The sequence below is a fragment of the Pinus tabuliformis genome, chromosome 7 (genome assembly GCF_031772625.1).
Source record: "Pinus tabuliformis cultivar Carrire ecotype Pingquan chromosome 7, CPIR1, whole genome shotgun sequence".
NCBI classification, from domain to species: domain Eukaryota; kingdom Viridiplantae; phylum Streptophyta; class Pinopsida; order Pinales; family Pinaceae; genus Pinus; species Pinus tabuliformis.
The window spans coordinates 1,479,582,942-1,479,702,007 of record NC_142293.1 but is presented as its reverse complement, the minus strand read 5'-3'; the positions used below and the strand labels follow the sequence as shown (position 1 = coordinate 1,479,702,007).

Sequence of the window (119,066 nt, the reverse complement as noted above, 5' to 3'; positions counted from 1 at the left end):
CACGGGCCTTTAGTTTCACATGAACCCAAGTCTTTTTTTATGTGCTAGTGAGTCATGTGGGCCTAAAGTTTGTTGTATGGGCTCTACATTATGAATGTGGTCAACTTGTCTTCTTAATTCTTGAGTTTTTGAGCAATTCTTTGTCACGCTGGTGAGTATTTGTGCTTACTAGAGTTACTATGTTTCAAAAGACTTTAGTGTTAGAATTTGTAGCCCTTGTTGCTCTATGTCATTTTTGTTTTATAGAAAAGCTTTAGTGGCAGGGGTTTGTTGATAAATTTTAAGTTTCAATTCACATTTTGGGCTTGGTTCATGGTGTCGTTGTGCCAATTCTTTCTCTTAGGAATTTTTCTTCGTTGTCTTTGCTTTGTGTTATGACATTACATTGTGGTACTTTTGACTATTAGTTGGCTTTGGGTCTTACAACATGGTGTGTGGGCGATGACATCACTATTTTCAGATTCGGATTAAGTGGTCTGTTATCTCTTCCTTTCAACAATATTTTTGGTAGAATTTCTTCTTGTCTCTGTTCACAGTGTTATTTGGCAACATTTCTCATGCCATCTAGGTAAAGAATGAGTTGCAGAATGGGTGGCGGTAGTAATATTGGGCAGAAAAGGATTTTCCAGTTTTCCTACGATTCAGTTGCAACTTTTTTCGATGTTGTTCCTTTGGAGGTACGAAAATAAATTATGTTGTTGGAGGCAAAACAATATGGGGATAGACCGTATCCCTCATACTCTGAATTGATAGGGTAGGATATGCATTGGGTTCCTCACCCTAGTCGATACTAGAAAATGAGACTACACTTTCTGAGTTCTTTTGCGCTTCATGAACGAATGACCACTCTCTTGCACATTATTTTTAAGGACAAGTAGGTGGAGACCTATAATATTTTTTATTTCTTGGAGGACATTAATCATATGTTGAGAAACCAATGTTTTTTCGTAGATAATGTTGATCAACGTCTAGGTCGTGTGGAAATCTTTTTGCTGAGTGACTTTACATCTGATGATGTTACCAATCTTTAGGAATATAAAACTCAAACACCTACCTTAATTTCTTTGGATCATGATCAATGATTGAGGTTCCAGGTATTTTATTCTCAATTTTCATATATTCTCTACATATTGGTTTCTTCAGGGCGTTTTGCATATTATCTTTTTTATGGGGCATGGAATGGCATGTTTTGTTTACATTTTTGCTCCATATATTTTTCTTACTCTGTGAGCCATGTATCTCTGAATTTTGATATGGGGTGTCTCTGGAGGGAAAAAGGTTCTTATGTTGAATGTTTGCTCTCAATAAATGAAGAAATCACTTTTTCTATATCTTGGAAACTTAAATTATTCTTTCTCTCTTTGGTAAAAGGGCATAGTGTGTTTCATGTAAGTTCTGGTTTTGTTGTAGCATATAGACTTGCTTTATTTGTGTGTCTTTTTGTTGAAGGTTATTTCGTTAGAGCTATGATGAAAGAAAGTAGGGGGATTTTCAAGAAGGGTTGTCTTATTCTAGTTTCCTACATGAATCGTGGTATATTATGAACACTTTTCAGGGCCTCATTTATGGAGAATAGTATGTGCATGATTTTCTATCTAATGGTGTCAATGTTTCCATTGTGCGATATATTTGGCTATAAGTTATGTGGAAATGTTGCATTTCCTTCATATATCATCTAGTTATTAATGGGGTCTTGGGCTTTTGCTCTGCAATTGTTTTGTTTGGGTTAGTCATGAGCAATTTTTCTCTACTACTATTGGAATGGATCTATTGATTTCTATGTGAACCTTGGAATATGATGTAAACTTCTTTTCAATATGAATATAAATGACAATAATTTACCAAGAAAAGATAAAAATAATTAACATATAAGTTAAATATATATACATTAAAAAAACATGTAACATTATGGAGCTTCAATCCCACTTTATTATGGAGATTCTTAATTTGTAAATAGGGTTTCTTATAATATCGTGGGTCAATACTATGGTTCATCAAGACCACATGCTCGAAAAACCATAACTCATTTCATTGGACACTTGTTTGTATGACATTTTTTTAATTAATGAATTTGATTAAAAGGGTAAAACATTCATAAATAATTTGGAAATATATCTCACCCTTTGAATTGTGTATACTAATAAGAATATTCTATGGAGATTAAATCTTGACCATCCACCTAATAAGTATTGATAGATAAATTAAAATTTTGGAAGCCTTATTCCAAAATAGACATACATATTGTACATATGAATCTTTTAAAAATAAAAACTATAAGAAATGATTTCCTTAAATATTTATTGTCAAAGCTTTAAATTGATTTTGTCTGGAGACATATTCTACATTGCTTGGTCATTTCCTTTGTTGATATTCCAACGTCTATGAATATGTAAACTCTCACTCATAAATAAAATATCTGAATATTCATGTGAAAAAAATAATTTTAAACCAGATTTAGAAGAAATAATGTAATTAAAAGTAAACAAAAAATATTAAAATTTCCTTGGTCCCTTTCTTTGTTGATATTCCAATGTCTATGAATATGTAGAATCTCACCTATAAATAAAATATTTGAATATTCATGTAAAATAACATAATTTTAAATCAACTTTAAAAGAAATAAAGTAATTAAAACTAAAGAAAAAATTCTAAATTTCAAAATTTAAGTGTGAATAAGATGCATAATTCTTATACATTTTTAATATATAGAGAGAGAGAGACTTCAAAAAAAAAAATTGTGTTTTCATAAGAATAATAAGGGGATATGTGTCATTCATTTAACTCTTAATATAATATTAAAATGTGAAATTTGACATTGAATTTTTTAATTATTAATGATATTTGTCAAATTTCACATTTTAATATTATATTAAGAGTTAAATGAATGACACATATCCCCTTATTATTCTTATGAAAACACAATTTTTTTTTGTTAAGTCTCTCTCTCTATATATTAAAAGTGTATAAGAATTATGCATCTTACTCACACTTAAATTTTGAAATTTAATATTTTTTCTTTAGTTTTAATAAAATATTTTAATGTCAACTATGTATATTATATATGGTTAAAAAAATTATATATGTGTGTGTGCGTGCGTGCATGCAGACTTATTATTATACATTTATATCCTTTTTTACGTATAATTTTAGTTAATTTCATTTGAAATCGAGTAAATATTTATTGGAATTGCAAGTTTAAGCACTGTATTCTACACAATCCAAGTGCCCAATGGGATTTCATGATGTTGAGGCCATTTATGCATTCAAAAAAGCAATTTAAACAATGAAAAATAAAATAACAAAGAGAGAACCAATATAGATATATATTAACCTTGGATATAGCAAGTTTCAAGAGTAATCAAAGCTCTCAAAATGTTTGCCTTATTTCAAGATTTCATTCTAAAATAGGTTTGCATGCCAATATATTTGAATTGCCAAATCCATGGTTAAAATCGATCTATATTGCTTCTATATTTAAAAAAATAGCATTCTCTTGTCACTCAACATCACATATGTTATCATCAAACATAAATAGTTATTATGTGCCAATGCTTGTGAGCCTCTTCATTATTTAAGTATCCAATGACTTAATTGTACCTAGAAAGCTCTATTATGGATCCATCTTAAGCATGGATCTAGCATGATACGAGAGAGATAAAACCTCTTTAGGTGTAAACCTATTTAAGAGTGGAAAATTCGAAAAGAAAAGTGCATCTCTCTCATCTCTTTATACATCTATAGTGTTCTCTCTCTCTCTCTCTCTACATATATACAATGTGTAATTTTTCATTGTTTAAATTGTATTTTTGAATGCTATATAAAGTAAATAACATAAACTTGTAAGTATAAAACATCTTTGTTGAATTTTAGGGAAAATTGAAAAAATAAATATATTTAAAAATTTGACAAAAATGTAAAATAGCTAGACTACTTCAAATGTTTTAACCATTAAAACTTAATTTTTTCAATTGCTTTATATGATATATAATTTTATTTTAAATGTTATACAATATATACATAGTCGACATTAAAATATTTTACATAACATGTACATTGAGACATTTTATCTATGGACTACATTGTCCACATTAAAACGTTTTTTTTCACTATTAAAATATTTTGTAAGTATATTTCAATATCACTTAATCCTGCATATTAAAATATTTTATTGATAACTATAGGGACATTCCCTATGACACCATTTACAAATATGTATACATTTATTTATTTATTTTTTACAACCCAAACTCAAGATAATAACAACAACTTATTAGATGTATGAAACCATGCTCATATTTTAATAACAAATAAGTGGTCTAGTCTAAGTTATTGTAATTCAAATAATAAGGAAATAAAATTTTCATTTTAAATATAATCATCCATTAGCAACATCTAATATGAGAATCACATAATAATTTTAAGGAACATACATAAAAAGTCCATAAATTATAATTATATGTCATATCCTTAACTTTTGCAATCTAATAATTATATACAATAAATAAGCATGTAAGATAAATTTACATAAACCAAAGATACAATGGAACAATTGGGTGGAGTCTAAATCTCATATTTTTTTGTTATTGTGCTCCCTTGCTGCTATCCACTTGAATGTGTGAAGGATGTTATGTCTTGAACAAATATTGTTGACTCACTAGTTGACAGTACTATCAAGTAGAGGAGAGCACTCGTAGCTCAAGAGTACCATCTCTAATAGCCTCCACTATACCAAACTCACTAAAGTATCAGTGCTCACTTCACAATAGCATTGTGCAACTTATCCCATAGTAGGGAAAAAAGTGATCCCTCTCCCCTAGCTTACTCCTTTTATATGAGGCTTCATTTAATTCCCCCCCAAAAAAATATGAATAGTGAGATGTGGACCTTGTATCCCAAGACTTGGAATTTTTCTCCTTCCCGCTTCAACAAGTCTGTAATGATGGTATGGGAAAAAAATCTCCTCGCAATTGTAGGCTCGATTCAATCGTCAACCACCCCCGAGCCTTAATCTATTATTTCTAGATTTACAAGTAATCCCCTCACCCTCCAGATGACATCTTTTTATTTACCCCTTCCCTATATAGAGTCTTTCCACCATCAATGACTCAATCCAAAGATGCTACTCGTCATAATTATCATGATCTTAAATTTATTTTCCCTATGTTTTTAGTTCGTTTAATAATTTAATTTATTTGTTGCATGCCACTTCATAGGTGACACTTGTCACTTCATGCAAAATGATTACTTTTATTAATCAAAAATTCTGATTATTAACTCATCCATGTGCTGGCGTATCAACAAGGCTCTCCTAAATAATTTATTTAAATTCTTATTAAAAAATGTAATTTCCCTAAACCCAACATGATTCCCTATTTATTCTCTTATATGTGTCTTGATCCCCCTTATATACTCCTTATTTTTTGTTCATTGTTGAAATCAACATGTAGGTCTCATATTTGGTTCCCCAACTACACCCTAGTTATCTGAATTTGAACACTTGAATGGAGATATTTGTGTTGTGTTATTACCACATGAGGGTTTTCTCACGAAAATGAATTCGTTTCATTTTAAATTATTATTATTTAGTTTTATGTACTGTCATCCTTTCTTAGTGAGCTTAATCTATCCTTAGATTAATGTTTCTAATTAAATCTATGTACCCTTCACTTTTTTCTATTAAAACACTTATATACTTTGGAGTTACTTTTAATGCATATTATATACGTAATATTATCTAATTGAGAGAAGAGCAGAGTTACCTAATTTTCCCAATTTTTATAATTCTTCCTATTCTGTCTTTATCCCAAGGTTTACTCTTGATTTAGTTAATTTCATTCTAAAACCTTTCTTACTACATAATGTGAAATACTCATTATTATATGATTATCAACTCATAATTATCTTTCATATTTTTCTTCTTGATGCCAATGGTGCTAAGTTGGTTATGCCTTTCAATAGCTTCCCTTGAAGTTCCAGGGGTGTCATGTTGCTTGCACTTCAGGTGCCCTTTGGCTGCGAGGGGAAAATTTGGGCGCGATGACAAAGACCATTGTCCTCTCCTATGTCACCCTATACAGTGAGACTATTGGTGTTGGGGATTAATGAATGTGCATTGATGTGTTCCCCCCAGTAAATCATCATGGGTTAACCAATCCAAATCCCACCCTCATGACATCGTGATCTTCAAGGTGAAGGAATCCCAACACCTTCCAACCCATGTCATGGTGGTAGTGCTAGTATATGAAATCAAGGACATTGTACCACCCTTCCCATGAATTTCCATCTATCCGTACAACCCCATCACCCATTTGTGAGTTGTTCAGCCAAAAAAATTACATGTGAGTACAACCACTAACATGCCATTAGTAATCATATTAGAAAATTAATTTAAACTTTTAATTTTTTGAACACTAGTATGCAATTCAATCAAACCAGAGGTCATTCACTCATCACATGCAAGTGCATCTAGGTGGTCTCCTGCCACACTTAATAACCATCAATAATATATATTCATAACATTATTCATGGATATGATTTTCTATGATAAATCATCATCATGACATATCATCAACATAATCGCTAATGCTAGGAAATAAGCTTATATAAACAAGACAACATAATGAATCCATTACATGATTACACATAGCTATCAAACAAGTACACCACATCCATTATTTTAATATGATAAAACTGCCATATCATAATTATTATCAAATCTACTAATAGTAAGAGTCAAATAACAAGATCCTTGACCTAAGGTCCTCAAAGAATAATGCTTGAGCTCTAAGGCTATATGCAGACTATGGTAATATTATGGTCAATCAACCAAAGCGGGGTACTACAACGACCAACATTGAAAATTTATATTTGTATGAATATTTTTAAATGTCACATATTAATTTTATATTAAGAATTAAATGAATTATACATATAGCTCTTATTATTTTTTTAGGAATTATTTGACATTTTTTATTTTATTTTTTAACTTTTAATTACTTTTATCTTTAAATATTGAATATTTTCTAATATACACCATAAAATACTTTCTTTTAACATTTTATTTGTATGTATAGATATATATGAATTTTATATTCACATAAATTATTTCACATAAATCTCCAAATAGTTTATTTAAATCCTTGTTGAAATATTTTGAAAAGTATAAGGTTTAAACATTTTACTCACATTTTTGTTTACTTATAATTATTTAATCTCTTTTTAAAGTTTATATGAAATTATTTCGCATATTACTTGTTGAGATTTTCTGTTTTCTTAAATTTGGGAAAAATCTCATGTATGTGACAACAATAGGATTAGTTGCTATATTAGCTCTAATATTTTTTGAGGAGGAGTTAATGCATCCTATATTTGTTGTGAGGGAATTTATGAAATTCAATTTTATGCTCCAGCTATATAGAAATGTAATCCCGTAGAGGATTGTAAGTGTGTATGTAAAGTGTGTAGAGAAAACAGGGAGAGCTGAGAGTATGTGTGAAGAATTAGAATTGTTGTAATCTTTTTTTGAATAATAAGATTGCCGATGCCTCTGTTCTGGTGGACGTAGCCTAGATTGGTTGGGTGAACCACGTTAAATCTCTGTGTTATGGTTTTGTGAGGTTTTTTGTATGTGCTGTGTATGTTTATATTTATTTCAGCTGCGCTTATTTTAGTCTAACAAGTGGTATCAGAGCGGCGCAGCGGAGCGTGGAGGGCCCATAACCTACAAGTCTCTGGTTTTGGAGCTGGTGTGTGTGACAGAGTGGCTGAAGGTGGAGTTTCGGCGATTGGCGCGGTTTTAGCAGAGACAGTCGCACCAATTTCTGGCAGTGAATGGGTTGGCGCGTTTTATTTTGGAACAGAAGCGCCAATTGGTGCGGATCCGAGTCTCATACTCGTGCCAGAGCTCCAATATTCCGATTGGCGCGAAATCGATGGGATTAAGAGCGCCAATTTTTCGTCACTTACACGGATTTTGCTCTGGCGCGGAAAATATGCTGTCAGACGAGCGCCAGACAGTGGATTGTGTTTTAGGCGCAGTTTTTTCGCTGTCAAGGAGCGCCCGACAATTTTTCCCTTTGGTAAACCTGCAATTTTTTGTTTTTCTTTTAAAAATTGTGATTACACGGTACGACAGAGGATTTTTTAATTTGGAATTGGAGATTGTTTGATTGATACAACATGGCAAAAATGCAAAGTGCTCATTCTGAGATTGAGAAGTTCAATGGCAAAAATAACTTCGAGATCTAGAAAGTGAAGATGCATGATTTGGTTGTGCAACAAGGCATGGCGAAGGCACTGTTGGGAAAATCCAAACAGCCTTATCCCATGACAGATGATGAATGGAATGAATTGGATGGAAGAGCTCTGAGCGGTCTTCGACTATGTTTGGTGGATGATGTTTTGTTTAACATCGTGTCCGAGAAAACTGCTGCTGGTTTGTGGACAAAGCTTGAGAAGATGTACATGACAAAATCCTTGACCAATAGGATTCTTCTGAAGCGACAATTGTACAGTCTGCGCATGAAGGAAGGTACAACTATTACTGATCATTTGAATGTCTTTAATACTCTAATGGTGCAATTAGAAAGTATAGAAGTAAAATTTGAATCAGAAGATAAAGCTATAACTTTATTGTGCTCGTTGCCTGAGTCATGGGATCATTTTGTTACTTCTATAAGTCTAAGTATATCAGAAACCCTTGAATTTGATGATATTGTTGGAGCTTTGTTGTCCGAAGAGACAAGGAAGAGGTCGAATTCTGAAACCTCTACATCAGAAGCAATGATGGCTAGAGGTCGTTCTAGAGAAAGACGCTCTGGTAAGCACAGTGACTCATGATCAAAATTGAAAGGGAAGAAGAGTAAGGTAAAGTGCTGGTTTTGTGGCAAATCGGGACATTTGAAGAAGGACTGTTGGAAGAGATAGCAAGCATCCAAAGAAGACTCTTCAACAGAGAAGCAAGAAGCAAACATGACAAATACAGGTTTGGCATCCAAGACAGGTATGAGTGATGAAGTGTTATTAGTTGACTTGTCTAGTCATGATCAACATTGGCTGTTAGATTCTGGTGCATCAAATCACATGTGTATTCATAGGGAATGGTTTAAAACTTATAAACCAATCAATGATGGAGTAGTTTACATGGGAAATGATGTCACATGCAACATTGTGGGAATTGGAACTGTTGAGCTTAAAATGTTTGATGGGACAAATAAAATTTTAACTGATGTAAGACATGTACCTGAACTAAGGAAAAATTTCATTTCATTAGGAGTACTGGACACAAATGGATATAAAACCTTTATTCAAGGTGGAGTAATGAAAATTTATAAAGGAATTTTACTAGTAATGAAAGCAAAGAAGGTTGGAAATCTTTTTCAGTTAGAAGGAAGAACAGAGTCAAATTATGTTTCTATAGTGTCTGAAAATGACAGTAATTCTATTCGTTTATGGCATCAAAGGTTGGGCCATATGAGTGAAAGAGGATTAAAGATTTTATCTGATCGCAAGTTACTTCCTAGTCTAAAGTCTGTTAAGTTAGATTTCAGCAAACATTGTTTGTTTGGGAAACAAAGCGAGCAAAAGTTTCAAACTGGAAAACATACTAGTAAGGGAATTCTTGGTTATATTCATTCTGATGTTTGGGGTCCGTCTCCTACAACCTCATATGGAGGTTCATCATATTTTGTATCTTTTATTGATGATTTCTCTAGGAAACTGTGGGTCTACATGTTAAAGAAGAAGTCTGATGTGTTTACAGTTTTCAAACAGTTTAGAGCATTAGTTGAAAACATCACTGGAAAAACTATTAAGTGTTTAAGAACTGAAAATGGTGGTGAGTTTACTTCAAAGGAATTTGATAATTATTGCAAGGAAGCTGGGATCAAAAGATATAAAACCACTGTGTATACTCCTCAGCAAAATGGAGTTGTTGAACACATGAACAAGATTCTTTTAGAGAGAGCAAGGAGTATGCTGAGTAATGCCAATTTGCAAAAGGAATTGTGGACAGAAGTGGTTGCTACAACTTGCTATCTGGTAAATCGATCACCATCAACTGCAATAGGATGAAAAATTCCTCAAGAGGTATGGAAAGGTCATCCTTGTGATTATTCTAAACTGAAAGTTTTTGGTTGTGATGCATATGCTCTAGATCCAAAACATCAACGTTATAAATTAGATCCTAAATCAAAAAGGTATATCTTTGTTGGATATGGTGATGGGACTAAGGGATACAGATTGTGGGATCCTACTACTCATAAGATCATCATTAACAGAGATGTTAAATTTAATGAATCCTCACTTGAAAGTTCAGATGTAGATGATAAAGTGAAACAGGATAATGTATCTAAGCTTCAACACATTCAATTTGAAATCAATCCAAATATTGATGATGATCAAGATGAACATGGTTCAGATGTAGGTCATGAACAAGTTTCAGATGTAGATCATGAACATGATTCAGATACTGATCATGAAGAAGTTCCTACAAACAATAATCAGCCAATTGTGGAAGTACCAGAAACATCTTTAAGGAGGTCCACGAGAATTAAGCGTCCTCCTAGAAGGTATGATGATTATGTTACTTCAGTTGCTTTAACCGCTAACGATGATGAACCTTTGTGCTATCAGGAAGCTGTAGAAGGTTCTAAAAGTGAAAAGTGGAAAGAAGCTATGAAGGACGAGATGATGGCATTACACAAGAATGACACATGGGATCTGGTAGAACTTCCTAGAGATAAGAAAACTGTGGGATGTAAATGGGTGTACAAATTGAAAAGGGGTTTTGATGGTTCAAAGGACAGGTACAAAGCAAGGCTGGTCGCAAAAGGTTTTTCTCAAAAAGCAGGCATTGATTTTCATGAGATATTTTCACCAGTTGTAAAAATTGTTTCAATTCGAATTGTATTAGCATTAGTGGCTTTGCTTGATTTAGAATTACAGCAACTAGATGTTAAAACTGCTTTTTTACATGGATATTTAGATGAGGAAATTTACATGGAACAACCGGAAGGGTTTGTTCAAGATTGCAACAAGAAATTTGTTTGCAGGCTCAAGAAATCATTGTATGGTCTGAAGCAATCACCTCGACAATGGTACAGGAAGTTTGATTCTTTCATGTTGAGTCAAAATTATATAAGAAGTGAATATGATCATTGTGTTTACTTTAAGAAATTAAGTAATGGCATGTTCATTATCTTAGTGTTGTATGTTGACGATATGCTTTTAGCAAGCAAAAGCATAACAGAGATCAACAGGTTAAAGGCTCAGATGGCTAGGACATTTGATATGAAAGATCTAGGAGCAGCAAGACAAGTTTTGGGCATGGTAAGCTGTGGTTATCACAACATAAGTATATTGAGAAAATACTCTTGAGGTTTGGTATGAATAATGTGAAGCCTATTTCAGTCCCTTTAGCTTCCCATTTTAAGCTTTCTTCAAGTTTATGTCTTAGTACAAATTAAGAAAAGAAATATATGTCTCGAATTCCATATTCCAATGTAGTAGGTTGTTTAATGTATGCGATGGTTTGTACTCGACCAGATATTTCACATGCAGTTGGGGTTGTCAGCAGGTATATGGAAAATCCAGGAAAATAACACTAGTCAGCAGTGAAATGGGTGCTTCGGTATTTGAGAGGCACAAGTGATTATTGTATCACTTATAACAGAAGTAGTGAATTTGTTTGCGGTTATGTTGATTCCGATTTTGCAGGTGATTTGGATAAGAGAAGGTCAACTTCAAGATATGTCTTTACTCTTGCAGGTGGAGCTATTAGCTGGATGTCAAAGCTACATAATATTGTTGCTTTATCCACTACTGAAGCAGAATACATAGTTGCTTCACATGCTTGCAAAGAAGCGGTTTGGTTGAAAGGTTTGATTGGTGAGTTTGGTAGGTTGCACGACAACATCAAGTTATTTTGCGACAGTCAAAGTGCAATTCATTTGGCTAAGAATCCAACCTATCATAGTAAATCAAAGCATATACCTCTCAAGTACCATTTTGTAAGATAGGTTATCATTGAAAGGGGTGTTTCTGTTGAAAAGGTGCATATAAAGGAAAACTGTGCAGACATGTTCACGAAACCAGTTTTGTTAGAGAAGCTACGTTGGTGTTTGGCTTCTCTTGGCTTGCAGAAAAGATAAAAATAATAAATGAATAGGGCATCAGGCTAATTGTTGTCAAGGTCGAGATTGTTGAGATTTTCTGTTTTATTAAATTTTGGAAAAATCTCATGTATGTGACAACAATAGGATTAGTTGCTATATTAGCTCCAGTATTTTTTGAGGAGGAGTTAATGCATCCTATATTTGTTGTGAGGGAATTTATGATTCAGTTTTATGCTCCAACTATATAGAAATGTAATCCTGTAGAGGATTGTAAGTGTGTGTGTAAAGTGTGTAGAGAAAATAGGGAGAGCTAAGAGTATGTGTGAAGAATTAGAATTGTTGTAATCTTTTTTTGAATAATAAGATTGCTGATGCCTCTGTTCTGGTGGACGTAGCTCACATTGGTTGGGTGAACCGCGCTAAATCTCTGTGTTATGGTTTTGTGAGGTTTTTTGTATGTGCTGTGTATGTTTATATTTATTTCAGCTGCGCTTTGTTTAGTCTAACATTACTCAAAATAGTTTATTTAAATCCCTGTTGAAATAGTTTTGAAAGGTATAAGGTTTAAACATTTTACTTACACTTTTGTTTACGTATAATTACTTTATCTCTTTTTAAAGTTTATATGAAATTATATTACGTCATATACATCGAAATATTTTATTTATGACTAAGAGTGAGTGAAATATTTTTATCACATTGGGTTGTAATATCAACAACAAATTGAGCGATCAAAGTGAAGTTAGAATTAGTAATGTTTTATAATGCTTTTAATTAAAACTAACGAAACATGCATATTCATTTTTGTATTTTAGATAACCAACATTGATTTTCTATTTAGAAAATAATTTATTTTTATTTTAAAAAGGGCACGTACCAACTCCACATACATTGAGCATTGATGGAATCATATATCACCCCATGTTCGATTGTAAAATGCACCTCTCAGCGCAATGAAATCAAGTAGGGATATCATGCTAAATATCTAGATTATCTATGTATGTGTGAGGTTTGTGTTAGTTATATCTCAACTTTATATCAAGTATAAAATAATTACAAATCTCTTTCATATTGAATAACATATTCTTTAAAATATTATAATTATAATTTTTCTTTCAATTTCAATTGTTTTATATATAAAAATTTTAAATTTCATATATATGAAATGATCTTAATTAAATTATTTTTTTGTTATTAATATTTTTTAAATGATATGGAACAATTCCACGTTAAATATAAAATAAATTACACTTCTTCCTTACATTGAGTAACACATTAGAGAAATCTAATATTTAAATATTAAACATTTTACTTATGAATTATATTGAAACAATTTTTGTATTCATAGTTTTATTTTAAAATAAGGAATTACACATTTCTTTTATATTGAAAAATAAAAGTCACCTATTAATTTGATAAGAAATCTTTTACTCTCAATTAATTTTATTTTTCTAGATAAATTTGATATAAAATTATTTTAATTAAAGTGAATGTTAAATCATTTTATTTATGCCCTTATTTGAAATAATGTTTTTTGCTATTAATATACATATATATATTTTTAAAATACCAACTGTGGATTCCATGTTTAACAATGATTTTTTATGACTTACCACTACAACACCAAGGGTATATCTATCTAATATATTATAAATTTATGACTTACCAACAACCAAATATACCAGGAATTCACTGCTTACTAAGAGATATACCAAGAGTTTATGATTTGAAGCTAGGTGGAGGGGATAACGTCCCATTATGCCAACCACTCAGTTTTCCCATGAAGAGAGTAAAAAAAGTAATACAAATCTCTCTAAGATTAAGCAAGAGGACATTTCTATATATATGTTTTCACTAAATAGAATTACATGGTATAACTATTTGTTTTTCTAATTACCATACATATATATATATGTTGTATGTATATGGATATATGATATTTAAATGCTTTATTTATTTTATATATTGAAATAATTTTAATATTATTATTAATTTTTTCAATGTATAAAGTACATTTTAAGGATAATAATTTTTTTATTTTCCATTATTTTTTTATCAAAATATACGACTTACATTGAAATATTTTGCTTATGGTCATTATTGAAATAATTCCCCTCCTATTATTATTTTTAAATGTTGTGTACATACCTTGAATGGATGTTGGCATGGTATCTCTACTTTCTAAGCATATGTGTGGGATATATGTTAAACAAGTGCTGCATGCAGCCGGTAGTCCCTGCCGTAAGCTGATGACCCACCCCATTTATTAACCCAAGGAAACAAACTGCATTTTGTGTTTGTTGCTGCTCAAATTAGCACCCTTACGAATTTCCTGACCATGGTGACGCAGGGTAATATGATTTGCCTTTCATTTTAGGTCAATTCCTTGAAAGCATGGAGGTTGCCGCTGTCTATGGAAGCAAACCTGTCAAATAGACCAATGCCCAATAAGTGATAAGATGCCTTAAGAGCATTTAAACCAAACCTTGTTGCTGTCCACAGATAGCAGATCTAATTTATGATAAAAATATGCAGGAAACGCAGGTTTGGAGAAAGGAAAAGTACCAATCGTTACGAGTCTTCTCCTAAATCCTATCTACTACTTTCGTTCTTTTACTCTGTATCACTCTTTGTTAATGTGTTCTGGATTCTGAAGGCTGATTGCCATTTTTACGGCAGTGATTTCTCGCAAGATAGTCTGTGGAGCGGCCCTTTTGGGTATTTCGGCAGTTCGTTTCGAAAAGACGGTATGCTGAGCCTCTATGGCTCTTCGTTGAATTATTCGAATAATGGAGTGCAGCAGGACTATAAGGCTTTGAAGACATCACCCACTTGTGCTGTCTCATGGAAATTGATTTCGCAAAATTAAGTTAACCTTCTAGGAAAGAATTGGCCGACAAATTTAGCGTTTCGTTGGGTATTTTAGATGAGATATGAATTTCGCTAAAGTTCTTTCACTGAATTTAAATGGGGAAGCATTAGCCGGAAGAACTTATTTAGAATGTAGTAGCTAGGTGGAAGCGTTGATTTAGTTTTGATTCGCTCGGCGGTGGCTGCGTGTAAAATCGCGGAGTAGCCCGTGAACGAGGCCCTGTGCACGCCGATAAAGTGAAAATACGCATCGCCTCTGATACTTACACGCAAAGGCCTCCATCCTACAATCAAGCTTAGCAATTAAACTTAAAAAGTTGCCTTCAGTATAGGACGAGTGCCAGAAATAGCGGCAATGTTTAAATTCGCTAAGCTTTTGAAAAAAAGGTCCAAAATATATTTAAAGATCTGAGACAGTAAGATGCAGTCTGCAAACTAATGTACATCAACGGACATGAATAGTTATTCGTATGTTCAGCCCAGCTTAAAGCTGCGGAAAATTATCAATTTTTTTTTTTTCCTAGTATTATCACTCCACCTTAAATCAGGATAAAATATTTGCTATTATTATCACTCCAATTTAAAGTTGCAGCTCTTATCATCGGTCCAAGCTAAAATCGCAGAAATTGTTCAAATCTGAGGGAAAAAAAAGCATGTCTTTGCGAAGTAAACTATGAAAATAAAAGCATGTCTTTGCGAAGTAAACTATGAAAATAAAGAAAATGCAACAACTACCTGGAAATTTAGATGATCGGAAGATAAGTCGAGCATTGTCCCTCAGCAGTACCTCGAAGTATTGCTGTACATAAAAATGACTTCCTTAACGTTGCAGGTATTATCACTCCACCTTAAAGCTGCACACAATAAAATATTTACTGTTATTACCATTCCACCGTAAAGCTGCCGAAAATATTTACTATTATTATAGCTCCGCCTTAAAGCTATATTGCTCGTATCATCGCTTCAAGCTAGAATCTCAGAACCTATAAAATGACTTTTTCAAGTTGTGGAACCATTATAAAATTCGAGGGGATTTGATAAAAAAAAGGAGTCCAAAGACCAGGGAGGCGATTCTGGCATTTACATGTAGTATAGGTTTCTTCCAACCGATCTGTCATGAGCCGGTGAAAAAGTGGGAATAGGTAAACTAGATGCAGGAGTCCCATTAGATAATTTCTTGAAATTATCTGCGTCATTTTTCTTGCCTAGCTCCTCAGAATAGTCTTTACTCTCTGGTACGTTCACGGGCTTTGTGTGGTTTGACCGATCCTTGCTTCCAGAGAGCTGCTTTTTCTGGAACAATAAGACAAATTTACATTGTTGTATATCCATTAAAGTAGCAACAATAATATAACTTTACATTATTATATATGAGCTAAAGTAAGTTCAAGGTTTGTTTTTGATATCTTTGTTGATGATGAATTTGATTCTCATTAACTTTACATTATTATATATGAGTTAAAGTAAGTTCAAGAGTTTGGTCTAATAGTCTAAAGAAATAGATTATAACAAAAAAATGATATGGTTGTTGATGATGAATTAGACTCTCTTTGATTTCCTTAAAATAAATCTTTTTAAAAAAATGTTACTAATATGGTTGTTGATGATGAATTAGGCTCTCTTTGATTTCCTTAAAATAGACCCCTTAATTAGATTAGTAGATAGCCATCCACAAAATATGGAAAGCACTCAGATTTCCGAACTTTCATTTCAAACAAACCCCTTAATTAGATAAAGTAGATGACTATCCACAAAATATGGAAAGCACTCAGATTTCCCTACTTTCATTTCAAACAAACCCCTTCATTAGATAAAGTAGATGACCATCCACAAAATATGGAAAGTACTCAGATTTCCCATCAGATTTCAAGAAAAAGAAATATTATATATATCCATTAAAGTTACTTTATACGGTTCTATATCCATTAAAAATTATATCAGATTGCAATGGAAAGATAACTCTGATAGGATATGCAAGAAGATTACTGTTATGTCAAATTCATATCAACCATCATACCTCGGGAGAGGATTTCGCTTTCCTTGTCTTCCGCCACGTGCGGATGTGGCCATAATATAAAGTTTGCCAAACTAGGACCACTGTGGTAATTGTATATACCTGCACAGATTAAAATAAACAGGGAATCTTGATAAATAAAACAAGAATATGACAATACATATAGAAATCAAAAGAGTGTATACAATCAAATTGTATTTACCAGTGCGGTATAGAACTGTGTTGGGAGCTGCATAAAAAATCAGAATGGAACTGTTAGCAAAGTAAAGATAAGATCATACACGTAATATATTCGTACTAATTGCATAGTTCACTGATAAATATTATAGAAATACAAACACAACATTAAACAAAAAAGGATTGAGAAGCAAGCCTACACGTACTCTTAGGCAGTTGCGTTCCAGCCAAACATTATAATAGAGAAAGAATCTTGAATGTAGATACGTTATAATACACGCAGGAATGTTGGATTTGAAAGTGGGTGTTTATTTTTGTCGTTGAGAATTAAAATCCTGGCGGTGCAGGCGATTCGCCCTATGGCAACAGAGCACTAGGGCACAAGGTGTCGTTAAAGCTGTGGGTCACTCTGCACGCTGAAGTTATCATGCGCGCGCTAGAGCGCACTGGTCGTGATGATTTTTACACAGACTACGAAACTTTAAATCTTCTTTATTGATATTGGAACCTGGTACACTTGCGGATAACGATAACATGAAAGAGGGCGACAAATTTGGTTTATTTACGTTTTTTCTTACCTCTAACTGAGGTCATTAGGATAACCAGGATTCTCAAAAGTGGAGCCCTTCTAAACTATAACAGTGTCATATTTAACAGTGCTAAATCAGACAACTCAAGGAGACCACTTCCTGATTGAGTGGGAATAAGTTAATCTTTTATCGAATAGAACTATTTTATGGTTAGAAAATTGTTTGAATTTGGAAAATGTAAATATGGCAAGATGAAATTTCAATCATCGATGAAATTAAATATGTATGGATGAAATTTATGGTTTTAAATTTAAGAGGATTTAGTTGGTTTATATTTAATAGTTAGATTAGCAATGAGGATGGTTATTATCAGTGGTTATTAGTTGTTAAAAGTTATAATTAATTTTTGTTAGAAATCACAGTTAATTTATCATTATTATTAAAAAAAAATCATGTCGTTTGAAAAAGAAAATCAAATCACTTAGAATTATTTATTTAAGTTTAGTTCATATTAAAATTAGAATTATTTATTTAAGTGTGGTTCATATTAGAATTATTAAAGTGTGGTTCATATTACATTCATTCATGGTGATGGTCTAAAATTAAGCAAACTAGACAAGATTTCACTCTTGCCACATCCCTCTCTATATTGTGGGGGCATTAACTTGTTAATATATTTTCTTATATTCAATGAAAATCAACTGTTCGACCATTAACTGTTAATCTATTTTCTTATATTCAATGAAAATCAATTGTTCAAGTTAATTAATCTATTTTCTTATATTCGATGAAATTCAACTCTTAACCATCTGCAACCATATCACAAAGATCAACTCTTACACTGTCTACAACCATATGACTAAGATCAACTCTTAACCATATGCACTCTTAATAGACGGCTAACCTATTAATCCATTTCTTTATATCTATTTTCTTATATTCAATGAAAATGAACTGTTCAAGTTAATTAATTTGTATGACTAAGATAACTCTTAACCATATGCACTCTTAATAAACTGCTAACCTATTAATCCATTTCTTTATATCTATTTTCTTATATTCAATGAAAATCAACTGTTCAAGTTAATTAATCTATTTTCTTATATTCGATGAAAATCAACTCTTAACCATCTGCAACCATATGACAAAGATCAACTCTTACACTGTCTACAACCATATGACTAAGATGATCAACTCTTACACTGTCTACAACCATATGACTAAGATCAACTCTTAACCATATGCACTCTTAATAGACGGGATCAACTCTTACACTGTCTACAACCATATGACTAAGATCAACTCTTAACCATATGCACTCTTAATAGACGGCTAACCTATTAATCGATTTCTTTATATCTATTTTCTTATATTCAATGAAAATCAACTGTTCAAGTTAATTAATCTATTTTCTTATATTCGATGAAAATCAACTCTTAACCATCTGCAACCATATGACAAAGATCAACTCTTACACTGTCTACAACCATATGACTAAGATCAACTCTTAACCATATGCACTCTTAATAGACGGCTAACCTATTAATCCATTTCTTTATATCTAAAAGTGATCACCCTTAACACATGGATCTTGGACAATCTCATGTTAATCTATTTCCTTCATTCTAAAAACATGAACTCTTAACCAACTAAAAAAATCTTTGTTCATTAACTTGTTAATCAGGAAAATGAACCTTGCACAAGTCACCTGCTAACCTATTTCCCGGCAACATATTTCCTTACACGGAAAGAAGAGTAACTCAAAAAGTTAACCCTTATTCCATGACCTAATACTTAATCATGTAACGAACGCAATTGAAATGGACAATTTACTATTAAGAAGAAAACCCTATCACTGATGAACAGAAGCTATCAGAAGCATTTATAAAGATCCAGTGTGTGTAAGTATCTGTCTTGACAAAAAAAAAAGAGAAGTAAAGGCTGCACATTCATTATAAACTCTACTCAGCAAAGGGCTTCTGTGAGCAAGACGAATTCGTCAGGAGGAATTTATGAGTTAGACTGTGATTCCGCATTAAGGGTAGAACATATTTCAATATTTTAGATGACATTTATGTTTGAGTGGCCCCAACAATTCCGTACAAAGTGTAGAACATATTTCGATGTTAGAAATGACTGACATATATATATATATATATATATATATATATATATATATATATATATATATATATATATATATATATATATATATATATATGAGTGGCTCCCAGCAAATCGGACGATGAGGCTCCCGAGCACTAAGCTTATTCTTAACATCTCAAGCTCATTAAACCGATAATTAAGCTTAGTTAACTTCGTATTCAGAGACTACGACATTTTTTCAAGTCTATTTGAGAGAAAAACCTTCGACAACTGCAATCTATTCGGAATAGAATAGTGTTATTTTGATATTCCAGATTTTAATCACTGATTTTGTTCTATAGTAGTAAGAGACGACCGGATTCAAAAACTACTTACAGTTGCTGGCTCCAGCAAACACCCAATAAGATTGAAAACATCCCTGCAACATTTATAGCATCTCTTAGATCATGAAGAACATATTGAAAATGTAAATAAAGTTCTTAGCATGCTAACATAGATAGTTTATCCTCATTCACTATCCTGCAGATATTCGGTGCCTGACCTTAATTACTATAATAAAAAGGAACAAATACAATGACAACAGCTCTTAGATTGATGGCACATATCTCAGAACATGTTTGAGAAATTAGAACTAAACACAAATCTAAGAACATACTTGAACAAGTAAACAATGTTCTCCAACATGTTAACATCTTGAAAAATCAAACAAAATGACATAACCAAAAGAAAAGCAGTAGACATCTATGAAGAAAAAATTCTGTGAGAACCTCTTCACCCAAAACTTCAAAAGCACCAGTTGAAAAGCTCAAAAGCCTGCTTACCCGGCAACCCATGTCATGAGAAACGCAAGCGAGACTCCCTCTGTAGATCCATTCTTGAAGTTGGTAAAAATCTGTGGAATCTCAGCAACAGCCCAGCTGAAAACACTGATCAACCCAAAACCCAGAGAAACATAATCCCTCACTCCTCTCACAGAGTCATTGCGATAACTCTCAAACAACCATATGCATCCTTCTCCGAAAACACAATGCGCCATGCTCGACACTCTCTGCTCCTGCTGCTCGACACCCTCTGCTCCTCTGCTCGGCAAACTAGCTGGTGGTTACGGGTGAGCTACGAGCAAGCTTGATACCACTCCTTCAGACCCTTCCGACTCCACAGCAAAAGCATGCAGAACATCTGTTGTTTTCTGCGGTGGCAGGTGGCTTTGCGGTGCCAACCAAACATGGCAGATGGCACGTCCCTGGAACCAGTAACCCGGCATCCACCGTACTTTGGATAACATCATATTGCGCCAATATTTTTGCATCGGACAACGTGAAGGCTGCAATAAGACCCCAATTGTTTTCCAAAACCAAAACTTTGCTTAAAATTTTGTTGAATAAAATTCCAAGCATTAAACTTAGGTTAACCTGCAAAAACAGTGAAAAAAAAACAGTCAAACTATAAACTAATAGTTGGTCAGCGATCGAGCGATCGCTAATAGTCCCAGGCAGGGACTAATAAGTTCCCCTAGAAAAATTACAAGTATTGAAGATGTGATTTTTCTACTTCCCCTCCCCAGCATACATGTCGGAGATATGTTGAATAAGTTTCCCTAGAAAATTATAGGTATGGAATATGAAGTAGCACTATTTTATGGTTATGTGTTTTGAATTGATGATTGTTTTTTGATTTTCTACTAAAATTTTATTGATGTTAAATGAGTTTTTTAATTTTTTTAATATAATTCATCTAATAAAATTTATTTGGCTTGATGTTTTGATATAAATATTTTCAGAGTTAGTAATAAATGTTCTTTTCAAAAAACTAATGGTTAAAGACATGTAATTCTTGGTAAAAGGTCATAAGTTCTAATGCAGAGATAAATAGATAAAGTGTGCACATGTTTCTCGGCAAACAAAATTATCTCATACACCAATTTAATATGTGACATGGCTATAACATTAAAAAAACAATAAATAATAATAATTAAACAAATCCATATTACATTTTACAATCCATCTATTTTTTAATGACTTTAGTTAATAATAATAATAATAATAATTTACAATCCATCTATTATTTAATAAATTTATTATCTATACTTAAATCTAAATTTAATAATAATAATAATAGATATTAGATATTAAATTTTACAGTCCATCCATCTATAATTTAATGAGTTTATCATAAATAGTTTATATTCCATTGTCTTACAAAGTCCAATTTCCTAAATTATTTGATCCGTTGGATCAAAAAAATAATTCACCCAAATTTATTGATGTATATGAATTTATTGTTGCCTCAAATTATATGGAATGTTGCATAATAAAACTGCAACCAAAGATTTCAAAAATTGGCATAGAGGGAGGATAACTCACTATGCAGAATGAATAGATTTAACTACTACAGTGCTTTCAAGCAGAACATTTTGGATGGATCTACAATCATCTTTCTTTCTTTATTACCGGTGGACTTATGCATTTAGTACTTAATACTCTTTTAAAATGGGAGTTAACTTTGAAAAAGTTGTTACACGATGAAACGCATGTAAATGTCATAATCTCTTAGTATAAGATATTCAAAGAAAAAGAATCTTCAACTTTTTGCATTACTTTTTTCCCTTTGAGAATTGAGTAAATGTACTTACATGGAAATTTTAGTATAGGAAAATATGAAAACTTGGGCATACATAAAGATGTAATGTTTTGCCTTAGAAAACCTCTCTATTCACCCACCTACACTACATATCTCCTTTCACTTTCTATTTTTCATGATGAATCTAATCTTATCAACATCTACAACTCTCTCAGTTATGAATTCCCCATATTATACCGTTGTTTCTTCCCTCCAACCATCACCTTCTACTACAATTGTCTCAACTACCCCATTCAATTACATGCCCTATTTTCTTTCTAACTAGACTAGGTGTTCCTCTTTGCAGATCTATTTTACTTGATATGAAAAATCAGGATCAATTGGTCTAGGTTATCCAATGAAAGAATGAAATGATGGAAAGGAAATGAAACACAACTTAATAGAAATATAATAGAAATCACAATAATATGATGAAAATCCAACTTCTATTAACAAATGAAATAACATAATACAGACATAAATTGGCTACAATAGTGATAGCTATATTTAAAGAGAGAGAGATGATGATTGTGCATATTCAAAAAATATATCACAAGAGGCTGAAAGAATGACCATTTATGATGAAGAAAGAACCCTAGACGTCCAAAACTCTAACCTTATAGTATGAAGTGTTAAAAGGTTTTTGGGCCCAAGTTGGTTAGTTGGTACATCAACTTATTGGGAGAACAAGTTTGCATACAATATATGTTTAGGGGACATAATAGCTCATTGGAAGAAGTATTTGAGGAATATAACTTTTACTTGGGGCCAACGAACACCATGACAACTTTTATCGCCCCCCCTAAATTGCCAAAAACATTCATGTAGGGCCTCAAAACAACCCATAAGTTTGGGATCCAAAAAAACATAAAATATGACTAGGAAGATAGAGAAGCATTGAGTAAGTGGCGGACATTCTATAACTTTCCTTGTGTCTGCATTAATTATATATGTCTATGATTAGAGTGGATGATCATCACCTTCCCAAAAGATATAAGGCTTCCAAGGTCGACATGCCTACATGATGTCATAGGTGGGGTATATTTAGACACTATCAAAAGATATTTTTATTATAATAGGCCATCCTATGTCCTTACTAAGTGAGTAGTACAATGATATCATATTCGAAGGCATTTATCTAAATCTAAAGTGGTTGTTGCAGGTTTGGCAAGGTGAGGAAAGGTGTAAGAAATAGGCAACATTTCATATTCAATAATGTTTCTATTATGAATCATACAATGAAAAATTTACTTTTCTCCACCATTAGTCACTTGACATAAGGTCCAAGTGATGTAAGAGAACCCTAACACAAACCTATGGTAGAAGTTAACAAGACTAAAGAAGCTATGGAGCTATGTTAGAGTCATTAGGGTTGGTCAATCCTCAATGACTTGGACCTTTGCTAGATCCAAATGAATCCCATGTTCATCCACAATTTATCCCAAATATTTAATTATCTTCATGTCAAATGAAAACTCTCTTAGATTGGATTACAACTTGTGTTTTTGCATGGTGCTCAATACCAGCTGAATGTGCTGCAAATGTTTTTCCAAACTTCTACTAAAGGTGAGGATGTAATCCAAATTAAAAACCACAAAATATTTTTTGAATAGTAACATTATAGCATCCATCATCCTCATGAATATTTTTAGAGAATTAGTCAAGCCAAAGGGCATGACTAAGCACTTAAAAAAGTTTTCTTTAGATTGCTCCATACATCAATTTGTTTAATTGGAACTTGGTCATTTCCCAAATCTAAATAAATCTTACTAAATAACTTGGAACCATCAAGTTGATCAAGAGGATCATCGAGCTAATGGATTGGGTATATATTATTGACAATGACTTTTTGCAATTCATTATAATTAATATGGAGTTTCCATTTCCCATCGTTCTTCTGCACCAAAAAAATTGGACTCCTACAAGTTGAGGAGCTTAGTTGAGTGTGGCCCTTTTATATGAGCTCATGAATCTGATATTTTATTTCCTCATTCTACAATAGAGAGAATCTATACATTGGTCCAGCAGGTAAATGAGAACCTAGATATCAATTCAATTGTGTGTTTGACATAGTAGTGTGGAGAAAATATATCTTTGTATCTCTACAATATTTTCCTCCTAATTTTGTTGTGTAGAGATTCCCCACGTTGAGGCTATGGTGGTCATAGTGACCTTCCTTTCACCTTCTAATGAAACCATGAAGAGGAAAAATTAACAATTTTATAGATTACCTTTTGAAACTATTTTCTTGGAATAAATGAAATTGTAATAGTTTGAACTACCTTCAGTATCATGTACAGTTGAACTCCTAGAGTAAGAATGACACCGCAAGGAGAATACTCATAAATAGCATGGTTATTTCACTTATAAGGTTTTCCTAAAATAACATTTCAAACATCATCCTTGAGAACATCACATAGTATTTGACCTTTCAATGGATTAATGTTGTAGGATAGACATCATAACTCACTAACACAAATGTCTCATTCTTGGCCCAACCAACTAATGTTGTATGCTTGGTAGTGTGCACTATCTAGATATTCAATATATTGATAACCTTGGTTGATATTAGGTTCTTCTAGTTTGCATTATCAATAATTAAATGTAGTCGGATGCCCTTCACCCACATCCTTGAATGGAAAAAGGTGCTCCCCCTCTTTAGGCTTCTCTAGCTCTTTTGGTTAGATCTGTATGGTTGCAATAGTAGTAATGGGTTCTATATCAATGAGTTACTTTCATTTATATTATTTTGAATTAGATTCAAAGCTATAGTTTGTTTATTTTTCTTTAGTCTCCGCCAAAAAATATTGTTTTGAGAAATTTCCATTAATGTTGTGCTAGGGAATTTTGTGGAAGTCACGCCACTTTCTAGTGTCCTTTTGAGATTTTCATCACCCTTCTTTGTTTGTGAGATGGGATATTTGTCTTGAGGTTGGATCTTCTCTCTCTATCACCTATTCTACAAGTTTTAACCATCTTTTCTAGGCTTCTGTTGCAGTGGGTTTGAAGAATAAAACTCCTTCTTATTCCTTTTCTTCAATTTATACTCAATTTTGAGAGCATATTGATAAGCGACTCCCAATGAGGAAATATCAAAGAAATAATTCTCCATTTGGATGTACGTATGTAGATCAAGATGGTACTTTAGAACTAGATGCCCCTTGAAATCTCTAATACCCAACTTGGAGTGTAAGGTATGGATAATATTGGTGTGCTTGGGCACGTTTAGTCTTTCTCTTAGGATAGGGTTGTCCATGTTGTGTATTGGTAACCATAGTTCATTACATGGTATAATTCCTCATTAAGTTAATCAAAAAGGGCTTCCCAAAAGGGTCCTTCCTTGAATATCATAGACCCATCTTCATTTTATCTCTCTTAGTAACCTTCCCACGAATCTTTGACAAGTGGAAGGGATTTTAGGAGTGCAATGTTGATCTTTTAATTGTTAGAAAAATTTTGTATAGACCAATAACTCTCTAATATATTTAACCATTTCTTCAAATCATCTTCATTTATTTCTGATTCAAATAAGGGGATATCAATCTTTGACTCTGCCTTGAAGGGTGTCACACCTCCAAAATTGCTATTAGTTGAAGGGGCCTCGACTATTGTGGGGAGTTGTCAAAGGGTCTGGGAAAAATTGTCCATAATCTCATTCATATGTCCTGCAAGTGATTCCTTAGGAAACAACTTTATAAGATCTCCTACTCTATCATTAATCTTTTCATTTTCCATGGGGAGTTTCTTGGTTTGGTGAGAGTAATTGTTCCAAAGTGAAGCTAGCTTGAGACCCAACTTTCTATACCTTAACCTTTTTGGTGACTTGCACTAGGAATTAACAAGGAGTAGAATTATTTAATTCCATTGATTCAAATTATACAATGAATGAAAGGAAATTTGACAAAGGAAATGAAAGACACAAACAAATAATGTAACAAAAAGAATAATAATATGGTGGAACCCAAAATTCTATCGATAAATCAAATAATAAAATATGAAAATAAACTCGCTAGAATGGTGGTAGTATCTATAAAGAGGGAGATATGGTGGCTACACATATTCACAAAATATATCATAATATATTGAAAGAATGTCATTTTAGCATAACAAAACAACTCGATAGGTTAAAACCCCTAACCATAGAATATGAAAAAATAAACATTTTGTGAGCTCCTAGGTGGTTAGGTGGTACATAAACTTCTCGAGGGAAGAAATTTTCCATACATCCATTGAGGGAAAATAATATATATTTGTAAAGAATTATTTGAGGACTAAAACTTTCAACTAGGCTAGGGAATTCCATGGTAACCCTTGTTCCCCAAAATTGCTAGAAGACATTGCTTAAGGCCTAAAAATAGACCCAAAAGTTTGGGACCCCAAAAACCGTAGATAACTTTCCAAGAATATAAGAATGTTTGAGATAGTGGAAGATGTTGGTAGCCATCAATGTCCGCTTTGGTCATTAATTTGCATGTATGGAATAATATATTATTAATTATAGAACCTACTAACTAATCCTTGAGAAACATAATGATATGATGTAAGAAATCACAAATACGTTCAAAAAAAATTGCAAAAGGAACAAGGGCTACAAAATTCCCTATTTGAAAGTAGGTATGTATTTTACTTACACATATATTATAGATGCATTTAATAATTCTCAAATAAGACTATCCCAAAAGTTTAAAACTTCCAAATGTCGACATCTATTAATGGTTTGAGCATAAAATGCTAGCAAACAAGATTTTTATGGTTGAAATGTTGAATAAACAAATTTAGAAGTTCATACATGAATGGGTAAGACACCAATAAGAATTATGGATCCACTTTTCAAAAATTTTATGGGACATAAAAACATCACACGACCCTACTCACCATCTCTATTCTTCTTGGGCTTAATCACAACTTGCATGTTTTTCTTTTCATTCATTAGCTAGTTAGTCTCAAACACCTAGCTATATCTATCCTCAGACAAATATTGAGATCATTATAAAGCTTATACATAGTTATATCAATAGGTAAATTCTACATGTCAAAGTCGTATTCTCTTAGTGAAAGCTCTCAAGACAAGGATTTTCATTATTTATATTCCTCCTTTCCCTTAGACCATTGCTTAGATCTATTTATCTAGAAATCATCACAGTAAAGATGGATATTTCCATCCATAAATATGTGAGAGAATTGATTATGAATATCATAGCTTTCTTAAAACATATATGAGGTATATCTAAGGAATATCACATATGGTGTAGTATACCTGATATTTGAATATAAAATGCCCCAAAAGTTATACAATAATAAGCTATAGAAGCTCCTTTATTAATATTAAAATTTGTAAGGTATGGTAATAGCCTACAATTGATTTTTTATGCAAGGAATTCATTCCTAGTCACTCACCTCTTTTAGGGGACAAAATCATAATGATCCAAGCTCCAAATATGATAAAATCAACATATTATTCATAAGGATGATTATTAATAACAAGGGAGCAATAATCATAACAACCTCCTAACTACTTAGGGAACCTTATTTAAAGAGTCCCCTTTACGTTTATTCAATATTGTTACTATGATGGGCCTTAAATAAAAATAAGAAGCATAATGGATCTAGTGCACCTACAATTGAATCACCTCCACTATCATTGCTCTATTATTAGCCCCCAACCCCTACCCCCTACCCCCCATCCCCCACCAACCCAAATACTAGGGAACCCATTAGAAAAGTGTATCACTTAATTATCATTATGATATATGGTACATATATCATCACTAATAGGAAGAGGATGATGGATCTAAGGGTTTCTTAGCAGATCATGACATAAAATAACATAAATTCTACAAAAAACTAAATGTAAAAAAGAAAAGAAAAAAAGAGATCATAACTCCTCAATCACAACTTGATATTGAATACCTTTTAGAAACATATGTTATTATATGACAAAAAAAAGTTAAGACATTTTTTTATCTAATGGATATGGTCTGGTTTAAAGCATGTGTCCCTATAGAACAATACGGAAAAATAAAATTCTCACAATTGTCACGAAAAAACATAAAAAAATTATCCATTAGCCATACATTTCTAATTTAGACATCGTTTCACGTGATTTATGTTTTATAAAATTTTGAGAAGAACTCATATCTGTAGTTTTTCCACTCAAATTCTATATAGAAAAGTATATAATTTGATTTGAATCTCTACAAATATAAATGAGTTTGATCGAGGTTTATGGGGCGATACCTTTTACATACGTTGGTTAGCTAAATGGCTAGATATATCAATTGCAGTTTGGTCATTGACAAGAAAAACAAGATATTTGCTTTTTAATCAACATGAAAATACAATTCCATATTGCATTCTCTTTCATGATGCAAATCCTGTTAGTGGTCATTATGAACCATTGCTTTACCAAAAGTTTCCAATATGCATTTGCAACCAGTCTAATATCTACCTGTCATCTATTTGCAAAGATATTGAAAGCCATTGGATGCATATTGCAGATAATATGCTTTTAAATGAATTAACGATCGCAAAGCAAATGACATCTAATTGTGGTGACAGTCTCTTTAATGCAATTTGCTATTTAGTGGCAACAGAATTCGATGCACAGTGTTTGCGACTTTACATTGTCCAATCTTTTTGCAATGCACTTATGCATAAGAATCGAGATGCATTACATTGTTTAGAACAATACCTAGTACTTGATGTGATACATTATGCAATGAATAACAACTGGAAACAATATCTCATAAATATGGCAATGCCATATGAGAAAGGACAGGTAGAAGGTGGACCATTCTGTTTGCAATGGATATCTGTGATGTTCAAAGTCAATATCCAGGTATGGTCCTCTGTTGCTAATAACTTTGTCAGTTACAGTTCTGCTTATTCGACATGCAATCATATTGTTAACATCATGTCATTCAGGACAGATACATCACATATTCACTACCACGCAATGATACAAAAATATGTTCATAATTCTCAACAAGTGTACATGGAAGCAAAAGAGGATTGTAATCAATTGCATCATAAGCATATACTAGGAAAACAACAATGTATATCTCAAGTACATTTTAACAATAATATTGCATTTGAGATAGCATCTCATTTAGAACAAATGCAGCCAACTAAGCATCGTAGGCTCAATTATCACAAACTAAAGCAATTCATACGTACAAAACGCAAATGCACCAATGTACATAACAATGATAACATCTTTTGTGATAATCATGTACTAGAAAATCAACAACCTAGTTCTTGCATTAGCAACTTTGGTAAGCAATTGGAAATGATGCAAGAAATAATAGATGTTGACAATGACAAATTCAAATTACAATGCATTGTGCCTGACAACATTGATTGTTTTTTACTAGAAAAACAACAATGTATATCTCAAGTACATTTTAACAATAATATTCAATTTGAGCTAGCATCTCATTTAGAACAAATGCGACCAACTAAGCATCGTAGGCTCAATTATCATAAACTGAAGCAATTCATACGTACAAAAAGAAAATGCAGTGATGTAGATAACAATGATAACATCTTTTGTCATAAGCATGTACTCCAAAATCAACAATCTAGTCCTCGCATACATCTCAATAACAAGATTGAATTTGAAATAGCATCTTGCTTACAAAAATTGCCCAGGTGTCATAAGCTTACTTATCACGAAATGAAGCAATTCATACGTACAAGAAGCAAATGCAATGACATATGCAAAAAAGCATCTTCTAATAAGAAGTCAAGAATGACAAGAAAGAAAGATGCAGTACAGATTTATATGGAACAAGTCGAAGACACGCCTAGGAATACATGTGCAGTTTGTACCAGATTGCATTTTGCAAAAAATATCAGATTCTTCACTATAGAGTTGCAAGAAAAGCATATGAATTTGACATTGAACAATAGGACCTTCAGCAATGAAAATATATGTGTTGCTTGCAAAAAAGCACTCAAGAATGGAAAGCTTCCACAATTTGCAACACCTGAACAAATAAGATGTAACATTCCATTGCCAACTGTAAATACACTTTCAGATCTAGAAGAAAGACTTTTGTCATTGAGAATTTCATTTGCACAAATCAGACAATGGGGATATAGGCGATCACAAATTGGCTTAACAGGATCAATTATCAATGTACCGGTTCATATGGACGTTGTGCAAAAAGCATTGCCACAATATCTAAGTGATACAATGACAATTGTAGTTGCATTAAAAAGACGACTGCAATACAAAAATGCATACCAAACAGGTAAAGTACGTCCAATTATTGTCATGAAAGCATTGAATGAACTATGTTCTAGAAGTCTTTATAACGCTAAGAACATTTGTATAAATGAGAATTGGGCCCATGTTTTACAAGAGAATAATGAATACATTGTACAAAATTCAAACAGCGACAATGTTCAAGTGATACAGACAGTGATGCAAATAACAAAGCACCTACTGAAACATTGGTGCATGGATTAATAGAGTCACAACGCATCTACGATTTGCAAGACAAGATTATTGAAGTAGCACCTGCTAAAGGACAACAACCACTGGGGATTTTCAAGGACAAATATGCAGAAGAAATGAAATTTCCAACATTATTTTATGGCGATGCACGTGATCACGACATCACAAATAGGTTTAGCTACCAAAAAATTGTACAATGGGAATTGTTACAAGTAAGTGGTGACTTCTCATATCATACAACAAATTTGTTTTTCAAGACAATGCGAATAATAATTGATAAAGTGCTTTCTTTCATATGGGTACGAATAAGAAAAGGACAACTAAAAGGCAGGAAAATATTAGCAAAAGATGTCAAGTATCGAGCAAATTTGGAAAAGTTATTGAAATCTGATATTGGATACATAGATTTCAAAAACATTCGCATATCTTCTGATCATTTGGAACAAATTAAGAAAAACATATTTGCAATGATACGACAATTGGGACCTCCAACTTTCTTTGTGACATTTACAAGTGCAGAACATCGATGGAAACCATTAGTAGATACACTGGTCACATTGTTTAGAAATAAAGCAAGTAAAAATGCTATTGATATATTAGAAGATGATGACATTGACTACCTTATAAGAAAATATCCAGTCACATGTAGCCAGTACTATAGACATAGAATTAATGCTGTAAAGCGAATGATATGTCAAGATACTACATTCTTTGGAAAAATATCTGATTACTATTTCGTAACAGAATTTCAAAATAGAGGAACTGAACATGAACATGGACTATTATGGATAGAGAATGCTCCAATATATGGATAGAGTGATCTGCGATGATGCCTTTGAACGCTCTACGCTTAAGCATATATACATGTTTTAGTGTGTGGGTGGGCTTCCCAGCCGACTGCCCACTCACCCCTCTTGCACGCCATACTCAAGTCGGCCTTGGGCTCTCCCATAGGTTGCCCAACCCCTCGCACAGCCCTTCAAACCATGGTATAAACCATCGCCACTTTTTCCACAAGTGTCGTAATCATTCATTGTTTCGTCGCAAGGAGCTCGCAGAAACATCACATTTTCTCCGCATGCCTGGTTCGTTGCACTCGCCCGTCACACCATCGCACGCCCGTCGCGCGCTCGTGCACGGTCACCCGGTGCCCAACCACACCGCAGCTTCGAGGACCTTACAGGTAAGGTGATACCTGCTCTGTCGTAAAACTGCTATCAATAGCCTGTTGTGATCTTGAGTCAGTGACCGTAATGAAAATGCAATTTCTTGTTTTCTTTTGGCCGGATAAGATATTGATATATTTCGCTGATGCGACCCGTTACATAGTTTTCCGTTCTCGTTAGGTCAACTCTAGTTTGTCGGAATTAGGCGTATGGACAAAAATGCCTTTGGCGGGCCTCCGTAGATCTCGCTGTGTCTTTTATAGATTGAGACAGGGTTCCTATATTTTATTCCAAAGCTCAAATTGTTATTGAGTAGTAGGACACAGATGATGGGGATTGGAGCCAATTTCCTTTGATTTTATAAGCCATGATAGTCGTGCATTGTCATTTTACTAGATGTACAAAGATGCGTTTTGATAACTCCACATTTCCCGTGGACTAAATGTGCACAAATGATCTCGTCCATCTTATATAGTTCAAAAATATTAAGCAAACACATACATATAGGTTGAATGTCAAATGTCAATGGCCGTTACATAGAAACCCCAAATAATATGCAATGGTCTTAGGCCTTGTGATGCTTCCTCATGGCATGTGTTTATTACCTTGTTGAGTAGTGGGAACCTACTTTCTTTAGCTCCTCAACCACCTTCTTTTACACTTGGATAAGAAACCCCTATGATTTCCATCCATGTTGTCCACATGCTTTTCATGGGATGAATATTAGTCATCGATGCTGAAACGTGTGCCACCCTCTTAAGCCTCTTCCAAATACCAAGAGACTTCATGGAAAAGTTGTACAACCAATCCAATACATTGCAAACAATTGAATATGAACAAGAGACTTCAATCTCTCACTATTGGATAAATTCTTAGTTGTCTTGAGCTAGTTAGGTAACTAAGTCACTACTTCCTCCAAAGTGTAATTAATGCTCGTCATTATTAATTTGTTCTTTACAATGTAATTTTAGTTATTTGAAAAAGAAAAAAATTGCCCCATACCACATTAAGAGATGAGGTCACTAAATTTCTATAAATCTTCTTTGAAATTAAACTCCTTAAATGCTTAAATTTTTTTTTAGAAATTAACAATGTCTCATCACCAAGAGATTCATGAAATTAAAAAGTTATGGATGAAGTCCCTTGTAAAATATTAAAACTAAGAATATCTAATTTCCCTATATCTAATTAAAGAATAAGTTGTACGCATTTAAAGAAACCGTGGACGGTAAGTGAAGAAGTAAGAGAGTGGATGAAGATGTCAATACGGAGACCTTTAATTGCTAATGATATCACTGCTTACGAACTTCCACACATTATAATACAATGCTTACAAAATCAATTTCAAGGACCACAAACTGATGACTTTATTGGTTACGGAATCTATTTCAAGGAGCGATCAAAACATTTAGATTTGACTCAAGATACAGATAAAGCGTCAGAACACTTTGGTGTTATATATTTAGAGTTTTTAATATAAAATTTTAAAAATTTATTCAAGTCACATATATTAATAATTAAAATTATATACAAATTTTCATGCCATTAAATTTAATAATTTAAAAATATAATTTTAATAAAAAATTTATAATTGATTCAAAATTTATATAATAGGTCGATGATGCGAAATCTTTCTATACCTGAAAAATAATAGCAATTAAAAAAGAATCTAGACAGCGAGTGCAAGCGGGATTATGCAGACCATTAGTATCTGCATCAGCCTCTTGAAGGTTATTGATCACAGGTGGCGGGCCTCCTGAAGCTACCCATCGTTCCACCCAATTGGCAAAGACGAGTGGAAGCCAAGGCCCCATTGGCACTCTGGTGAAGCGTGACTTGCGGCACAAGTTTTGTGAAACTTATATATAATACACTAGAGATACCAGAGGTAGGTACACATATGCAAGAGAAACGCATTACATTTGAAAAAACAGATTTCATAACAATGGAGGGTTGTGGAGAAGATGGGCAAGTGAAGCTGTTAGGTGTGACTCGCAGTCCCTTCGTGGCGCGGGTTCGCATAGCACTTGCTCTTAAAGGGATCCATTATGAGTTCATTGAAGAGGACATTCAAAATAAAAGCGAGCTGCTACTGCAATCAAACCCTGTTCACAAGAAGATTCCAGTGCTCATCCACAACGGCAAGCCTGTTTGTGAATCCATGATTATTGTGCAATATATCGAGGAGGCATGGGACAGTAAAGCGCCATTTCTGATGCCCAGAGATCCATATGACCGAGCCATTGCCCGCTTCTGGGCTGCCTTCATAGACGATAAGGTAATTCATGCATTTCTATAATAGACTTCAGGATTTTGTGATCCATATCAAGTTAGGGAGATTTTTTTTCGGCGAAAATCACAAAGAATATCATTTGTCGACCGGTTTCGTACCAACTAGTGTGGTTCATCGTCAGGACAAGTTGAAGAAACAGATCCAGCAAAGCAAGTTAAATAATCTGAGCAGAGCACCCAACAGCTAACTTGACCAACGGCTAGTTTGAGTCCCCGGTCCTAGAGTCAAACTAGCCGTTGGTCAAGTTAGCTGTTGGGTGCTCTGCTCAGATTATTTAACTTGCTTTGCATGCATTCCTACTTCGTTATCTGCTATTAGGGATTTTGAAAGTTTGAATTACTGGTTTGTATTTCCGTGTCTAATATGAAGTATTGGTGGCTGCAGGTCATTCCAAGTATTGTAGGAGCTTTCAGGGGCCAGGGTGAGGAGCAACAGAAAGCGGTGGAAGAATCGGTGGCAAACCTTCTTTTGTTGGAGGAAGTGTTGCGAAGTACCGGAAAAGCGTATTTTGGAGGAGATGGGATAGGGTTGGTTGACATCGCATTGGGCGCGCTATTGGTACTCATCCAAACGGTCGAGAAGGTTACCAATATAGTTTTAATGGACACACAAAAAACGCCGCTATTAAGTGCATGGGCTGACCAATTTTGTAAAGCCGACAAAGTGAAAAATGCGTTGCCCGATCGGGCCGAGTTATTTGTATTCCTGTCCGCGAGGAGAGCGAAGCTGACATCACCACCCCCTGGCAATTAGAAAGGAGGCGGCTGGTGTTGTCGTTGGTCTTGTTGTGTGTTGTGTTTCGATGTTGACGTTGCAGCTTTTGAAGTCGACATTCTCATCTTCTATTCTGTATTTTCTCCAAGGAAGGCAACCAATTCCTGATCTTTTAATCGCTATCATTCATAAGTCAACTCTCGATGACGACCTAGGGAAAATTTCCAGGGACTGTAGTGTCTTTAATGACGATCCCGGTCCCTGCCATATTTTCAACATTGTCAGGCTAGATTTATTAATGCAGCTTTACGTACCGCGCCTTTGAAAATAATCAGAAAAATGACACTCGTGTTAAAAGCTTAGTCAATATATGAGATGCAGTGGATTCGTAACTATAATTGCTTGTTAATTTAAATTTTAGATTCGAACAATAATTTGTAAGAAAAATTACAGAATGAAAATAAACAATAGATTTATTTGGAAAATTACTTGGAAAAATCACTTTAATTTTTGTGTTAAATAAAAATTTACACCAATTTACAATTCTGTCAACTCCAATTTTATGTTGCTGTAATACATAATTTTTAATCAATATTATATATAAATAATTAATAATTTAGTCAAATATTATTAACACAATAGCATGTGCTATGAATCAGCGTCCAACAAAATCAAAACCATCACTATAAAATCTTCCAAAATTTTCAAGTTTATAATATTATATTATTTTTATTTTATTTATTTATTTTTACACATATTAATAACTAGTAAAAACTTAAAGGAATAGTTTCTATGGTTAAGTTTCTTTTCAATTGAGAAATTACTAAATCAAATCTTTTAGACATCCTTGAGTTAGGTCTAGACAGATAAATCTGCCCAGAATATTACCCATGAGAAAATCCAAACAAGATTAGGCCTTTTAATAGGCTGCAACTTGTTCAGCAGTTTGTCTATGTTCTACACACGGTACATTTGCTTATTATGTTTTGACTTTCTAAATGCAATATACAATTATGGTTTTCAATGAAATATATTGCTAGGGAATAGTCATGGTGGTTATTACCTTGGTCACTAGCAAGCTTCGTATATGCTTGGCCATCTATAGAGGTTTCTTGATTTTGGGTAATTAACTTAACCTCTTGATTTTGGGTAATTAACTTACACTAAAATGAAATAAGACATTCAATGTGTTCCTTGTAATATAGATATAAACAAAACATCCAAAGAAAAGTAATTGCATAATAATCGAGTCCAAAAAAACAAAGACTTCCACAAACCAATTAACTCTTCTAGAAAAATTCAACAATTCCAATTTAATAATCCTATCGGTCTCTCTTTATACTTTTTGGGACAATTTCTAATATTTAAGATAGCTAAAATAATAATATTTAGATAGTAGGTGTTGTGGTTGGTCTTGTTGTGTGTTGTGTTTCGATGTTGTGAGACAGAACGCTGGATTTATGTATCAGGTGAGTTTATACTCCTGCAGAATTGGTGGGTAATAAAGCTGTCGGGGGATTTCAGTGCAATAATATTGTTATATATGCTACTGTTCACTTCGGTCCTTCGAACATTGGAGTTATGTTTGATGTGAATTCGCATTCGTTAAAATCCGTGGGCTATCTAGTTTCCCTGTGTGTTTATCTTTATGAATATATTCAGTAAAATCATACTTATTTAAATAAATCTGATTCATATCCGTTGACATCAATCACATGCAAATAAAAAAATCACATTAGTAAATATAATTGAAATATTAAGTTAATGATGTAGATTTAATATTTATATTAATATTAATGTTCATAAATAAATAATATGAATATTGATATTGATAAATATATTAATATTAATATTAATATTGATAAAATAATATTATCAAATAATTATCATATTATAAAACATTAAATTTTCATAATAATTTTATAGATTTATTGATTTCTTAAATTTATAATATTAATATTTTAGATTTATTATTATTTTTAATAATAATAATAATAATAATAATAATAATAATAATAATAATAATAATCATCATCTTTGACTAATATTAAAAATTTAAATTATATAAACATTATTAATTAGTGATTAGTAATTAAATAATAAGAATAAGTATAACTATTTTGAGATTAATATTAAAAATTCAAGGTATATAACAATTTAGTTATTAATAATTAAATTTTATTTAATATTATTAATTAATCAATTAATTATTAACTTGATTAATATTTATTAAGATATTTTAGTTATTAACTAAATAAATATTAATTGTTAAATATTAATTTTCCTTATTAATTATTTATAATTAATTAATTATTGATTTATTAATTAGTATCTAATCCTTTAGTTTTATAATATTAATTGTTAAATATTAATTTTCCTTATTAATTATTTATAATTAATTAATTATTGATTTATTAATTAGTATTTAATTCCTTAGTTTTATAATATTAATGTTTTAGGTTTATTATTAGTAGTATTATTAAAATAATAATAACATTGTTGTTATTATTAAATAATATTTAGGTTTTAATGAATAGAATTTATAATATATATCTCTTGGCCACAACCACCACCACCACCACCACCACCACAACCACGACAGACCACCTTGTTACGCTTAGGATCACTGCGGAGGAATGTCGTAATGATAAATCGAATTTATTTTGTTGCTTTGTGGACTTTAGAAAGGATTTCGATATGGTTCCTAGATACAACCTTTGGAATAGATTAGAAGAGCTAAAGTTTCCTCTCGAGTTGAGAGTTGCCGCTACAAGGTTATACGAGAATGTAATTGCCAAACTAAAGAGCAATGAGGGGTGGTCAAATGATATTAAGTGTAACATCTGAGTTAAACAAGGTTGTCCCCTCTCCCCTACCCTATTTGGCGTTTACATCGATATGCTCAAAGGCTACTTAGAGGAAGCAGGATGTGATGGCATGATCTTAGCTAGGATAGTCGTCATCCTTCTTCTTTATGCTGATGATATTTTTCTTTTCGCAAGGTGCCCATCTGATCTTAATAAGCAACTCAGGCTTCTTAAGGATTTTTGCTCTACCATGGGTACAATACTACATAAAGTGGGGTTTTAAGACAATATTTGAGACAATTTTTGAGTAAATTGTCTTAACTTAAGACAAAAAAAAACTTATGTATTGTCTTAAATATTCTCTTTAAGCGGGTGTCTAAAAAGTTATTGTCTTAAAAAATATCGTCTTAAAGATTATTGTCTTAAAAAATTGTCTCTATAAAGACATTATATAACACAAACATTATCGTCTCTTAGGACACAATTTCATTTTTGTCTCTCTAGAGACAATATAAAACAATAAATCCAGAAATATCTCACCATTGAAATAAATCGATATAAAAAATATTTATTTAAAAATAAACTACAAAATTGTTGATCAATTCATGTTAGCACACAGTGGAATCGAACCACCAACCTCTTGCTTGTAAGGCAGGCACTCTTCCATTGAGCTAGCACACTTTAAATAATTAGGTGAAGAGTTATGGCAATCCTGAAAACTACATTTATAGCCATTAATTTAACTAAAAAAATTGACATATGATCTATAATCTTTATAAAAACTATAATCATGTAGACCATATTTTTAACTTATTAAAACTAGCAATTTCCCCCAAAGATGCAAAGAAAGGCGATTATTAGTATAGAGTTAAATGTTCAATAAAATGTGTATAGCATCAACAAAAATGTTGGGGAAATCTAGTGAAGAAAATGTGGTCACCCTGATGCAAATATGAGGGATAACACCCCCCGACCCAAAAAAAAGAACGAAAAACCAAAGTGCCTAACCTGTCCTAAACCCTAATCCTAACCTATGTTTAGATGGCCCACTCTATATGCCTCACACTTTTCTCGTTAATATTTTGCAAGCTTATGAAATCTGTGGAGCTGTAGCAAATACTTAAGAGTATTGATTTAGAACAGTTCTAGGGAAGATTGAGAGTGCTTCTTAGGCTAATTTGGAGGTGTACTTGGGAGGAATTCGAGTATTTCTTGGTCTAACTTATAGTTATCCTGTACCCATTTGCCATAAAGTGCTCATTAGTCATCATGAGCCAAGCTCTGGGTTCCTACTTGAGTCCCTACCATGCCTTTTATAGCTTACATATAAGGTACATTTTGTTCTTTTAGCATGGACCCTTGGGGCTATAGCATGAAGACTAAAGCTCCATTTAGAAAGGAACTGTTGGCATTCCCCTGATAAATCATTCATTTGAGCTAAGATGCCACCACTAAAACCAACTTGCTTTTCTTCATTTCACATCATAATCAATGCCTAACTTATGTGCAAAAGCTTTTACTACTAGTGGTTATATGGTCAGGTGTGGACTTATCTAATGTGTTTGATTGGGTACTGTCGGAGGCATAAACATGAGCTTTGGAATAAGACATCATTAACTTTCCCCAGTGATGCAGGACTGTCTACTGCATAGATAATATCATGGTTTGATCATCACATTCTTTGTAGTCAATTCAGTACATACACATTGTACATTATCCCTCTAACTATTTTTCTATCATGACATGTTTCAGGTGTTGAAAAAATAAACATCTAACATTCAACAATTTCTTCTATCCATGGGACAAAACTATTGGGAGTTGGCACCTATCAATGTAGCTAAAGAGCGGGACCATAAGCAAAATGACTAGATTTATAGAAGCAATGTATAGTATATAAATTTGATTTCTAAATCAAATTCTATTAAAACCATTTGCAGTGCCATAACACATAACCAAATAACAATCACTATAGCCCAGTGGGATATCTCGAGTGGTTTAATGCTTTGAGCTTCATGCAGAGGTCTTGGAGTCCGAGACTGGCTGCCCCTATTTTCTGTCTCAATTGATATTTCTCCTAGGTCCATCACTGTAATCAGCGCCAACAGGTTAATAGTGGGTACCATCCATGAAATGCACAGAAGTGCCCAAGGTTTCTCTATGAAATTTTCCATGCAGAAAAAAAACAAAATAACAATTATTTCAGACGGCCAACAAGTGAAATGGAAAAAAAAAACTAACCTTAATTTGGCATTCATTGTCTCACATCTCTTGCAGAGCCAGGCTTTTCTCAACCCATCCCACATGACAAATAAATGTCGAGGAATGAATGTTACAGAATATCATAATAGTGGCCTCGCAACATTAGTCTCACATGCACTACAAACAAAAGAACAAAAATTGTTGTTTGAAGTAATATTAACAGACAGATTTAGGTGTGGTCCTTTAAATGTTGTTATTGTCGAGGTTTTATATGAATACACTGATGAAGTGTATATGCAGAATGTAAATTCAATCATTTCAATATGAATGAAATTACGGGTCTCTCTATGGAAAAAAATAAAATAAAATAGCAGACACGGAGTAAATATGGAATACATATTGATGCTGGTGTTGTAGCTTGAAATCTTTAACTAACTTAAGTAACACTCCAAGTATTTGCTCCAAAAACTGGAAGAAAAACAATAACCCACAGGAATTAGAGATGTAAACAGAAAATAATGCACAAACCAACAAACATGTGGATGTCAAACAGAAATACAAATAAGATTTCAAATTTTAAATCTCCAATAACAACAAAAAATTACATTGCACGGTAAGGCATGTAAATTACATTGGACGGTAAGACATGTTTGAAATAACATCATAAAATCACAGAGATGTGAAATACAATTACTAAAATGTTTGAACGACTGAAAACTTGAAAAACAATAAGAAAAACTACATTGTGCACCTCCAGAAAAAATGTTTAAATAAATTATATAAAGTAATAAAGTCAGCTTTAGAAAATTCTACATACTGAATGTGAAAACTACATATTTTCACACAATTACATTGTAATATTCTGCAAACTTTCGATCTGTAGAATAAAGATCCTCAAGTAATGCTGCTTCCTCCCTTTCAATCTCTTCAATAGTTGACTTAAATTTGTCACAATGAGCATGCTATGAGTAAAGTTCAGTAAGTCTTCATTGATGAAATAAATTAACAAAAGGTAGTCTAACCAAAGGAAAACATATATAAGCATGGATTTCCAACCACCATTTTTCACTAAAACACTTCACTTTACAAAAACTATTCAATGTATACATTTAAGTATTATATGTGTATAACAGGTTTTGTAGTTACAAGGTGCACATCATAGAGAATATGGCCTAGCAAAGTAAGTTACCTTAACCATATCATTCTGAAAAAGATAACCAAAATTTCTTACAGCATGATAGCAATATCAAATTCACACCAATAACTCGAAAATAACTAATATTTATCTATTTGCATAACAGCCCAAAAGAGTTAGATCCAATGGTGAAAATTGAGGAGCTTTTTAGCACTGGGCAACGTTAGATTCTCGTGATGGCCATTTACCTTGAAAGCCAAGGGAAACCTTGAGTATGTGACCATACATGTGGTTACATCCAAAGAGATTATATCAATTCCCTCACGACCCATGCACGCATAAGTGGATCAAAGCCCACCCCTATGTCCTCCTTTTATAAAAAGTCAAATCTTATTAGAATGATCGGATTTCAAGGGTTTCCTAGTAATAACATGGATACCTTGAGACATAAGGAAACATATCGATAGGTATAAGGGTTTCAATTTATTCACCAGAAATCTTCACATACAGGAAGACAAGGAAGTAGAAAGAGAAAAAGCCTCTAAAGCAGTCATCTACCATAGATTCTTGGTGTATTGCAGCGGACCTACATAGAAGAGACTTGTGTGCCTTCCATTCCTAAACAAACAAAATAGTAAAAGGCATTGATGCTTTCATATATCATACATTCATTCAAAATGTATAGACACTACATTGTAGTGGTGACCCCATTTTGTGTCAAAATTGTTAACCAATCCCATCCTTCTTATATTTCTTACAAACAATTTCCATATAATCCACATTTGGATTCCTCCAGTTGGGGTTAAAAATTTGATATAGGAGTTGTTTTTAGTGCAATATTTTGGACTTTCCGGGGTCGAAATCCGACAAAAAAATTGAAGTGAAATACTGATTTGTGTTATTTAAACTGATTTTTTGATTATATATATAGATTTAGCGCCTTCAGAAACCTCTAAAGAACTTTTATTGTGCAGGGGTTACCCATCAAGCTTGTGATTTCAATAAATTTCTGCCAGATTTTAGAGAAATTAAACCTGAAAACCCCACTAAAAAACATCCCAAAAATCTCACTAAAAACAGCTTGTTTGATATATAAGAATATTCACCAGATTGAAATTTTACATATTGAATCACATCCATCTGTACGTAAAATTCCGGGACATGTGATACTCTCCATTTTCCCTTAAATTTATCCAAACTAATTCCAGCCACAAACTGGTTGCCACCCCTGTTGTCCTCTGTTGTACAACAATGAATCAAACCCAAATATGGTTTCCATGATAACAACATTTTAAAATATTTTCTTGTCTGTTGGCATATTTTTTAAATTCCACATGAAGAGATTCAAGCAATCCCTGGACCCTGTTCCAACTGTAGTTCTAGATTTTTAAGTTTTCATTTTTATATTCATACCAATCATAGTGATTTGGGTCCACTCATTGTGATTTGGGTCCCACTGACCATTGCTGTAACATCTAAGAAATTGATAAAATCAAATATCTATTTAAACTTGACTGGACATCAATTTTTCTGAACATATCCCACTCTTTTCTTTTTCAATAAATAAGCAGATTAATCCTATGAAGAAAGTTTATAATGGGTATATACCCCAAATAAAATAATAATAATAAGATTGCAAATAGTTTAATGGCTAAACTACACCGGCTCTTTGTGCACCACCTTCTACCTACTTTTCCTTTTCATAGTTTTAAGGTCCACTTTATGATTATTATTAACAGACTTTGCTGCTTCCGAGCTATTAGTTGGAAAATTCCACAAGTTTTTTCTACTTGAGATTAGACCAGGAAACTCCCTCCCCTGTATGATACCGTGGAAATTTGCATAAACTTTTTCTATTTAAGCCTTCTTGGGTTCCTTGCCAAGAATTCCCCTTGGCCTTCCTAGATGCCTTCCAAATGTTTTTGTTGTGATTTGTCTGTCATTCTGTGTCGGGTTTATGGTTTTAGCTTCACTACAAGCCTTTAGGTATATTTTGTCATTTGGGTCTATGCTTTTAGCTCTCCAATACTGGTCTTTAGGCATGCTTTTTGCATAAGTGCTTTCTATTCTCTGTATTGGGTTTATATTATTAGCTCTAATATTGGTCTTTTTCATGTTGAGGTATGTTTTCTTTATACGTTTCTCCATTCTCTGATTTGGGTTTATGATTCTTTCCTCCCGTACTTGCTTCCTAATTCTGGGCTTTATCGAGAATCAGACTCGCTCGCATCCATGTATTGGGTGTATAGTTTTAACTCTTTAATTTTTATTTTATTTTTCCAAAAAACTGATATTGGATGCACTTGTGATCCTGTAGAGCGATTGCAAAATCAAGGAGCCTTCTCTGAATCAAATAGCCTTCTCCTACAAAAAATACCAAATAAGAAAGTAGAGCAAGTGCGTCAGATCTAGATCCTACATCTAGTTCCCCACAACCTTTTCTAAAGATGAATGTAATTTTGATGATGCAGAGCTATTGCTAAATCGAAATAGCTACCTCCCTTCACATAAGCAGCTAGGACAATTGCATCAGATCTAGATCCTACATCTAGCTTTGCACAATCCTTTCTCAGGGAAAATGAAATTGTGAGTTTGCAGAGCTTTTGCTAAATCGAATTAAACTCCTCCCCACCACAAGCGCAAGCAATACCGGCGATCTAAATCCTACATCTAGATTTGCACAATCTTTCGTTAAGACGCTTGGATGAAATCAGCTGAACTAGACACTAAATTGTTATAAAGTCCATAATCAGGATTTTTTATTACTATTATCTAAGATTGCACTCTTCTTGACTTTGGATTTTATGTTTCCATCCTCACCACTGGTTTCTGGGGTTCTACTTATAGTTTTTCACCTATCTTTGTATTGGATTTATAGATTCATATCCCATAACTGAAAATTCTCCTCAGCTGCATTAGTGTGTTGGATTTCTAGTTTTTACCTCTATTACTCATAGCAATCACTACCTACCATAGACCACACAAAATGGAAGACTCGAACTTGCACGGTGCGCCAAAAACAAGCAGAGGGGGATAGGAAAATGATAAAATTTTAAGAAAAAAGGGCTTTGAAAAGTGCCAAAGACAAATAAAAGGAGTGGAAAAAGAAATATAGTTTCACAAAATTACCTCGCCATCAGTTTTGGCAGAAGCATCTTGATCGTCGCTGGTAGAAGTATCTTGATCATCGTCTGCCCTCGACGCACTCACTGGCTGATTGTCTTCATCATCTTCGTCATCGTCTACCATCAGCCAAGTTATGGATTTGAGATCTTCCTGGTCATCCTCTTCTTCATCTAGGCTCAATTCTTCATTCTGTGGTCGTTCTTCCTCAGAGGAAGCCATGCAAATGCAATGAATACTTATATAGGAGTTTACTTCTAATCGTGAAGGAATACAATGAGGACATAAAATTTGTAAATGTTAAACCTCGCTAGGCCACTAGACCTCCAAAAACTTGACTCATTAAGCCATAAACTAGAAACCTTCAGTGGAACTCCAAAAACAAATGAACCAGAATGAATTATCAAAATGAATAGAGACAGACAAGTCTTCCAGAATCAAGGGCCTTTACACTTTGCATCTGACAATATGTTGCAGTATGAATATTGAGGTCACAACTATTCATTTATATTGCACTGTTGTAAGAAAGGATGATTATATTTTATATATTTTGTCCAGTAAGGCCTATACTTCGTCATTGGCAGCTCTAACCAATGTTTCATGTTCCCATTGTAATGAAAAACCGCTGCATTGTTAATCTCTGAATGTTCCAAGCTAGGATTATATCCTAAACCCAGCACATGCCAAGACTTGTCCAAAGGATGGGTCAAGCCATAAAATGTGATCAATCCAGGGGGTAGTGTTCCAAGCTTCCACAACACTCTATCCTCATTTTGACATACAATAAAAGAGAAAATTAGAAATCGAACAAGGAAAAACCCATTAAGTTTTCTAGATAATTACTTCAGATTTACTTCAAATACTTTAAAGTAAGCATCATGGGAATTAACATAAATAAACCACACTACACACTTACCATGTTCTGCCACTTGTGATATATTCTAATTATATCTTGTTTCTTCCATTTTTTGAGATCAACTACATTCATCCCATATGCCCAACCAGAAGCATTAGGATCAAAGTTCCTGGCTATGTGCAGATTGGAAAAATTAAGGTATTTGTCAAACAGGAGAAATCTTTCTCCACAAGTTTCCACTGAACCATTAATCTTTCCATGAAGATCTACTGACCACAAGGACGTCAAATATTTTTGCACCACAATATCATCATCCAAGAAAAGGATCTTGTCCATTTTGGGATAAATTTGTGGAAGATAGAAATGAAGATGATTTAGCATGGATAAATATTTTGGATTTATATATTTCAAATTGGAGGAACGTGCTGAGAGTGTAGTGAGGTGATCTGTCTTGAAATAATACTCTTTCATAGTTGCGGATTCAAGTTGGCGAAGCACAGGGAAATAGGAGGAATTGAGCCATTTAAAATCATCAACATTTTCTACATGTATTGTAGCTTTCCCTGGGGGATTAAGTAAAAACCACATTTTCATGGCCCCAAACTCTAACTTGTTTTTGACGAGATGAAATACATGTTTCTCGGATTCCTGCAAACACAAGTAAATCACCTACAATGAGATCCAAATATTAAATGAAAAATGTAGCAAAACTGTTGGAATTCCAAACTTTAGAGTATTTTAAATTAATAACACTTCACCTTAGCATTCATGACACTTGAATTCACAACCATAGATGTAGCCAATACATTGTCAGAAAATAATGCATAGTGATAAAGAGTTGGATCCTCCAACTTGTCCTTTTTAGGAAATTCTCGCTTTTCAAGAGGAAGCAAGTAATAATCTATGGTCAATCGCATGGACAGACAGTGCAAGCCCTTGGGAACGGTCTTTGCTACCACCTAACTTAAAAATTTACTTTGCTTTTTCAAGGTCCTTCCATGTTCATCTGTAGACTAAAGCATGGCTTGCAACTTCTTTGTTACTGTCGCACAGTCATAAAATTGTTCTCTAGCCTTGGATAGGACATGACCCATAGCCTTGATATTCTCAGGTGCACTGAAACATTCATATCAATTATCGGCAATGAAGAAGAGAATGAAAAGTAGCAAGATTGACACACAGACTACAAATTTAAAAGAAAGAAAGGATATGAACACCAAATGAAAATAGAAGCACTTACTACTCTTGATTTATGAAGCAGCCAATGCGAAAATCTAGGGGGTAGTGTTCCAAGCTTCCACAACACTCTATCCTCATTCTAACATACAATAAAAGAAAAGCTTAGAAATCGAACAAAGAAAAACCCATTAAGTTTTCTAGCTAATTACTTCAGATTTACTTCAAATACTTTAAAATAAGCATCGCAGAAATTAACATAAATAAACCACACTACACACTTACCATGTTCTGCCACTTGTGATATATTCCAGTTATGTCTCGTTTCTTCCATTCTTTGAGATCAAATTCGTTTATCACATATGCCCGACCACAAGCATTAGGATCAAAGTTCCTGGTTATGTGCAGATTGGAAAAATTAAGGTATTTTTCAAACCAGTGAAAGCTTTCTCCATAAGTTTCCATTGAACCACTAACCTTTCCATGAAGACCTACTGACCACAAGGGCATCAAATCTTTCTACACCACAATATCATCATCCAAGAAAAGGATCTTTTCCAGATTGGGATAAACTTGTGGAAGATAGAAACAAAGATGATTTAGCATGGATAAATATTTTGGATTTCTATATTTCAAATTGGAGGAACCTGCTGAGAGTGTAGTCGGGTGATCTACCTTGAAATAATACTCTTTCATAGCTGCGAATTCAAGTTGTCAAAGAACAGGGCAATAGGAGGAATTGAGCCATTTAAAACCATCAACATTTTCTACATGTATCGCAACTTCCCTTGGGGGATTAAGTAAAAACCACATTTTCATGGCCCCAAAATTTAACTTGTCTATGACAAGATGAAATACATGTTTCTCAGATTCCTGCAAACACAAGTAAATCACCTAAAATGAGAACCAAGTATTAAATGTAAAATGCAGCAAAAATGTTGGACTTCCAAACTTTAGAGTATTTTAAATTAATAACACTTCACCTGAGCATTCATGACAGTTGAATTCACAACCACAAATGCGGCCAATACATTGTCAGAAAATAATGCATAGTGATAAAGAGTCAGATCCTCCAACTTGTCATGTTTAGGAAATTCTCACTTTTCAAGAGGAAGCAAGTAACACTATATATTCAATCGTATGGACAAGCAGTGCAGGCCCTTGGGAATAGTCTTTGCTGCCAGCTGACTTAAAAATGTACTTTTCTTTCTCAAGGTCCTTACTTGCTCATATGTAGATTGAAGCATGGCTCGCAACTTCTTTGTTACTGTCGCACAGTCATAAAATTATTCTCTAACCTTGGATAGGACATGACCCATAGCCTTGATCTTCTCAAGTGCACTGAAACATGCATATCAATTATTGGCCATGAAAAAGAGAATGAAAAGCAGAAACATTGACACACAGAATGCAACTTTAAAAGAAACAAAGGATATGAACACCAAATGTAAATGGAAGCACTTACTACTCTTGATTTAGAAGCAGCCAATGGGAAAAACTATTACCTTTGAGGTAGATCAGAACCTGAATTAGCCTCACCCAATGTACGCTGACATTCTTTAATACAAAGCATCAATTCCTGGTATAAATCACGATTATTCCTAGCCTGGGAAATGCTTGAATACACCCTAGCCATGATCAGTTGGTCTCGTATTAATCTAACAGTGGAGTCAGAATTCTAGTTCTCATTCTCCCACCTCCAAATGCTGTATTTTCCTAGGACAGCAGAATCTACCTCCTTGGAACGTTTAATTTCTACATTTTCAAGCTGAACTCGTTCTTCTTCATCTTGTTGGATCAGCGTTGTTGACCTTTTCTCCCTCCTCTTTTGTCTCAATTGTTGTAAGAACTAAACTACTATAAATCAAAGAATACTATGCTAGAATCTAAGAAATATAAAAATTTTCTATTGGAGAAGTAACATTCAAAAAGAATTTTGGAAAAGAATATAAAAATTCCTGTTTCCATGAGAACAAAAAGTAGCGATCTAGTGGTGCAAAGAATTTTACCCTCCACAAAACTTTTGTTGGAATTTCTTCAAGCTGCAAATGGTATGCATTAGAATAACCATTGTCCTGAGAGTTTGACTAGATGTTACCCTACAGTAGGCTACCAACAGCACAGGTCAGTTAACCAGGGAAAATCAAAACTTACCATCAAGAGCATTCTCTTCGATGTCTCGATGTTCACTTCCTGTGTCATCCTCTTGAAATCTCGTAAGAAGTTCTTCATCATTGGAAGTTTTTTTCTGCACCTCGTCATTCATTTTACCCCCCTAAGGATTTTCCTCATGTCATAGACATATTTGGGCACTACAACCCCAATCACATATGTCCATAAACTAAGGGCTTCTAAGTCCCTAAAAGTGTTGCTTCATACCCTAAAGGAGCAAGGTCATCTGATTACATCATCTCCCAGAAGTTCTCCATGAAAAACCACTCAAAACTTGTCAAAGCAGGACCATACAGACTACCCAGTGCTAAGGGTGCAATGCATCTCACTTGCCACATGGAAAAAGTGCGATGCATACTGGAAAGCCCTTCTGTAGGGTGCGATGAGCTAGAGCAGACAAATGGCACAAGCAGTTTTCTAGATGGAAACCCTGAGAATCTTCTAGAAGCTGCTCATTTGACACTTGCCTCCCTGAATTCGACCAAGGATGAGTAAGAGATCGTGAACTCTCCAAGTGGAACCAAGAACTATCAGAGAGATGACACTAATCAAAATCCCAGAAGCTGACTCACTCCCCTACAAATATCTATATATGGATCCCTCATCCCAGAGATCCAGAGGTCGGAATTTCGTAATTTACAAAGAACTGCTGTTGGTTTCTCTTTGAAGACATTGTTGGGTGAACTTGCTTTGTATGAGGTGAAGAGGGCTTTCAAGCTGGGAGGATGGCACTGGGTCAGACCAAGTGGTTGTAATCCTCTCTTCTACTACTTTTATCAATAAAGCTATCTGAGTTTTCCTCCATATTCTTGTGTATATGTGTTGATATATGCATTTGTATGGTCAATATATATCTGATCCTATATTGTTTGCAGTGATAGATTTCTATGCTTTGATGGTATTATGCTGCTATGATTCTACAGGTTCTCTTTGAAGCGGGACAAGTAAGGAAGCAGTGGCAAGATTCTGTCGAAGGGGAAAGGAAACAAGCAAGGAGCCAAGCGAAAGACTGAGGTTGGTACTCTCTACTTCTTTCTCATCTATCTCTCGTAAAGGAAAGCACAAGTGACTTTAGTTTGTTTGTTTCTAAGATAGCTACCTGTCTTAGTGGGAATAGCAGTTCTGAATAGACACTAGTTTTCCCGGTAACAAAATGGCGACTCCGCTGGGGAGGAATTAGTTTGATTGCTTGTCTCTATTTGTTTGATTCATAAACCATAGACGGAGCCTGAAGTTAAACCAGCTAGCCTTTGAACTGCATTTGCTATGCAAGTGCAAAGTATATCAACGCTACTTCAGTCAATCTCCGGGTTTGTTTATGAACTAAACAATTGACTTTCAAACATCCTAAGTTCCCTAAAGGTAGCTCAAGTAACCTCATTAGATTAGCCCCTATACTTTGTAGTTACTGACTATCATTAGCTCGGCCTAAATCCCTGAACTAAGCTGCAAACTGTGACCAAAAACCAAGTTAAAGTCTCATCCCTGGACCATCGCACCTTCTCTTCTTAGCAATATAGATGCATAGCACCTCCCGTGTGCAGTAGGTGAGATGCATCCCTGTTTCCCTGTGTTACAGGTGCGATGATCAGATAAGACTGTTTCTTCCTCTAGATTTTGGTTTTTTCTTCACTATCTTCAGCTTTATTTAGGAGTTTTGTTGTTTGTGATCAGCAGACCACTTTTGAAACCCCCTTCCTTTGCATAATCTAGCCTCCATTGTACAAAGGTTTGTGAATGTTTTTTTATGTATTTTTCGCCATTCACAGTTCTCATTTACAAAATGGTAGCTTAATCGGACTGTCGTCTTTTGATTTGAAAGTGTCGCAAGTGTCGTTTTCAGTCAAGGAAAAGAATATTCCTCTTTTTGATAGTCGATTACACTGTTACTCTTGTATTTGATCTGAATTAATAGTATTTCAAGTGTCAAAAGTAGTTTTCAATTCAAAATCGCAAAGTGTCATCTTGTCTCCTTTTCGTTTTTTGAAAAGAAAATCGTTAGTACTGTCGCTTTGAAAGAAGATATAATTCAAATTTGTACTTTGCATTATTTTTGAATTCACACGTTAAGAAAGCGGAAAACAAATACATGCATGTGCATTTGCATTTAGACTGCTTGTTAATTTTGATTTAGGACAGTGCATCTAGTGTGTGCTCTCTGCTCTATGTTGAAAGGATTTTGTTTCTCTTTCCTTAGTAGCTAGGATTTTCATTACAAAAAGAAGAGTAAACGACTGTTTATCATCTTATATTGCATATTTAGGAGTTGTATATCTACATCACGCGGTGAACCTTAAAGGCAAACTTCTTAAGAAAGATCAACTGTAAAATAAATTCAATGAACATAAAAATTCTTTGGAACCTAACACACAACATCTAGAAGTCTAGGCTAGAGACGTATTCCGACGTCGTAAAGCCTGGTAACTGTCGCTTTCATCGTAGGTTTGGTGATTCCTCCTCTTTGAGACGACAAGTGCTAGTACAGACTTGTGCTCCCATGTACCGTCGAGTATATATTGGGAGACCACAATAGGCTATATCCTTTATCCTTAGGAAGCCGTGTCTGCCGCCCTATCGATCGCAATGCACTGAACACAACATTCGGGAAGATTGACTGCCATACCGTAAAATGTATTCTGCAATTTTGCGATTGGTTTGGTAATCCCTCTATCTAGATTTCCAGAGTAGTCTCTTTCATTCATTTTTAGACTCCTTAAAGGAAAGGTCCATCTGAGCACTTGTCACTTCAGGCTCATTAAAAATCGAAGGCGATTAGAGTCATCTTTAGCTTTTTCTCAACTCTTAAAAATATAAAAAGCAAGTTGTGTCAAAGCGTCTAAAATTTATTTTAATTGGAATAACGTCATTGTTCCCTCGTTGATTTTAGGTTGAGAAAATCGAGTCCACCAACCAAGGATTTCCCTTTGGGGGGATCCTAGTCCTTTCTCCTCTTGGGGAGATGTTGGTGCACCTCATATGGCCACATTGTCCCTTCTAGGACTGACAATTGGCCTGCCGGTATGGCTTTTCTCGACCTCTGTCATTCAAAGCACTGTGATTCCTGAGCAATCAAATCAACAACTAGATGATACGAGAGTTACCCCCCAACCTTATACTTCATTTGTTTCTCCCTCTCCTTCTTCCTCTTCGCTTGGTGAAGATAGTAAAATTAAAAACCAAGTAACTGAGAAGAAGAAGAAAGGGAAGGAGAAGAAGAAGAAGGAGCCAACGACAAAAAGAGGCAACCGTGCATCGTCTAGTGAAAATCCACACACTACACCATCCAGACCTAAATCTCCATGTGTCATCTGCAAAGGGGACCACTATCATCAAGTTTGTCCTTGCATCCCACGGATCTTAAGGGACTGATCTCCCCGCTTGCACAATCCGGTGTCGTCAACCTTTGATGATCATGTTGAGAGTACACTATCAACTAGTGAAAACGAAGTCATCGGACAGAAAGGAAGATCTAAATTTCCTTGCAAACTGTGTGAAGGCGATCATGCCCTCCACCGTTGTCCCTTCCTGGATGAAGCTAAAAGAGTCTTGGATAACAGTCCTGCATCACCGCAACGACTCCCTCCTGGATACAAGAAACTCTTACTGAGTCCATTGCTAGTTGAAAATCTGACTAACGCACCTTTGTTGTCAGTCGAAGCACCTACCATTGAAGATAAACCCTCTGAGTCCACATCAGACCAAAGTCAACAGGTCGAGACGGCAGTCGACCCCATCTTGTCTTCAGAGGATTTACCTTCAGATGATACAGTCACCAAAGAGAATAAGAATGACACCGTTCAAATTATTTTCGTAAACATAATCTGATGAACACGGGGGCAATTTACCCATTCCTTTATTGTAGGAATGAAGTTCATCAAAGATGTATCCTACCGTTTATTAGGTCCCACCTCCAAGCAACCTAGTTGTCTCCTTTTATTGGAATCTACTAGGCAGACCCCGTTTACCATCTAATGTAGCATTCCGAATCATAGTGCAAAATTACAAAATGGTCATGGTTGGTACCATCATAGATGAAGGGGCTTCTATGAGAATCCTTTCCTCAATTGCTTGGAAAGCGCTTGGTTCGCCATCGCTTTTGCCTGAGATGCGAAATCTGATAAGTTTTGACAAAGGAACTAGTCGACCGTTAGGGATCCTTCCAAATTTTCCTATAACTTTGAGAAGGAAAATTGTTTATCTGAACGTAATGGTAGTCCAAGGACCTTTAGATTACAATCTACTCCTTGGGTGTGACTACATTTATAGCATGGGAGCTATTGCTTCCTCACTCTTTCGAGTGATGTGTTTTCCACATAAAGGAAAAGTGGTCCAGCTCGTAGACCAGCTTTCATTCCCCAATTCACACATAGCTAATAGTCAAATGCCATACCTAACAGGTCTTTTTGCGCAAGGAATGTCTCATCAATCTCCAGTCCGTCCACCTAATGAACGCGAGTGATTCGGCGGTTGTGACTGAAACCCATGGGGCATGCACCCTGGTCTACTTCGGTAGAAAAAATTCAGGTATAGGGTAGGTTTCCGCGGAGGATATATGACTAGTCTAACACACCCGTCCATTTAGGAAAATGGGATTAGACCGGAATAAGATACCTCTGTCAGAAGGTATACCTTTCCCGACAGAACAAATGTTTTATCTGCAAATTGAAGGGTGACCTGGGAAACTCTACTTCGCTATACCTGGGGGCATGCAAACCTTTTTACGTGAAAGTGAAAAGCGACCATTTATTTTCTTAGCTTGTAGGTTCTTAACCCCTTAAACTCGTAGGATTGGTCGTTCCTAGCTTACATAATAAAAGGAGTCGAAGCATAATTTCGAATGGTGCAAGCTCCCTAAAAAATGAACCTATAGATGAGACATCCTTATTATAAGACTGGCATGAGCATTTTTTCGCAAAGTTCAAGCTTATTAAAAATTAAACCTAGAAATGAGCATATGTTCCACCAGAGTTTAAGCTCATTAAAAAATGAACCCACCTCCAGCAAATAACCATTGCGAACGCATTATCATCAGCTTTTGAGCCTTGGTCGTGTTCTTACTATCACCTCCACTTTGTTTTAGCTGATCATACGCCTCAATTTGATTGTTTACCCCTTTTCAGGAACAACTGTGACGAGTGATTCTATTAGCCATCTTCTTAACACTGCCGTGATTGGAAAGTTCCAACCCTCACCTGGAATCAGTTACTACCCGAAATATCACTCATTCCTCAAAAACGAGTCTGCTTTAAGCTCTTTTCATATGACTCGTAAAATATGAAAAGATTTCCAAGCAATTGGCCTCTCCAGATCATTAAAGTGATTAGAAGTGCCATCCCTCCTCTAGATTTTTAATCTTTTTGGACTTGAGGGATTATTGCAAAAAAAGATCAAGCGTTTGTCTTGTTCGGCTTGTTAAAACTATCGAAAAATCATCCCTTTCGCATTGTATTTTACTTTTTCAGACTTAAGGGATTATACTACGAAAAAGGAATATTGGAGTTTCCTTTCTGTCTCTTTTCAGACTCTCTAAAATTGAAAAGGACCAAGTTATCCTTGTCGTTAAACTTGTTAAAACAATAGCGACAAACTTGTCCATTCAGACAAGAGCGAGTTTCACTGTCACTAGGCTCGTTAAAACATAGCGACGGGTTTGCCCGAAGGGAAAATTATAGAACAAGCATATGTTATCCTCCTCAAGCTTGACAAAAATAAAGAGGTACTGGTTAGAAATGACTGGGGAAAATTGGGAAGAAAACTTGAAGAAACTTTATTGGTAGTAGGTCACTCTTGAACATGACACTTTCACTCCATCACCATGATTGAGTCGGGTTGGGTTATTCTGTTCACCGGTCATACCACCATTGGTCCACTGTACCATCCACTTTTGGGGTTAACGCTACCAATCCATTTCAGTGTCGCCGATATGTTCAAGAGAAGTCGCTCAGAGAATTCACCTACCCAGCTTGTGTCTCATCCACTGTAATACCTTCACGCTTCATTCTTTCATGACCGCCACCCTGAACCTTGTATCATCAGATCGTTTTCACCTCTACAAAATCATTTGCTCCATTCCGTGTCATAGATGTGGGATCCATCAATTCCCTCCTACGACGGGTCACTTCTTGTCGACATCAGCTCATTATCCAAGAAGCCGATCTGGGAACAACCCTTTCAGTACTTTGAAGCTTGCATGCCTCAATGGCAAGTTTCTCACTTCCGGTGACAAGTCTACATTAATGGCCTTCGACCGAAAGATTTTGGACGGTGTTCGACATCGAATCATGTATCCACACCACGTGAATTGTACTATAGTACCTTGAGGGTCATCATCATCATCGGTGATTCCTCTCGCGTCTGTTAACAACTTACATCATCGGCTAGTAATTAGGCAATGTCCTTCCATGTTCGACATCAGAACATCTTTTCACATTAATCGACTTTTACTTTTGGGTGAAGATTGAATGAGTTTTGAAGACCCCGGATCTAGTTTCATCCATTCAGGCTGCGATATATTCAGGAAAATAAAGACATCAAATGTACATCATTGCTGCACAGATAATCATCCAAACTAAGGGATGATGGCTCTACCAGAATCGTCAGTCTGCACACAGACAGTTGTCTGTCCTATGTACATGAAAATGAATTTATCAAGCTGAGCATGGGAATGCCCGCCTCAGCTAGATCATGAAAATATTATAAAGATAATGTATTGTATTGTATCATATTATAGGTCACCTTCCAGTTCGAAAAACCTCAGATCCTCATTATAAAGCATTTCACCCAACATCAAAAGATTTATGACCTCATGCTTTAGGGGGAAACTGTTATAGACATATTTGGGCACTGCAATCCCAATCACATATGTCCATAAACCAAGGGCTTCTAAGTCCCTAAAAGTGTTGTTTCATACCCTAAAGGAGAAAGGTTAGCTGATTACATCATCTCCCAGAAGTTCTCCATGAAAAACCACTCAGAACTGGTCAAATCAGGACCATACAGACTGCCCAGTGCTAAGGGTTCGATGCATCTCACCTGCCACATGAAAAAAGTGTGATGCATACTGGAAAGCCCTTCTATAGGGTGCGATGAGCTAGAGCAGACAAATGGCACAAGCAGTTTGCTAGGTGGAAACCCTGAGAATCTGGTAGAAGCTGCTCATTTGACACTTGCGTCCCTGAATTCGCCCAAGGATGAGTAAGAGATCATGAAATCTCCAAGTGGAACCAAGAACTATCAGAGAGATGCACTAATCAAAATCCCAGAAGCTGACTCACCCCCTGCAAATATCTATATATGGATCCCTCATCCCAGAGAGCCAGAGGTTGGAATTTGGTAATTTGCAAAGAAGTGTTGTTGGTTTCTCTTTGAAGACATTTTTGGGTGATCTTGCTTTGTATGAGGTGAAGAGGGCTTTCAAGCTGGGAGGATGGCGCTGGGTCAGACCAAGTGGTTGTAATCCTCTCTTCTGCTACTTTTATCAATAAATCTATTTGATTTTTCCTCCATATTCTTGTGTATCTGTGTTGATATATGCATTTGTATGGTCAATATATATCTAATCCTATATTGTTTATAGTGATAGATCTCTATGCTTCGATGGTATTATGCTGTTGTGATTCTACAGGTGCTCTTTGAAGCGGGACAAGTAAGGAAGGAGTGGCGAGATTCTGTCGAAGGGGAAAGGAAATAAGCAAGGAGCCAAGCGAAAGACTGAGGTTGGTACTCTCTGCTTCTTTCTCATCTATCTCTCGTAAAGGAAAGCACAAGTGACTTTAGTTTGTTTGTTTCTAAGATAGCTACCCGTCTTAGTGGGACTAGCAGTTCTAAATAGACACTAGTTTTCCCGGTAACACCTCACCTTCTTCATTCAAGATCACACCATCTTGTTGCGAATGCAACTTTTCTGAGCTATCTCCAGAATTCGTTTGCCTCTGCTTGATGTACACCATTAGAAATAGAGAATCACCCCTGCAAATGTCAATTTTCACTTAATGCTTAATACAACCCAACTCAACTACATATATCATCACCACACAGGTTTCATTACATGTTCAATAGAAAAAATAACCAAAATATTCACCAATCATACCTCAGAGTTAGTAATATCCCTTTGGTTTACATCAGAGGGCTTTTTAATAGCCATGAGGAAGATAAATCATTCCGTCCAACAATATTTAAGTTTAGAGTTCCCAAGTCCTCTGTGTTAGCTGTTATGACATCAATCACCTGCCCAGTAAATAAAATTTATTTTCAATTCTCTGCTCAATAGGGGAGAAAGCAAATTTAAGATATCCAAATGCAACAGGTTTCTTATACCTGCCTCCTTTGGGAAGAGAGAGTCAATGCCCTCTATTAAACTCTGCTTTCTTGAGTCGTCTGCCTGTTCCTGTGAACCCCACAGATAAATAGATAATAGTGATTTTAAACATATGATAGATCTCTAATATCCTCAATAATTCCTCTAGGGAAAATTTTAAGAACCCCCCCTAAATTTACATGTATAATAAATGTGCGAATCTCCATGGTATATAGGAAAAATGGAAGGCGATTTTATCAATAATATGATATGTATATATAATTTTTTGGCGAATCTCTCATCACACATGGCGAATATTTTACTCAATTATAAAATCTTGTGTTTATTGAATACACAAATGAAATCATTGCATTTCTTTAAAATATCTTTTGAAATCAAAATTACCAAAATTACATATCAATAACCTAGTGGGTGTAGGATAAAATTCACCTGTGGCATTCACAAAAAACATGAGAAAAAAACTAACACTATATATAAAACCAAGAAAAATACAAATTCATCACTTCTAGGGACCTGGTAACCACCTTGCCAATACACAAGTATGTTCCTGTTTGCAATTAGAAAAATTGCCCAAATTACAATCTTTTTACTCCAGCATATGTTGGGAAGTTATAGAAGGATGACTAGTGCAAGCAATCCATTCCTTTTAGCCTTGGATTTGTTTCAGTTTAAAACAAAAGTATACAAATATACTTGTCCAATGTCTATGCTTTAACCATTCACCTTAAGATGTTTTTACAATATAATTTCCTAAGTCTATTTAATATCTTCATTATCATAAAAACCAACCTATATCCATCTTAACTCCACATCTACCACTCTTAGGGGGATGAAATCTATTTATCCCTCTGAGCACTTGGTAGACCCAGAATTAAGATGGATCTAAGATGATAGAATTTCCCCTTTAAATAGTCTATGCTCACATGAATACCATGGTATTACCATGGGTTATCATAAACCTGGAGCTTAAAAATTACTATTAGTAATTTATAAAAATTAATAAAATTAATAGTTGATTTTTATTTTATTTTTTTATTTTAACCAAGCTAAAATGTTTAACATACATTAAATTACAACATCCATTTTTACTCTTGATCGGATCAAATATTTTTTCACTCTATGCTAGTTTTCATATCACGATATTTGATACCTCTCGGGGATTAGTAGATCTACAGTAAAGATGGATCTATGCTGGTTTAATTCCCCATTTAAATAGGCTACATTCCAGGTGAATACCATGGGTCAATACCATGTGCCATTTTGGTGAATACCATGGGTCAATACCATGTGCCATTTTTATTTTTATTAATACTAATATTAGGGTAAACAATGTTTTTTTGCATGGTATTAATAACGATCTAGTCCATGGTGTTTGTCCCATAGTATTTTGCCCATAGGTTTCACCTAAATATAACGCATTTTTTGAGTGTTCGTAAATATAAGGTGACTTATGGAGTAAATATAAAAAAATGTTTTATTTGTTTACCATACCTCTCGTTTATTTATATTTTTATTAATTTACCATACCTCTTTTACAAATATGGTATTTGGCCCATAGGATTCACTTAAATAAAATCTCTTTCTTGAGCCTTCATAAATAGAACGAGGGTTATGGACTAAATATAAAAAGATGTTTTATTTATTTACCATGCGGTCTAGTTTATTTATATTTTTATTTATTTACCATACATTTTGAGTAAGTATAAAAGACGTTTTATTTATTTACCATACCTCCGCTTTACTTATATTTTTATTTGTTTACACCTTTGCATGTATATAAGGTGACTTATGGAGTAAATATAAAAAAAGTTTTAGTTATTTACCATACCTCTCATTTATTTATATTTTTATTAATTTACCATACCTCTTTTATAAATATGGTATTTGGGCCTTTGGCCCATAGGATTCACTTAAATAAAACCTATTCTTGAAAATGGGCTAATGGATTCACTTAAATAAAACCTAATCTTGAAAATGGGTGAATGGAAGGTTGTAACTCCTAATTTCAAGGGCTAAATTTACTTTTTTTACCCTCTCCCTTAAAATAAGGTGGGCTATTTGAGGTGATTTGTAAAAACGTACTACGATAAAAAATATTCGCCCATAAAAATTTAAAACCCCTTAATTTCGCCAAAGGGCGAACATTCACCCCTAAAATTTTCTATGAATTCCTCTCTATTTCAATCAACTCAGGTTGATTAAATTTCAGTTTAGAGGCACTATTTATTTTCTAGGATTAGACTAACGTATGTCAAGTGCATTTCCCAGATCATGAAAAAGAACAAAATGGCCATAGAAAAATAGAATTGATTTTCAATATGTGGAAAGAGAATACCATTCTAACAGATCCATCTCCTGAGAAGTTGTGCCCTGCTGTTTTAAATGAAAAAAAACGCATAAAAGGTCAGGTAGAAAGACTTAATGGAGAATAATATCGATAAAAACACTGAAACACTAAAAAGGGGGTTTCTTTGCTATCATGCATATGCTAAAATCGAGATTTCATTACACATCAATAATAAAATGGTGTGTATAATATCTATCGTTTGTTTTGGCCAATGTGCTCTGAACACTGTGGGAACAGTTTGAAAATGATATGTATAGTAGAAAGTAGATGTGAACAAGATTGTTGTTGTGAATTGGGAACAAGATTGTTGTTGTGAATTGGGTCTAGGTTGGGTAGATCAGAACTGGTTTTAGCTTGACTGATGAGAAGTGGATTTAGTTTTATGGAGGGAAAGTTGGTCTGGCTTGGATAATTAGTGGACGGGAAGAATGATTGTTACCCTTCCCACCCACATTCAATTCCCACAAGATTCAATTCCCATGAGTAAGATGTTGAACTGAACTCTTAACAAATATATTTTTATAATACCCATCCAACTTATGCAGAATCCAGCGCACTCTTAGTACCATCCTCCTCGGAACAAGGAGTGCCAAATGAATTCCCTGAGCAGTTGCCCAACGAATTTACCAGTCATATGCATTTCCCTTTGTTAAAAAAGCGAAAGAATATTGTTATTTCTTGTTATCGAGATCAATGGTTTCATTATCTTTGGCAGGGGAAATTACCCTAGGGCAGTTGGTAAAACCTTTTCTCTTGTATGAGAGAGGTACAAACTTTGAATCTTTCACCTAGTAGGTATTGTACCATGTTAGTGCAAAGATGGAGTTCACAGCTTCACACAAATCAAATTAAAGGAAATCTTTAAAGAAAACTCAAAAAATGTCTGGAAAAATGCTAGAGGTGCTAAACTTTTGACAATAAGCGAGGAAAGTAAGTTTGATAACATCTGCCCCTTCAGATCCTGCGAAAAAGATAAAAGGAAAATCACATTCCAAACCACATCCATGGGGTTTTGGTTCAATGGTTAACCGGGGATGGTGAAGGAAAATAAAATTTCGAAGCAGGTCCATGGGTTCTTGGTTCAATGGTTAACCGGGGGTGGCGATAATTCCCTGCCAAGGCTCAAATCACATAAATACATTGTTCAGTGGGTTCTCAATGAAAGGGATCTTTCTGAAATAGTATAAGATGGATACACTTCATTGTAATGGAGATCTTACTTGAATTTTGTAAGATGTCTGCACTTCATTGTAATACTACCAGGTTAATAAAGGGCATGCTTGCCGATAAAGATAAATTAAACGTTGACCAACCCCAAAAAAAGAGACAGAATCGACCTGACCGTGACGAGGGAGGAGGGCAGGAAGAAGCTTACCAGCAAGGGAGGATGGCAAGAAGAAGCTTACCAGTTGCAGATGTAGATGCAGAGTGATGAGACCTAGCGGCCAAAAAAACAAATGGCATAACCACATAGATAACAAGGAAGCCCGCCACAGGTATTTGATGATGAAAACCATGACCTCCCCATCCTCCATTTCTACCACATTGGTAGCCCTGCCATCCTCCATTCCACATACCTCCTCTTTTCACAGGCATCTTTAGCTCTCAACCCTAACACCACTTTTCTCCTTCTCCTCCTCCTCCTAGACATATATCGACCAATGCAACCCTTAATCATAATCCTCTGCATCAAACCGATGTCATGATTAGCAGAAATATATGAAGTCAGCAACAATAAAACAACCCTCAGATCTCATATATACTTCAGATCATTTGATAGAAAAATTTACCAAAGGCATTACGAAATGGATAGATCAGCTGATTTCATGCAGTTTTGAGAAAGAAAGGGACACTAACATGGTAAAAACCTAGATGAAAATGGGCACAGGGACCAAAAGTAGACAGATCTGAGGGTCTCTATCTCTGTTAGCCTTTTTTGTTAAAAACCAAAACATATAATTAAGGGAAATGCATCATTTTGATTCAGATGCCAACATAGATGTTATTATTAATGGGGATCCTCATCAATCTGGCTAACTTTTCATCCACTACGACATAGGCAGAGGAAGAGCAGGTAAGCAGCGTTGGGTATATATGACGCCCCTCAACTTACTAATTTAACTGAGCAAGTACTGACTTGGAATGCCTTGCATTGAGGCATGTAAAGGTAAAGGGAATGCTAGGGGGGTAATTTGATGCAAAGAAAGGGTGAATTATGCCTCCGTGAATGCACATCATGAAATTGTGTTTAAGATTCACAATTCTGAAGTTGCAAGAAGACTAGAGTGTAAGCATAAGAGAGAAGCTAAACATATTGTGGGTTGAGAAGAGGGCCAAGAAGGCCCTTTCTAGTTCTTCCTCTTTTATATTGGAGACACAAGATTTAAGAGTCTTTATAAGGTAGTAGTAAAAATGAGATGGATTTTCAAGCATAGGTTGGCAAGGGTGTTGTTGGACTGTCACAATGGAAAAAATGATCTAATGGATAAAATTAATGCCTGCTTCCAAAGAAAATTTCAATGTTGAGGAGCAACTTGGGAGGTGTAGCTAATGGTTCCATAATCTAGGTCAAGTGCTTGCAATGGATTAAAGATAAACTTTTGCTGCAAAGTCTCACGAGTAATATGATTATGCAATAAATGCACATGAAAAATTGGAAGTCAAAGTCTAGGACTCATCACAAAGAAGCGGTTCAAACAATCACCACTAAGTTTTGAATGGGATCTAAAATTTGACTTTATCAAAATTGAATGAAGTTGGAACCACTCTGAAAAAACCCGAAACAATTAATGTTAATATTAAAAATTTAAGTAAAATTTGACATTATCCTTATCTTTTCTTTTCAAAAAGGAAAGATAAGGAGAATGTCAACTTTTACTTAACTTTAAAATTTAAATATTACCATTAATTACTAGGGTTAGGTTTTGTAGGGACTTAGGGTTAAGATATTTTTTTTCCTTTTAAGTATTTTTTATTAAAAATTAATATTTGGTGGTCATTAGTTGTGTTGCACTACATTCTACAGAATTGGTGTCTCGGGCTTGTACTGTTGATTGCGGGCATTAAACTATTTGTAGAATGTCATAAGTTTTGGGCAGTACTAACCTAGCGCAGGCCCAACACAGGGCACCATTCTGGCTTGCCCCACCAGAATGGTATCAGAGCTAAGGTGAGGTCAAGCCCAAGCAAGGAAGAAAGAAATCACAAGAAGTTTTCTGACAATTCTGACATCCTTCCTCTTCAAAGATTAGTCATCGTGAAGCACTGAAACTCCTACTACAAAATTCTAGGTTGAAGATTCCAAAAAGGGAATGAGATCAAGGCCTCATTAGTCAAGCATCTCTAGGACAGAGCTCTTTGTCAAATTGTTGTTCAAATGATCTATATCTAAGGCCTTTTGTCATGACTACAGCCAGGAAGCTTTGCTTGCTTTAGGTTCAAATCTTCTATTATGAAATCACCCTTGAATTGAATTTGGTTTGGAGATAGTGTCTCATTCGGAATTCCTTCTTCTCTATTGTAGGTTTATATAAAATCATATCTGAAGCTATAAAGTTCCTAGCATCTAAGCTCATATATATAATATTATTATTGAGCTCATTGACATGCCTTCAGCCTTGTATTAGGCCTTGTCGGTCTCACAAAGAAGTATAGAAGGCTACAAAAGGTGAAGTCTCCTCAACCCTTGTGACATTAATCAAGAGGGTTTGAAAAAGAGTAGTGTTCGAGGTTTTCCATTGTCAAGATGCTTATTGAAGGTAAAGGATCAACCTGTGTTCGTCTCTGAGATTCTGGTATCAAAGGAAAAGGGGCTAATGAAAAATAAATATCATTTCAAGGATCTTGAAATCTAAAACACAACATTCTAAAATCTCATTTAAATAGGTATGACTGTTATTGGTATTTAAGCCAAATGCATCTCAACATTTCTTCTCATATTAACTCATTGAGGCAATCAGGACACACGCATGGGTTTAGCTTAGAGCCATCAATTTTTATATGATTTTTCCATATTGGATTTAAAAAACGTTTATATACTCTAATTAGTAATTTCTAGTACCCATGCTCGGTGCATGAAGCACATTATTTTTCATGGCCGCAAAATTTTCATTCCATCAGTTAAAGCTAGGATAGAGTTAGTCTTAGTCAAAGAAGTCTATTTTATTTGATGGATTCAAATTGAATTTAATTTACTCTGGTTTTTCCTTTCCCTTAATAGAATGGATTTGATTGGTAATGTGTTGAGTGAATTGCAAAATGAAAGGCCTCTAAATCCTATCCATATTCTTCTTATCTACCTCCAAACGACCTTACTTGAGTAGCAGCCCATGGTTGCATCCCTGCTGATATAGAGGGATCCTCCTGTAGTTGTGACTCCTCACATTAAAATATATGATTTTTATTTTCTCTACCAGTCTAGATCCATGTTATCCCTAGATCTATCAAGCACCAAGAAGGATCAAATCCATCAGATGCAAACTTTTCCTGTAGTTTTTTCACTGCCAAAAAAAATTGATTTGATGAACTTTTTTAATAATAATACATCAACCTTATAATTATTATTTTTTTAAGTAACATCTTTGGCTAACATATGCCACATCAATGTTACAAACACAAATGGAAAATATGTTGCCAATATTCATTATGAAGCACATTAATGTTTGTCTTCCTTGAGAAATACCAAATTGACTACAGGTACAACCTCAACAATACATTTTATATAGAGAATATCCACTCGAATCCATTATGGCTACATTGCATTCTGAATCAAATAGAAAGGCGCAAGTGTAATCTGTAGAAGGCTATCACAAAGGCATCTTAATTCACATGAATGTGTAATAAAACAACGCCCAATGTGTTGGACAAGTTTAATTATTAAATACAAATTATATAATTTAATATTTCAAAATGAACATGGGTGTACTCTTCAAATGAAATAGAAAGAGTGATGAACTTTTATTTTTATATAAGTGTAATTATGGCAAATTAGGTATATATTTTTTTATTTTGGAAATTTTATATAATATTTGTGATATATATTTTTTTTGTTATTTTTTAATAAGTAGTTTTTATTTATGTAGAATGAATATTTTAAATCTTTATATTACAAATCTTAATAAATGTAGTTTAATAATCCAGTTATTCCATATATTGTTGTATCAATTTAATATATTATAGAAGTTGAATGTTTGGGGTATTGATCGTTTCATAAACTTAATCTTTTAAGCACTCATGTATCTAAACCAACTTTTCTCATTCACATAAAAGTCACGCTTTCTAGGGTAAAACAACTTCAGTGTGTAATTTGTTCTCTGGAGAATTTGGGAACTATTGATTATGTCCTTGGAAGAGAGCGCAGAGAAACTACAGCTCTTTCTCGCGAGGTCTTTATTCAGAAATGCTGGAGACTGTGATGCAGAGAAGTTAAAAGAATTAGATATTATGTGTATGCTATAGGCTTAAATGAAGACAGCCAAAGAAATCAATGCTGCCCTTTCTTTTTCAAGAGCTTTCAATAGACTTTTCGAATAAGTTACAAAATTAAAAAATCAATTCTGTCAAATTCTTGTATTTTAGAATGAACAACGAATTCATTAACTTTTATTTCAGAATGAACAACGAAATTTTTAACTATATCATGTATTTCAGAAAGTTTAGTATCAATGAAAAATTAAATATTGAAATACAGATTCAAATAAAAATCTGAGATCTTGAAATACCAATACCAAAAATGAAAAATTGTATAGTTTAATTATGCATACAGACTTGAAATACCAATACCATAAAATAATTTGAAATGTAAAAATTGTATGGTTACATTACAAAATTTCAATAGTTACATTACACCCAAATTTCAAGAAAAAATAAATATTGAATACAGATTAAAAATTGAAAATTTGAGAACTTGAAATACCAATACCAAAAATTAAATTTCAAGAAAAATTAAATATTGAATACAGATTCAAAAACTGAAAATTGAAAATTTGAGAACTTGAAATACCAATACCAAAAATTGAAAAATTGTATAGTTGGATTATGCTGAAAAATTGTATAGTTGGAAAATCGAAATTTGAAATACACACTTAAGATACCAAAGTTGGAAAATGGAAATTTGTATTTGAAATACACACTTAAGATACCAAAATTTGAAAATCTAAACCATAAAAAATTTGAAAATTCGAACATCAAATATAGACTTGAAATAGAAAATTTGAAAACTTCAAATACAGACTTGAAATAGGAAATTGAGAAAACTTCAAATACAGGCTTGAAATAGGAAATTGAGAACTTCAAATACAGACTTGAAGAACCAATTAGATATAATTGAAAAGAAAAAAAGTGAAAAAAGATTTCAAAATCGAAATATTTGCGGAGGATGTTTTTAATATTTTTCAAAAGAAGAAAATTAAAAGGAGGATCATTGATACTGATGACTCAATGAAGAAAAGAGAGAAAAAAAATTGAAAAAAGATTTCAAAATTGAAATATTTGCGGAGGATGTTTTTAATATTTTTTCAAGAGAAGAAAATTAAAGGGAGGATCATTGATATTGATGACTCAATGAAGAAAAGTGAGAAAGTTGACAATGCAGGAGAAAAATAAATAAGCATGGAGAATATTTCAATCATCATGTTAGCCTTTATGAAATTAATACATTGTAACATCAGCAGGCTTAAGGAAAAGAATACAACGAATATTTTACAAATTTGTGTTAGCCTTTATGAAATTAATACATTGTAACATCATCAGTAGGCAGAAGGAAAAGAAGACCACGAATATTTTACAAATTTGCATTAGAGAGAAAAGGAACAAATTTGCATTAGAGAGAAAAGGAAGGGAACATTTATATTACAAAAAGATTATCTAAATTTATTTATAACTATCGTAAAGAAAATTGAAAAGAAAAAATATTTATAACGATCAGTCAAAGATTTTGACTGGCAATAAGGATTTGAAATTCCAGGTCTCGTCTATTCCTTTCCTATATGCTCACTAGTCTCGATAGGTTATGTTCACGCGGTACATTTTTTTTTGATGTATAGCCAGAAGCAAACACTGCCCAAAAACCCAGCAGCCACCTTTTGACGCTGTTCCGAGGTCTTAACGAGAGTCAGTCGTAACTCGTGTTACATAGGCATTTCGTTATGTTTGTATTTTCTGATTGTAATTAAGAAAGAGAGATACGCGAAGTTGGATACTAGATATTCTATTAGTCTAATTCCGCTTTTTTGCTTCAAAGCATATATTGTATTATTGTATTTGAGTTCATTAAGCGTGTAGTAAAAAAGAGAGAACCTGCTTTGATGGTGACCATGAAAGGAAACAAAATGAATTTGGAATTTGGTCGCTTATTAGTCCTTTATTAAGTAAAGGGAACACATCCGGCTACCATATAAATGGTGGGCATTAAATGAAATGAGACGACTCTTCCAAACAGGAAAACTACAATTTCATAGCGGCTTAAGTTACTCCCTTGTTTATTTAGTTACGTAGACACAGTGTCTATATTTTCTGGTCGTTGCACACTTAAAAGCTGCTGCCCGTTGCGAAATAGCCTGTCCACACACCATTAGCACATGGATTAGATTCATGAGTCAGTATGGATTAGCCCATTTTAAGAAGAAATATATATAATTTACAGCAGCGAAGGTGGCAGACTAGATGTTGGATCAACATCAATAACAAATGACATCGTGAATAAATGAAAGAATGTGTTAGTCCACAGAATAATGACAGTAGCAGCAGCATCCTACATACAGCTACAGGAATTAATTACTAGAGTTTAATATTAAATAGCGCTCATCAATCGATAGAAAGACTTACGAGAACGACGCTGAATGTCGCAGCGGCGGGGAGGCTGGCGGACGTTGCAAGTTTCTGGAAGGTATAAGGCTCTCTCCTCCGCCTCCTCTTCTCTTCCACGCGATTCGCGGCGGCGGCGGCGCTGATTATGTGCAGCCTCAGAATCCATGAAGAGGTCCTCCATTGTTGAATCATACGATTGAGATTGATCGAGAACTTGCTGTATGGCTCGGCATCGGCATTGTGGAGACATTCTTTCCAATTCCTCGCAACATCTCTCTGATGGCTGCTCTCTCCGTCTTTGCAAATAGTCGCGTCACTGAGACAGTCGCCCCAGATCGCAGGACCGTTGTTGTTGCAAGCCCTCTCCATACATCATGCCTTCACGTGCATAACAGTTGGGGCGCCCCATTGAAGGAGGAAGAGAAGGGTTACGCCTAAGCTCACCCATTTAAGAGCCAGTCTCGTAGTGATCGGAGGGGAGAAGACGCCCATTACTTTTCTTTCTTCTTTACCTTGAAGGATAGACAGTTATATGGAGCGGCAGTGACAAGGTGGGAAGACGAAGTGGATCCTAATACTGTATTTATGGAGCGGTGGATCCTAATAGAAGTGCAAAAAAAAACAACACGAAGAAGAGATCGAGAGTCGAGACGAACACATGTAGGGCATGCCTCATCTCACACTCCACGTCCCAACTGAAGCCAGAGAAAGATGGAACGCCTGCCTCCGTTTCCAATCGCCGCGTATTTCACTTGTATCCAAAGTTTGAAAACCCTCATGCGCATTTATTGAATGGTTGCAAACATTTTGGATTGGAAAAAAACTTTTAACCAAAGTTTGAAAAACCTCATGCTTGGAAACTTTGGATAAAGCTATTAATAATTCATTGTGGATAATTTTTCAAATGAAAAGTTTGGGTAAAAAGATTACACCGGAATTTCATTTTAACATCGGGGCACGTGAAGCGTGCAATAAGACCTCCAATTCACAACTTTGGTTATAAATTTCTTACACCGATATTTGCAGAAATAAACTTTGGTTAAACTTTGATAGTGCACAAATTTTTTTAGTCAAAGGACCGGTTAATGTATGGTCAACAATCGATCGATCGCTATTAGTCCCAGGCAGGGACTAATAACCCTATCAATAGACACAGAGAGAAAAAAAAAAAAAGAAAGCAGATTATGGAAGGATTAGCTAATATTGACTCTCTATTTTGATAAAGTCCCTCCTTACAAATAATTTTAGATAATTTGGTGGAATATCAAGTTCTTATAAATGCTCGTGAAATGATAGGATAACTTTCCCTTTATACCATATACACTTTCAAAATTGGACCAAAAAACACATTTTCAATTTCACATTTGCCTCGTGAGTAAGTATATCTTTGGTTCATTTTACTTGTAATCATAATTCGACCAAACGTCCATGCGGCATTTACGTATTCAATAAGTACTTTAGAAGAACTAATAGTTTATCAATTAATTGATTTCTTGTACATTTGAAAAATAGTAACAAGGTATATAATTCAACTTTGTTATTTGTTCCTTAAACCATCGCATACTTGAAAGACCTAAGAATTCAATCATATATTATAGGTCACTAGCACTACATATACCTTGAGTTTCTTAACAAGAATCAACAAGAAAACCTAGGCTTTAGAATTTTCAATTTGTGGCTTTCTCTCGATTCTAAGAGCTTTAACTTTTGAAACCTTTCCGTACTCTCTATAAACAAATTTGATGTGATAAACTAAGTGAATAGATAAATTCCGATTTCTTTGAAAATTCACGTTCCTGTTAAAAAACAAGGAAAATATTTGTGTAATTTTAGATTTATGATTAAACCAATTTTGCATTAAATCATTTTCCACTTAATTTTGGAGATTCAATTTCCACCTACGTGGAGAATGGACATTTCATGATATGTAAAATGTCTTTTTCCATAAAGAAAAACATGATATTATATTGAGGATATATATACAAGATATTACTATCTGTATGAGATTGAAAACTCATGAATACTACCGATAAGCAACATAGCACATCATATAAAACAGATTACTATCATGCTGTATATTCATATGATCAAATCCCAAAATCAGTCATGATATGTAAAATGTCTATTATTAATATTTAATGTAGATTAATTTCTTTGATATTTCAAATTTAAGTTTTGGCCAGAAAATAATGGCCTGAAAAGTGGAAATAGGTCGTCATAAACACATTCACGTAGGAATACATGTGTGCACATTATTGAGAATATTCACCTATTACTACTTAAAAACCCTAAACCGCCACCTCGACTTAGCACAAGCAACGCAAGGCAAAGCAAAAAGAAAATGTTTGCATTCGTCTAAAGATTGTAAACCATATGCATTAGTATATTAAATTTTGTGTAGATCATGAATATATATTAATTGAATTTGAATGATTAATTTCAATTAAAGTACCATGCATTTGCGACAAATGGTTGACAAGCCCTAAATAATGTAAATCGTTTTTTTATTTGTAAGTGAATAAATCTGGAGTCTCGATATAATAAATTTTCCACGTATTCAAGAGTATGCATTAAATAAAATGGACGAGCCAACGAATCTTGATTTCTACTTCATTTTGATGAGTCAAGCGAGTAGTAAGGGAATCTTGATTTTTCTGATTGGTAAACCAAGTAAAGTAAGAGCTCTTCATTTTATACAATTTCTAAAGATATGGAAATCATTAGTGTGGCCCTTGTGAAGCATATCAAGACAATCTTTCATTTCTCCCAAAAGTTCTTTAAACCAAGTAAAGTAAGAGCTCTTCATTTTATACAATTTCTAAAGATATGGAAATCATTAGTGTGGCCCTCTGTGAAGCATATCAAGACAATCTTTCATTTCTCCCAAAAGTTCTTTCCTCGAATCTTCGAACCCTCAAAATTTCAAATATTTATATTAATCAATAATAGTTAGTCATGGAGCATGGCAAGACCGGGAAAGTAGACCAAGCCATGACACACTCGATTTGATAGGAATTTGATATTTTTGTATATTTAAAATGAACAATATGCGTATATTTTATTTTTTTTCTCAAATTTTAAAAATCAAAGGATCATGTTGGTTGAATCTGAGTTGTTAAAGTTTTTCTTTTGTTGTTAAATATAAACTAAAGGATCATGTTAGTTACACTGAAGGTTAATGTTGCGGTCAAGTATAAATTTTAAGGAATCATGTGTGAGCACAATTAGAGCAACAATTAAAAAAAACACGTGTACATCTTCTTTTAAGCCCACGAAAATAATAATGATGATTTCGGAAAAATAATCATAATTAAGAAAAAGAGGAAAATAAACAAACCAAGGCCACTCGAGGAGAGTGGGGTTTGTGGGAGCCATGAAGAAAAATGGTTAAGGACAAGGACAATTATTCTTATGAAAGGAAAAATAACTGGAAAAAACTGGTTGGAGATAAATGTCAGGAAAATAAAAAGGTTGATAGTGGGAGAGAAAGACTTTAAACAAAAAGAAAAGAAGGGAAAATAGTTGTTGTGGGAGAAAAAAACAACAACAACTTGGTACTAAGGAAGATAAGACTGGTAAAGCCTTATATAGGTAGGGAATTTTCTGCGCTGGAAATTCTTGTCCAAAATATTCGCAGTGATAGTTGATTGGCTAATTATGTATGGTAGGAATATAGGGAACTAGGTATGGTACCTGTTGTTGCAACCTCAAGTACAGGTTCTGGAAGACTCATGGGGATAGAGGAAAGGTATTGTATGTTTTGAAAAGAGATTAGTAAACTAAAATGTAATTTTCTTTCCTCTCTCTTTAGAAATTGGTGGTTTAAAGATTTAGGTCTTTAACAACAAAAAAACAAGGGAATTTTACATAAAAATCCTGAACAAAATCTCTCTCAAGCTCTTTCCTTCTAGGGCTCAAAGCAAAGAAAAGAATAGGTGGAAAGAAAATAATTGTCTCCAACCGGATTAAATGGTTATGCACATTAAATTTATGAAGAGATAAACACTGCAAATGTGATTACCCTGCCACGGGTTAGAGCCGAGGAAAACAAGCAGCAAAGTCTGTCCTACCTAGCCTAGTCTTTATGAGTTTGGCAACACTAAACTCTGTAGTAAGGGATTTTCCCCATTTCCTCCAGAACGAGGGAAAATTTTAAGGATGGAAGTTTATCTTAAAGTTTAGAAACTTTGATGAACCTTACTCGTCCCTAATATGCAAATTGTAAAAATTTTGGTGATATTTTTTTTAGAAATATTTAGATTTCCAATGATTTTATATTAGTCAATATAATATTTTGGCGATTTTTAAGGGAAAATAATGTTGTACTATAAAATTTGGGTGAATCATTTTAGGAAAAAATGCAAGTTGGTGAATCATTGTTTTGGGAAAAATCATGAAAAATTAGCCCACCTATGAATATTAGCCCCTAAAATTTTACATGTGCATAACCTTAGGGAAGGTTACGAATACAAGGCTTTGAATATAATAAAACCATACATACATGATTCTTGCAATAAGAACCAAAAGGAACCAACCTTTGCAACCTCTCACAACCATCATTGACCCAAATGATACTAGATTAATAAGCTAGTAATAATCAAATAGAAACACTGGAAAGTTTTATAAATAATAATCAATGTCATTAACTTAGGAATATGAAGTGAACTTTGCATGCAGTAAAATTAAACTAAAAACTTGACAGAGCAAGCCATGACAATAAAATAAAATATAATTTTTATATTGCGAAGGGAAAATAGTTCGTTCAAAGTTCTCTTTTATACAATGTAATTGCTTATAGAGTGGGCTTAGAAGCCCCATAATTATAACCCAAATCTTAACCCTTAAACAAAATACATGTAAACAGGAAATATCCCTCTCCGGATTAAACATCTAAATGTCAGTAAGGACCAATGTTCACGGAGGAGAAGAAATCCTCAGAACGAGTAGCTGCCTAACCGCTGAACTCATTACTATTCGTTAAAATAAAATATATAAATCCCTTCTAGCATTTTGGTTGGCTGAATCGGTAAGAGAAACCTAGAACATAAAAGAGCAAAGAATGTAAGAGACATAATGACTGGACTCCACGAAAACTAACCAAGAACTGAGGCAGACTATGCAGACCAGTGGTTACCCCTCCAACCCAAGTGACACCTGCAAAAGCAAGCAAAGGAAGAAAAAAACAATTAATAACTAGAAATTTTAGACACCCAAAGTAAATAATGAAAATGGAACCATTCGAACATCATTAAGTGCCCATGGAAAGACTATTTACTCTTAGTAGGCGCCTTGACACCATTCTTCTCCAACTTCCATGAGAATAGAGAACTTGGGAATGAGAATTTAGAAAAAATAAAAAACATCTATTAATAAGACTAAGCACAAATTCGTTAAGCTCTCCATCATTGTAAAAGGCTTATGTCAAAAGAAAACCCTCACCATTGAATATTTTCTCATGGAACACCAGCTCTTGCAGGAAGACTCCTCATAGGTAACAACGAACAAGAATATAACTATAGCAGTACCCAAGCAACCTTTGACGTAAGACGATTACAAAAAATAAAACCCCCTCAAACAATGCCATCTCTCTTACCTGTTGGCTAGTTGGAAATGTTTGTACCATTCCACTCGAAGAGAAAAATCATCCAATACTTGGATGTGGTGCTCGTGCTGGGATGTTAAATTTTTTAGCATGTCAGAGTCGAGACCATATTGTATTCAAAGACAAAATTACCATAGTTGAGGAGCGTCTGAGAGGGGAAGTCGACTCAAAGCGGAGTTAGAGATGTGATAGTTGTTGGATCCAATAATGACCAAGTGTATGGATTTGATGGAGAAATGGATGGCAGAAAAAACAATGCGCCAACTGCCATCCACAACCTCAGAGATCACATTTCGAGAGGTTTCTAAACAAAACTTAACCTTGGTTAATAAGACATATAACCGAGCAGTATAAACTTAGGAGAAAAAATGTGTTAATAAGACATATAACCGAGCAATATAAACTTAGGAGAAAAAATGTAAGGTAGCGAATGAAATCTGCTTTGCAAATGATTGATGGGAAGAGTTAACGAAAGGGTAGTGGGGTTTGAACCTGAGACAAAAGAACCGTAAGAAATCTAGTCACAAAAAACAAAGAGGGGTCACGAAGTGTTCTACTTCCGTAGAAAAGCATAAACCATGACTTTAATAAAATGTATAAGAGCGGTGATGGATCGAAATTCGTAGCTGCAATAATACAACAACCACGTACCAACGGATATAACATGAAATCACCATATGCCGAGTCGACCTAAGCATAGGTTGAGTTGATTTCTAGTACACCAATGCATTCAAAATCTGGAAAGGAAAACTATGTTTTTGAAATCCATGATAATACTATTAAGGGGTCATCATTAGGAATATGCAATCATTTATATTTTATCAAACGCAAAAAAAAATTAGCCTTATGATTGTCCTTCTCTATAATATCTTGTTGATAAGGAGAAATGACAAGTGGTATCAGAGCCAAGTTCAAAAACTTAGGAACTTGGCAAACTACAAGTTCCACAGATACATGTAAAAAAAAAATTATGTGGTGTTGCACAAAGAGAGAGAAGAAAAGGAGTCTACAACCCAAGATCGCTAAAGGAGGAACGAAAAAAATGATAGAACTCTGAGAAGGAAGTCTCTTTGGGGATGAAAATTTTTATGTGCATATGGGGCAATAAGCGAAATTACCCACCGAACAATTGTTAAATATGTTGAGATAACTTCACAATGAGATAAGTGATATGCATGTAGGACAAGAAAGGCTACGGGAAGCAAATGTCGAGCAATAAAAAGTTATATGAAATCTATCAAATAGGCTAAATGCCAATATGAAAGAGGGTACAAAGGAAAGAAGAAGCAAGGAGGAGACTATAGGTCGAGAGAACATGGAGGAAGAAGCACATAGTAAGAAACGACCAGTAGAGAGAAGTGAGCACATCCCTTCCTGGGTGGATCAGAAGATAGAGAAGAAACAAAAAGTGAAACTTCATGGAGAATTTAAAAAAAATAGACCACTAACTTATGCCAGGGAAACAGAAGAGGCAGAAAATGCGTGGTTATTGAATATCAACAACTATCTTCAAGTGTTTGATTATACTCCAGAGTTAAAGGCTAAGTTAGCCATGTATCAGTTACAAGGGAGAGCATCATTATGGTGGGAGGAGATCCAAAAAATTCATAACTTAGAAGGGAAAGAGTTAAGTTGGGAGGAGTTGTCTAGTCAATTTAACGTCTTAAATTGCTCTACATAAATTATCAATCCGGGTATCGTAAACTGATGAAGTGTGGTGCACTATATGTGCTTAGTTAACCTTTCTCTTACTTCGTTGTTTTATAGTTTATGTTGTTTTTGGGGTTTTGTTCTAAAATGCAATAATCAAATAATGAGAGAATGACTATGAGACACAGTATCCTTGCTACTTCAGCAAAAGGACAAGATGATTCTATCACGTCATTAGTTCATTAAAAGGCTATGTGCATCACTAATCTACAATCAACTTGAAAGCAATTTATGTACAATAATATACATGTTAAAAAGAAAATAAAATGCAGTAATTCAAACTGTACATTAATATACATGAAAATCAGAAAAAAGAAATGCAAGAAATTAAAGTGACAACTATACAAGGCAGGGGCCCCCTACCACCTATGAAATCAAATGCTTAAAGGAAAATAAAGACATCAAATAAAGAACTAATGACATCGGCCCAGTATCTATGCTGCTGATTTAAAATGAAAATGAAATGTGAAATCTAAGTGACACTACATAAAGGAGACAAATCACACTACTTTAACCTTTTCTTAACCTTTTTGCCTTTCAGCTAGATTTATCATGTGATAACAGTTATGAACAAGTCAGCAATGTGAGTCTTAAAGCAAATTAAACCAAGTTGTACTAAGTGATATTTTGGCTCCAATAAAGTTATTTGATTATAGAAAAAGAACCATCAATAGATGAACAACTTGATATCTAAGAGCAGAAAGTAAAGTGCAAGTTAAAGAAATGATACTAATGAAAATCAAACTAGAAAAATAAAGGTCAGCAACATAGACAAGATGATCACATATGCCATTAGTCATGAAATCAAAGCAAAATTAAACACACTTGCATGAATTAAAATTGCATGAATGAAAAATCTAATCTACCTTACATTCTACAAAGCAATATTTACAAAATGAAATCTACTCTACTTACATCCTAATATGCTCCATGACATCTACTTCACATCTCCTTCCATGTTGAGAACATCAAAGCTTTATTCAATTTCTTCAAAAGTACAAAGTACAAAAGCTTTCAAAAGCCATGGGACTAACAAGCTAAAAGGACTAAGAAAAGACTAAAGGAAAAGACTAGCAAATGAAGGAGAGAGATCTCCTATTTATACAAAAAGATGAGAGCCATCTCATTAATGAGAATCCATGAATCTCTCCCTCTACCTCTAGAGTCCTAATCAGAATAGGAACTGATAAGACACATGTCTTCTTAGAGTTACAGTACAATTAGGAGATGTGACACATATCCTCATGATCCCATGATTCTTTCCAACCAAATTCGAATTTGGCCTTGGGGTGCCACATAAGGGTCTTCTAGAAGTCTCCTTTCAACCTACACATGTCAACAACCTCAACCCATTTGTTAGGTATAAGCATATGCACATTATTTTCTAATGTTTAACCACAAATTCACTTAAAAGGCTTAGAAATAATAAAGATTGGAAAAACATAAAGGTGGCCCAATGATAATGAAAGTGGGATGAATGTGGTGACATAGTAGTGAAATGGAGGTGAAATGGAGGTGATATAATGGACATAATAGTGAAAGTGTAATGCAAATGAATGACATTTTCAAGACTCAACATACCCCCCAACTGAAGCTATTGCATGTCCTCATGCAATATATATTACATTAACTCTTTTGATCCTTGAGCTTTGGCTTAACTTTGCATGATATCATTTGATAACTTCATATTTCTGCAAAGTGTTTTACTTGAATTGCAACATGGTTGGTTTTTGTGTTACAACCAATTTTTTTTCTTTGTTGTTGCCTTCTACTTTGATATTTGAACTTTGCAAAATGATATTTTGATTATTGTTGCAAAGTATATCTTTATTGGATTACATGATGGTTGGTTCTTGTGTGACAACCATGATTTTGTTTGTATCCAATTTATCCTTTAAGCACTTTTTTCAAAAGCCATTGTATGCTCATAATAGAAATGTAATAATTAATATATGTTGGAAGTATGTGAGCTCTTGAATATGATATGGACATGGCAAGATATGAATATGAATGTATCCCCCCCAACTGATGGTATTGGCAATTTTATGAAATGAGGAAGAGAAATGTTTTTCCAACAATTATCATTCTAGTTTTTTATGGAATTCTATGGTCAAAAGTTAGAAAATGACGTACCTTCACTTACCCTTTGGAATGGATGAGTTGTATGTGTGGTGGCTGAAAAATTCTGATCATATTCTTCTTCAAGTGGCTGATCAAGAGGAGTCATGGATAGAGAGATAAGATGACTTTTTATTGCTTCTACTAAAACTTGCTGAATCTGCTCCAAAATGCTGAAAATAATAGTCTTCATGTCTTCAAAACTCATTGGCACAATTCCTACTATGTGAAAAGATGTTTTGATGTCGAACATAATAGAAAATTGTTGGCTTAGTGGCCATTAATGGATGCCACTAGTCAACACGAGAACTCTCACCATTGATGACAATGAGAGTCAAGATGCCCAAACACATCTTGTTAGGTACGAATGAATTTGCTGATGTCGAGTCACCTAGAAGATCTAACGAACAAGGGACATTAATGTATTCCCATTGTTTGTCAGCATGAGGACTTGCCATTAAGGCATGCAAGCCTCAAGGTGTTTTTTCAAAGAACTTAGACTCAAAGGACTATGGACTCAATAATTTGCATTGAAGCAGGGCTTATTTGCGGAATGAAAATGATAAGGAATGGAAAATGAAAATGGAAAATGGCAATGGAGAACAGAAATGGCAATGGCAATAAGCATGTGAATGAGCCTCTTGCTTTTATTTGTGGGTTATGAATAGACAAAAAGAGATGGAAAGTGTATGTGAATATAAGTGAAAAGTATGGAGTGGAATGAGGTGAATGGTTTATTATGAAGTATGGATGTGATGGATGGATGTGATGGATGGATGTGATGGAGACAATAGTATCTGAAAGTTTTTCAAGTGTTTGGATCTGATTTTGCATCAACATATTTCTTCTTTGTTGCTGATCATCCTCTTATGAAACAAATTGGTCTCTTAGAGAGACACCATTCTCTTGTAGTCATTTGTCCTTCCTCCTGAAACCTGCAAAAAACTAATACTTCTTCTGCAATGGAATGTAAGATTATCAAAGGAGAGAGGTGATCAATCTCTCTAGTTATGATATTTACACACAAAACTAAGAATTTGTATTAATGAAACAAGTTCTCAAAGGAAAAATCAAAAGAATTTATACCTGCTTTGGAATTAGTGCCTCAAGTTGATGTTGCTTCTTTTTAGCAATTTATTTCATTATTTGCCATTTCAAACTCTAATGATATATTTCTCATTGTATAGATCTTGTTGAGATCTTTCCAATGGTACTTAAATCATCAAAATCTGATTTTGTATGAGAAAGATAGGCTGATTTGAACAATGAGGTTTTTCTGGCTGCGGAATTGGGGAACAACTCTGTAGCTAAAAATCTTGAATAAAAAGTTAGCCATTCATCTTTCATTATCAGTCCAAAATTAATCAATACCTTCAGAAAAGTGAGAAAATAACTTGTTCATTTCATTGATTCAAAATTATTATTTTTTTCTTGACATGCAGCGACTTAGTGTGGCGACTTTGTGATAACACACAATTTGACTTCCCTTTGACCGGGGTCTTTTTCATCAAATTTGATCGAATGAATAGGACACCATCCATGTACCAACATTCCCCCAACTACCCATGTGACTTGTTTTTCTTGATGACACCTGCAACCTATAGTTTAACAAAACAGCTGCGAAATCGCTGTATTGGCTGCGGAAAGACTGTGTGAGCTGCGGAAACGCTGTATTGGCTGCAGAAAGTGCAGAGTGTAGAAAGTATTGTGAAATGGAGTGGCTGTGTGCGTGGAAGAGAAAAAAAATGTGCCCCTTCAAGACAACTAACTTAACTAGTGCAATTCACGGTTCAGCTCTGCCAAGCTTTGTTTGGAAAACTGCCATGTTTTGTTGAGTCTTCAATCTTGGAATTGGCTGCCTTCACCGATAAATGCAAAATAGCCTTCCCAAACAGGCCCCGGTAAACAACTTTCCCAAAAAAAACCCCCTTCATATCGGGCCTGGGTTTAAACGTCATGAGACGCGGACATCCGTCCCCTGCATCTATAGTGGGAAGCCAACTCCATGTATCTTCCTTTAAATTGTAAACGGCAAAATCCATACATTGGTAGGATGTGAAGCACACGCAATCTTCCACTCCCACGCATTCAAACGAATGAAAAGAAGTCCTCTGAAAAACTTCACACAGTGATGGAGGCATCCGTGCAATCTCCTTCCAAGAGCAAGAGGAAGAATCGCTCTGAAACTCCCACAAAACAACCTCCATAATCTCAAACAAAGTGTACATAGACTTAGACATAGACCATACCCTCCTTGGGCCTACGCCCCTAGCAAGATGCTGTTGAACTATGCAATTTACATGTTTGAGCTGCTATTAACTGATTTGACTTCCGCTTCAAATAAATCACTTGAGTTTGACGATTTTTCAGCAAAGCATGTGAGGTGTATGGTATGGGTAGAGTAACGGCGGGAACCTTCCAGATCGGATGACTGTGTACACATCGGTCACGTCTCAAGAGTACAACGAATAAGACTATAATTAGGCTTTGAACAAAAGCACATAGATGACTCCTATTTGGATTTCTCCTTCTCACACACGCGGAGTTAATTAATTAATCAAACTATCAGTTAATAACTCACGTTTTTCTTCACGCGGCGGCAAAAAAGAGGCTCCAAAGAACCGAATATTTCTCCCATATCGCCACGAATTTTCTCAAACGGTTTCTGGGTTATCTAATTAACCCACCTGGCAAAAAAACCCATGTTTTAGTTTTTCGAAATTCGTCTCCATTTGGGCAAATAGAACGTTTGAAGTTTGACATTTTTTCTGTGTTTACGTTTTCTGAGTTTTACTGTTCTCTGTTCTGCATTCGTTGTTCTTGTTTGATCTACTGTTTTGCAGGTGTGTTACACAGGTACTCCAACTTTGAAAGAGGCCCTAGCTGACTTGTATGTCATTGATAAACAGTACGAGAAAGCTTTTGCAATATATGCAGATCTGAGGAAACCTACAGATATTTATTGCATGAATATTTGCATGTACTGTTTGAAACAGATACTCATGCAGGCAAAGACTTTCACGACCTCCAGGTGGAGCTTTATGCAGAATATGAACCTAGGCTGCTTCTCCCTTTCCTACGCAACAGCCAACATTACTCTCTTATGCACAAGACATCTCGTCTAATTGACTTTGACAACAAGCGATCATTTTTCCGCTCTCGGATTAGACAACAGAATGAGCAGCACAACTATAATCCACTCCGTATTTGTGTTCGCCGAACATATGTCTTAGAAGATTCTTACAATCAATTACGGATGCGTTCTATAGATAACAGTAAAAAGTCTTCCTTGGATGACAACAGTAAAGGCAATAGTCCATTCATGAAGATTTTGGGAAAGCCTTTGGGATACATGACAACAGATGAACAACATCGAGTTATGAATATATCTTGGATGCCTCTTCGCCACTCCCCCATGACAATGAAAATATCCTCAGTATGGTTTTGGGGGCTCAATTTGCATAGTCATACCTGCATTTTCATTTTATTGCACTAACATCTTGACTGTAAGTTTGAAAAACAGAGTGGTGGCTGTATCAGCTGCGGAAACCAGTGTCACAGCAACCACTTAGCTAAATAGAGATAGTTAGGCAATCTTAATGGAAATGATCATGGGGAAATAACTTTTATTGATGAAATGGATGGCATGGAGTGAAAATGGAAATGAAATGAAGTTTATTTTTTTTCTCTTCTCCTTTTTTTTTTTTTCTTGAATCAATTGAAGTGATGAAGTTTATTTTGTCTCCTATTTTTTCTTAACAATTCTTTTTCTAATCCTCTAGATCACACAAAGTGCAGGAGGAGAGCATACTCAAGATTTTTTTTTTTTTTTTTTTTACTTAACAATCCTTTTTCTGATCCTCCAGATCACACAAAGTGCAGGAGGAGAGCATACTCAAGAATTGTTAATTTTTTTTTTTCAGATGTAAGAAATAAGGTCTCCTAATTACACTTCCCCGGCAACGGCGCCAAAATGTCTAGTCAATTTAACGTCTTAAATTGCTCTACATAAATTATCAATCCGGGTATCGTAAACTGATGAAGTGTGGTGCACTATATGTGCTTAGTTAACCTTTCTTTTACTTCGTTGTTTTATAGTTTATGTTGTTTTTGGGGTTTTGTTCTAAAATGCAATAATCAAATAATGAGAGAATGACTATGAGACCCAGTATCCTTGCTACTTCAGCAAAAGGACAAGATGATTCTATCACGTCATTAGTTCATTAAAAGGCTATGTGCATCACTAATCTACAATCAACTTGAAAGCAATTTATGTACAATAATATACATGTTAAAAAGAAAATAAAATGCAGTAATTCAAACTGTACATTAATATGCATGAAAATCAGAAAAAAGAAATGCAAGAAATTAAAGTGACAACTATACAAGGCAGGGGCCCCCTACCACCTATGAAATCAAATGCTTAAAGGAAAATAAAGACATCAAATAAAGAACTAATGATATCGGCCCAGTATCTATGCTGCTGATTTAAAATGAAAATGAAATGTGAAATCTAAGTGACACTACATAAAGGAGACAAATCACACTACTTTAACCTTTTCTTAACCTTTTTGCCTTTCAGCTAGATTTATCATGTGATAACAGTTATGAACAAGTCAGCAATGTGAGTCTTAAAGCAAACTAAACCAAGCTGTACTAAGTGATATTTTGGCTCCAATAAAGTTATTTGATTATGGAAAAAGAACCATCAATAGATGAACAACTTGATATCTAAGAGTAGAAAGTAAAGTGCAAGTTAAAGAAATGATACTAATGAAAATCAAACTAGAAAAATAAAGGTCAGCAACATAGACAAGATGATCACATATGCCATTAGTCATGAAATCAAAGCAAAATTAAACACACTTGCATGAATTAAAATTGCATGAATGAAAAATCTAATCTACCTTACATTCCACAAAGCAATATTTACAAAATGAAATCTACTCTACTTACATCCTAATATGCTCCATGACATCTACTTCACATCTCCTTCCATGTTGAGAACATCAAAGCTTTATTCAATTTCTTCAAAAGTACAAAGTACAAAAGCTTTCAAAAGCCATGGGACTAACAAGCTAAAAGGACTAAGAAAAGACTAAAGGAAAAGACTAGCAAATGAAGGAGAGAGATCTCCTATTTATACAAAAAGATGAGAGCCATCTCATTAATGAGAATCCATGAATCTCTCCCTCTACCTCTAGAGTCCTAATCAGAATAGGAACTGATAAGACACATGTCTTCTTAGAGTTACAATACAATTAGGAGATGTGACACATATCCTCATGATCCCATGATTCTTTCCAACCAAATTCGAATTTGGCCTTGGGGTGCCACATAAGGGTCTTCTAGAAGTCTCCTTTCAACCTACACATGTCAACAACCTCAACCCATTTGTTAGGTATAAGCATATGCACATTATTTTCTAATGTTTAACCACAAATTCACTTGAAAGGCTTAGAAATAATAAAGATTGGAAAAACATAAAGGTGGCCCAATGATAATGAAAGTGGGATGAATGTGGTGACATAGTAGTGAAATGGAGGTGATATAATGGACATAATAGTGAAAGTGTAATGCAAATGAATGACATTTTCAAGACTCAACAGGAGTTTCAATGATTTTTTAAAGGAAAATAAATAACTAAACACTACTTTGATGATTGGGATAAAGAATTTCATGATTTGAAGTTGGGTTATATGTCGATGGATGAGTTAATAGCAAAATTTACTCACATGCCGACATATGTGCCATACATCAAGGAAGAAAAAGCTAAGGTGCAGCGGTTTATAAGTTCTCCCAACATATTTCAAAGAAAGAATCAAATATGATAATCTGAGGATGATGGATGAAGTAATCCATAAGTCTAGAATCTGCTATCAATAAGAAAAATAGAATAATGACTCCTCTAAACCATGGAACAATAAGAAAAAAAGTGATTACTCCAGAACAATAGGGGGCAAAGAATGAACAAGGGAAGAAGAATGGCAAAGGAGGACAATGACAAATCTTTAACAAAATAAATGGGAAGTTCCAAAAGTCACAAACTCAAACCCAAATCGGGTATAAACAATTGGAACCTATTAAGGAATCCAACAGAAAATAAAAAGTGTCGTTAAAATGTTGGGGTTATGCGGATCCCCATCTTTTATGAAACTTCCCATACAACCCAAATCCATGCAAAACCTTCAAAATATTTGGGAAGCCTCCACGGTGAATGATGTAGCTCAGAATATTGCCCGTTTTAGTGCATCACTGGAGGAATTCCAAGAAGAACATCAGTGCACGATGGTGGAAATCAAAGGTAAAATTCGAGATCATTCTCTTTCCAAATTAATTGACCCAGGCGCTAGTTTGAGTTATGTTAGTCCAAAAATTGTGGAAAATTGTAATCTAGCAGCTGGAAAATATAAAATCCCTTGGCTAGTGCAGCTAGCTACCTGAGCAAAATGAAATATTACCGATCAAATCAAAAACTACCCTGTTGAATTGGATGGAAAACCCCTTTTTGTTTATTTAAACATACTGCCTTTGGGTACTTATGATGCATTAATAGGTATGGACTGCTAGAAAAACATAAATCCATTGTAATTTGCTTGGAAAAGACAGTAACATCTATGACAAATGATGATAAGGTCTAAGTTATAAAGGGTGTCCTTCGTCCTGTGTCATCATACAGATATCAACACTGCAATTAAGGAGAGATGCAAAAAGGGGGTGCCAATTGTTTGCTATTAAGGTAGAGAACCATGTAGAGAGAAAAATAACTAGATTGGAGGATATAGAGATAGTCAAAGACTTTCCTAGGGTATAGAAATTCCTGGGCTACCGCCCAAAAGGAATATAGAATTATCCATAGAATTGATACATGGAACCGCCTCTGCCTCTAAAGCTCCATATGGATGACAACACTTGAGTTGATGGAGCCGAAGATCCAACTGCAGGAATTGCTAGTGAAAGGTTATATCAGACCTAGTGTGTCCCTGTGGTGGGCACCAGTGCTATTTTTCAAAATAAAAAAGATGGGGCGTTCCAGTTATGTATCAATTATAGGAAATTAAAAAAATTAACAGTAAAAAATAAATACCCACTACTGAGGATAGATGACCTTTTCGACCATGTAAAGGGAGAAACAATGTTTTCTAAAATATAACTTCGGCCAAGATATCACCAGCTAAGAATCCGGGAAGAAGACATACCAAAGACAACATTTTGAACTTGTTATGGGCATTATGAGTTCATGGTGTTGACTTCTAGACTCATGAACGCACTTTCCACGTTCATTTGTTTAATTAATGGAGTGTTTAGTAAAATTTTGAATAGATTTGTATTGATTTGTATTGATGATATATTGATATATTATAAGTTAGTGGAGGAGCATTAAAAACATTTATAAATAGTGCTTAACATGCCGAGGGAGAATCAATTGTATGCTAAATTCACTAAATGTGAATTTTGTCAAAAGAAGATTCAGTATTTAGGTCATGTAATTTTAGAGGAAGGGATTGTCGTGGACCCATAAAAGGTGAGAGCAATACTAGAGTGGTCAGTTCCAAAGGACGTGATAGATATTAGATCCTTTATGGGAATAATTTCTTACTATCGCCAGTTTATAGACGATTTCTAAAAGCCATCTCATCCGATAAATTCTATTCAGAAGAAAGGGGTAAAGTTTGAATGGAATCCCCAGTGTCAAGAGAGCTTTGAGAAGTTGAAACAATTGCTCATAGTGGTCCTGGTGCTGAAAATAGAAGATATGGACAAGAAATTTGAAGTTTGCATAGATGCATGTCTAGAAGGTTTGGGTTGAGTTATGATGCAAGAAGGCCATGTTGTAGTGTATGAATCGTGAAAATTAATGGACCATGAGAAAAATTACTCAGTATATGACTTGGAATTAGCATTTCTAATCCATTCCCTAAAAATGTGGAGGCACTACTTGATCAGGAGGAAGTTTATGCTAGTCATTGACCATGTGATTTTGAAGTATTCCTTTACTTAACCAAACCTGAATGCCAGGAAGATATGGTGGATGGTGTTCTTGAGCGAGTACGACTTCGAAATTCAACATATTGCAGATAAATAAAATAAAGTTGGAGATGATTTAAGTAGGAATCTGAGGTAGGGTACATGCAATTTCTGTTAACCAAAGTGAGATGAAGCTAATGGAAATAATCAAGAAGGCTTCCGACGTAGACCAAAAGTATAATCTGATATCTGAAAGTTTTGGAAACAAGACTGGTTTGGATAGATGGAAGGACTATTGACTTATAAGGGAAGACTATACGTATCTGAGAAAGAGAAAGTTAAACAAACCATCACGGATGAACGACATAAAAAGGCCTTACATGGGACATCCAGGCTATCAAAAGATGATTACAACTCGGAAAAATAATTCTTTTGGCTCGGAATTAAGAAGGACGTAGCAAAATATTTGACTAAATTCCAAGAGTGTCAATTGGTAAAAGCGAAAAACCAACACCATAGAGGATTGCTAAATCGTCTGCCCATACTCGAATGGAAGTGGGAAGTGAATACAATTGATTTTATCACTGGGCTAACCTAAAATTAGAAACAACATGACATGGTAATGGTGGTAGTTGGCAAACTGACAAAGGCCACCCATTTTATACCAATATAATCCACCTTCAAAGAAGCCTAGGTAGTTGATGTGTTCATGAGGGAAATATATAAAATGCATGGAGTACCTAGAGTAGTCATCTTCGACAGGGATCCAAAACTCACTTTGAATTTATGGAGATCATTATTTTCAAGATTTGGATCTCAGTTAAGTTTCAACACTGCATACCATCCTCAAAAAGATGGGCATACTAAAATGATAAACCAAATTCTAGAAGACATGATTCGAATGTACTGCATGAGTCAACCCACAAAATGGGAAGACTACCTCCACCTAGTGGAATTTTCTTATAACAATGGGTACTAGACTTCCTTGAAAATAAGCCCCTTCAAAGCCTTGTATGGGATAAAATGCCAAGTACCTCTGAGCCAGAATAAGGTGGAAGATCGATTGTTATTAGGACCGGACATGCTCCAAGAAATGGAGCAGATGCTTAAGAGAATTAGACAAAATTTGAAACATGCTCAACACCAACAGAAAAGTTATGCTGACAGAAAAAGAACTCCCAAGGAATTCCAAGTGGAGACCAGGTGAATCTAAAAGGTCAACCAAAGAGAATTTCTTTGAAATTGGGAACCTGCCAAAAATTAGTTGCACAATATCGTGGAACTTTTGAAATATTGGCTAGAGTTGGCCCGTTTGCATACTAGTTAGCTTTACCTGTTCATTTTAGGGCACATAATGTGTTTCATTTTTCAAAATTAAAAAAATATGTACCTAAACCTAATCATGTATTACATTGGGATGTGATATAGGTCGAACCTAAAGGAGAGTTCCTGGTTGAACCGGTACGAATTATGGACAAAGGAGATATAACTTTTTGGAAGAATACTATCTCCCAGGTGAAGGTACAATGGAACCACTTTGGGAAAGAAGAGGTCACCTGAGAATTAGAGGAGAAAATGAAGGAAGATTTTCCAACACTATTCCAAAGAAATGGAACATGGTCACACTAAGGACGGTGTCCCTCTTAGGGGGGGAGGAATGTGATATCACCAGCAACTGGGGTTATTTATTCTACTTCATTTTATTTGTGCTTGGTTAAATATAAACTCAAAGGATCATGTTGGTTGAATTTAAGTAGTTAATATTTTCTTTTTGTTGTTAAATATATACTAACGGATCATGTTAGTTACACTAAAGGTTGTTAACGTTGCGGTTAAGTATAAAATTTAAGGAACCATGTGTGAGCACAATTAGAGCAACAATTAAAAAATAAAAACAAAACATGTCGTATCTTTCTGTTTCTTGTTGCCTTCTTTTAAGAAAAAAAATAATAATGATGATGATTTCAGAAAAAGAATCATAATTAAGAAAATTAGGAAAAGAAACAAACCAAGGCCACTCAGGGAGAGTGGAGTCCCTAGGAGCCATGAAGGAAAAACAGTTAAGGACAAGAACATTTATTCCTATGAAAGGAAAAATAACTAGAAAAAACTAGTTGGAGATAAATGCAAGGAAACGAAAAAAGTTAATTGTGGGAGAGAAAGACAATTAACCAAGAAGACAAGAGGGGAAAAGGGTTGTTGTGGGAGAAAAAGACAAAAACAACCTGGTTCTAGGGGAGATAAGACTGGTAAAACCTCGTGTAGGTAGGGCATTTTCTGCTCAAATCAACTGGAAATTCTTATCCGAAATATCCACCATGATACCTAATTGGATAAATGAGACTAAAGTTCAGGGGTAGCTAGCCTTGCTAGCTAATGGTTGGGAGGCCTGAGAGGGCCTTGGGAGAGTTTCTTAATCTTACAGTCAGATAAGTAATTAATTTAGAAAACTGGTGTAATAATGTTAACTAATGAATGCTATGTTATGGTTGTGTGTAGAGGTTAAGTAAGAATATGAATATAGGGAATTGGGTATGGTACCAGTTGTTGTAATCTAAAGTGCAGGTTGTGGAAGACTCACAAGGACAGAGGAAAGGTATTGTATCTTTTGAAAAGAGATTAGTAAACTAAAATATAATTATCTTTTCTCTCTCCTTAGAAATCAAGGGTTTAATGATATGTGTTTTTTAACAAAAGAAAGGAAGGGAATTTTACAAAAAATCCTTGAACACAATATTTCTCTAGCTCTTTCCTTCTAGGGCTCAAATCAAGGAAAAGAACAGGTGGAAAGAAAATAATTGTCTCGAACCAGATTAAATGGTTATGGGTAGATCAAAGGATGAGTCGACTCGCACATAAAATTTCTGAAGAGAGAAACACTGCAAATGTGATTACCCTATGGCGGGTTAGAGTCGAGGAAAATAGGTTGCAAATCCTGTCCTACCTAGCCGAGTACCTATGATATTGGCAACACTAAACTCTGCAGTAAGGGATTTTCCCTGTTTCCTCCATAACCCTAGAGGAGATTACGAAAATGGGTCTTCGAATATAATAAAAACTTACATACATGATTCTTGCAATAAGCACCAAGAGGAATTGGCCTCTGCATCTTCTCATAATGGTCATTGGCTCAATAGATACTAAATTAATAAGCTAGTAATAAACAAATAGAAACATTGCAAAGTTTTTAAAATAATAATCAATGTTATGATTAAATTAGGAATATGAATCGAACTCTGCATGTAGTAAAATTAAAGTAAAAATTTGATAGTGAAAGACATGACAAAAAAATAAAATATAATTTTTATATTGCAAAGGGAAAATAGTTCGTTTAGAGTTCTCTTTTATATAACGCAGCTGTCTATAGAGTGGGCTCAAAAGCCCTAGAATTATAACCCAAATCTTAACACTCAAATAAAATACATGTACAGAGGAAATATCTCTCTCTGTATTAAACATCTAAATGTCAGTAAGGAAAAACATTCACGGAGGAGAAGAAGTCCTCGGAATGAGCAGCTGCCTAGCCATTGAATTCATTACTGTTCATTAAAAGAAAATATATAAATCACTTCTAGAATTTTGGTTGGTTGAATCTGTAAGAGAAAACTGGAACATAAAAGAGTGCAAAATGTAAGAGACATAGTGATGGAGGTATGAGACTACATGAAAAATAACTAAGAACCGAGGCAGATTACGTGAACCAATGTTTACCTCTTCAACACAAGTGACACCTACAAAACCAAGCAAAGGAAGAGCGGAAAAATTAATAACTGGAAACTTTAAAGACCCTTAGTACACAATGAAAATGAAACCAATCGAACATCATTAAGTGCTCATGGAAATACTACTTACTCTTAGTAGGAATCTTGACCCCATTCTTCTACAATTACTATGAGAACAAAGAACCTGGAAATGAGAATTTATAAAAAAAATAAAAAAACCTATTAATAAGTATAAGCACAACTCTCTAGCATTGTAAAAGGATTATGTCAAAATAAAACCCTCAACATTGAATATTTCTGCTCGGAGCACTAGTTGCTGCAAGAAGACCCTTCACAGGTAACAACAAACAAGAATAAAATTGTAGCAATGCCCGAGCAACCTTTGAAGTAAGGTGATTGCAAGTAGGGAAAAAAATTTCCAAAACTTGAACCCACATGTAATGGCATCTCTCTTACTTGTCGAATAGTTGTAAATGACTGTATTGTTCCACTTAAAGAGAAAACCCATCCAATACTTGGATGTGGTGCTCGTGCTTGAAGGATAATTTTTTCAGCGTGCCAGAGCCAAGATCATACTGCATTCGAACACAAAATTACCATAGCTAAGGAGCATCTGAGAGGGGAAGTCGTCTTGGAGTGGAGTTAGAGATGTGCTAGTCGTTGGATCCAATTGTGACCAAGTATAGGGTTACAACATTGTTGTAACCTAAGGTACAAGTTGTGGAAGTCTCACAAGGACAGAGGAAAGGTACTGTATGTTTTGAAAAGAGATTATTAAACTAAAATGTAATTCTATTTTCTCTCTCCTTAGAAATCGATGGTTTAACGATCTGGGTTCTTTAACAAAAACAAATAAGGGAATTTTACATAAAAACCTTTAACAAAATCTTTCTCCAGCTCTTTCCTTCTAGGAATCAAAGCAAAGAAAAGAATAGGTGGAAAGAAAATAACTGTCTCGAATCGGATTAAATGGTTATGGGCAGATCAAAGGATGAGTCAACCTGCACATGAAATTTTTGAAGAGAGGAACACAACAAATGTGATTACCCTGCCGCAGGTTAGAGCTGAGGAAAACATGTTGCAAAGTCCATCCTACCTAGCCCAGTCCCTATGAGTTTGGAAATGCTAAAGTCTGTAGTAAGGGATTTTCCCCTTTTCCTCCGGAACCCTAGAGAACGTTATGAGTATGGCCATTCAAATATAATAAAAACTTACATACATGATTCTTGCAATAAGATCTAAGAGGAACCAGCCTTTGCAGCCTCTCACAGTGGTCATTTACCTGAAAGATAGTAAATTAATAAGCTAGTAATAATCAAATAGAAACACTGCAGAGTTTTATAAATAATAATCAACGTTATCATTAACTTAGGAATATGAAGAGAAATCTATATGCAGTAAAATTAAACCAAAAACTTGACAGTGCAAGCCATGAAAACAAAATAAAATTTAATTTTTATATTGCGAAGGGAAAATAGTCCATTCAGAGTTCTGTTTTATACAACGTAATTGTCTATAGAGTGGGCTCAGAAGCCCTAGAATTATAACCCAAATCTTAACCCTTAAACAAGATACATGTAAAGAGGAAATATCCTTCTCCAAATTAAACATCTAAATGTTAGTAAGGAGCAACATTCACAGAAGAGAAGAAATCCTTAGAACGAGCAACTCCCTAGCTACTGAACGTAAGAGACATAGTGATGGAGGGACTAGACTCCACAAAAATTAACCAAGAACCGAGGAAGATTACATGAACCAGTGGTTACCCATGCAACCCAAGTGACACCTACAAAACCAAGCAAAGGAAGAGAAAAACAATTAATAACTGGAAATTTTAGACACCTTGAGTAAATAATGAAAATGGAACTGGTCGAACGTCATTAAGTGCTCCTGGGAAGACTATGTACTCTTAGTAGGCGCGTTGAACCCATTCTTCTCTAGCTTCCATGAGAACAAAGAACCTTGTTAGAAATTATATATTACAGAGCAACAGAACACATAAAATATATTATAGAAATACAAACACAGAAAACACATAAAACAAGAGAGACACAGATATACGTGGTTCACCCAATTTGGGCTATGTCCACGGAGAAACAACCAGTCCTTCCTTTTATATTATCTGAGATACAACCTACAACAGATATATTGTAATTCCCTCTTCTCTCTCGCTCAATCTCCTCTCTCTTCTTGCTCAGAATACAGATCTACATAGACACAATAAAATTCCCTCATATATAGCGAGGGGTTTCCTTTTAGGGCAAAAAACCCTAAATTAAACATAACTTCTACCATCATATCTCCACGTAATGAATGGCCCAGATTGATTATGAAATTACAACATTTTACAAGGAAATTGTACATCTATTTTTAGCTTCGGGGGCGCTACCCCCGATCCCCCCACTAGGGGGTGGCTCCCAAAGGTCACAGTTGCCCCCCCTGGACCCCCCTTGCAGCGTATATTTTACAGGCGGCATTGCCGCCACATTATGAACTGAGGTCCAATGTGGAGATACCTCTAAATAAATAAGATAATCAGGCTCCACACCCAAAAAATCTAAGAATGAGAATTTAGAAAAAAATAAGAAACACCTATTAATAATACTGAGCAAAAATTCGTTAAGCTCTCTAGCATTGTAAAAGGATTATTTCAAAAGAAAACCCTCAGCATTGAATATTTCCTCGCGGAGCACTAGCTGTGCAGGAAGACCCCTCACAAGTAACGACAAATAAGAATAAAACTCTAGTAGTTCCCAAGAAACCTTTGAAGTAAGATGATTGCAAGTAGCAAAAAAAAAGTTCAAAAACTCGAACCCTCATGCAATGCCATCTCTCTTACCTATCGGCTAGTTGAAAATGCTTGTACCATTCCACATGAAGAGAAAATCAGCCAATACTTGGATGTGGTGCTCATGCTGGAAGGCTAAATTTTTTAGCATATCAGAGCTGAGACCATACTGTATTCAAAGAAAAAATTACCATAGCTGAGGAGTTCCTAAGAGGGGAAGTCGATTCGGGGATGAGTTAGAGATGTGATAGCCTTTGGATCCAACTATGACCAAGTGTAGGGATGTGATGGAGAAACATATGGTGGAATAAACATTGCACCAACTTCCATCCACTATCTTGGAGATCACACTTCCAGAGGTTTCCAAACAAAACTTAACCTTGGTTAACAAGACATATAAACCAACGGTATAAACTTAGGAGAAAACATGTAATATAGCGGATGAAATTTGCTTTGCAAATGATTGATGGGAAGAGTTAACGAAAGGGTAATGGGGTTTGAACCTGAGACAAAAGAACCATAAGACATCTAGTCACCAAAAACAAAATAGAGGTCACAAAGTGTTCTACTTCCGTAGAAAAGCATACACCATGACTTTAATAAAATGTATAAGAGAGGTGATGGATCGAAATTTGTAGGTGCAATAATACAACAACCATATACCAACGGATATAACATGCAATAACCATATTCCGAGTTGATCTAAGAATAGCTTGAGGTGATTTCTAGTAAACTAATGCATTCAAAATATGGAAAGGAAAACTATGTTTGTGAAATCCATGATAATACTATTAAGGGGTCGTTGTTAGGAAGATGCACCGATTTGTATTTTATCAAGCTTAAAAAAAATTAGCGTTATGATTGTCCTTCTCTGTAGATTACTTATATTTTTTTCTTCTAAGAAAAAAAATGTCTTTTTGATAAGGATACATGACAAGTGATATCAGAGCCAAGTTCAAAAACTGAGGACCTTGGCCAACTACACGTTCCACGGATACATGCAAAAAAGAAAACTATGTGTTTTGGGTGTTGCACAAAGAGAGAAGAAAAGGAGTTTACAGTCAAAGACCACTAAAGGAGGAATGAAAAAAATGACAGAAAAGGAAGGCTCATTGGGGATGAATAATTTTACATGCAACTGGGGCAATAAGTGCAAGTACCCACTGAACAACAATTAAATATGATGAGATAACTCCACAATGAGATAAGTGGTATGCGTGCATAAAAAGAGAGGGCACAGAAAGAAAATTATGATCAAGAACAAGTTATATGAACTTTGTAAAATAGGATAAATGCCAATACGAAAGAGGGCACAAAGGAAAGAGGAAGCAAGAAGGAGACCTTTGTTGAGGAGAACATGCAAGAAGAAGCACATAGTAAGAAAAGACCAGTAGAGAGTGGTGAGCATAGCCCTTCCCTGGTGTATCAGAAGATAGAGAAGAAATTGAAGTGGAACTTCATGGAGAATTCAAAAAAATTAGACCCCCAACTTATGATCAGGAAACAAAAGAGGCGGTAGAGGCATTGTTATTGAATATCAACAACTATTTTCAAGTGTTTGATTATACTCCAAAGTTAAAGGCTAAGTTAGCCACATATCAGTTACAAGGGAAAGCATCATAATGGTGGGAGTCACTCCTGTCTCTAAAGCCCCATACAAATGACAACACTTGAGTTGATGGAGCTAAAGATCCACCTACAAGAATTTCTAATGAAAGATTATATCAGACCTAGTATGTCCCTATGGGGGACACCATTGCTATTTGTCAAAAAAAAAAGATGGGACATTCCGGTTGTCTATCGATTATAGGAAATTAAACAAATTAACAGTAAAAAATAAGTACCCACTATCTAGGATAGATGACCTTTTCAACTAGGTAAAGGGAGAAACAATGTTTTCTAAAATATACCTCCGCTCAGGATATCACCAGCTAAGAATCCAGGAAGAATACTTATGAAAGACAACATTTCAAACTCAGTATGAGCATTATGAGTTCACGATACTGCCCTTTGGAATCATGAACACACTTTCCAGGTTCATGTGTTTAAAGAATGGATTGATTAGCAAAATTTTGAATAAATTTGTATTGATTTGGATTGATGATATACTAATATATTCTAAGATAGTGGAGGAGAGTGCTTAACACACTGAGGGAGAACCAATTGTATTCTAAATTCACTAAATGTGAATTTTATCAGAAGAAGATTCAATGTTTAGGTCATGTAATTTCAAAGGAAGGGATTGTTGTCGACCCATAAAAGGTGAGAGAAATACTAGAATGGCCAGTGCCAAAGGATGTGGTGAATATTAGATCCTTTATGGGAATAACCGGTTGCTATCGTCAGTTTATAGACGGTTTCTAAAAGCTATCCCATACAATAACTTCTCTTTAGAAGAAAGCGGTAAAGTTTGAATGGAATCCTGAGTGTCAAGAGAGCTTTGAGAAGTTGAAGCAATTGCTCGCAGTGGTCCCAGTGCTGAAAATAACAGATATGGACAAGAACTTTGAAGTATGCATAAATGCATGTCTAGAAGGTTTGGGGGAGTTCTAATGCAAAAAGTTCATGTTGTAGCGTATGAATTGCACGAATTAAAGGACCATGAGATAAATTACTTAGGATATGACTTGGAATTAGCAGTTGTAATCCATGACTTAAAAATGTGGAGGCACAACTTGATCGAGAGGAGGTTTATGCTAGTCACTGACCATGTGATTTTGAATTATTTCTTTAGTCAACCAATCCTGAATGCTAGGAAGGGACGGTGGATGGTGTTCTTGAGCAATAACAACTTCAAAATGTAACATATTGCAGATAAAAAAAATAAAATTGTAGATTATTTAAGTAGGAGTCTGAGGTAGGTACATGTAATTTATGTTAACCAAAGTGAGATGATGCTAATGGAAATAGTCAAGAAGGCTACCAATGTAGATCAGAAGTATAATTTGATATCTGAAAGTTTGGGAAACAAGAATGGTCTAGATAGATGGACGAACTACTCCCTTAATCAGGACAGATTGTTGACTTATAAGGGAAGACTATACATACCTGAGAAAGAGAAAGTTAAACAAACCATCATGGATGAAAGACATCAAAGAGAATACATGTTACATCCATTCTATTAAAAGGTGATTACAACTCTGCAAAAAAATTCTTTTAGCTTGGAATTAAGAAGGACGTAGCATAATATTTTACTAAACTCCAAGAGTGCCAATTGGTAAAAGCATAAAACAAACACCTTGCGGGATTGCTAAATCATCTACCCATACTCGAATGGAAGTGGGAAGTTTTACAATGGATTTTATCACTGGGCTACCCTGAACCTGGAAACAAAATGATGTCATAATGGTGGTAGTTGAGAAACTGACAAAGGCCGCCCATTTTATACTGATACAATCCACCTTCAAAGCAGCCCAGGTAGTTGATGTGTTCATAAGGGAAATGCTTAAACTACATGGAGTACCTAGAGTAGTCATCTCTGGCAGGGATCCAAAACTCACTTCAAATTTCTGGAGAAAATTATTTTCAAGATTGGGATCTCAGTTAAGTTTCAGTACTGCATACCATCCTAAAAAATATGGGCATACTGAAAGGGTAAACCAGATTCTATAAGATATGCTTCGAATGTACTGCAAGAGTCAATCCACAAAATGGGAAGACTACCTCCACCTAGTGGAATTTTCTTATAACAATGGGTACTAGACTTCCTTGAAAATGAGCCCCTTCAAAGCTTTTTATGGGAGAAAATGCCAAGTACCTCTGTGCTAGAATAAGGTGGAATATTGATTGTTATTAGCACTGGACATGCTCCAAGAAATGGAACAGATGGTTAAGAGAATTAGAAAAAATTTGAAACAGGCACAGGACCAATTTTTTCTTATACTAATATAAAAATAACTCCCAAGGAATTCCAAATGGGAGAGGGGGTGTGTTAGCTCAATTTATTGTGTAAATTAAGACATGTATTTTACTATCAATCGAGGTTGGTAATCTTAGAAGCAAACCACTGTTGAGCTAATTTATTAACACAAATTAACACAAGTATTTAATTGTCAATCCGGGTTTGTAAAACTTGGAGGCAAGTCCACATATATGGATATCAGATGTAGCCAAGCTTAGAAGATAGAATTTGAAGAGCTAAGGAAGTACATATTACAAATATAGACCTATTTTAACAATTTCTAATTCACTTATGTAGTATGTGAGGGATGAGGCTCCTAACTAAGAAGGACCAGGTTGTCCTTCACAATTCTACTATATCATAGTCACCATTGCTTCAAACCAGAAATGCATAAATAACTTCAAATAAGAAAAGGAGAATGAAATTCAGTTTTAGTTCAAGATCAAATAGAAGGGAAATTTAACTTAAATTCTTGTGTGTCCCTTCATATGTAGATTAGAATTAAACCAATATCCATTCAACAATCACCACATGTTAATTCAAATAAGCAAATCTGAAACAAAACAAGTAAACAAATCTAAAGCAACTAGTTCATGAAAATTAATCTAGTTTAACAATGAAGTGTACCTAGCTTGGAGTGGGGGCCCTCCACCCTTGCCTTGCACACTTGAGGCTGCTATCAAATGCTGAAACTTCAAGCACTCATTGTTAGGCCCCTATACTACTAGTTTAACCCCTTATTGTTATTAGTATAACCCACTTATTATATTGATGTACCCATGTAGTGCCCTATTGTTACTATTGTGCCCCATAGAAGCCCACTATTGTGATTATTGTGCCCTTACATTATTATTGTTATGTCGGCTCTGATTATGTTATGACCCCTTAGACTCCTATATATAGAAAGGAGATCTTTTCATTTGTATCATCGAAGAATTGTTCATTTATGTAATGTAAAGGAGGTTGCCCCCTCGAAGAGGCTGGATTCTAAGGCGTTGATCTATCTGTTACACTAAAAAATGTCACCTTGACTACTTACAGTTAGTATGGCTCAAATCAATAGTCATGCTACCCTCTTAGGCAAGTCTCATGCCTCTGTTATCCATCTCAAACTCAAAGAAGAGAGAAAGTCTTGTAAAAACTATGTTTATCTCTGGGGTCGCAGGTTCTCTCTAGCCTTACCTGCGGGGACGCTGACCATGTTCACAAAATCTGCGTCCATGGACGCTCTGTATGTTAAGGGACAGGTGCGTCCCTCTGTAAAAGGCAAAATGCGCGAGTTTTATCTTGAAAAAGTTACTTGTGGTTACTTCTAGAACATTCTAGAGGTCGGTTTGATGAAATGGATGCGCCTCCAGTTGGTTCATGTATCTCTATTAAGGGGGAACTTATCCCATCAATAAGGGAGCTATCCCACCCATAGAGGGGGATGATCCCATTGATAGTGGACCTGAATAACCTCTTTATAGCACTATAAATAAAGGCATTGAGCCAAAAGGAGAAGAGGTTGGAGCTATACATTTTCTTTGGGTAAATGCTGCAGGATTTAGGTCTTCCATTAGAGCCTTTGTGAGGAGAGATTGTCTTCACTTGATTCTACTTGGAAGAGGGTGAGCTTTGTCAAAGTAGAGGAAAACCCTTGATGGACCCTGGGAGGAACTTGCACAACACCAAGGCCAGGTTGTAAGAGTTTCTTTGTTTCGTTATTAATACAAACTGGTTTATTTTTCTCAATAGCTTGTGTTAATGAGTTATTTCATGTGTTCCTTGGTCTGCATGTTGAATATATGTTTTATTATATGAAATGCAAGTGCTTGGTAATTGTTTGATTGTTTGTGGTTGCAGGAATTGACTTGAAGGAGGAGCTCATCCGGATCGTCAAGAACGGACTTCAACAACAGCGTTTTGGAATAAGGTAAGCCTAAACACTTGTAGTTTTCATGTTGTAAAAGGTATATTTAGAGAAAGATTACTCCATTTTGTCTTGTTTGTCATTAGAATGTCTTAGACTTCTAGGAAGGTCAGTCGTGTCCGCACCCTTGACAGATTCCGTGTGACACTATCTTTTCTATCTTTTCTTGAGCTGGTTTCATAACATTTGGTATCAGAGCTTTGGATTCTAGGGTTTCGCTGCTCCAAACAGGTCATCGTGGCATTTTCGCTATAACTTTTTTTTCTGTGACGTTTCAGAAGTTGCAAAAAAAACCCATTTGAGAAGAAATCACGCTGAACCTTGGGTCTGAATTTCATAGCTTTTTGCGCAATATTTGCGGAGATATGATCTGAGGAAGTTGGTCTTTTTGCAGACTCCTGAATTACATTCAAAACAGGTGACCCGGGGAAAATCGTCATAACTTTCTCTCTGGGGATCAGATTGAAATTTCGTAAGAAGGCATAGAAAGAGGACGGACTGTAGTTTTCTTGTATATATTTTTCAGAGCCAAAGGTTGAAACAGTGACACGTGGCACTTCATACAAGTTCGCTCTTCTGGAAAGGTCTATAATCAAGTCATCTTGGGAGAATCCAATTTGGATCAAAATGGTGATATTGGAAAGAGGACACAAAGGGCTACTACAAGTCACAATTTCAGAACTTAAAGATTCAAAAGTACAGAGTTACAGTCGTTTCAAGATTGAGCTCCTAAAATCAAGAAAAAGCAAGATGAGGAAGTTTGATGGCAAGGATCCGGTAAATTGGATACTTCAGATGGAGCAATGTTTTGATCTACATGATGTACAACTGTTACAAAAGGTATGTATTGCATCTTCATATTTAGAACCAGATCAATTTTTATGGTACAAAGGACTTTGTTCTCGTAAACAACTTGTTACGTGGTCAATTTTCACGGAGGAAATGATAGCACATTATGAGGATAGAAAGAGCAACACCTTCTTTAGAGCAACACCACAACAATTGGAAAGAGTAAAAGGGCTTTGTGACATAGTGGAAAGCAAAATTATGGAAACCAGGAAGCGTACCCCTCACAACTATAAAGATGGAAGTGTTGTTTCTCCTAGCCTTCAACAACCTACTAGGGTTACACCACAACAATTGGAAGAAAAAAGGGAAAAAGGGCTTTGTTACAATTGTGATAGCAAATGCACTAAAGGTCATAAGTGTGCTGAGAAGAAATTATTTTACATAGAATATGAAGAGGAGGAAGAAAAGGATCAAGAAACATCAAAAGAAGAAGATATACGCTAGGACCCCACCCCAAAGAAAGAAGAAATGAATCAGACCATATCTTGTAAAGCATTGGCAAGAATTACCACTCCTCAAACTCTCAAGATAGAAGGACATATCAAGAAGAAAAAGGTGCAAGAAGTGAAAGATCACATCAAGAAAGAAGAAATGAATCCAACCATATCTTGTAATTCATTGGTCGAAATTACCACTCCTCAAACTATCAAGATAGAAGGACATATCAAGAAGAAAAATGTTCAAGAAGTGAAAGATCACATCGATCATCAAGAAATGAATTTGAACATATCTTGTAAAGGATTGGAAGAAATTGCCACTCCTAAAACTCTAGAGATAGAAGGACATATCAAGAAGAAAAAGGTTCAAGTAGTGAAAGATCACATCAAGAATCAACAACAAGTTCTCCAACTTTTAAAGGATAACGCCACTTCGGTGCAAAATCAAATGAAACAACAGGTAGATAAACATCGTAGTGAAAAAGGTTTTGATGTAGGTGATTTGGTATTTTTACTGCTACATCTCAAGCAAGCTATTTATGAGAAGGAAATGTTGGCAATACTACATGCACTTAAAAAATGGCGACCTTACCAAATGGGAAGACTCTTCAAGGATGAGGATGTGGAAGCATTGTTTTGTGATATTTCTATTATCCAACCAGATTGGATAAATGAAGCAAGGGATGAATGGAAGAAGGATGAAGAAGTATTGCCACTTATTCAAAAGTTGCAAAAGATCCCAATTCAAAAAATATTGTCAGAAATTGAAAAGGAAGGAAAAATCATATTGGAACCTAGAGCAGTCACGGAAACAAGAACCTGACAGCTACGAAATCGATCAATTTCAGAGTATCTCATCAAGTGGAAGAACTTACCCACTGAAGATTCCACATGGGAGGACAAGAATTTTATACAGAAGCATCAAGAACTACTCAAGCGTTGAGGACAACGCTTTTTGAAGGAGAGGGGCATGTTAGGCCCCTATACTACTAGTGTAACCCCTTATTGTTATTAGTATAACCCACTTATTATATTGATGTACCCATGTAGTGCCCTATTGTTACTATTGTGCCCCATAGAAGCCCACTATTGTGATTATTGTGCCCTTACATTATTATTGTTATGTCGGCTCTGATTATGTTATGACCCCTTAGACTCCTATATATAGAAAGGAGGTCTTTTCATTTGTATCATCGAAGAATTGTTCATTTATGTAATGTAAAGGAGGTTGCCCCCTCGAAGAGGCTGAATTCTAAGGCGTTGATCTATCTTTTCTATCTTTTCTTGAGCTGGTTTCATAACACTCATCCACACTAATGAACAACAAAATGAAAGTAGAACAAGTTCTTCTAATTAATCTCCAATATTCAAATGTCTTAGCATGAATTTATATAAAAATTACATATATCATAAGCCTTCAAAGTCTTGGCTTAAATAGAAATTTATGAAACAAAATCTAAAGTCTCTCTAACAATTATATCTATTCATATCCATCTATCTAAGTCGAATTCATTCAATCCATCCCAAGAAATATGGACAATCCCATGAAATCACAAAACTGCCCTATTTCCTAGGGATTTTCTGGGTGACTAGTCATGTTTGACCATCGTTGACCGAGACTAATAAAGCTTTTTTTTACCGAACCAAGTGGAATTAGTTCAATCATAGTTCCCAAGCTTTCCATTCATGCATCCATCTCAAGCCCAAGTGTCCTGCAAATATGTCATCCACATAGCTATTACGGGAATTTCTAATTCTATCCAAAAATACTCTTAAAACCCAATTTTTGCAAAAATATCTAAAAATTGAAAAACACAATTTATTTGCTTGAATATGCATAATAATGTCAAAATAAGGTGTATATGGATGGTATATGGTGGAAAATGATGGAAATTAGGTGGATTTTAATAAGCAAAATTTGATAAAAAAACGAGGGCCAACAACCACAATTTGTGGATTTTTGGGTAAGAACTAATATAGAAAGTAGTTATGAGAATAGAAGTGCATATTACAAATATAAATCATTCTACATAATTAAGCAAAAACAATTAAGTCTATTTCATAAAAGAATGCATTATTGGTTAATGAAATTAGACTATTTTAGACAAACATAGAAGAGGCTCTTTCAAAGAGACCTGGTTGTCCTCCCTCAACAATTCTATAATGAAATTTCCAATATCTAAGTAAGCATAAAAGAATGTAATGAAAGCATAAGAACTTAATGTAAGAAAGCTTGAAAGAAGTGAATCTTGTTCAATCTTAGTCTTAGCTCACGGAGAAGAGGCTCTTTCCTAAGAGACCTAGTTTTCCTTCCACATTCAAGCTAATCATTAAAAGGAAGCAATATTTACTTAACACGTGCCATAAAAATGAATTCACATTAAATACATTTACAACTATTTACAAAAAATGAATATAATAAACATGGAGAACTAAACTAGCATATGCACAAATATGAACATTATACAACAAAGTGTACTTAGCTTGGTATGGGGGACCTCCAACCCTGCTGGTACACTGCTAAAATACTCAGCTACAACAACTCATTCACTCCAGCAAACACAAAGAAATCACGAAACAAAAGCTCTGTCTTTAATTATCTCAAAATAATAATTCTCAAGTTTTTCTACATATTCTAACTATGAATGCCTCTTAATAACCATATAAGCTAAAAAGTTTGAAAAAAACATCATTAATGTTATCCCACTTCATTAGGTTGAAGACATCCATTAGTTACAAGAAATCTGGAAAAATTCCAAAAAATTCTAAAACTACCCCTTTTTAATAGGGATTTCTGGGTGATGGGTCAAGTTTGACCAGCATTGATCGGGCCTGTATTTGCTCATTTTGACCCAGCCAATAGCTATTCATCCATCTGTGGTTCCTAATATTTCCAAATATGTATTCAGATCGTTCCCAGGTGTCCTTCATATATCACTTTATTTACCTGAATATTCATAATAAGTTCAAAATAAAGCATATATGGATGATGTAAGGTGGAATATGATGGAAATTAAGTGGATTTTTAATAACAAAAATTGACCAAAATTGAGGGCCAACATCTCCCCCTTGATGATCTTCAAGCATGTCCTCATGCTTACTTTCTTCTCTTTGATCTTCTACGTGTTGATGTACCCACTATCCCTGATCCTAAAGCCTCTTGTTGTGCTTAATGTAGAAGACAATCGATACCTTCATATTTTCCTTCCTTGTAGATGGTAGCCATCACCTTCTGTCTCCCATATTTGTAGTTCCATGTGTTCTTTTCATTGAGCCACATGTAAGCTTGTTTAGAGATCAGGATGTTCTTTGTTTCAAGCTTATTAATTTTCTTGTTCAATTTTTCATTTTCTTTAATTACATTTTTAATGTTTTGTTTGTACAACTTATTCTCTTTCTTCAAATGCCTTTCTAAAATCTTGTTGACTTCGAACTCCCTTGTCAACTCTTCTATATTCTTGAGGTGTTCTTCTTAATGTAGCTATCTTTCTTCTCCTACAGTCTCCTTGGAAAATGAATGTGATGAAGTGGCTCCTATCCATGCATGATCAAAGTAGGAATCCTTTTCCAAAGGCTCTTCTTGAACTTCCCTTTCCATTCTTTGCAATATCTCGTTAACTTGTTTTGATGTTGTTGGAGGTTCAACAATTTCTACCTCTTGGTCTTTTTCTTTCACTTGGCTCTTCTTGCATTTTATTCCTAGGCTTTCTGGGAACAAATGGGAAGGATCTTTCTTTCTCGATCATGCCACTATCCTGTTTCTTCTTAGATTGGGTCCTAGGATATATAGGAGAGTTCATGATGCTCCTAGTAACATGCATTTTTTCAAATTTTTCCTCTATTGTTTTCTCCTCAATATGATGTTGAACCAAAAATTCTTTCCAAATCAATCCCTTGCTCCTCACCTAGTGTTCTACAATTATTTTAATGAGCACTTGATGATAAATATGTGCATCTTTTACTGCAGTTTTATTTTTAACACCCTCTAGCATTTTGATCAAGCTTCTTGAGAAGAAATAGGGTATATTAATCTTGGATTCTCCCTTTATGTGTTGAAGTAGCCTAATGTGGTAAAGATAAACTACATTGAACCAGATGTCACATGTAAAATATCTTTGGATGATCAATACTAATTCCGACCAAGGTTGACTCAACCATTCCCTTGGGATTCCTTTTTCATTATCAAAGGATCCTTTTCTCTATTTTTATAAGAAGAATGTCCAACCTTTCTCTTTGAAATGTAATTCTATGTGGTATTCTTCGCATGTTAAGGGAAGATCTAGAGCTTGGGAAAGAAATTTTGGGTTTAGTCGTATGGAGAGGTCACCCACTTTTGTTTGTCCCTGTTCATAATGATTTATGAATTCTTGTGTAATATTATCATTATGCTCATTAAATTTATGAAGAAACCCTATCAATCCCGCTTGATACAAATTTTATATGATTTCTTTCCCCCAGTTCTCTATCTTGAATTCATTTGGTTCAATTCTGGTTGCCATGTGCTCTGCATACCAATTAATGTATCCTTGGATAGTTAACATCCTCATCATAAACAAAAATACATGTATATATATGACTATGTCTTCTTATTCATGGATAATTATCATGGAAAATAAGCTTACCTGATCTTTGAAGTTCTTTGAAAAAAAATGAAATTATTCTCTTGCTTGAATCCTTTTCAATTTCCTCTGTTCTCCTGCAAAAAGGAGTCCACTTCTCTTCAAAAAAAAATTCTCATTGTGTAAAAGATATCAAAAACATCTTAACAATGTTTTACTGCTCCTAAACTCATGCTTCAATCTCTGTTTTCCCAAGTTTTTTTTATGAAAATCCCTTCTCTGTTTGTCTAGAAATGCTGACTGTGCATATGAAAAATAGGACTCCACGTTTTTCAAATATAGCAATTTCACAAATATGCATGAGGCAATTCGAGCTGGGATACCTGAACTGGAAGAATACTTGTAAATATCTCTGAGTTAATAACTCGTTTTCCTGTGTTTAAATAATGTCATTTTAATTAGAAATCCTTTCAATATCTTCAAAGATTTATTCATGACACAGGTGGCAAGGTTTGTTTAATGGTGGCAGAGTTTTCAAATCGACAACTAAAGTCTTTCTCCCTCATAAAATGACACATCTTAACCAACATCTCGAGCTTAACTACCCTTGGAATTCATTTAATTGCTGATAGAAATCCAGGATTTGGCTCTTACCTCTTCTCTTGCGAAATTTCTGGAGTTTGTTGGGAAGCATGGTCAACTTGGCGCAGAGAGAATCTCGGCCTTGAATCTCCTCATTAAAACCAATGTATCTTTCCTTATTTCTCCACAGACTCTTTAATCTCCTTGCCTATTTCTTATGTGCTTCCTTCTCTGTTCAGGGCTTCACAAACCTCTCTATTTTGGCTTCTCTGTCTTACGCGGACTTCTCTTCAATTTTTGTGTTTTCTCTGCATGTTTTCTTCTTCTATGAGGGTTTCTCCTTACGCTGTGTAAATGCACAACATTACTCTCACCTTTTGAGCTTAGTTCTTTGCTATGATGGCAGAAGAGAGACTTACATAGAGCTCGGTTTATGCTATAATGGTGAAAGATAGTATGACACAGAGTTTTGTTTGTTTGAACGTATTTTGACCGTTTTACCGCTCCTAGCTCATACTCTGTCCTACGTTCCCGTGGTTGCCTACGTGTCACAATCTTGACTGTGTTCTCTGCTTCATGTACACTCTTCCATTCATGGATTTGTATGCCTATCTTATCACCATAATACTTGCACTACCCACGTTCTGCTATGTTCATTCTTCAATCATAGTTTCATTCATTTATTTGTTTGCCCACTATAGTTTGTAATCATATTCCACATGTTTGCAATTGTATGTAGTTGATTTAAAAATGACCATAGTTTTAGGTCATTTTAAATCAAATATTTTTATAATGATACTAACCCTTTTTATTTTTGTAGGCAAGCAAAAATTCCTTATGGGCAAAAATTTTGAGTCTCAACTTTTGATAAAAAATGCTTATGTTTATGTTGAAGGATAACGAAGGAGTATATGGGGTTAATGTAGGACTATAATGAAATGTAGGGTAGGATAATGAATGTAATGTTTTATGTGGTGATGTAGTTAGGATAAATATAATATGAACGAAGGAGTATATGGGGTTAATGTAGGACTATGATGAGATGTAGTAGAATGCATATCCAAGTTAAATTAGTTTTAACAATTCTATTTTTTTTTTTTTTTTTTAATCAAAGATTTCAAGAATGTGTATATTTTTACCTACAATACTTCTTCTTTCGCATAATAGCTCAATGTCCGTTGATGATGACCTTTACTAGCTCATCCATACTTGACTCTTTTGAATGATGATAGTTATTCAAAGATAAATTCTGATGGAATGTAGACACTTGTATCTCTTTATTTAATCCTTTGATGTTGTTTCATTTTTTTGCATTTGATATTGATTCAGGGCCATTCTAATGAATTTTTATGTTGTTCATGTCCCTTATGTAATGTTGTTTCAGGTCCCTTCTGATAAACAACTGCTTGATATCAAACCATTGCATGGTTTGTTGATTTATTGTGAATCTCCCCCCCTTGCTTATCTTCAGACTTGTCCTCAAGTCTTTTAAGTTTTGGAGAATGATCCTGTAAAAACAAAAATGGAAAGAAAAACATGAAAAAGAATTCATATTGGCCAAACATGTTGGTTTTCTGATATGAATTCAAGTTTGTATTGTGCCAGTATCCTGGATTTTCACAACCAAACTCTTTTATCATTTTTTAACTTTTATTTTTTTATTTTTTCTGGAAGTAGGGAAGGCATATTGCTATGCTTTTCCAATACTTCTATATCATTGTCTTCTGAAACTGTTTTCAAAAAGTCTTCTCTGTTTATAGGCTTATGATAAACTTTTAGTCTATGGTCATTAACCAAAAAAGAATTTGTTGCTTCATCAATTGTCTTTATCCTTACTGCTCCATTGTCAAATATTTCTTCTATTTCATATGGCCCAAGCCAATGAGTAGTAAATTTTTCTTTGAAATCTTTGAACTTAGAGTCAAAAAGTAGTGCCCAGTCTCCTTTATGAAAGATTTTGTTTTTAATGAATTTGTCATGCCATTTTTTCCTCTGCTGTTGAACTAGAGATGTATGTTCCATAGCTTTTTTTTTCTAATTTCATCTAGTTCATTGAGTTGCATGATCCTTTGTTGTTGTGCTTTTGTCAGGTCCAGTCCCAATTCTGCTACAAGTTTATATGTAGGGATCTCAAATTCAATTGGAAACAAGACTTCTTTTCCATAAACAAGCTGATAGGGGCTAAATCCAGTAGTATTTTTCCATGTTATCCTATAAGCCCATAGTGCTTCATTCAGCTTCTCTGACCAATCTTTTCTATGCATGTTCACTGTCTTTGTCATAATGTTCTCAAGTACTTTGTTTGTTGATTCAACTTGTCCATTTTCTTGTGGGTGGTATGGAGTTTATTTCTATGCTTAATCATGTATTTCTGTCAGGTCTCGAACAAGCTTGGAGGTGAACTGTGTCCCTTGATCTATGACAATTTGCCTTGGAACTCCATATCTTACAAATATTTCCTGATAAAGAATAGTAACTATGGCAGTTTATGTTGCTTTTCTCCTTGCTTTACCCTTTGTCCATTTTGTTACATAGTTAGTACATACTAGGATGTACTTCTTACCATTTGATGGTGGGTTGATAGGACCCACAAAGTCAAGAGCCCATTGTTCAAATGGCTCTATGAGTACTTGCGGCTTCAATGGCATTTCATCTGAAACTACAGGTCTACCTATTCTTTGGCAGCTATCACATCTTTTAGCATAAGTTTTTGAATCTCTGAATAGTGATGGCCAATAGTAGCCTTGATTTAAGACCTTGTATGCTGTCCTCTTCCCTGCAAAATGACCACCACATGGTTCGTCATGAAATGCTTTTAGAATATCAATGATTTCATATTCTCTTATACATTTCCTAATTATAAGATTAGGTCTTGTATAGAAAAGATCTCCATTAATCCAAGTGTATCTTGCACTGTCTCTAATTATTTTCTTTTTCTGCTTGCTAGTGAAATGTGATGGTAATATTCCAAATGATATATAATTAGCTATATCTGCAAACCATGGGGTTTTACTTGTTATAGCAAATAGATGCTCATCAGGGAAGTTATCTGACACAGGTATAAGATCATTAGAAGAATGAAGTCTTGATAGAAAATCTGCTACTTGGTTATCTCTCCCTAGTCGATCTAAAATAGTGATATTAAATTCTTGCATTAATAACAGCCATCTAGTAATTCTGCCATTAGTAATTGTTTTGTTCATTAGATATTTAATGGTTGAATGATCTGTATGGAAAAATACTTGATAACCTGTTATATAATGCCTAAATTTATTGACTGCATGGACAACAACTAGCATTTCTTTTTCAGTTACTGTGTAGTTTAATTCTGTCGGAGTTAAATTTTTGCTTATGAAATAGATGGCATAGTTAAACTGATTTTCTTTTTGTCCTAGAGATGCTCCTATTGCTGTGTCTGATGCATTAGTAGATATAACCAATTTGTTCCTCTGAGAGTGGGTGTTATGGACAATTTTTCTTTCAATTTTTTAAATGCATTTTGACAATTTGTAGTCCATTGAAACTCAATGTCTTTTGCAAGTAGTTTAAACAAGGGTAAAGCTATCTTACTGAAGTTTTCAATGAATATTCTGTAGTAGCTTGCATATCCCAAGAAACTTCTTACTTCATTCTGTGTTTTTGGTGGCATTAAGTTTACAATAACTTGTATCTTTGTTGGGTCTACCTTAATTCTAGAAGAATAAATGTGGTGTCCCAACACTATCCCTTCAGTTAACATCATAAAACATTTTTCATTGCTGAGGGATAGGTTTGTCTCTATGCATATCTTTAAAAAAAATCAAGATTATTCAAACAATCATCAAATGTATTTCTATATTCAATGAAATCATCCATGTAAACCTCAACACATTCATGTATAAGTTTTGCAAAGATAGCTAAGACTTCTTTTTGAAATGTAGCAGGTGCATTACATTATCCAAAAAGTAGAACATTGTAGGCATATGTACCCCATGGACAAGTAAATGTTGTTTTATCATGATCCTCTAATGCTATCTTGATCTAATTGTATCTGCTAAATCCATCATGAAAGGAAAATATCTTTTTCCCTGCTAATGAATCTATTACTTGATCAATGAATGGTAGTGGGAAAATATCTTTCAATGTGGCTTTATTCAGTTCCCTATAGTCTACACATATTCTCCATTTCCATTTTTCTTTGGCACCACAACTAAGGGTGAAATCCAATGACTATCTGAAATAGGATAGATGAATCCTACTTGTAACAGTTTTTGCAGTTCCTCTTTCACTATATCTTTCATCATAGGATTCATTATTCTTTGTGGTTGTCTCACTGGTTTGATATGATCATCAATATAGATATGGTGAATACATGTCTTTGGATAAATTCCTTGCATGTCTGTATAATCCCAAGCAAAATCTTTTGAATATTTCTGTAATAATGCAATTACTTGTTGTTCTTGTGATGATTGTAAATTATTACCAATATTTAAACTCTTTCCAGGATTGATTTCAATGATTTTGCTTTGTGAATTGGTAATTGAGTTGATAGGAAAAATGCTTTCAAATGAATTTTGCAATGATTGAATAGTACAATTTTCCTGAAAACATTGATTTAAAAGATGATTTGCAGCTTCATATTGTGTTATTCTTAGCTGCTCATAAATATTAGGTTATGGGATAAAAAGATCTATTAAATCCTCATTTTTTTCCTCTTCTCTAAAATTAAAGGCTTGATTAATTCTTAAAATAGGCTGAGTATTTTCTTGTTCATCATCAAGCCATGATAGTAAAGAAGGATATTGAGGAGGAAGATAGAGTGTAATATGTTTCCTTTGATCTCCATGTGCTATGATCATTGTTCCTGATATGCATCCAATGAAGGCATCTATTGTGGCTAACCATGGTCTGCCAAGAATCAAAGGATGTCCTCCTAGATTTGTTTTTGGTTGCAAGATAAAAACGTCTATAGGGTATTCCCATGAATATACATAAACAATGATGTCCTCAAGTATTCCTTTCGGTACAACTTTAGATCTATCTGCTAGTTTTAAAATTGTAGTAGTAGGTCAGATGTTTGGAAATTTTAAATACTTCATAGTTTTTGTTGTCATGACATTTATAGAAGCTCCTAGATCAATTAAAGTTTTAAGAACTGAAAAATTATTGATTGAAATGGTAACCATAGGTATCCCAGGATCAATACATTTTTCAATTTTTGTTTTTGTAGACATGATACTAACTAATTTTCCAATGACTTGAATTGTGGGTGGATCTCTTTTCTTTCTACCAGTTTGCTTAATGAATAATTCCTTTATTTTTTTTTTCTATAAATTGCAATTTCCTTAATGGCTTGCAAAAAATGAATTTTGACATAAGAATTATGTAATTCATCTACAATATCAAATTCAGGATTAGAAATTGATGTTTTATGATCCATTAACCTTTTTGGGAAAGGTGGTGTTTGAGTCATAATTGTTTTATTTTTCTGAATTTGATTCCTTGGATTAGATTTTTCAGATTGTTCTCCTTCTTCAATTTGTTCTTCTATGATTGGCGGAGAATATTTTTGTAGAACTTTTCTAGACCTTAAGTGAATATCTTGAATAGGAAGAATAGAATATGTAAGAAATAATGTTTTTTATTCCATATTATATGCTGGTGTTTCCACTCTATTACTCGTATTTTCTATTAGCTGAGATAGTAATTGAGTTGGTCTGGGTGGTGGTTGATTAGAAGGCATCTGAAGTTGTTGAGGTTAAGTTAGTGTAGGCATTGATTGTTGTGTAAATGGATTTGATTGAGTGGATTGTTTGAATTTCTCATATGGGAACGATTGTTGAGGATATGGCTATTGATATGATGGATAAGATTGATATTATTGAGGGTAAAATTGTTGGGGAGGTTGGGCTCCATAAGCATATCCTCGCCAACTTTGTGAAGGTTGGTTTTGGTTTTGCTGAGGACGCCAAACCTGCCATGGCATAGAAGTATTTCATGAATTCTGATATTGACAATTTTGGGGAATTTTTTGAGGAAACTGTAGAGATGTACCTGCAAAACATGGTTACCAAGCTCTTCTTGGTGCCATATAATAAAATATTTGAGTTTCTTCTATTTGACTTGCAACTCTTTTAATGTTGGAAAATCGTCCGTAACATGATTTTCTGTACATAGTCCATAAACATGTATATTATCCAAAGGACATTCTCGTAACAGATGCTTCTTCTTACACTTAGGACAAAAGATTGACATTGTTTGTTCTTGTTCTTGTTGTTTCTTATTTTCTTTTAATACATCAACTTGTGTTCCTAAGGTACTCAAAAGATCTGTTTTAAAGTTTTCTAACAAACTCCCTATTTCTGCTCTTGTCACTCCTCCTGCTGCAGATTTAGAAGCTTTAGAAGTTACATCTCTTTTTCCTATTTTGGATCTACCTCTAGAGTACTTTTGACATAGTTCATCTATTTCATCAAATGGTATGTATGAAATATCTCCTTTACCCATCACATTGAGAATATCAAGATACTCATCTCTTATTCCTTTAAGAAATTTTTTTCTAATGGTATCAGGATTTAGAGAATGCTGCTTGGATTTTTGCAGGTTATAAAGGAATCATTCCAAATATTCCTCCAAAATCTCATCTTCTTGTTAAGACATTCTAAAAATATATTCTTTTGAATATCTAGGCTTGCAATAGGCTTGATATTTCTTAAGAAATTTTTTCTTCATTTCTTCCAAGAAGTAATAGAGTGTTCTCGTAATCCCATAAACCATTTTAATGCAACTGCTTTAAGAGTAGCAGGAAAAAGACGAAGCTTATGTGTATCATCGGTGTAACCATAAGTTCTACATAAGATATCAAATTCGAACATGAATGAATCAGGATCTTCGGAAGACATTCCATAGAAATTTGGTAAAACTGAAGGTGGAATATTCTTCATTTTTACTTCTTCTCCTAGAATTTCTCTAGTATCTACAATTGGAAATCCAAAAGTAGCTTCTTCATCATTTTCTTCATCTTGTCTTCTTGTATGATCATATTCTCTTTTGAGATCTTCTTCTCTTTTCCTTTCTGCTTCTCTTCTTGCTTTTTATTTGCCATTATTTTTGTTGTTTTTCATATTGTAACCTTTGTTCTACAGTGAAGATGGTAGATCCTTTCCCTTCTTCTGCCATATCTTTTTAGGAGTTTTAACTGTTTCAATAGCAATTTGAGATTCAACTTGTTCTATGTGTTCAAAAATAGGTTGATCTATTTGTTCAAGATTAGGTTTATCAATTAGTTTTCTTGTTTCTCTTTGTTTTCTTATGGAAGGTATTTCTGTTTGTTTTTGTCTTCTTTTCACTTCATAAGCTAACAAAGTTTGTCTTTCAACAAAAGTTAACCTTTGTCTTGAACGTTGTTTTTCCTCTAACTCTTCTAAAGTTGGTTTTCCAGCAATTGGTGTAGTTAATTCAAATGGAGGCAAGCCTGCTTCTACCGATGGTTTAGTAGCTGGGGGATCTTGTTTTATGTATCTACCCTTTTCATCTCTATATCTAGGCATAAATGACAATAATGAAAAATCCTATCTATTTCTTTTTATGTTTTTGTTTTTATTTTTATATTTTCCAAATAATCTTCCTAATTAGTTATATCCAAAATATGCTTCCCCGACAACAGCGCCAAAAATGTCAGCTCAATTTATTGTGTAAATTAAGACATGTATTTTACTATCAATCTAGGTTGGTAATCTTAGAAGAAAACCACAATTTATGGATTTTTGGATAAGAACTAATATAGAAAGTAGTTATGATAATAGAAGTGCATATTACAAATATAAATCATTCTACATAACTAAGAAAAAACAATTAAGTCTATTTCATAAAAGCATGCATTATTGGTCAATGAAGTTAGACTATTTTAGTAAAAAAGGAAGAGGCTCTTTTAAAGAGACCTGGTTATGCTCCCTCAACAATTCTATAATGACATTTCCAATATCTAAGTAAGCATAAAAGAATGTAATGAAAGCATAAGAACTTAATCTAAGAAAGCTTGAAAGAAGTTAATCTTGTTCAATATTATTCCTAGCTCACAGAGAAGAGGCTTTCTTAAGAGACATGGTTTTCCTTCCAAATTCAAGCTAATCACTAAAAGGAATCAATCTTCACTTAAAACATGCCATAAAAATGAATTCACATTAAATATATTTACAACAAATGAATATAATAAACATGGAGAATTAAACTAACATATGCACAAATATGGACATCATACAACAAAGTGTACTTAGCTTGGTATGGGCGGTTGTTATATGGAATTTGTATCTATGGATAGACACGTTTTCCCTAAGTGGGTAGCTACACTTAGAACAACATAAAGAAAATAGTTTAACCTTTTCCCATAGTAGATAGATGAGATGAAGGAACTTACCTGTAGTCTTTCGCTTCCTTGATCTCCTTTGAATTGCTCCCGTTGCTCCCACTTGAACTGAATCCGCTCAATTGGTACCTATGTCAACAGAAACAGAAACGACAACGATCAAAGCATACATGATATATCTACTATAAACCAATGGAATCGACAATATTGAAACACATAATCATCATAGATATGAACAAGAATATGAGAAAAGGAATAAGCAACTTTATTAATGTAGAAGGAAGAGTTTCACCCAATACGATTCGATCTCGTGTCATTCATCCAGCTTCAATCCAACCCTCGTCACACCAAAAGCACACCAATCCAGCAGCATAACATTACTTGACATGAACTCAAATCTCAAACCAACAATATTTCCCTACAATATTCAAATTCTAACCCCCTGATCACTATGATGAGTGGTCAATTTATAGGGAAATGGAGGTGGTTATGTCATAAATTGGGTATTGAATGGCCTTCCAAAATTGGAGTTAGTTTCCATGGAGCAAGGGATGAGAGGATAGGAGGTTAATTGATCCATAGCCTATCCAAATTTGAGCTCATAGGATGAGATAAGAGCTGGGATCCTTCTAGAATGATCTAGAATCAAGGAATATTCCCAGAACCCTATGCAAATTTCGCTCATTCTTGCCTAGTGTAGGTATAAGTGGGCCTAAGTGCACTGAAATGCAAGCCTGAAGGGGCCTACCTACAATGCAGCGCAGTTACCCCTAACCAAGGTTGCGCTGGTGTCCCAAGGAGGAATTTCAGCAAGGTTTCAGGCTAGGAAACTTTCATGGATGGAAGGATTCAATGTGATGATTTGTCTAGGGCATGTAACAACTGAATTTGGGTATCATGAGCCCTAATTGTACTGATTTGAATGTCGGGAGTGATGTGCCAAAATAGACTTGTAACAGAGGCCCCCAACCTTGCTGGTACACTGCTAAAATACTCAGCTAAAAATAATAACCACATAAGCTAAAAATTCTAAAACAACCATAATTAATTTTATCCCACTTCATCAAGTTGAAGCCATCCATTAGTTATAAGAAATATGGAAAAATTCCCAAAAATCCTAAAACTGCCCCTTTTTAATATTCATTTCTGGGTGACAGGTCAAGTTTGATTAGCATTGACTGGGCCTGTATTTGCTCATTTTGACTGGGCCAATAGATGTTCATCCATCCGTGGTTCCTAATCTTTCCAAATATGTATTTAGATCATGCCCAGGTGTCTTGCATATATCACTTTAATGGATCTATTACGGGAATTTTCAGTTCTGTCCAAAAATACTCTTAAAACCCAATTTTTGTAAAAATATCTAAAAATTGAAAAACATAATTTATTTACCTGAATATAATATATATATATATATATATATATATATATATATATATATATATATATATATATATATATATATATATATATATATATAGATATATATATATAATAAGGTGAAAATTAAGTGGATTTTTAATAAGCAAAATTGACCAAAATTGAGGGCCAATTGTTATTAGGACCGAACATGCTCCAAGAAATGGAACAGATGGTTAAGAGAATTAGAAAAAATTTGAAACAGGCACAGGACCGACAAAATTTTTATACTCATAGAAAAATAACTCCCAAGGAATTCTAAGTGGGAGAGCAGGTGAATCTAAAGGTGCAACGAAAGAGAATTTCTCTGAAATTTGGAACCTGCCCAAAATTAGCTCCATGATACCGTGGACCTTTTGAAATCTTGGCTAGAGTTGGCCCATTTACATACCAGATAGATTTACCTGTTCATATTAGGGCACATAATGTGTTTCATGTTTCATTATTAAAAAAATACATACGTAATCCTAATCATGTATTAAATTGGGATGTGATACAGGTCAAACTCGAAGGAGAGTTCTTGGTTGAACCGGTACGAATTGTGGACAAAAGAGAGATAACTCTTCAGAAGAAGACTATCTCCCAAGTGAAGGTTTAGTGGAACCACTTTGGGAAAGAAGAGGCCACCTGGGAAATAGACGAGGATATGAAGGAAGATTTTCTGACACTGTTGTAAAGATGAATGGAACATGGTCACATTGAGGACGGTGTCCCTATTGGGGGCGAGGAATGTGATATCACTAGTGACCGGCATTATTTATTCTACTTCATTTTATTTTTTTCTCGTTAAATATAAACTCAAAGGATCATGTTGGTTGAATTAAATATAAACTAACGCATCATGTTAGTTACACTCAAGGTTGTTAATGTTGCAGTTAAGTATAAACTTTAAGGAACCATGTGTGAGAACAATTAAAAAATAAAAAGAAAAAACATGTCATGTCTTCTTGTTTCTTGTTGTCTTCTTTTAAGCAAAAAAAATAAAATAATGATGATGATTTCAAAAAAAGAAATATAATTAAGAAAAAAAGGAAAAGAAACAAACCAAGGCCACTCGGGGAGACTGGAGTCCCTAGGAGCCATGAAGGAAAAACGATTAAGGACAAGAACATTTATTCCTATGAAACAAAAAATAATTGGAAAAAACTAGTTGGAGAGAAATGCAAGGAAACAAAAAAAGTTAAATGTGGGAGAGAAAGACGATTAACCAAAAAGAAAATAAGGGAAAAGGGTTGTTGTGGGAGAAAAAGACAACAACAACCTGTTACCAGGGGATATTAAACTGGTAAAGCCTCGTGTAGGCAGGGCATTTTCTGCCTAGATCAACTGGAAATTCTTGTCTGGAATATTCATCGTGATACCTGATTGATGAAAGGAGACTAAAGTTAGAGGGTAGCTAGTTTTCTAGATAATGGTTGGGAAGCTCGAGAGGTCTTTGGGAGAGTTTCTTGATCTTAGAGTCAGATAAGTAATTATTTTAGAAAACTGGTGTAAAAATGTTAACTAATGAATGTTATGCTATGGTTGTTTGCAAAGGTTAATTAAGAATAGGAATATAGGGAATTAGGTATGGTACATATTGTTGTAACCTAAAGTGCAGGTTGTGGAAGACTCATAAGGACACTGGAAAGTTACTATATGTTTTGAAAAGAGATTAGTAAACTAAAATGTAATTTTCTTTTCTCTTTCCTTATAAATTGGGGGTTTAATGATCTGTGATTTTTAACCAAAAAAGGATGGGAATTTTACAAAAAAACCCTGAATAAAATATTTCTCTAGCTCTTTCCTTCTAGGGCTCAAAGCAAGGAAAAGAACAGGTGGAAAGAAAATAATTTTCTCAAACCGAATTAAATGGTTATGGGCAAATCAAAGGATGATTCGACCCACACATTAAATTTCTGAAGAGAGAATACTGCAAATGTGATTACCCTATGGCAGGTTAGAGCCAAGGAAAACATGTTGCAAAGCCTGTCCTACCTAGCCCAGTCCCTATGAGTTTGGCAGCACTAAAATTTGTAGTAAGGAACTTTCCCCTTTTCCTCCAAAACCCTAGAGAAGGTTACAAAAATGGGTCTTCGAATATAATAAAATGTTACGTACATGATTCTTGCAATAAGCACTAAGAGGAACTGGCCTTTGCAACCTCTCACGATGGTCATTGGCTTGAAAGATACATAATTAATAAGCTTGTAATAAACAAATAGAAACAATGCAAAGTTTTATAATACTATCACTTGGTTCCTCCAAATTTTGCCCAAAAGCCTAGTCTCTAGAGATTGAAAAATGCCAACCAAGTCTTCCTTCAATTAATCATCAAGGTATCTTCAAGAGTCCTTGAAAGGATAGAATTCAATACTCCAAAATTGTCTTCACCCTTCAAGGTATGCTGCTTCAAAATTGATGCCAAGGTGTACAATAGGACTTCAAGTGTGTGTTAAGTCACCTCAAGGAGATCTTTATAAACTGCTTCAAAAGGTTCTTCAAGCCTGCTTCAATTTCACTTTAAATGACCCTTCAAATGTTTCTCCAAAGGATGCCCAAAACCCTGCTACCAAAACTATGAAGGAGTTTGCTACTTCTTTAATTAAGGTGTGCTTCAGATTGTAGATGAATATTATAACAATGTTTTTTGCTGCTCAAAGTTCAAGATTTTCTACACTTGGTCCTCAAAAAAATCTCATGGGAATGATCTAAAAACAAGCCCTAGAAGGACCTAAGAATCCTTTACTAGTGCAACCAAAAACATGGGATCAATCAAGGCCATGTATGTTCCTCCATCCTACATAGGTGACTAATTTTGTCTCTCTGTAAACTTGGATTAAAGCCCATAATCTCCCATGATGGTTTCCTCCTCATAACAACCTCATATTATACCTCTGGGTCAAGGTCTTACCTCAGGGACCGAAATTTGATAAACCTATAATGTTTTCACTGTGACAGGTCTGAATTGTAATTGTGAAGAGGATCCGAGTTTAGTACTACCCAATGATCAATGAATTGCTATAGGAATTCTATCGAAATACCTCCTCAGATCCACTAAAAAAGGGGATTATAAACAGTGCAAGCAAATCAAAACAAATAGAAAACATGTAGGAGGTTCACTCATGCTACTGATTCTAGAAAGGGAATGTTAAATTAATTACCTAGATTCTGTTTATTTTTCTCCTAGTACTCTAGCGTGATTAAATTGAAATGTGGAAGATATGAAAAGGGTGGATATAACTAGCTCTACATATATCATTAACCTCACTTGGTTGCCCATTCCATTTGGGAACATAAGTTTTCCCATTTCTGCTCATTCTTTGAATCAGAATTTTGTAGTCATTCCTGCCTCTAGATAAAGAGAGACAATTTTTAGCAACTATGATTCTCCTCCATCTTATGCATGTGCTTAAATCTGATATGTGCGTGTGAGGGGGTGATAAACTGTTTGAAGTGCCAAGCATAACTAAAATAATCACTTCATTGATTGATATATTATCCTTTGAGTTCACAAAGTCTGTCATTTGGATGGAAATATGTTTACTATTTTGTAGCATAAGGGGCTTTTCTTTCATATATAGTGTGGTAAAGATGGTGAAGACATTAAGGAATGTTGCTCTACAATTTCTGTGTAATCTTGTGCTCCCTGTTCCACCTTTAACATCATTCAAGTACCTTAAGATTCCCACTGAATGTTTCTTTGCACTGTTAGTAATTTTGGCTTGGATAATTGTGGTTTGGACTCTGACGTCTCTCATTCATTTTTTAGTGTCCCCTATTTGTTTAGTTGGGAACTGGTGATACTATCATGCCCTGTCACAAGTATAAAGAGATTTGTGCCTTAATGATATAGTGCCTCATTCAGAACGTAGAATTATGATCTCAATACAAATTGGCGGAGCTATTCATAGTAGAAATCTGGTTTTGTCCTTCATCATTCTGGTAACACCATTGTAATCTATTCCTTAGAGTGTATATTTTATATTCAGGTGGTTAAGAAATAATAGATGTATAGTGTATGAGCAAACTAGTTCATTCTCTTGATACCCTACATGTTATTAGCATTTGGAGTCCTGTGCTAGGTGACCAAGTATGTACCCTTTAGTTTTCAATCTTCTTGTAATCCCCGTTCTAGTTGGACATAATGATATGCAGCCAGTGGTTCATGGGGGTCAAAATTTTGCAGTGCATTGAGAGTGTTCATAGCCAATATTTCAAGCGTGTAGATCCTCTGATACTAGCTAACCAAATTTAAGTTAATTATATTGAAAAATAATAGCCAAACTAAGTAACAGATTTGGGTTAGGGGTCTTTGTGCATGCCTTGTAGAAGCTGATTGTGTGTGAGGCATATGAATGAAAGGTTGTGGTTTATGCAGTTTTTCTTCTCGTTAGTTTTTTGGGAATAACTTTGTTCCATATATAAGAGGTGCTCCTAAAACAATTGGAGAAGTTGTTGAAATTGATCATCTGCAGACTACAGTTGAACCCTTAAAACATGACATGAGTTTCTTGTTTTATTAATAATAGGTTTGGTCATGGTGAAGATGCCAAAGGTTGTGAGGTTCATTTTATTGGTTGGCTAGGAAAATGACAATTGTTCTTGGCTGAGGAAGAGCAGATTAGACTCATCTTCTTTGGCGAGAGCTATACACAACAAGGGGGCACTGACAAATTCATTTGTGTCTTTCGATGCCATCGTCGATGACATTTTCTCCTCAATGGGTTATTGTGTTGGTTAGTTAGTGTTGGGGCACAATATGATGGAGAAAATCAGGGATGGTATTCATCGGTGTGAAGGATGTTGTGATGCCATGGGCCCTGTGATCCTTTTTCTCTGCTTATCTGCTAGTGCGGGTTGTTGGCTTGCATCGGGGTGGCCATGGTTGGGGCTTTGCGATTGTTTTGGTTCCTATCAAATCTGCTCTAGGTTATTCCATGGTGGCCTTGTGCCATTCTCATCATGGTTATATGTTGAGGTTTTGACCTATTTTGTAATCGTTTGATGCCTATTTTTGGGAATTTGAGAGATGCACCCTTTTCTAAGGGTTCTTTTATCTAGGCCTACGTGCCTAGTTTTCTAGATTGATAAGTGGTTTCCCATTGTTTGGGAATTTGATAGATGCACCCTTTTCTAAGGGTTCCTTTATGCAGGCTTGCATGTTTGGTTTTCTCGATTGATGAGTGGCTACCCATTGTTTGGGCTATATATAATGTTTCTCTACGAGGTTTCTTTGAGGGGCCTAATGCATGCCCTGTAACTTGTTATCAGTCATATGTATGTTGGGGGTTATTCTGGCACATATGCTATATGCATGATTATGTAAACATATTTTTATTTTAATCTACTAAAATAGGAATTATTTTATTAGAATGATGTATTGAGAAGGGGAATTTAGTGAAAGGATTTTAGGAGGTGTTTATCAATGTCTACTGAAATTAGGCTTATTATTTAGTATCCCACAAACACATATGCTATAGGCTAATTAAGTGGAAACTCAATGCCATGAGCCCATCTTCATCTATTACATGATGTGTGTTAGAAATCCTCATCCAGGTGTGTCATATGATGTGCCTATCCATGAAGTGTGTTTCAATCTATCACACAATGTGTGTGCTTGTGTCCTCATCTTGATTAGACACATTATATGTGCACCCCAAACTATTTATCCATCCATAAGTGAAGCCCTTAGCATGCCACATGCCCAAGGTAAACCAATTTCTATGCACTAACCAAAATTGACAATCCCATAAACTTTTTCCATTATATTAGAGAACCAAAATAAGCAAGCAACATAGGGCAATGAATGTGGACTATAACAAGATCTAGATGCAAAGCTTGATACAATATGAATCCACATAAATTCTTCTACAAATCTTCTGAATTTGAAGTGAGCATTCAAAACAATGTTTCTATGTCAAATTTCAAGCCAGTTGTCATCTATTTTGGATCCAATTATTTCTCAATGATCAGACTGAGGTCATGTTTTTCATGCATACACAATATATCCTTGGTCATATTCCAAATTCTCAAAAATTCCATGTGATTTTCCTCGTTAGCTCCAATTGACTTCATAAGATTTGGAAATGGGACACATGTAAAATCTAGAATTGCACATGTTACATTGTTCATTAGTCAACATGCAACCTGGATATATTAAGTAATTTGATA

At 34.6% G+C, this 119,066-nt stretch overlaps 3 protein-coding genes across 4 annotated transcripts; 1 reads left to right on the top strand and 2 right to left on the bottom strand.

Moving 5' to 3' along the window:
- Window positions 1–15,747: 15,747 nt before the first annotated feature.
- On the bottom strand, window positions 15,748–21,115 carry LOC149253425 (uncharacterized). 2 transcript variants are annotated; one of them, XM_089459914.1, is made up of 6 exons: window positions 20,633–21,114; window positions 20,187–20,229; window positions 17,201–17,227; window positions 17,002–17,100; window positions 16,069–16,277; window positions 15,748–15,838 (listed from the first exon to the last, which is right to left on the bottom strand). In XM_089459914.1, the coding sequence occupies exons 1-6, from the start codon at window positions 20,845–20,847 to the stop codon at window positions 15,823–15,825; spliced, it is 609 nt and encodes a 202-aa protein (XP_089316040.1). In that variant the 5' UTR covers window positions 20,848–21,114; the 3' UTR covers window positions 15,748–15,822. The 2 variants fall into 2 exon arrangements, with proteins under 2 accessions (XP_089316040.1, XP_089316041.1); XM_089459915.1 differs by lacking the exon at window positions 17,201–17,227 and having other exon boundaries at window positions 20,633–21,115.
- A 12,848-nt stretch (window positions 21,116–33,963) lies between these two features.
- On the top strand, window positions 33,964–35,343 carry LOC149253424 (glutathione S-transferase U15-like). Its single transcript, XM_089456834.1, has 2 exons — window positions 33,964–34,335; window positions 34,735–35,343. Exons 1-2 carry the CDS (start codon window positions 34,003–34,005, stop codon window positions 35,101–35,103), a joined length of 702 nt encoding a protein of 233 aa, XP_089312960.1. The 5' UTR covers window positions 33,964–34,002; the 3' UTR covers window positions 35,104–35,343.
- Window positions 35,344–44,736: 9,393 nt separating this feature from the next.
- On the bottom strand, window positions 44,737–67,371 carry LOC149253423 (polygalacturonate 4-alpha-galacturonosyltransferase-like). Its single transcript, XM_089454472.1, has 6 exons — window positions 67,021–67,371; window positions 66,837–66,946; window positions 66,687–66,752; window positions 46,646–46,754; window positions 45,249–45,853; window positions 44,737–45,105 (listed from the first exon to the last, which is right to left on the bottom strand). Exons 1-6 carry the CDS (start codon window positions 67,369–67,371, stop codon window positions 44,826–44,828), a joined length of 1,521 nt encoding a protein of 506 aa, XP_089310598.1. The 3' UTR covers window positions 44,737–44,825.
- Window positions 67,372–119,066: the final 51,695 nt, after the last annotated feature.

What these genes read in the sequence shown, in the direction of transcription:
- LOC149253425 (XM_089459914.1), bottom strand. Translation starts at nt 20,847, where the DNA reads ATGGCGCATTGTGTTTTCGGAGAAGGATGCATATGGTTGTTTGAGAGT. An exon ending in CACAGTTCTATACCGCACTG is followed by an intron (nt 17,101 to 17,200) that starts GTAAATACAATT and finishes TAATCTGTGCAG; the next exon opens with GTATATACAATTACCACAGT. An exon ending in AAGCGAAATCCTCTCCCGAG is followed by an intron (nt 16,278 to 17,001) that starts GTATGATGGTTG and finishes TTATTGTTCCAG; the next exon opens with AAAAAGCAGCTCTCTGGAAG.
- LOC149253424 (XM_089456834.1), top strand. Translation starts at nt 34,003, where the DNA reads ATGGAGGGTTGTGGAGAAGATGGGCAAGTGAAGCTGTTAGGTGTGACT. An exon ending in CTGCCTTCATAGACGATAAG is followed by an intron (nt 34,336 to 34,734) that starts GTAATTCATGCA and finishes TGGTGGCTGCAG; the next exon opens with GTCATTCCAAGTATTGTAGG.
- LOC149253423 (XM_089454472.1), bottom strand. Translation starts at nt 67,371, where the DNA reads ATGGAGAGGGCTTGCAACAACAACGGTCCTGCGATCTGGGGCGACTGT. An exon ending in AATATAGACACTGTGTCTAC is followed by an intron (nt 46,755 to 66,686) that starts GTAACTAAATAA and finishes GCACATAACCAG; the next exon opens with GAACTTTGATCCTAATGCTT. An exon ending in ATATATCACAAGTGGCAGAA is followed by an intron (nt 45,106 to 45,248) that starts CATGGTAAGTGT and finishes TTTTATTGTATG; the next exon opens with TCAAAATGAGGATAGAGTGT.